Source organism: Ranitomeya variabilis, chromosome 8 (assembly GCF_051348905.1).
Source record: "Ranitomeya variabilis isolate aRanVar5 chromosome 8, aRanVar5.hap1, whole genome shotgun sequence".
NCBI lineage: Eukaryota > Metazoa > Chordata > Amphibia > Anura > Dendrobatidae > Ranitomeya > Ranitomeya variabilis.
This window is the reverse complement of record NC_135239.1, coordinates 160,785,835-160,923,852: the sequence shown is the minus strand read 5'-3', so window position 1 is coordinate 160,923,852 and position 138,018 is coordinate 160,785,835. Positions and strand designations below refer to the sequence as shown.

At 46.3% G+C, this 138,018-nt stretch overlaps 3 protein-coding genes across 5 annotated transcripts; all 3 read left to right on the top strand.

The window, feature by feature from the left end:
* Nucleotides 1-32,412: 32,412 nt before the first annotated feature.
* Nucleotides 32,413-90,389, top strand: LOC143787761 (arf-GAP with dual PH domain-containing protein 1-like). Of its 2 annotated transcripts, XM_077276778.1 has the most exons (11): nucleotides 32,413-32,715; nucleotides 36,760-36,890; nucleotides 69,684-69,775; nucleotides 72,052-72,146; nucleotides 73,885-73,997; nucleotides 75,879-76,025; nucleotides 79,195-79,278; nucleotides 79,625-79,687; nucleotides 86,036-86,107; nucleotides 87,931-88,159; nucleotides 90,163-90,389. In XM_077276778.1, exons 1-11 carry the CDS (start codon nucleotides 32,625-32,627, stop codon nucleotides 90,189-90,191), a joined length of 1,146 nt encoding a protein of 381 aa, XP_077132893.1. In that variant the 5' UTR covers nucleotides 32,413-32,624; the 3' UTR covers nucleotides 90,192-90,389. The 2 variants fall into 2 exon arrangements, with proteins under 2 accessions (XP_077132893.1, XP_077132894.1); XM_077276779.1 differs by lacking the exon at nucleotides 36,760-36,890 and having other exon boundaries at nucleotides 32,440-32,715.
* Nucleotides 90,390-90,725: 336 nt separating this feature from the next.
* On the top strand, nucleotides 90,726-91,982 carry LOC143787763 (urotensin-2 receptor-like). The gene has a single exon (XM_077276781.1). It carries the CDS (start codon nucleotides 90,874-90,876, stop codon nucleotides 91,846-91,848), a length of 975 nt encoding a protein of 324 aa, XP_077132896.1. The 5' UTR covers nucleotides 90,726-90,873; the 3' UTR covers nucleotides 91,849-91,982.
* Nucleotides 91,983-106,748: 14,766 nt separating this feature from the next.
* Nucleotides 106,749-118,273, top strand: RPS19BP1 (ribosomal protein S19 binding protein 1). 2 transcript variants are annotated; one of them, XM_077278185.1, is made up of 4 exons: nucleotides 106,749-107,241; nucleotides 108,789-108,956; nucleotides 115,353-115,450; nucleotides 117,108-118,273. In XM_077278185.1, exons 1-4 carry the CDS (start codon nucleotides 107,187-107,189, stop codon nucleotides 117,240-117,242), a joined length of 456 nt encoding a protein of 151 aa, XP_077134300.1. In that variant the 5' UTR covers nucleotides 106,749-107,186; the 3' UTR covers nucleotides 117,243-118,273. The 2 variants fall into 2 exon arrangements, with proteins under 2 accessions (XP_077134300.1, XP_077134301.1); XM_077278186.1 differs by having other exon boundaries at nucleotides 106,839-107,132; nucleotides 117,108-117,698.
* Nucleotides 118,274-138,018: the final 19,745 nt, after the last annotated feature.

The following is a 138,018-nucleotide window of genomic DNA, read 5'->3' as shown; positions in this document are numbered from 1 at the left end:
GCAGAGAGAATCTCAAGTCCACAACACTTGGTGCAAATAATAAACGCAGCTTAGCAGTCAATAGGAAACCTCAGAGGTAGATGCAAACAAACAGAAAGTCTATGAAGCACAGTTATTCTTGAGGAAACTTTACACGAATAGATCCTTGACTTAGTCCAGACACAGATAGATATGCTATTAGGCAGTTCAAATCATATCTTAGCTCAACCAGGGAGGCCTGGTTAATAGTCTCAGGTTTTGCAGAGCAGCAAACAGCTTACATGTCCAGCAAATGCAGATGGAAGTAACACGAGCAGCAGATGAAGGAGGATTACTGAACACTGGTGTATGCAGCAGGAACTCAGAGCAGAGTGGCAGGATCTCCAACTCAGGTTCACAGGAGCAGGTGCAGGTGCAAGGCCAGGGAGTAATCAGGAGCTGGATGCAAAGCAAAACTCTAGCACAGACTGAAGGCTGGGGTGGAGTTTTATAGCAGGAAGACACAGTGCACATGAGACCAAAGACGCCATCTTGGAAAAGGGCAGTAGTGCACAAAGGTAAAAAATGTTCAGAGTCCTGACACAAAGTCTCCTAAACACACAGGACATATCCGCTGCCACCAGCTCCGATTTTTTAACTCATAATGTGTCAGGAGGCAACCCAAATTAGTAAAGTAATTCACTTCAGAGGACAGGACAGTACGTTGTAGAGCAAGGAGGAACAAAGGTAGTAATTTTATATATTTAACTCCAAAAAGGTAGGCAGTGTTAACAGAATTATAAAAAGATATTATAAAAGTAGACAAGTATCGTATGTACAGTATAATTACATCTAAAATGGGATTAAAGTTGAAAAAAAATTATGTCATATAATCTCATGGCAGACCATGTGCTGTGGGGGATGGGCATACATCAAGATGCATTACAGATGGGTCTCGCAGTTGGACCGTAGACAAAGGACTAGTGAAGACTGATGTCTAACTCACTTATCTCCGCGCCCAAAACCAAGGCACTCCCTCTGTGGTGACCTCACTCAGAGGCTGAATACTCCCCTTTCTTTGAGTTATGACAAGCCATTTCTATACATAACTCGCTGTCTGAACCTCGGAGACGAACGACAATGATCATGATGCTCACCATGTCATAGGGGTTCTTTTAAGTATAAACACGGCCTAGATATTTGACCCGCTTAATGACAAATCAGTGCCTTGCATTTTTTTGGGTGTAGATAATAGCGATTTCAGTGAGTTATAAATTTCTCGGGTGGACATTCGAAATATGTAACCCTTATATCCCTATCCCTGATCTGTGTCCTTGTACAAAAATTTTCAAGAACAAAAGAGTCCCATGTGGTTTGAAAGTAACTGTACCAGTTATAGATAGTATCAGGCGGGAGGCGGGATGAGGGGTTTAGAGAGAGGACTGGCTTTCACAGCACAAAGCCATGAAAATTTCTCAGTGGAGCTTGCATGCTGGTCTTACATTACAGCCATATAGCAGGGGGGAGGGAGGAAGAGAGGCTTTGAATTCCATCCTTGTGCAGGCAGGCAGAGGAAACTGCAGCTGAGAGCTCTGTATAGGTAATTGAAGTAATCAGAACTTCTTCCTATTTCCTGACAGGTGGTGCAGTTAAAAAGGTATAATTCTACCGCTTTCCAAATATCTCAACCCTTCAAAGACCGTTAAAAAGGGTATGTCTGTAAAAAGTAGGTTTTGCAAATTTCCTTATTTATGAAAAATTGCTGCTACATTTTAACACTAATAAAAGTGGCATAATGCCAATGGCGATGGACCACAAAGCCATTGGGATGTAAGGGTGGAGTGACATCAGTGGCCCAAAGTCATTTAGCCCTTAAAAACATCAGTTACTTATTCAAATCTGTGAAAATGGGCTGTTTGCCCACTTTGATGCCAGTTTTGATGCCCAGAACCCATTTGTGCCAGGCTGGAGTGACATGGATTTCATGTGGGGCATCAGTAGGTATGTAAATCAGGTGTTAGATTAGTGGCACAAAGGCATTTAACCCCTTAAAAATAGCTGTTACTTATTCAAATCTGTGAAAATGGGTGATTTGTCCACTTTGATGCCAGTTTTGATGCCCAGAACCCATTTGTACCAGGCTGTATTGACATGCATTTCATGTAGGGCATCATTAGGTATGTTAATCAGGTGTTAGATCAGTGGCACAAAGGCATTTAACCCCTTAAAAATAGCTGTTACTTATTCAAATCTGTGAAAATGGGTGATTTGTCCACTTTGATGCCAGTTTTGATGCCCAGAACTCATTTGTGCCAGGCTGTATTGACATGCATTTCATGTAGGGCATCATTAGGTATGTTAATCAGGTGTTAGATCAGTGGCACAAAGGCATTTAACCCCTTAAAAATAGCTGTTACTTATTCAAATCTGTGAAAATGGGTGATTTGTCCACTTTGATGCCAGTTTTGATGCCCAGAACCCATTTGTGCCAGGCTGTATTGACATGCATTTCATGTAGGGCATCATTAGGTATGTTAATCAGGTGTTAGATCAGTGGCACAAAGGCATTTAACCCCTTAAAAATAGCTGTTACTTATTCAAATCTGTGAAAATGGGTGATTTGCCCACTTTGATGCCAGTTTTGATGCCCAGAACCCATTTGTGCCAGGCTGTATTGACATGCATTTCATGTAGGGCATCATTAGGTATGTTAATCAGGTGTTTAATAAGTGGCACAAAGGCATTTAACCCCTTAAAAATAGCTGTTACTTATTCGCATGTGTGAAAATTGGTTCTCTGCCCACTTTGATGCCAGTTATGATGCCCAGAACCCATTTGTGCCAGGCTGGATTGACAGGAACTTGATGTGTGGCATCACAAGGTATGCAAGTCAGGTGTCAGATCAGTGGCACAAAGCCATTTAACACCTTTAATACCATACCTCAGTGCCCACTTTGATGCCCATTTTTGTGCCAGCCTTCTAAATTTTGTATCTGTTTTTAAGTGTATTCACAAAAGGACACATGACCGCATATTATTATATACTCAGAATGGTTTATTTTTATACAAAAACCTGAAAAAAACAGAAAATAAAAAATAGCCGAATAAGAAACTGCTGAATAAGAAACCAACTTCAGCCCGAATAAGAAACTGAACGAATAAGAAACCAACTTCAGCATCGTCATAGAAGCTGCTGCCGGGACTATGAGCCAGAGACGCCGCGTTACCGCATCTCCTGGAAACCTGTGTGCAGGAGCGGCTGTACTCACATCCTGCAGCCGCCTCCTTCATTAGGACAAATATGGGACATTCGGCACAATTAAAGGGATTTTCCACATTTTTTACTTTTTTATTTAAAGTAATACATTTTTTATCTAAAAAGTGGTTTTTTTTCTATTGGGTTTCATTAAAAAATATTGCTTTGTGTGCCTTCTATAGATAGCCTCAGTGTTGTGCCGCCCGGGGCTGGCTGCAGAGTGAGGCAGGAATGATTGTCCCATCTCAAAACATTTCCCCCTGCGGGCTCGGATAGCAGTTATGTAGGTTTACTCCCCCTCCTTGGGTCTCCACTGCTGCCCCAGCCTTTGGCTGCAGCTCTATGAAGGCTACATCAACACTGCAGCCAAAAGACAATCAGTGGCGCTACCGATATAGACAGCACAAGCTGCTGACTTCAGTGACTGGCTGCAGCGCTATCCACGGGACATCACTGCTGCAACCAAACAGTAGAGACCGGGACAGCAGCAGGAACACAGTGCGGACCCAGGGAGGGTAGGTAAGGAACCGTTTATTTTTTTATACAGGATATCCAGGACTGTGTAATTTTTTTACTATGGGCCCAAGGACTAACCAGCGAGTAGTCGCTAACATCCTGACTTGTACGTGGCACCAATCACTGCCACCACAGTGGGGTCACAGACTGCTCCTGCCATTGATAGTGCGACTTCTGATCACATCGACAGAGCAGCGTCTTCTCCTCTCTGCTTTATTGATGGGACATGACTGGCAAAATCATGCTGACTCACCACTGCCTAACTACGGGAAGTCGGATGTCAATCATCATGACGTCAACAGTCACGTCCTATCGACAAAGCAGCCCAGAAGAAGAAGAGCTGCTCTGTTACAATTTACCTCTTCTTAAAAATCCTCATCTTTTCTAAAGAACAGGGGGGATATTAATTCTAATGTTTACTGCTCGTTGCCTTGGTTACCAGCCATCTATGCAGTCTTGCACTCACGTAGCACAGCTTTTTGCTTTCAAGAGCTGCTCTGTAGCTTCCATACCCGTGTGCTCATCTGATACTTTCGTACCCCTGTGCTTGTCAAATGCTGAATTACTGCTGCACTGGTCTTATACTGCAAGAAGGGCTAAAGTAGCGAACCGGCCTCTGAAAATACAAGATGAGGGTAATCGAATACAGTAACCTAGAATCTAAGTGAGCTCCTTCTGACAGGAGAGTCTGTAATTCCAATATCTTTTTTTTTTTAGCTCCTCTCAACTGATTTATGACCACAGACCACATGAAAGTTGAATGCGCAGGGAAACAAAAAGCCCTTAAAAGCCAAATGGTGCAAAAATGTTAATGAAACACAACTGCAAAAAAAAAACCAACTAAATTTTTATCTCAAATACATGGGTTTTCTGGTATCAGAAGAAAAGGTCTGCAGTCATTTTGTGCGACAGCAGACTGCTGAATTGTGCCAATCATATGCAGTCATGAGTCTTCATGTGACCACATGCATGCGATTTACATACAGATGCTTCTCACAAAATTAGAATATCATCAAAAAGTGAATTTATTTAAGCTCTTCAATACAAAAAGTGAAACTCATATAGAGTCATTACAAGCAGAGTAATCTACTGTATTTCAAGTGTTTATTTCTGGTAATGTTGATGATTATGGCTTACACCCAATGAAAACACAAAAGTCATTACCTCAGTAAATTAGAATAATTAACAAAAAACACGTGCAAAGGCTTCCTAAGTGTTTAAAAAGGTCCTTTTGTCTGTTTCAGTAGCTTCACAATCATGGGGAAGACTGCTGACTTGACAGATGTGCAGAAGGCAGTCATTGACACACTCCACAAGGAGGGTAAGCCACAAAAGGTCATTGATAAAGAAGCTGGCTGTTCACAGAGTGCTGTATCCAAGCATATTAATGGGAAGTTGAGTGGAAGGAAAAAGTGTGGTAGAAAAAGGTGCACAAGCAACCGGGATAACCGCAGCCTTGAAAGGATTGTTAAGAAAAGGCCATTCAAAAATTTGGGGAAGATTCTCAAGGAGTGGACTGCTGCTGGAGTCATTGCTTCAAGAGCCACCACACACAGACCAGGACCTGGGCTACAAGTGTCGCATTCCTTGTGTCAAGCCACTCATGACCAATAGACAACGCCAGAATCATCTTACCTGGGCCTAGGAGCAAAAGAACTGGACTGTTGCTCAGTAGTCCAAGGTGTTGTTTTCAGATGAAAGTAAAATTTGCATTTAATTTGGAAATCAAGGTCCCAGAGTCTGGAGGAAGAGTGGAGAGGCCACAATCCAAGCTGCTTGAGGTCTAGTGTGAAGTTTCCACAATCAGTGATAGTTTGGGGAGCCATGTCATCTGCTGGAGTAGGTCCACTGTGTTTTATCAAGATCAAAGTCAGCGCAGCCATCTACCAGGAAATTTTAGATCAATTCATGCCTCCCTCTGCCGACAAGCTTATTGGAGATGGAAATTTCATTCTCCAGCAGGACTTGGCACCTGTCCACACTGCCACAAGTACCAATACCTGGTTTACAAACAACAGTATCACTGTGCTTGATTGGCCAGCAAACTCGCCTCACCTTAATCCCATAGAGAATCTATGTGGTATTGTCAAGAGGAAGATGAGAGACACCAGACCCCACAATGCAGACGAGCTGAAGGCTGCTATCAAAGCAACCTGGGCTTCCATAACACCTCAGCAATACCACAGGCTGATCACCTCTATGCCACGCTGCAAGTACTGAGTGCATTTAATGAACATACATTTCAGTAGGCCAATATTTAGGATTTTAAAATCATTTTTCAAGTTGGTGTTATAAAGTATTCTAATTTTCTGAGATAATGACTTTTGGGTTTTCATTGGCTGTAAGCCATAAGTATCAACATTAACAGAAATAAACACATAAAATAGATCCCTCTGTTTGTAATGACTCTATATAATATACAAGTGTCACTTTTTTTGTATTGAAGAACTGAATAAATTAACTTTTTTATGATATTTTAATTTTGTGAGAAGCACCTGTAGTAGTATTCAGTTCCCAACTTGTCTCATCCATCTTCTCTCAACAGAAGAAAATTAAGAGAAGTTGGTTGAGACTAGGCGGCACTTTATTCATTTTATTTATGCAAATTGCATACATGTCCGAATGAGGAGTAAGGACATGTCCGAATGAGGAGTAAGGCATCGTGACAGTGTGAGTGTCGCACGCTGTGACTATTCTGCAGTCACATTGACTGCAGAATTTTCATTTCAGACAAGCCAACTACTTTAAGACATGCACCGTTGTTTTTTTGCTCCAGCCTTATGTGGTGGAAGAGAGAACTTTCTAACCCATAATTGCCAGCTCTCCTGGAACATCCAGGATGCAACTAGAAAAAGAGGAGACCTCCTGGAAAAGTTGGTAAATCTTTCACTTGCTACTGTATTGAAGCCTCTCGGAAACCAGTCTTTTCCAAAGATTTTTTATTTGTGATGCCAAAACGCTCATTAGATGCAGCCCCAGCATCCACAGCACGTTCCGGAGTGTAGGGCATAAAAAGTGCCTTGGTTAAAGATAAAAGTTTTCACCAGCCGGCTTTGCATGTCGTGCTACCGCCAATAGTATAAGTTGGCTGTATGGGAGTTATAGAGCAAGTTGTGCCAAATTCATCATTTCATGTGCTCCATTGTGTTATATTTGGATCAATTTAACAACAAGGGATGAAATCTGGCCAGATTTGCTTCACATTGCACGACATTTGGGGCCAGTTTTATAGCGTATATTTTACACCATGTGTGAACTTCACCTAATAGGGAAAGTCCAGTGCTTCTATAATAAAGCTTCAGAAAATGCAAAATCTTTTATTTAGTCCAGATGCATTACATTATGGAGTAGTTACCCATCGTGCCAAGAAGGACTATATCGCTGAAAGACTGGCAAGGGGCCATAGCAGACCATCTTCATCTGCTGTTGCAACTGGGTTTTTCTTTGTCAAGAAAAAACACGCTGGGCTACTGAAATCAATCTTAAACACATGATAATTAGTTTTCCAGGTGATTCTAATGAAAGGAAAACTACTTAAAAATGATGTTCCACTAAGAGAAACAGGCTGGGATTTTTCCATAAATTGTGGCAGCCATGGCTGGATGGGAATAATTAATGGTTATTTGAATGCAATCCTATACTGTACGACATATAAGAATTTGTAATTCTGTTTTCATTCGGTTAATACAGATGGTTTACTGTATGCCCTGGATTTGGTCTCCGGGAGGGAAGGGGTGGGGGTATTTCTTTTGTTAAACAAAAATAAATATTGTCATACGAGTGGTTGTAAACTTCGATATGTTTAATAAAAATCTATCTGATTTAAAAAAAATGATGTTCCAGATTATTAAGCAGGCCACAGGTTTCAAGCAATATGGGAACTAAAAATGATCTCTCTGCTGCTGAAAAGTGTTAAATAGTGCAATGCCTTGGACAAGGTATGAAAACATTAGATCAGTTAATTGCATCACCTGGACAGGCAATCATTCAATCACCTGTGCAATACTAAGGAAATCCTAAAAACATGACCTGTTGGTGGCTCTTGAGGACCGGAGTTGGGGAACACCGCATTAGATATTTCACGAAAACTTAAGAGTGATCATCATACTGTAAAGAGATTTGTGACTGAAACAGCACAGACAGAGTTCATGCAGATAAAGGCATAATGAGGAAGGTTTCTGCCAGACAAAATCATTGGATTAAGAGAGCAGCTGCCAAAATACCATTACAAAGCAGCAATCAGTTATTTGAAGCTGCTGGTGCCTCTGGAGTCCCTCGAAACTTCAAAGGCTTGCTGTGGTGCATAAACCTACTATTCGGCCACCCCTAAACAGTGTTCACAAGCAGAAACGGTTGCAGTGGGCCCAGACATACATGAAGACTGATTTCCAAACAGTCTTGTTTACTGATGAGTGTCGAGCAACCCTGGATGGTCCAGATGGATGGAGTAGTGGATGGTTGGTGGGTGGCCACCATGTTCCACCAAGGCTGCGACGTCAGCAAGGAGGTGGAGGAGTCATCTTTTGGGCTGGAATCATGGGGAAACAGCTGGTAAGGCCCTTTAAGGTTCCTGAAGGTGTGAAAATTACTTCTGCAAAGTATATAGAGTTTCTGACTGACAACTTTCTTCCATGGTGTAAAAAGCAGAAACGTGCCTTCAGGAGCAAAATCATCTTCGTGCATGACAATGCCCCATCTCATGCTGCAAAGAATACCTCATTGGCTGCTATGAGCATAAAAGGAGATAAACTCATGGTGTGGCCACCATCTTCCCCTGACCACAACCCTATAGTGAACCTTTGGAGTATCATCAAGGAAAAGATCTAAGAGGGTGGGAGGCAGTTCACATCAAAACAGCTGCTCTGGGAGGCTATTCTGACTTCATGCAAAACAATGGGGAGACAAAGAGCGCAATAGGGTCTTATCCACGTTACACAGAGGAGAATATACACCAAATTTGCTCACCTGGTTAGGATGAGATTAGACCATGTAGATAGCGGCTGCTGCAGATCCACAGGTCTTCACCGACCAGAGAAAATAATGTCTTCAAAGGGAAATTTGTAGTTAAAATTCCGCGCTGCCGCTGAATTTCAGGAGCGTATAGTTGATTCACAGTGGTTTTATTCAACGCGTTTCAGGGGTCTCATGCCCCCTTCATCAGGAAATACCACTGGTATCATCTTAGCGGCAGCGCGGAATTTTAACTACAAATTTCCCTTTGAAGACTTCATGCAAAGAAATACAAGCAGAAACTCCAAAAACTCACAAGTTCAATGGATGCAAGAATTGTGACGGTGATATCAAAGACGGGTTCCTATGTTAACATGTAACTTGGCCTGTTACGATGTTTTGGAGTTAAATAGCTTTGTTGTTCAGTGAATGTGACCTCCTAATGCTCCAAATTCCACAAATGAGCATTTTCAGTTCTTTAAAACATATCAAATGTTTAGAAATTCTACTGTGCCTAATAATTTGGAACAGTGCATTTTGAGTTTTCATTCATTTTGGAGATTATACTGTTACCATTGGGAGGTCACTTCAATAAAATTCGATGTATAATCTGATGGGTGATGACTTTTATTAGACTGACTGTCATTTGCACCGACCATTTAGGAAAATCCAAGAAAAATATAATTTGCATAATAATTTGGAACATGGTGTAAGGAGCAGGATTAGTGGAAGACAGCCTTCGATACACCTGAGGGTACTATGAAGACCTTGTGATGCTATTTGGGTTGACTAATGCTCCCGCCGTCTTTCAGCACTTTATTTACATTTTTAGTCACTTGGCCGGTAGATTTGTTGTGATATATCTTGATGACATGTTGATTTATTCGCCTGACCTCAAGTCACATCAGATATATGTCAGGCTGGTCTTACAGATACCCAGAGACAAATTATTTGTCAAACCTGATAAATGTATGTTCTGGTTTCAGGAGATCCCTTTTCTTGGTTATTTCTATCATCCACCGACTTTTCCATGGATCTGGCAAATGTCTGGGCTGTACTGGATTGGTATCTTCCTGAGGACTAAAAGGTGTTACAAAGGATTTTGGGTTTCGCCAACTACTACCGTAAGTTCATCAAAAACTTTTTGGTACTGGCCAAACCTCTTACAGATATGACCAGGAAAGAGACAGACTTTTACAAATCGTCTAGTCCGGTCAGGGAGACATTTGATACCTTGAAGAAATGTTCTTGCCAATTCTTATACAGCCTGACGTTGCTCAGCCATTTATTGTAGAAGTTGACGCTTCTGAAGTGGTGGTGGTGTCACACTATGACGGTCTTTGGTAAGGAAGGGGGCCTCAAACTGTCTGTCAGGACTCTGAACATTTTTTATTAACTTTTGTGCATTACTGCCCTTTTCCAAGATGGCGTCTTTAGTCTCATGTGCATTGTCTTCCTGCTATAAAACTCCACCCCAGCCTTCAGTCTGTGCTAGAGTATTCTGCCTTGCATCTAGCTCCTGACTCTGGTGACTGCCTGGCTATATACCTGCTCCTGTGAGCCTGTGTGGTGATCCTGCTACTCTGCTCTGGGTTCCTGCAGCATACACAAGTTTCCAGTAATCCTACTTCATCTGCTGCTCGTGTTTACTTCCATCTGCATTTGCTGGACATGTAAGCTGTTGCTGCTCTGCAAAAACCTGAGACTATTACCCAGGCCTCCCTGGTTGAGCTAAGATATTATTTGAACTGCCTTATAAGCATATTTATCTGTGTTTGGACTAAAACAAGGACTTATTCGTGTCAAGTATCCTCAAGAATAATTGTGCTTCCCTAGACTTTCTGCGTGATTGCATTTTCCTCTGAAGTTTCCTATAGACTGCTAAGTTGCGTTTAATATTTACACCAATTGTTGTGGACTTGAGTTTCTCTCTGCACCTGTTTGAATCACCGTGTTATAATATAGACTTTACCACTTATAAAACTGTGTCCTGTAGTTGTCTTGTTTCACGCAAAGAGTCTCCTGAGTTATCCCCTATAATTATTACACTGTCCTTGGAACTGGGACCCTAACTGTCCCAGGGGTACTCTTGAAGGTAAAGACGCCCGAGTCTCTGACCTTACTCCAGTTAATGTCCTAACCTGTAATTCGTGCATTTGTGCACTTTTATTCGTGCACATTTAATCAAAGAACATTTATCAAAGTACTGGCAGTTACAACGTGGCAGTTAGGGCAGGAGACAGGTAAGACAATTAAATAAATCTATTCCCTGTTCATTTGGAACAGAACAAATATTCACCATATGCATTTGTATAATCTATATCCTGGTTGCTGCATTCACTCACATCCAGCGCACTTGTATTAACTCTTTACATTCCATTCATATTGGCCCCTTTGTCCTTTCCTCTCCTATGTATAGCACTCACGCTCTGTTCACATTAACAGCGCAGATCCATTCAGTCCCACCATCAAACACAAGAGACACTCTCACAAACCACTTAACCATCTTCTCACTCTTTCTATCCTCCTCCTAGTCCCAGGAGTCATCTCTCCCAACCCCGGCCCCCCATGATATAGCATGTCTAACCTCCCAACTGCTACACTCGGAAACCCCTCTAACCTTCTTAATATCCCATGCATGCCTTATGCCTCTCTCAATTGTGCCCTTTGGAATTCTCGCTCTGTGTGTAATAAACTCTCCTTCGTCCATGACTTCTTCCTTTCTAACTCTCTTAATTCTCCTGGACGTTACTGAAACCTGGATCCAGCAGTCAGACACCACCGCTGCTGCTCTCTCATATGGTGGACTACACTTTTCTCATACCCCAAGATCGGACAACAGAGCAGGTGGAGGCATTGGTCTGCTTCTATCAACCAAATGTACCTTCCAAGTTATCCCCCAAGTACCCTCACTTGTCTTCCCCTCTTTTGAAATCCATGCTGTCAGACTCTACATCCCCTTCTCGATGCAAGTGGCGGTGGTGTATCGTCCTTCCGCCCCTCTCATCAGTTCCTGGATCACTTTGCCACCTGTCTTCCACACTTTCTCTCCTGTGACACCCCCACCCTCATCGTGGGTGATTTCAACATCTCCATTGCTTTTCCCCTCTCCCCATCTGCTTCTCACCTTTTATCTTTAACCTCCTCTTTCAGCCTCTCGCAGCATACTAACTCTCCAACGCATGAAGATGGAAACTCCCTCGACTTGGTCTTCTCCCGGCTTTGCTCAATGGACGATTTCACAAACTCACCTCTCCCGCTCTCTGACCACAACCTTCTTTCATTCTCTATCAAGAACTGCCATCCCGCTCAGGTCACCCCCACTTTCCACATTTATAGAAACTTAGAGGCCATTAACACTCAGAAACTTATGAAGAACTTGCAGTCCTCATTGGCCCCTTTTCTCTTCCCTCTTATGTCCTGATTCTGCACTGAAACATTACAATGAAACTCTGCAAAGTGCCCTGGATGAAATTGCACCTCCTATATATAGAACAACTCGGCACAGACGGCGACAACTGTGGCACACGCTGCAAACACGTTTCCTGCAGTGGTGCTTCAAGTGTGCCGAACATCTGTGGAGAAAATGTAATCTACCCGAAGATTTCATCCATTATAAGTTCATGCTTAAAACATACAACTCTGCCCTTCACCTCTCCAAACAAACCTATTTTAACACCCTCACCACCTCACTGTTCAATAACCCTAAACGTCTCTTTGACACTTTCCAGTCCCTACTCAACCCAAGAGTGCAGGCCCCAACCACGGATCTCCGCTCTGACGATCTGGCCAATTACTTCAAAGAAAAAATTGACCACATCCGACAGGAAATTTTATCGTTCAATCCCTTCATACCATGCACTGTCCTCCCTCCCCCACTGCATCTAGTTCACTCTCTGACTTTGAACCAGTTACAGAAAAAGAAGTAATCAGGCTCCATGCATCTTCTCGCCCGACCACTTGCACCAGTGACCCCATTCTGTCACGTCTCCTCCAGTCCTTTTCCCCACCTTTCTCTCTCTTCAGGTATCTTTCCCTCCTCATTTAAGCATGCCATCATACATCCTTTACTTAAAAAAACATCCCTCGCCCAAAAGTGTGCCGCTAATTATAGACCTGTCTCTAATCTTCCCTTCATCTCTAAACTCCTCGAACGCCTGGTCCACTCCCGTCTTACCCGCTATCTCTCAGATAACTCTCTTCTCGACCCTCTTCAATCTGGCTTCCGCTCTTTACACTCTACTGAAACTGCCCTCACTAAAGTCTCTAATGACCTACTAACAGCTAAATCTAATGGTCACTACTCCATGCTAATTCTCTTGGATCTCTCCGCAGCATTCGACACTGTGGATCATCAGCTCCTCCTCACTATGCTACACTCCATCAACCTCAAGGACACCGTTCTCTCTTGGTTCTCCTATCTCTCTGACCGCTCTTTCACTGTATCTTTTGCTGGTTCCTCCTCCTCTCACCTTCCCCTTACGGTTGGGGTTCCTCAAGGATCAGTCCAGGCCCCTTCCTCTTCTCTTTGTATACTTCCCCTATTGGACAAACAATCAGATTTGGGTTCCAGTACCATCTCTATGCTGATGACAACCAATTATACACTTCTGATATCACGCCTGCCTTTTTAGAAAACACCAGTGATTGTCTTACCGCTGTCTCTAACATCATGTCCTCCCTCTATCTGAAACTGAACCTGTCAAAAACTGAACTCCTCGTGTTCTCTTGCTCCACTATTCTACGTTTGCCTGACATTGCCATCTCCGTGTGTGGTTCCACCATTATTTCAAAGCAACATGCCCGCTGCCTTGGGGTCATACTTGATTTCGGGCTTTCATTCACCCCCCGCATCCGATCATTGGCTCTCTCTTCTTATCTGCATCTCAAAAACATTTCTAGAATTCGCCCTTTTCTTACTTTCAACTCTGCAAAAACTCTTACTGTTTCACTTATTCATTCTCGTCTGGACTATTGTAACTCTCTACTAATCGGCCTCCATCTTAAGGTACCTTCACACTGAACAACTTAACAACGATAGCGATCCGTGACATTGCAGCGTCCTGGATAGCGATATCGTTGTGTTTGACAGGCAGCAGCGATCAGGATCCTGCTGTGACATCGTTGGTCGGAGCTAGAAGGCCAGCACCTTATTTCGTCGCTGGATCACCCGCTGACATCGCTGAGTCGGCGTGTGTGACGCTGATTCAGCGATGTCTTCACTGGTAACCAGGGTAAACATCGGGTTACTAAGCACAGGGCCGCGCTTAGTAACCCGATATTTACCCTGGTTACCATTGTTAATGTAAAAAAACCCAAAACACTACATACTTACATTCTGGTGTCTGTCACGTCCCCCGGCGTCCGCTTCCCTGTACTGTGTCAGCGCCGGCCGGCCGTAAAGCAGAGCACAGCGGTGACGTCACCGCTCTGCTTTACGGCCGGTGCTTACACAGTGCAGGGAAGCGGACGCCGGGGGACGCGACAGACACCGGAATGTAAGTATGTAGTGTTTGTTTGTTTTTACATTTACACTGGTAACCAGGGTAAACATCGGGTTACTAAGCGCGGCCCTGCGCTTAGTAACCCGATGTTTACCCTGGTTACCCGGGGACTTCGGCATCGTTGGTCGCTGGAGAGCTGTCTGTGTGACAGCTCTCTAGCGACCACACAACGACGAAACAGCGACGCTGCAGCGATTGGCATCGTTGTCTATATCGCTGCAGCGTCGCTTAATATGACGGTACCTTTACCAAACTCTCCCCGCTCCAATCTGTCCTGAACGCTGCAGCCAGGATCATATTCCTCACCAACTGTTACACCGATGCCTCTACCTTGTGCAAGTCATTACACCGGTTACCCATCCACTCCAGAATCCAGTAAAAAACTATTACCCTCATCCACAAAGCACTCCATGGCTCAGCACCACCCTACATCTCCTCCCTGGTCTCAGTCTACCACCCTACCCATGCTCTCCGTTCTGCTAATGACCTGAGGTTAACATCCTCAGTAATCAGAACCTCCCAATCCCGTCTCCAAGACTTTTCATGTGCTGCGCCAATTCTTTGGAATGCACTACCCAGGTTAATATGATTAATCCCCACAGTTTTAAGCGTGCCCTAAAAACGCATTTGTTCAGACTGGCCTACCGCCTCAACGCATTAACCTAACTATCCCTGTGTGGCCCATTCAAAAAACTTAAACCATAATCAGGTTCCTCACATCATGTTCTCATACACTATATGCAGTTAATAGCACTCTGTGTCTGTACTGTTACATATTTAGGCTGTTAACTGGTTCATGCAGCTTTACATGAACACCCGAGCCTTACACTATGGCTGGTCCGAACAACGAAAGCAATTGTTACCATCCACCTCTCGTGTCTCCCCTTTTCGTCATAGTTTGTAAGCTTGCGAGCAGGGCCCTCACTCCTCTTGGTATCTGTTTTGAACTGTGATTTCTGTTATGCTGTAATGTCTATTGTCTGTACAAATCCCCTCTATAATTGTAAAGCACTGCGGAATATGTTGGCGCCATATAAATAAAATTATTATTATTAACATGTACCTGATGGGAGTTGAGTTCGCTGAAGTAGATTAAAATATCGTCAAGATACATTACTGCAAATCCACCGACGAGGTGATGGAAGATGTCATTAACAAAATGCTGGAGCATTAGTCAAACCGAAAAGGCATGACAAGATATTCATAATTCCCTTCTAGAGTGTTAAGCAATCTTCCACTCACCTCCCTCCTTATTCCTAATCAGATTATACGCTTCCCTGAGATCCAATTTGGAGAATCATTTTGCCCCAATAATTTGAACAAATCAGGAATGAGTGGGAGGAGATATGGGTCCCGGATAGTAATTGGGTTTAACTCACAAAAATCTAAACAGGGACACAGGTCCCCATCTTTCTTTTTAACAAAGAAAAACTCTGCTGCTACATGCGAAGGAAGTGACAGGTTATATATTTTGGTCTTGGGCAACATTTCACCTGGAAGCAGGTTCACAGGACAATCATACATAGGATGGGGAGGCAGTTCTTGACACCCCTTTTCAGATAACACTTCCTAAAATTCAGACAGAGTGGAGGCATTAGAGATAACAATATCTAGGCAATTATTCTTGCAAAAATCAGTCCACTTAATTATCTCTGTTGCCTGCCAGTCTATGATCGGATTATGCATAGTCAACCAGGGAAGACCCAACACAATAGTAGGGAGGCCTTCTACAAGGTAAAAAGAAAGGAGCTCTCTGTGAAGAGCCCCTACCCAAAGGCTCACTTTATGTGCTATTTGCGTAAAGCTACCCTGAACAAGTGGTGAAGAGTCTATCGCAAATACGGGAATGGACTTCGCCAGCTTACTACAGGTGAGACCATGGATCTGAGCGAACCGAGCATCCACCATACTGGTTCCTGCTCCACTATCCAGTAGGACAGATATTGTCTCAGTTTCCATACATATAACCACTTCTGCAAGTAGGATAAACGGAGACACATGTGGAGGAGATAGATACGCCTAGGTTGTAATCCTTCACACAACTGGGGTCAGAAGTTTTCCATCGGTTTCTGAAATTTAGGTATAGATGGACAAATAGCAATAAAATTACCCTTTTTGCCACAGTTCAAGCACACCCCGTCACCCCGATGAGAAGCCTGGGACAGATAGTGTATAAACACGTAAGACAAACCAGGATAACAAAAAGCAACTTACATACAAAATCACTAACCAAGGGTAGCGAGAAATATAGGGAAGGATAGGAATGTACAAACTAAATGGGAATAGGATAATGGAGAAAGCATACCCGCAAAAACACGCAACAATCTCCAGCAGCAACTATGAACTCACTCCAGCAAGCCAGGAAGTAAACTTTTACAGGCAGGGATGAGAAGGTCCGGCCAGGTTTTATAGAGAGAGAAAACGAACAGGTCAGGAGCAGCTGTGAGATGGAGCTACATATCTCTATCCAGCATTCAAAAAGTCATTAACCTCTTTAGCGCCAAATGAAACGAAGTCCATTTAATATGAGGAACAAAACACACAGGCTAAATGGCAAACCCGCAATTCACAATATGTAATGATCACTTAACCCCAAATCTCTCAGGAGGACGTGACACAATTGTGACAGATGGGGGCTGTATTGTCGTAGGGTGCATCTCCTAGTAAATGGCATCCATGTGCATATTTTTCTAAGAAACTCATCCGCTGAGAAAAACTATGACAATGTTAATGGGGAACTCTTGGCAATTAAGTGGGCATTTGAGGAGGCAACATTTTCTGAAGGGGGCAGTTCATCCGGTCATGGTAATCACAGATCATAAAAATCATTTACATTTAGAATCTGCTATGCGTCTGACGCCTAGATACTAGACAGGCAAGGTGGTCATTGTTCTTCACCAGATTCAACTTTTTTGTGATGTATGGGCCAGGGAATAATAAAATTAAGGTGGATGCCTTATCTCGTTTCCTGGGGTGGAGATAATTGTGAACCGCTTCCTATACTGCAGAAAGGGGTTGTTATTGCTTCTATTGGTTATGATGTTGAGAGGGAGGTTGTTGAGGTTCAGGGGGATGCCTCTGCTGCCTGTCCATTAAGTAAACTGTTTGTACCTGTAAATCTCCATCTTACAGGTCTAAGTGAACTTCATGATTCGGTCTTGTTTGGACTTCCTGGTAGTAAAGCCACTACAGATCTCCTTACTCAGTGTTTTTGGTGGTATAGGATACTTCAGGATGTTCAGGAGTATGTAGCCGCCTGTAGTGTTTGTGCGCATTCTAAGACCTCTTTACTTATCTGGGTCTGTCCAACTATTGGTGATACCAGTAGACCTTGTACTCATTTATTGGCAGATTTCATCACGCATCTACTCATATCTGCAGGTAATACTGTTATTTTGGTGGTGGACAGATTCAGCAAGATGTCTCATTTTATTGAGCTATCCACTTTACACAATGCCAAGACCTTTTTCAAATTTTCATCAAAGAAATTGTGAAACTACATGGGATTCCTACTGATATTGTTTCTGACCAGTTTAATTTATTTCCAAATGTTGGAGCGTGTTGTGCTCGTTTGAAGATCCTTCTCTCATTTTCTTCTGCATTTCTTCCACAGTTTAATGGTCAAATGGAATATGTTAACCAGCATCTTGAGACTTATCTTAGGTGATTTGTGTCTGAGAATCAGGAGGATTGGGTTACTTATTTACCTGTAGCTGAATTCACAGTGAATAACCGTTGTCATGAGTCTACTAGTAAGTCCCCGTTCTTTGGGGTTTCATCCTCAGTTCAGCTTGTTTAATAGGAATCGTTCTTCAGGAACACCTGAAGAGGAACGGTTTTCATCTTCTATTACATCTGTGTGGCAAAGGGTACTTAATTTGAAGAAGATGGGGTCCAAATATAAGAGTATGGCTGATCGGAGACATTTGGTGAGTCCGGACCTGTGTGCTGGTGATTTGGTATGGTTGTCTTTAAGGAACATTAAGCTGAAGGCTCCTTCATGGAAACTGGGTCTCAGGTTCATCGGATCTTATAAGACTGTGACCGTCGTCAATCCTGTAGCATTCCACCTTGCTTTTCAACCCAGTTTTAGGATTCGTAATGTGTTTCACCAGTCTCTACTCAAAAAATACGTTTTTTGAGTATTGCCTCTGACAATCAGAAATGCCAGTGTATTATACTGCCTGGTCTGGAGTTGGAGGTGTTTGTTGAGGAGGTGTTTGTTGAGCAGGCGTTGAGAGTGCTGTTCTAAAAACTGTTGCTTGGGGATTTATCTGTGTGCATATCCTCATTTTCTACTATTTGGTTGTTCCTTCCTTTTACTTCCCAGTGTTCCACTCTTTGGTTTGTGAATGCATATTTGTATGATTGGTATATTCATTTATCCCTGTACATCTTCCCTTGTTAGTCTGGTTTGTGCTTTTGTAGCGCCCCCACTGCCGCAGGGCCGAGGGGTACCTGGTACCGGGCCTCTGAGTCTCTGCTCTGGGGTTGTCACGGTGGCTAGACCCGGTCCGTGACCCTGCTGAGGGGCGCCCAATGACAGGTGTGGATGGTGGTGGTAGTGCGGTGCAGTGCTGGTCACAGTAAATAACGAGGACACCAGGTTGCAGTCTCTTTACCTCTTTACTGAAGGTCTCGAGGTGTGCAATCCAAGGCACTGTTAACCGGGCCGTCTGAGACCGGCCGGTCCGAAGGCACATCAGGAGTCCCCTTTAACAGGTGGGAATCAGCGTCTACCTTCTAGCGCCTGTGTGTTGTAGTCCTTCCCTGCTGAGCACCCCCGGATAGTCCTCACAACTTATTCTGTCTGTCTCTGATCTTCGTTCTCTCCGTCCCCCAGATGATATGGTTAGGACGCACCCGTATGACGGGGTAGGCCTGGAGTTCTTCCGGGACTCTAGAGTCGCCCCTCTCCCACAGCTGCCTCCGTTGTCTGCTTAGGTGTTAAGTGAGGCAGCCAACCTATAATTGGCTGCCCTGCCGTGGTTTGAAGTAATACTTAAAGTCTCTTACTTTCTCGGCGTTCCGGCCACCGACTGTTTGCGCCTCAGAAGGATGTTGCCTCGGTCTTACAGCACAACTCCTTCTGGTCCTATTGCCTCTTTGCTGTATTCCTGTTTTTCTCACTCAGCACAATAAACCTCGCTTCTTGTCCTTTCTTAGGCATCTGTCAGGATCCCATCCCTGACAGGTTCTCTCTCTAGCTCTTCCCAGTTACTTCTCTCTGTCTTCCTGTCCAACCCCCAGTTTTACCAGAGTGTGAGGAGTGGCCTACTAGATAGAACCACTCCCCCTGGTGGCCGGAGTGTGAAGTGTAGTGTGAGTGTTACCTGGTCAGGCGAACTCCTTTAGTGCAATCAGACGTATCATCACTCCCCTTAGCGGCAGAGCGACGTTACTGCAACGACCAGGACTCTGGGGCGCTGCACTCCCCCCCGGTTAAATCCAGTACTCCCGGACTGGGAAAATAAGAACAACAATACATGTTAACAGGAAAACACACAACATTTTGAAAGATTATAAACAATTAAACATAACATTGCTTCCCTCTATGGGAGGTGAGGACTCTTGAACGTTGCGAAAGTTAGGTCATGCACAGTTTATGACTCTCAGTTCAGTGGTTGAAACGGCGGGGACCCTGGGTAAACAAAGGGGTCCCCTTTTAGAAGTTTTTGGAGCAATTCACTGTCCATTACTCCGTTGTCCATTTTTAAAACCTGTAACAGAAGATATGCACACAAACATTTTCAACTAAATAGCAGCCCTCATTAATACCTCCAAGTTTTGTAGCGGAGGGGAGTTTGATTCTGAGTGCTGCGTGTGGACCTTCACAGCGCAGTGGTCGCTATTGACCTAACAGGGCCCGCTATGCTTGCTACCGCTGGTGTAGTGCACTGTCTTCTGGCTACACTTCTAGTGAGTCTGGGTAGCACTGGCAGGCTAGAGCTCTCAGGGCTGCTGCTACCAACAGTGGGTACGACAGATTCGCCGATAGCAGAGGGAGGACTTGCCGGTTCAACGGTTGGCATGGCATCTACAGATCGGATCTGCTGAGCTTGCTGAGGCTGCGGGGCCGGATGATCTGGTACCACCCTTGTTTCTGGTGGGTTCGGCTGGGGGAACGTTAGAACAGGTACCACAATGGACTGATTTATCTGAGTCCAGGACTGGGGAAAGTCACCAAGGACAGTGTGGATCATCTTCTCCTTTTCTACAGGTGGGGAGATTCCTGGAGCCGTTTCCCTCTCTCTCAACTTATCAGGGCAGACCTTAAGGTGATCCCTGGATATCGCCGTTGAGGTCTCCCCTCCGTCCTTGCTGATGAGACAGACCTTCGTGTTGTCGAAATCGGATGGCAGGATGGTATACGGTTCTGCTTCCCATTGGTCATCGAGCTTGTGTAGTCTCCTCTTTCGTTTGAGTACTTGCTCACCAGGTGACAGGGGAATCGCAGGAGCGTGCTGGTTGTAGTCCCTTTCTTGTTTCTGCCTAGCCTGGGCGAGACTTCTTTCCACGCACTCCTGTACTTTGCGGTACCTTCGCTGCCTTTCTGCATCCCAATCTGCATCCGGCGAGGTATCTTCGGGGACTAGGACCCCCATGTCCAAATCAACAGGTAACTGGCTAGACCTTCCTCGCATCAGGTACGCTGGAGTGCAGTTGGTAGAATTTACTGGGATGTGATTGTATATATCCACCAAGTCAGGCAACTTTGTCGGCCACAGGTTCCGTTCCTCTACGGGCAAGGTCTTCAATAAGTCGATCACCACTTGGTTCATCTTTTCGCACATCCCATTGGTTTGAGGATGGTACGGTGTGGTTCTGATCTTCTTACACCCGTACAGTTGGCAGAACTCTTGGAACACTTCTGCTTCGAATGCTGGTCCCTGATCGGTCAGTACCTTCTCCGGGTAGCCATGGGGCCTACAAAAGTACTGCTGGAAGGCCTTGGCGGCAGTCCTGGCTGTTAGATCCTTGACAGGTACGACCACCAAAAATCTGGAGTAGTGATCTACGATGGTAAGAGCGTAAATATAGCCTGACCGGCTAGGTGTCAGCTTCACATGATCCAGCGCGACCAGTTCGAGCGGGCGCCTGGTGATGATAGGCTGCAAGGGAGCCCGCTGGCTGCCACGGTCCCTCCTGCGTAGGCTACATGGACCGCACTCTCAACACCACTTCTCAATGGCTCTCTTCATGCCAATCCAATAGAACCTCCCTCGGAGTAGCCTCTCCAGCTTCCTCCACCCGAAGTGTCCGGCTCCATTGTGGTAGGCTCCTAGAACCATGGGCGCATCTCGCCTTGGCACCACTATCTGCCACACCAATTCGTGAGTACGTGGGTCGATGCTTCTCCGGCACAGCTTGCCATCATGGATAAACAGTTTGCTTCTCCCCTTCCACAGCTGTTGGGTCTCCTGTAGATCATCTGGGACGGGATGCAGCCCTGCCTGCGTCAAGAGCTCTTTCACCCGACGGACCGCGGGGACACCATCCTGAGTTTCCGCCCATCCGTGATGGGGCAGGGGATTCAGCGTGGCATCTGGTTGGTTCTTGTGCCTGTTCCTCACATGATGGGAGTTCTGAGTGGCTTTGGGGCGATGGAATGCAGGCAGCTCCACCTCTTCAAGTGCCTCCGGGTCTTCCCCCGTTTCTGGCAAATTTGGCATTCGAGACAAGGCATCGGCATTTGCATTCTTGCGTCCTGCCCGGTACTTGATGGTGAAGTCGTAGTTGGACAGCCGGGCCATCCACCGCTGTTCCAAGGCCCCGAGTTTGGCGGTATCCAGATGCGTTAGCGGATTGTTGTCCGTGAAGACGGTGAATTTCGCTGAGGCCAGGTAGTGTTTGAACCTCTCTGTCACTGCCCAGACGATGGCAAGGAATTCCAGCTTAAAGGAGCTGTAGTTGTCAGGGTTCCTTTCTGTGGGGCGAAGTTTCCTGCTGGCGTAAGCGATTACCCTTTCCTTGCCTTTCTGGACCTGGGACAGCACGGCTCCCAATCCTACATTGCTGGCGTCCGTGTACAGCACAAACGGCTGGTCGTATTCAGGGTAGGCCAGTACCTCTTCTCCCGTCAGTGCCGACTTCAAGCAAGTGAAGGATCCTTCCAGCCCCTCGTTCCAATCAAATGGGGTGTTCTTCCCCTTGGTCTTCTTTGATTGGCCCACCAACAGGTCTTGCAAGGGCGCTGCTTTCTTGGTGAAGTCCTTAATGAACCTCCGGTAATAGCCTACCAGCCCGAGGAACTGCCGGACTTCGTGGAGGTTGCTGGGCTTCGGCCAGTCCTGGATCACCGTGACCTTGTCGGGGTCTGGGGCCACTCCTTCAGCACTCACCACATGGCCCAGGTACTGCACTTTGGGTTTCAGCAGATGACATTTGGATGGTTTCACCTCTAAGCCAAAGTTGGACAGGGCTTCAAACACCTCAGCCAGGTGTTTCAGGGTCTTCGTAGGTCTTAGAGAAGACAATGACATCATCCAAATACAGCAGTACGGTCTCAAAGTTCTTGTGCCCCAGACAGCACTCCATCATTCTCTGGAACGTCCCCGGGGCATTGCACAATCCGAAGGGCATGTAGTTGAACTCGCAGAGACCCATCGGTGTCGTGAAGGCCGTCTTCTCTTTGTCCGCCTCCGCCACGGGAACCTGCCAATACCCACTGGTGAGATCTAAGGTAGAAAAATAGTTAGCAGACTTTAGGGCAGCCAGAGACTCCTCTATCCTGGGCAGTGGGTATGCGTCCTTATGTGTAATGCGATTCAACTGCCTGTAATCAACGCACATCCTCATTGTGCCATCTTTCTTTTTAACAAGGACTAACGGAGCTGCCCAGGGGCTACAACTGTCTCTCACCACCCCAGCCTCCTTCATTTCTTGCAACATGTCCTTAGCGCACTGGTAATGAGCTGGGGGTACAGGGCGGTATCTCTCTTTTATGGGCCGGTGATCTCCCGTGGGGATATGGTGTTGGATCCCTTTCACCTGTCCAAAATCTAAGGGGTGTTTGCTAAATACCCGCTCGTACTCGTGAACCACCCGGTAGGCCCCCTGTTTCTGATGGGATGGGGTGGAGTCAGTGCCCACATGCAATTCCCGACACCAATCTTTCGAGGGCCCTGCAGAACCGTTGTCCCCCGCCAGATTAGATGGGGCCAAGGGTCCAGGTGTCTGTATCACACTATTAGTGACGGTGAACAGTTTGGCGAGCGTGGCATACTTGGGGAGATGGACCTCTTCCTCCCCGCAATTAAGGACACGTACTGGCACCCTCCCCTGGCGGACGTCGACCACCCCCCTGGCTGTTAGGAGCGTAGGTCTATTGTCTGAATAGACGGGTTCTACCAGGGCCTGGTAGTCCTTTCCCCTGAGGCCTATGGCTGCCCGACACCATATTAACATCTCACTCCTGGGGGGTATCGCGATGGGGTTTGAATCACTCACAGTGACACGACCAATCTCACCACCAGTCAGCTCTACCTGCTGTCTTTGCATCAGAGCTCTGATTTCTTTTTGCAGGGCGCGTTGTTCACTGTGGCCAGCGGTTTCTGCTACCTGTTGCAACAGAACAATAACTTGTGCAAGACAATTTTCTATAACATTAGTACCGATAGTCATCATGGGATTACATTCTCGGCGGTCAATATCAACAATTACAATCCCCTGGGCTTTCAATTCCACCCGCCCCACTTTGATGGTGGCCTCTTTATACCCCACTTGTGGCAATGGCTGACCATTACTGGCTATTATGGTGAAATCGTCATCGGGGCCACGAGTAATATCGGTGTCCTCCCAATACCGTTTATAAAGCACGTAAGGCATAGTCATCACCTGAGAACCGGTGTCCAGCAAAGCGTTCATGGGGATACCGTCAACCACTACAGGAAGGACTGGTCGCCCTCCAACGTATTTGGCTCTCCAATGTTGCGGGCCTGATCGTCCTACTCCTGGGGGTTGGCCCTTTGCCCCAGGGGTTGCTCGTTTAAAGGACAGTACCTTGCAAGGTGGCCAACCTGATGACAGCGGCGGCAGATGGGTCGTCCGTCCTGATGGAAGCGATCGTTGTCCCGGCCTCTGGTCGGCGGACTCCTCCTCCGTCGTATCCAAGGGACATCCTCTGGTCTGGAGGCCAGCTGGATCTTCTACTTGGGGGCCTCCTGTAGGGACTGCACCGTCCGGGCCAGGGCAGCAACGCTCTTGGTCAGCTCCTGCATCTGGAGGCGGAGTCCTGCAGGGGAGTCGTCCTCTAGGCTCTGGGCATCGGCCTCGGCGGCGACTGGGGCATCTGATGCCACCTCCTGGTGGTATGTGAGAGCGGGACGCCTGGGTGGTATTGCGCGGCTGGGTTGTCGCTCCTGCAGCGCCTGGATAGCTTTATCCTTGAATTGCGCAAAAGTCAAGTCTGGATTCTGCATGGCCAGGAAGTGTAATTGGCCCCTTTGGTGACTGCACAGGAGCCCCTCAATGAACCGCTCTTTCAGGAGTTTATCCTCATCTTGCATGCTGCCGGGGTCACTCTGCTTAATGGCCCGCAGCGCCTCCTGGAGATTTAGGGCATAGTCCCGTAAGCTATCCTGCGGCCTCTGTTTGCATCCATAGAAAGTCAATTTAATTTCTGTAGCAGTACGGGTATCGAAGGTGGCTTTAAGCTTTGCAAAAACCTGCTGTGCAGTTCCCTTATCCGCGGCGGGCCAGGACTTCACTTCTCTCAAAGCCGCCCCAAAGAGTTGGCTGATTATCATATGAACCTTCTGAGGCTCTGTCAGGGGATAGAACTCGAGCAGGCTGCAGAGCCCTTCCTTAAAGTCAGTGAATGTATGCGACTCCCTGGAGTATCGTGGGAGCCAGGCCGCTCCGGGCAGGTACGGCATAGAGAAGGGCATTATGGCCTTTGTGGTAGCGGCAGTGTCCGACTGGCTGATGGGGGCAGCAGGTTCTGCGGCACTTGGTGGTGGTATTAGGGCCGCGGCTACGTCTGCTGCGGGGACCGGAGCTGCCCCCGTGTCCACGGCTGCGACCGCCGCCTCCGCTCCTCCCGTCTCGGACATGGCTGTCCCTTCCTCCCACTAACCTGCTGGAGGTCGAGGTTCCTCTTCCGGGGTTGGCGCTTTGCCGCGTTTTCTCGTTCCACGCTTCTTTTGACCAGTTCCGCCCACGAAACCAAGGCTCCTCCCTCCGCGCGCGGCGATGGCGAACTGTGGCGGGAACTCTTGGCGGCAATAGTAATGCACAGTCTTTGCAATAAGTCACAGTCCAAGCACAACAAATCACAGTTCCAAGGCACACATGACCTGATTCTTCAGGCTTAAGTAGATCCTGTTCGTGACGCCAAGTTGTAGCGCCCCCACTGCCGCAGGGCCGAGGGGTACCCGGTAGCGGGCCTCTGAGTCTCTGCTCTGGGGTTGTCACGGTGGCTAGACCCGGTCCGTGACCCTGCTGAGGGGCGCCCAATGACAGGTGTGGATGGTGGTGGTAGTGCGGTGCAGTGCTGGTCACAGTAAATAACGAGGACACCAGGTTGCAGTCTGTTTACCTCTTTACTGAAGGTCTCGAGGTGTCCAATCCAGGGCACTGTTGACCGGGCCGTCTGAGACCGGCCGGTCCGAAGGCACATCAGGAGTCCCCTTTAACAGGTGGGAATCAGCGTCTACCTTCTAGCGCCTGTGTGTTGTAGTCCTTCCCTGCTGAGCTCCCAGGATAGTCCTCACAACTTATTCTGTCTGTCTCTGATGTTCGTTCTCTCCGTCCCCCAGATGATATGGCTAGGACGCACCCGTATGACGGGGTAGGCCTGGAGTTCTTCCGGGACTCTAGAGTCGCCCCTCTCCCACAGCTGCCTCCGTTGTCTGCTTAGGTGTTTAAGTGAGACAGCCAACCTATAATTGGCTGCCCTGCCGTGGTTTGAAGTAATACTTAGGCCACGTTCACACTTTGCGGGTTCCTCTGCGGGTTAATCCCGCAGCGGAATTGATAAATCTGCAGGGCAAACCCGCTGCGGTTATCCCTGCAGATTTATCGCGGTTTGTTCTGCGGTTTCCGCTGCGGGATTACTCCTGTACTATTGATGCTGCATATGCAGCAATATGCAGCATCAATAGTAATGTAAAAAATAATTGGCCTTATACTCACCCTCTGACGTCGCAATCTCCTCGGCGCTGCACCCGGCTGTGCCGACAAGGACCTTAGTGACGTCACGGTCATGTGACCGCGGCGTCATCACGGTCATGTGACCGCGACGTCACCACAGGTCCTGCTCGGCACAGCAAACCGAAGACCGGACGCCGCGGGCAGCGCTGAGAGGTGAGTATAGCTTCATTTTTTATTTTAAAGGGAACCTGTCACCTGAATTTGGCGGGACCTGTTTTGGGTCATATGGGCGGGGTTTTCGGGTGTTTGATTCACCCTTTCCTTACCCGCTGGCTGCATGCTGGCCGCAATATTGGATTGAAGTTCATGCTGTGTCCTCCATAGTACACACCTGCGCAAGGCAATCTTGCCTTGCGCTGGCGTGTACTTCGGAGGACAGAGAATGAACTTCAATCCAATATTGCGGCCAGCATGCAGCCAGCGGGTAAGGAAAGGGTGAATCAAACACCCGAAAACCCCGCCCATATGACCCAAAACAGGTCCCGCCAAATTCAGGTGACAGGTTCCCTTTAATTCTTTTTTTTACACCAAAATATGTTTCCCAGGGCCTGGAGGAGAGTCTCCTCTCCTCCACCCCGGGTACCATCGGCACATTATCCGCTTAACTTCCCGCAACGTGGGCACAGCCCCGTGCGGGAAGTGAGCGGATCAATGCATTTCTATGGGTGCAGAATCGCTGCGATTCTGCACCAAGAAATGGCATGCTCCTTCTTTTTTTCCGCAGAAAAGACGCGCGGCTTTGTCCGCGGAAATCCGCAGCGTGGGCACAGCGGGTTTTGTTTTCCATAGGGTAGCATTGTACTTTACCCTGCATGGAAAACTGCTGCGGATCCGCAGTGTCAAATCCGCTGCGGATCCGCGGCAAAACCCGCAAAGTGTGAACATAGCCTTAAAGTCTCTTACTTTCTCGGCGTTCCGGCCACCGACTGTTTGCGCCTCAGAAGGATGTTGCCTCGGTCTTACAGCACAACTCCTTCTGGTCCTATTGCCTCTTTGCTGTATTCCTGCTTTTCTCACTCAGCACAATAAACCTCGCTTCTTGTCCTTTCTTAGGCATCTGTCAGGATCCCATCCCTGACAGGTCCTCTCACTAGCTCTTCTCAGTTACTTCTCTCTGTCTTCCTGTCCAACCCCTAGTTTTACCAGAGTGTGAGGAGTGGCCTACTAGATAGAACCACTCCCCCTGGTGGCCGGAGTGTGAAGTGTAGTGTGAGTGTTACCTGGTCAGGCGAACTCCTTTAGTGCAATCAGACGTAACATCACTCCCCTTAGCGGCAGAGCGACGTTACTGCAACGACCAGGACTCTGGGGCGCTGCACTTTCTTATATACAACTACTCCCCACTTTCCTTAGTGGGAGATAGGACAGATAAGGGTTGATCCACGAGTTCAGCAAGGTACATGTTATATTCATTTATCCCTGTACGTCTTCCCTTGTTAGTCTGTGTTATGCTGTAAGAATCAGGCTGCACTCAGATGTCACCCGAGTGCAGTCCTATTTAAGTGTGACAATTCAAAGAGGGAAAACGGAGAGTGGACCCTCTAGACCACGACGATGAACCCCTCACGGACGAGCTGACCAGATAAACCGCCCCCTATACAGGGAGAGTTAGGGGCAGGCCCGTGAGGGACTATAGCCATGGAAGCTGGAGGACCAGGACGGGAGAAGACCAAGAAGAGGCGGAGATAGTAGGACCACAGGATAGGTGAGTATTGCAGAAAAACAGGACTGATGGGTAAAACAGGACTGATGGGTAAAACAGAACTGATGGGTAAACTGCAGCAGTACAGGGACTGGCGGAGGAACTGAGGAAACGCAGAGGCTAGCAGGATACAGGAAAGACAGGATAAACCCAAAGTCAGAGGGAAAAAGAACTTCACAGAGAACAAGAGCGGCCAGGAACACCTGAAGGAACAAATGATAACCAGGCACAGAGGGACGGCAGGAAGCAGTTTAAATACCTAAAGGCAGGGTAGCACTTCCGGGTAACAGACCTCCAGAACCGTAGAGAGGACAATAAGGAGGACCGACTTCCTGGTACTAGTCCTCCAGGACCATAGAGGAGATGAAGAGGAGCGCCAACAGAAGATCAGAAGTGCACACGCGCAGCACTGAACCTGGTATGCACGCGCGCACGAGAAGCAGAGGCCGGGAGCGAGCGAGGAGGCGGCAGCAGCGGTATGATAGTCTGCTTTGTGCTTTCTTATATAGAACTACTCCCCACTTTACTGAGTGGGAGAGGGGACAGATAAAGGTTGATTCAGGAGCTCAGCAAGGTACGTGGCCCCGGTATTTTCACCATTAGATGTAATCTAGGGAGCAGGGTGCCTCTAGCTTTGGGGATAGAGATGGAGCCCCTAACCCTGGAATATCAGACAACAGTCATGTGACAGCTCTGTGAGATTGGATGGAGAGCATCTGTGAAAGGCAATTTTACAAAGATTCACAATGGGATTTAGGTCTGGACTTTGACTCGGTCATTCAAACACGTGAATATGTTTTGATCTAAACCATTGCATCGCCTTGTGACGTGCCCATGTGGTTTCATTAGATTAGAAGAATGGAGTGTAGTGACCCATTCTGTCCTGCAAGTGAATTTAGACATCACATAACAAAACCAAGGTGTTAAACAGGATTTACACAAACCATGAGAAGGCATTTACATAACTGAGTTACGAGTCAAACATCCAGCTACAGGTGTGCTATTGACCTCACGCCATGGCTCTCAAACACTATCATGGGGCAGAGCAAGACAGCAATGGAGGCTGGATTAGAGGTCTTCAGTCCTCGTCGGAGTTGAGTCATGCTTTTGTCTTGGACATAATGATAACCCAAGTTTTATGGGGAGACCATGTCGGAAACAGAGGCCTTCATCAGGGAACTTGCAAATGTCCCAGGAGCCTTTTTTAAACACATCAGTCAACATTTTGTTTGTGCTACTGTGCACAGCCTGTGTGGCCTAAATGTGCTATCGTGACCTGCACAGTCTCTGGACTTGTCTCCCATCGGTCACATCTGGGATGTCAGTGGTATGCAATTGCAAAGGGAGCTGCCAGCAGCAGATTTTGATGATTTTCTGCCCAAATGCAGTTTGGATTTGTCCACATTGAGTTTTAGAAAACATGATGAAAAGGAGGATATGGCTTATAGACACTCTTGGATTCTGGATAGTAGAGAGTGAACATCTGGGACAGAGAGGTAGATTTGAGTGTCATTAGCATACAGGTAGTACTGTCAGCCATGGGACTTTATGAGTTTTCCCAGGCTAAAAGTATAGATGAAGAAGAGTGGGGGTCCAAGGACAGAGCATGAGATACACAAACAGATAGAGGGTGGGATAAAGAGGTATGGGAGACCTTTCATACTATGTTTTATTTCAATTATCACTTAAAAGGAGCTGAAGAGCTGATTAAATCCAAATGTACCCTTTATTTAAAGGGGCATTAACAGATTCTTCTATGGGGTTGTTTACTTTTCCCCCTGTATGACGCTGGCAAATCGTAAGAAGGCTGCATCGGAGGGAGGCGGGGGGAAGAGCAAATGTCCACAGAGAAGGTAAAAACAGACATTTTCAGCATGATCTTTTGATAACTGATGTGTCTCACTTGACCACACTGTCATTACAGTGCTGGCGTGGGGCGAGCTACAGCGGGGAGCAGTGAAGATGGTCATAGGATTAGCATTTGTCACATACAGCTCTGAACCTACTACAGGTAGTGGGGAATAAGATTAACAGTATGTCCCAGTACCTGCTATATAGTAGGTCCATCTATCATTATTTCTGCTATATACAGCAACACTACAGAATAAAGATCTTAAAAAACCCCTGAAACATCAGGATTGCATTGTGATGATCGGTTGTCACAACTCTCCCCCCCCCTCCACCTCCCAAACAAAGTGATGAAAACAAAATAAAAATAGATACCGCAGTTTTGGTATAAATTGTATTAGTTTTTTTTATATTTTTGTTCTCCATAAATTTTATATACTCAGATTCTCGCCAAATTTTGGCCAATTTTACTCAATTTCACATTCCTCAAAAATTAAAGAAAAGTTGCAAATCATACATCACAAACTGTAAGGAATATTGTTGCATTTAGCAAATGTTAACATGCTTCATTGTCATTTTTCCAGCGCTCTTGTATTGGAAAACTTGTAAATGTATCAACACACAGTTCCCAGATAAAATAACTAGTGGTCAACTCTCATTTTAATTGCTCCTCCATGTTTGTTATCAGATGGAATGCAAAAGTGGTTTACAAGTCCACTGGGCGTACCACACAAAGCCTAGGTACAAGGGTCAGCAAGCACGGCGGGAGTGTAATTACTGGATGCACTAGACATACTGTGTCACCCCATGCATTACAACTAGGTTTTATATTTTCTGTGTATTTTTACAATGCGTAGAACAAGCTTCCTTAACTATTTCTGCTGCGGTGTCATTAGTAAAACCAAGAAAAGGTGTGGTCCTCATCTTAGCCAAGATGATGTCAGGGCTCACCCTCTGCAATGGAAATCCTCTCCTACACAATCCTCAATGTTTCTTTTATTGTCTCCTGAATCCAATAGACCATTATGATTTGCACAAATTGAGTACCGTAATATTTCAATATTTCTACGTGGGCGTATATTGACATGTTTTAAAAAACACGTTTTAATCTCTTACTACCCCAACAATACATTTATTCCTTTATCATGATCTCAAATGTCCTTTTCCTATATAAAAGGGGGTGATTGTAGCTTACCATTAGTGATGATCGAATAGTGAAATATTCACATTCGGGAAAATCAGTCTGAATAATTTCTAATATTCGAGTATTCCTATCAGATAACGAATCCAATGCAAGTCAATGGGAAAGCCGAATATTTCCAACAAACAGGTCTTGGGGCCTGAGAAATTATTATTATATATTTTCTATAAGACCATATATAAACTATGTCGGTTGCTGTTCTCCTTTACACATTGTGATATATCCTGTGTGTGCATCCCTGGTTTTTAATTTTGGTTTTAATAGTTTTGTGCTGACACCTCTGTTGCTGCTACTTTTTTCTATACATTGCATCGGGACTTTTTTGATCGGTTTTTCTCTCTCTTCCTTATCACTTATGCCTTCCGATTGTCCCTTTCTGGTATTATAAGTTGGATCTGTTGGGTCACTATACTGGTACTATACTTTTAATAATCTATATAGACCCCTCTATAGATCCTATATATTGCCCTTGCTAAACCACTTCATAATTACATGTATATAACACAAAATAACAAAAAAATAATAATAAAAAAAATACCTTCCCTTTACCATATGTTTGCGAGGGCTCTCACTCCGACATTTGGGAGGTCCCTCCCTCATGCCAAATAGTTAGCTAGTGGGATACATATTCCCCAGCACTTTACAATGCCAGCTAAATGATGCCCATTTGAATTTTGGGCTTTGCCCTCCACCACCACCTCCATCGCCATCTCATTATGCGCCCTCGCTTACAAGTAGCAGAGTGCCAGCAGGTACCGTGAAACCTGAGATTGGCTAGGGTCCTCAGGTGGCCCTGTATCACACATTTGGGAGGGCTCTCACTCCTACATTTGGGAGGTCCCTCCCTCATTCAAAATTGTTGGCTAGATAGTGGAATACAGAATTGCCTGTTTGTTTGGAAATCCCTGCATGTGTTGTGGTTGTCTAACAGCCGCGGGGACTCGAATATACTTTTCGAACATGCCGAAGATAGCATTGATAGCCCACGAGCATGCTCGCTCATCACAGACAATCTGTGTTTTGTTTTTATTTCTCCATTGTGGGAGTTAACCCCTACAGATTGTGCTCAGGTTGATCTGAGCTACCGTGCAATGTACAAGCCATGTATATTATAGGCGTGTGTTCACATACTGGTTATTAGTAATAATAAATGGACACATAATTACATTAATGTATCACTTTATAGGTGTGCGAGCCGTGTGTGTGTGTGTGTGTGTGTGTGTACAAGTCCTGGCGGATACTGTATGGCCTCCTTCAAGTGTCTTGTAAGACTGAAATGTTGAAAAACTGGTTTACTAATTAAAAACTCCCTCCCCCTTTCCAGAAGTCCACAGAAGAGGTTGGATCTTGCAGACAGTACTAGTCACCTCGCCCTGTGAGGACACGGATTGGCTTGTTGGCACCCGGGCGTAGAGAAACTTTGGTTACAAGCCTGTACTTGGGCATCTACACGGTGCATGGCTGTCACGTCTAGCCCCGGAACATCTCCATGTCACAGAGCGTCACTTTAGTCTGAACTTCTGTAGCTTATTCGTAATGTCGGGAGAACAGGACTGGAACAAGAAATCAGTCAAGATTTTGTCACGGAAGGATGGAAATACAAAATGCGCCGACTGTGGAGAACCAGGTGAGAGCAAATGACAGGAAAGGTGGTCTGGATGCGATAATAAGTGAGGACATAATATGCAGGGGACAAAAGATTCCAGGTGGTCTCGGGGGGCATTTTTACATTGTCCTCACCATGAACCTTGTCCTGCGGCTTTGTAAAGTTAATACCAGATTTAGCTCAAATTCTGAGGACGGCTGGAGAAAAGTGTCTGTTATGGACTGTAGACAATGAAGACTCTTAATAATGTTATTTTTTTCTTTTTGACCTATTGTAATTTGTTGAACAATTATGAAATAATCTAACAATAATGCCTAGACCCAATTAAAGAGGTACGACCGGTACATTTTTACTAATCTACCAAACTTTTTGCAAGGTTCCAAGTCTTTTTCCTATTATACCTGATTAGACTTAGTAGTAAGCTGCTGGAATATTGCTCAACTTCCTGCTCGATCACCCCGGTCCTGTAAATACTCACATTTCCGTAACACCGCCTTGTCTGAGAGCGCCGGGACAGCTGGTGCCAAAGGACAGGATTGTATGCAGCCATGTTATTCAGATATCAATAAAGGGCTAAAAGCCTCATTTACCAAACTTGTGTAAGAAGTAAAAGAAAGACTGTCCTTGCTGCCCATAGAAAAATATTTAGAATTGAGAGTCCTCAGTGGTTGATACCTTTTAATGGCTAACCCCATGGATAGAGATGAACACCTTGGTCGCCTCTGAAAGACCTTTTAGAACGTGCACTTGCTGCCCATAGCAACCAATCAGAGAGCAGCTTTCATTTTCAAAACAGCATTGATAAAATGAAAGTTGCTCTGTGATTCGTTAACAATTTTGATAACTCTGCCTCTAAATATACAACATGAAGACATTTTACATAGACGTGAACAAACCATTGAACCAAGGCTGAAAATATCTGACTAAGTGACGGCCTCATTAACACTTGTGTTTACAGTCTCTGTTTCCTTTCTTATGAATCATCAGCAAATCCCAATTCCACATGTCTGTGACCTATTCAGGGCCGTAACGATGGCGGTAGCAGAGGTTGCGACCACGCCGGGCTGGAAAGGGGCCTGCCAGCGCTTAATTACCTGGATGTGCATCCTCGGGTGCAAATGTAGTTACAATGTATTGTGGCAAACATTATTGGGGTCATTATACCAGGATGAGAGTCATTAAACAACGAAGGGGTCCAGGATGTGGATCATTATACAAGGAAAGGGCCCAGGATGGAGGTCATTATACAAGGAAGGACCTCAAGATGGGGGTCATTATACAAAAAAGGAGCCCAGGATGGGGACATTATACCAGGATGAGGGTCATTATACCAGGATGAGGGTCATTATACCAGGATGAGGGTCATTATACCAGGATGAGGGTCATTAAACAAAAAAGGGGCCCAGGATGGGGATCATTATACAAGGAAAGGGCCCAGGATGGGGGTCATTACACAAAAAAGGAGCCCAGGATGGGGACATTATACCAGGATGAGGGTCATTATACCAGGATGAGGGTCATTAAACAACGAAGGGGCCCAGGATGGGGATCATTATACAAGGAAAGGGCCCAGGATGGGGGTCATTATACAAAAAAGGAGCCCAGGATTGGGACATTATACCAGGATGAGGGTCATTATACAAGGAAGGACCTCAAGATGGGGGTCATTATACCAGGATGAGGGTCATTATACAAGGAATGGGTCCAGGGTAGGGGTCATTATACCAGAATGTGGTTCATGATTGGGTCATTATACCAGGATGAGGGTCATTAAACAAGGAAGGACCCAGGATGGGGACAATTATACAAGGAAAGGGCCCAGGATGGAGGTCATTATACAAAAAAAGAGCCCAGGATGGGGACATTATACCAGGATGAGGGACATTATATAAGGAAGGGGACCAGGATGGGGATCATTATACAAGGAAGGGGCCCAGGATGGAGGTCATTATACCAGGATGAGGGTCATTATACAAGGAAGGGGCCCAAGATGGGGATCATTATACAAGGAAAGGGTCCAGTATGGGGGTCATTATGCAAGAAAGGGGCCCAGGAAGGGGTCATTATATCAGGAAGGAGCTCAGGATGGGGGTTATTATACTAAGAAGGGGACCGGGATGGAGGTCATTATACAAGGAAGGGGCCAAGGATGGCAGACATTATTATAGGATGGGGGACATTACACCAGGATGGGGCCCATGATTGGGGACATTATACCAGGATGGGGGCATTGTTACAGGAAGGTTGTTACAGGAAGGGGCCAGGATGGGGGACTTTATAATAGGAAGGTGCCCATGAGGGGGGCATAATACCAGGAAGGAGGACATTACAGCAAGAAGGGATTCAGGATGCGGGAAATTATAACAAGGAGAGGCATAGGACAGAGTTTATTATAACAGAAAGGGGTCTAAGATGGTGGCCAGGATGGGGGAAATTATTACAGAAAGAGGCTGGGACTGAGGGCATTTTTGTAGAAAGAGGCCCAGAATTGGGACATTATTACTGGGAGGCCACAGGACAGGGGACATTATTACAGAAATGGGCTATGGTGGGTCTTATTATTACAGGAAGGTGCTATGATGGGGACACTGCAGAGGGAAAGACTGGAAAACAATAGCGCAGTATAGGGTCTCATCAGGTGTCAGATGGAAAATGGGAGAACATGGATGTGCTCACCAGCTGGGGTTGTGTTTCCAAAACACTGTACCAACTCAGATATGAACGGCTGCTGCAGATCCATGGAGGGATGTCCTAGAGGCAGATAAGTGGAGATTGGAGCTCTGCTGCTCTAGGAGACACCGATGGATTCCTCTGGGTGTGTGATGAAAGTATTCAGGGGGCAAAAATATTAAACTGCGGTTTTTAATGGTCAACTCGTTTCAAAGTGCACAGACTTCTTCATCAAGACAACCCACATTTGGAACACGTTGATCATTAAACACCGCAGTTGCATATTTTTGACTCCTGGATACTTTCACCACACTCACAGAGGAATCCATTGGTGTCTTCGTCAGCACAGCAAAGATCCATATCTCCACTTATCTAAGATGGGGACACTATTACACATCTGTCTTTATAGGATTTAGAACTCTACAGAGGCCCTTACATCTGACCAACATAGAGATGGGGGCCCAGGTCCAAATTTTGCACCGGGGCACATAGGACTCTAGTTACGCCACTGAGTCTATTTGTATTTTAAAGGGGTTTTTAAAGGGGTTGTCCGGTCTAAAACTACAAGACAGTTCCTCTATGTAACTGCAAACTTGTGAATCCTGACATTGCGCACACCGCTAGCTGTGAGGATTCTCCAGTGCTGGGAGAGGAGGGTGTGTGACCGCAAGTATGCGATTTGCATACATGTGATCACGTGCCGACTATACTGGATCCGGCCTTGCTCAATATGAGTGTATTGAGCGAGGTCAATTATTGTCTAGTCAGAATGTGGCCGGAAGTATTTGCATTCAGCTTACTGCTCGCTGCCGAAAAATCCTCACAGTGTGCAATGCACGTGATGTGAGGATTCACAAGTCTGCAGTCAGCTATAGTGTAGTTTTCATACAGGACAACCCCTTTAATTCTGAATGTTTTAAAATATGCCATATGCATGCTTTAGAAAGACGCTTTATAAAATACTTTCCCCAGAAGTTGGAGGAGCAACAGACCTACATTGTAAATGCAGATATTACGTGCACAGTGTCGGACTGGGATGCCAAGGGCCCACCAGTAACCAACTCCAGGACCCCACTTTTCAGCTACATGCAAATGTGACATTATCGTCAATCACAGATTTATATAACAATGAACTGGGCAGATTTTTAAATGAATAAGACGCCGCCATTGTCTGTACATAGTGATTCCAGTATATTGTGCCAAGTACTGCTCGTATAAGAGGGTGGTGGAACACTCCTGCACAGGGGCCCACCGGAGGATTCTGCTGTGGGCCAGTCCAAGCCTGTAACGTGTATATGCTTCTGTAATTGTTATTATTTGTAAATGTGACCAGGCCCAATATGGCCACTTCTGAGTGCAGCTTTACTTACTATCCTGCATTTTTTTTTATTTAAGACCCTCAGTGGGCCTCCTATACCCTGGGCGTCTTTGTGTGTGTGACCTGTTGTGGTATTCACCGAAACCTCTCTGAGATCAGTAAGGTGAAATCTTTGACTATGGCCAAATGGGAAGAAGACCAGATTCAGGTAACGGATGCCTTTCTTACTTTATACCATGTCTGAATTTCTGCCTTCCCTCATTTTTATAGTCCAGGCTATGGAACGTTGATCCTTAGAGGAATACTTCTTTCATGATGTTTTCGTATTGTTTTGTTTTGTGTTATTATTAATTTTGGACAACACCTTTAGGGTATGTGCACACGTTGTGGATTTTGACGCATTTCCGCAGCGTTTTCGGACGCACAAAATGTCATCAAAACCGCAGTGTAGTGCACAAGCAATGTTAGTCAATGAGAAAATGACAATTGGTGTGCACATGCTGCGGAAAAAAAAAGCACGGATTCGCAGAGTTTTATTTTCCGCAGCATGTCAATTCTTTGTGTGGATATGCAGCGTTTCTGCACCCATTGACTTCCATTGATTCAGTCAAATCCCCAGCAAAACCGCAGGTTTAAAAAGCTCTGCGGTTTTGCTGCAGAGTTGTGTGTGAGAAACGCTGCAGATCAGGAGGAAAAGTGTGTGGGCGGAGACTGTGCGGAGAAGATGTGCGTGTCTGTGTGTGGGTGTTTGTGTGTGTGTGTGGGTCTGCGGGGCTGTGTGTGTCTGTGTGTGTCTGTGTGTGGGCGGAGACTGTGTGTGTGTGGAGAAGATGAGCGTGTCTGTGTGCGGGTGTTTGTGTGTGTGTGTCTGTGTCTGCGGGGCTCTGTGTTTCTGTGCGTGGGCGGAGACTGTGTGTGTGCGGAGAAAATGTGCGTGTCTGTGTGCGGGTGTTTGTGTGTATCTGTGTGTCTGCAAGGGGCTGTGTGTGTCTGTGTGTGTGCGGGGCTATGTGTGTGCGTGTGCGGGGCTGTGTGTGTGTGTGGGTCTGTATGTATTATAAACATAAGGATGAATGACCTCGGGGAGATCAAAACATCCAACACTGCGGAGACACCATCACGTGTTTCTCAACACAGTGATCCAGAACACTGCCCCCATCCCTTATGGGAAATATGCGAATGCATGTAGAATAGCTGCGGAGACACCATCACGTGTTTCTCAACGCAAGCAATAAATAGCCAGGTCTTTCACCGGGAAGGAACAACCACGGGAAGGGCAGCATCCAATAAAGGAAAACAACCTATACCAAAACATGGTATCCATCCACAGACAGTTGTTTCGGGGTATTTGCCCCTCATCAGTGTGGAGTAGGAAACTGGCTATTAGGAGCAGTGCCTAGTGAAAGGACTATAAACATAAGGATGAATGACCTCGGGGAGATCAAAACAACCAACACTGCGGAGACACCATCACGTGTTTCTCAACGTAGTGATCCAGAACACTGCTCCCCTCCCTTAAGGGAAATATGCAAATGCATGTAGAAAAGCTGCGGAGACACCATCACGTGTTTCTCAACGCAAGCAATAAATAGCCAGGTCTTTCACCGGGAAGTAACAACCACGGGAAGGGCAGCATCCAATAAAGGAAAACCACCTATGCCAAAACATGGTATCCATCCACACAGACAGCTGTTTCGGGGTATTTGCCCCTCATCAGTGTGGAGTAGGAAACTGGCTATTAGGAGCAGTGCCTAGTGAAAAGACTATAAACATAAGGATGAATGACCTCGGGGAGATCAAAACATCCAACACTGCGGAGACACCATCACGTGTTTCTCAACGCAGGGATCCAGAACACTGCCCCCATCCCTAAAGGGAAATATGCAAATGCATGTAGAAAAGCTGCGGAGACACCATCACGTGTTTCTCAACGCAAGCAATGAATAGCCAGGTCTTTCACCGGGAAGGAACAACCACGGGAAGGGCAGCATCCAAGAAAGGAAAACCACCTATGCGTTGAGAAACACGTGATGGTGTCTCCGCGGTGTTGGATGTTTTGATCTCCCCGAGGTCATTCATCCTTATGTTTATAGTCTTTTCACTAGGCACTGCTCCTAATAGCCAGTTTCCTACTCCACACTGATGAGGGGCAAATACAGCTGTCTGTGGATGGATACCATGTTTTGGCATAGGTGGTTTTCCTTTTTTGGATGCTGCCCTTCCCGTGGTTGTTCCCTCCCGGTGAAAGACCTGGCTATTCATTGCTTGCGTTGAGAAACACGTGATGGTGTCTCCGCGGCTTTTTTACATGCATTTACATTGTTTTGTCCAGGCTTGGACTGGCCCACAGGAGAACAGGAGAATCCTCTGGTGGGCCTCTTGGCACTATATACTTGAATCACCATATACAGACAAAGGCGGAATCTTATTCATTAACAATCTACTCATCTCATTCATTAACAATCTACCCATCTCATTGTTATATAAATCTGTGATTGAGGATAATGTCAAATTTGCATTTAGCTGAAAAGTGGGTCCCAGAAGCTGGTTACTGGTGGACCCCTGGCACCCCAGTCCGATACTGGTTATGTCACACAAGTTCTGCTCCCAGTCAGTGCTTGCTTCTCTTTCCCCACCTTTGGACAAATCAGACATCAAGAGGAAGTCAAATCTGTGGCTGGCTGCTCACTTCCTTTTTATGTCTGATACATAGGATGGCGGGGAGCGGTGCCAGTGCTGATCAGGTACAGGACTTTTGTGAAATAACAATCTCATGAGAAGCCCAGGAGAGCGAGTGCCGACACCGCTAGAATGGCTCCGGCAACAGAGGTGAGTGTAGGTGTTATTATTTTACTGGGGGCAAACATGCTGATTGAGAAGGGGTTGTCCGAGTAGTGGGCGACCCCGTTAGTATAATAAAGGGAACCTTTAATTTCCAGAAATGCTATTTACCTGCAGATATAGAGGTAATCCAGAGGTAAATAGCATTTAAATCCTACACAGCTGCCTTACTGGAACAGAGGCTACAGGGAGAAAATGAAATTTTATTCTCACTGCAGCCACTCACTATCGTTCATCATGGTGGTGTGCTGAGCTGTCAATTAAAGTTCCAGGGCGTGATTACAGCTGCACTCACAGTGTAATTAATGGTGAACATTCCATGCACCATCCCTATGACTGGAAGCAAGCGTCTGTAGGTAAGATATATGTTCATTTTCTCCCTGTAGCCGCTGCTCCAGTAAGGCAGTGGTCATGACTCTTATGGTGGAGTCATGAACACTGACCTTAACTGAGGAAAGTGAGGCCTGCAGTTCTTTGGATGATATTGTGGGGTCTTTTGTGATGTCTTGGATGAGTCATCACTGCGCTCTTGGGGTAATTTTGGTTGGCCGCCTGGCCACTCCTGGGAAGGTTCACCACTATTTCACGTTTTCGCCATTTGTGGATAATGGCTCTCCCTGTGGTTTGCTGGAGTCCTAAAGCAGTAGAAATGGCTTTATAACCTTTACTAGACTGATAGATCTCAATTACTTTGTTTCTCATTTGTTCCAGAATTTCTTTGGATTGCGGCTAGTGTTGAGCGATACTTTCCGATATCGGAAAGTATCGGTATCGGAAAGTATCGGCCGATACCGTCAAAATATCGGATCCAATCCGATACCGATACCCGATCCCAATGCAAGTCAATGGGACGAAAATATCGGAATTAAAATAAACCCTTTATAAACTTGTAGGTTCATTCTACATGAAGGAAAACAACTAAGAATAATGTAGGATGTATTGGGGGACGTGGCGGAGATATTAAAGGGACAGAGGTTTAGCCCAATGTAATAGAATAGCAGGATTTTTAATTTTTTTTTATGAAGTTCGGCGTTAGAAAGAATTTGACTATGTTTTTTTTTTTTTTTTTTATGTCAGATATTGATGTTTCACTACTTCCACGCCCTTCACCTTCTTTTTTACTTCTCCCACGCTTTCTTCTTAATTATCCTCATCATCAGCTTCTTTGACATCAACTTCTTCACCTTATTCATCTTCTTCTTCATCTTCTACCTATTATTTTTTGGGTTACATTGTTCATATTCTTTTTATTTTACTATTATCTTCATCATATTCAACTTCTTCATCATATTCTTATTTGTGACAGGCATTCCCGTAGTTGTTATCTATAAAAGTTTGAAGATTACACCTTCCGTTCTGCCTGTCACAAACCAGTTACATTTGTCCGCGTTCAGTTTGGCCTGCAGCATCAGGCTTTATCCAGGGGCACCACGAGGAGGAACGGACTCACCCCCATACACTGCTTAGTCTTCTTCTGCTTATAATTTACATAATATTTTTTTGCTCTGATATTTTGTGTTATGCTTAATGTCCTTCTGCTCTTTGTTCTGCAGCCTCTTGTTCTTCTGCTTCTCGGTCTTCCAGGTCGTCGTCGTCTCCAGGGTCGTCGTCTCCGGGGTCGTCGTCATCGGGGTGGTCTCCGGGGTCGTCGTCATCGGGGTGGTCTTCAGGGTCATCGTCTCCAGGGTCGTCGTCATCACGGTGGTTGTCGTCTCTGGTGTCGTCGTCATCTTAGGGGTGTTCTTCCGGGTCATCGTGTTTAGTCTCTTGAACTTGGAAATGTAGCAGAAGGTACAAGAAGGCTGAGAAAATGCCGAGAACCAGCTGATGGAACTGGAACTCGGATGGCTACCCGAAGGTCCAAGAGCCAATGGAACTACCGAGGACCAGCTGACGTTACTGGAACCCGGTTACTAAGCAGGAGGTACCCGTGCCTGAAAGCACTACCAAGGACCACCTGACGTTGGTGGAACTCGGATACCCAGAGGGAGGCACCTAAGCCAAAGGCTCTGCCCGGAACCAGCTGACGGTACTGGAACCAGGATGGGGAGCAGAAGGTAAAAGAGCAAAAGACACTGCCGAGAACCAGCTGACGGTGCTGGAACCCGGATGGGTAGCCGAAGGTCCAAGAGCCAATGGAACTACCGAGGACCAGCTGACGTTACTGGAACCCGGTTACTAAGCAGGAGGTACCCGTGCCTGAAAGCACTACCAAGGACCACCTGACGTTGGTGGAACTCGGATACCCAGAGGGAGGCACCTAAGCCAAAGGCTCTGCCCGGAACCAGCTGACGGTACTGGAACCAGGATGGGGAGCAGAAGGTACAAGAGCAAGTGTCTGCGTGGCTTTTGCAGGACACGTTGCCGGCTGCACAGCAGGGGAACAGCTGGCGGTGCTGGACCCCACTGACACATTGGCGAGGTGTTTGGCTCTGTGCAGCCAGCACTTCCGGACAGCAACGAGCGGTGTTGTAGCCCGGGCTCTGCAGGGGGAGCAGAGTGTAGGCCGAAGCCTACTTGAACCAATTTCAAAGGTAACCTTTAACCCCCCCTCAGGGGTTAGAAAGTAGAAGAGCCACAGCTTATGCAGCAGTAGTGCTGCACAAGTCAAAGGTTGCTCTTTTAATTTCGCTCCTTGCACACGCTGAATGAAACACGTATAACATTTAGCCCTTTATACAGTCAAACTGTGTAATGGAGGCGAGAGTTCCCTTTGTAATGAGACGCAGCACAGGTGTCAAGAATCCCACCTTGGTGCTGGGTGCAGCCTCCCGAGCGTTGTTATTTGCTGTACAGGAGTCTGCGCTGTCGTGTTATCCCCTGGCCTAGCGCCGTTAGCGCTGCCCATGTTCTGGCATCATGTAATGTCGGCCGGTGCGGTTCGCGATGACCATGAATCCCAGCCCCGCAGTGTCTTAACATTGTTAAAACACTGCGGGGCTGGGATTCAGGGCCTGGCGCAGCACATATGTTCGCCTCTCACACTCGGGTCCTTACACCCGCTTCAGACTGTGCGGCGTCATCTGATCCCTTATCGCATGCCACGGCCATGAAGCCGCACAGTCCGAAGAAGGCGGAAGGAGAGGAGGGACAGGCGAACTGATGCACTGATCCTGCCCATCAATCACACCCTCGCAGTCCCAATAATTAAGACACCGAGGGGCGTTGTGTGGGTCAGGGCGGCCGCAGAGGCGCAGCCAGCCAAACAATGATGCCAGAAGACGGGCAGCGCTACCAAGGGGGTTGCAGCGTGTCATTACAAAGGAAAGTCACACCACCGGGACGGTTAAATGGTCACACAGAGGACACATTTTAGACGTGTTTTCAGTTCCACATGTGCGAGGAGAATACGTTTCTGAGCCACCTTGCACACATGCAGCATTACCGCTGTACAAGGTGGCTGGATAACGTAAAAACGCCTGGGGGAGGGGGGACAGGTTCCCTTCAATTTCAGTTCTTGTGTCTGCGTGGCTTTTGCAGGACACGTTGCCGGCTGCACAGCAGGGGAACAGCTGGCGGTGCTGGACCCCACTGACACATTGGCTGGTGTTTTTCTCTGTGCAGCTAGCACATCTGGGCCCCAACTGGCGGTGTGTTAGAGCCCAGGGACAGCAGGAGGAGGAGCAGGAGGAGGAGGAGCAGGGGGAGGGGAGTGTAGGCCGAAGCCTGCACAGGCGGCAGCTTTGGGTGTGTTGTGTCTGCGTGGCTTTTGCAGGACACGTTGCCGGCTACACAGCAGGGGAACAGCTGGCGGTGCTGGACCCCACTGACACATTGGCGAGGTGTTTGGCTCTGTGCAGCCAGCACTTCCGGACAGCAACTAGCGTTGTTGGAGCCCGGGCTCTGCAGGTGGAGCAGAGTGTAGGCCGAAGCCTAATTGAACCGATTTCAAAAGTCACCTTTAACCCCCCCTCAGGGGTTACAAAGTAGAAGAGCCACAGCTTATGCAGCAGCAGTGCTGCGCAAGTCAAAGGTTGCTCTTGTAATTTTTCTCCTTGCACACGCTGAATGGAACACGTATAACATTTAGCCCTTTATACAGTCAAACTGTGTAATGGAGGCGAGAGTTCCCTTTGTAATGAGACGCAGCACAGGTGTCAAGAATCCCACCTTGGTGCTGGGTGCAGCCTCCCGAGCGTTGTTATTTGCTGTACAGGAGTCTGCGCTGTCGTGTTATCCCCTGGCCTAGCGCCGTTAGCGCTGCCCATCTTCTGGCATCATGTAATGTCGGCCGGTGCGGTTCGCGATGACCATGAATCCCAGCCCCGCAGTGTCTTAACATTGTTAAAACACTGCGGGGCTGGGATTCAGGGCCTGGCGCAGCACATATGTTCGCCTCTCACACTCGGGTCCTTACACCCGCTTCAGACTGTGCGGCGTCATCTGATCCCTTATCGCATGCCACGGCCATGAAGCCGCACAGTCCGAAGAAGGCGGAAGGAGAGGAGGGACAGGCGAACTGATGCACTGATCCTGCCCATCAATCACACCCTCGCAGTCCCAATAATTAAGACACCGAGGGGCGTTGTGTGGGTCAGGGCGGCCGCAGAGGCGCAGCCAGCCAAACAATGATGCCAGAAGACGGGCAGCGCTACCAAGGGGGTTGCAGCGTGTCATTACAAAGGAAAGTCACACCACCGGGACGGTTAAATGGTCACACAGAGGACACATTTTAGACGTGTTTTCAGTTCCACATGTGCGAGGAGAATACGTTTCTGAGCCACCTTGCACACATGCAGCATTACCGCTGTACAAGGTGGCTGGATAACGTAAAAACGCCTGGGGGAGGGGGGACAGGTTCCCTTCAATTTCAGTTCTTGTGTCTGCGTGGCTTTTGCAGGACACGTTGCCGGCTGCACAGCAGGGGAACAGCTGGCGGTGCTGGACCCCACTGACACATTGGCTGGTGTTTTTCTCTGTGCAGCTAGCACATCTGGGCCCCAACTGGCGGTGTGTTAGAGCCCAGGGACAGCAGGAGGAGGAGCAGGAGGAGGAGGAGCAGGGGGAGGGGAGTGTAGGCCGAAGCCTGCACTGGCGGCAGCTTTGGGTGTGTTGTGTCTGCGTGGCTTTTGCAGGACACGTTGCCGGCTGCACAGCAGGGGAACAGCTGGCGGTGCTGGACCCCACTGACACATTGGCGAGGTGTTTGGCTCTGTGCAGCCAGCACTTCCGGACAGCAACGAGCGGTGTTGTAGCCCGGGCTCTGCAGGGGGAGCAGAGTGTAGGCCGAAGCCTACTTGAACCAATTTCAAAGGTAACCTTTAACCCCCCCTCAGGGGTTAGAAAGTAGAAGAGCCACAGCTTATGCAGCAGTAGTGCTGCACAAGTCAAAGGTTGCTCTTTTAATTTCGCTCCTTGCACACGCTGAATGAAACACGTATAACATTTAGCCCTTTATACAGTCAAACTGTGTAATGGAGGCGAGAGTTCCCTTTGTAATGAGACGCAGCACAGGTGTCAAGAATCCCACCTTGGTGCTGGGTGCAGCCTCCCGAGCGTTGTTATTTGCTGTACAGGAGTCTGCGCTGTCGTGTTATCCCCTGGCCTAGCGCCGTTAGCGCTGCCCATGTTCTGGCATCATGTAATGTCGGCCGGTGCGGTTCGCGATGACCATGAATCCCAGCCCCGCAGTGTCTTAACATTGTTAAAACACTGCGGGGCTGGGATTCAGGGCCTGGCGCAGCACATATGTTCGCCTCTCACACTCGGGTCCTTACACCCGCTTCAGACTGTGCGGCGTCATCTGATCCCTTATCGCATGCCACGGCCATGAAGCCGCACAGTCCGAAGAAGGCGGAAGGAGAGGAGGGACAGGCGAACTGATGCACTGATCCTGCCCATCAATCACACCCTCGCAGTCCCAATAATTAAGACACCGAGGGGCGTTGTGTGGGTCAGGGCGGCCGCAGAGGCGCAGCCAGCCAAACAATGATGCCAGAAGACGGGCAGCGCTACCAAGGGGGTTGCAGCGTGTCATTACAAAGGAAAGTCACACCACCGGGACGGTTAAATGGTCACACAGAGGACACATTGCAGACGTGTTTTCAGTTCCACATGTGCGAGGAGAATACGTTTCTGAGCCACCTTGCACACATGCAGCATTACCGCTGTACAAGGTGGCTGGATAACGTAAAAACGCCTGGGGGAGGGGGGACAGGTTCCCTTCAATTTCAGTTCTTGTGTCTGCGTGGCTTTTGCAGGACACGTTGCCGGCTGCACAGCAGGGGAACAGCTGGCGGTGCTGGACCCCACTGACACATTGGCTGGTGTTTTTCTCTGTGCAGCTAGCACATCTGGGCAAAAACTGGCGGTGTGTTAGAGCCCAGGGACAGCAGGAGGAGGAGCAGGAGGAGGAGGAGCAGGGGGAGGGGAGTGTAGGCCGAAGCCTGCACAGGCGGCAGCTTTGGGTGTGTTGTGTCTGCGTGGCTTTTGCAGGACACGTTGCCGGCTACACAGCAGGGGAACAGCTGGCGGTGCTGGACCCCACTGACACATTGGCGAGGTGTTTGGCTCTGTGCAGCCAGCACTTCCGGACAGCAACTAGCGTTGTTGGAGCCCGGGCTCTGCAGGTGGAGCAGAGTGTAGGCCGAAGCCTAATTGAACCGATTTCAAAAGTCACCTTTAACCCCCCCTCAGGGGTTACAAAGTAGAAGAGCCACAGCTTATGCAGCAGCAGTGCTGCGCAAGTCAAAGGTTGCTCTTGTAATTTTTCTCCTTGCACACGCTGAATGGAACACGTATAACATTTAGCCCTTTATACAGTCAAACTGTGTAATGGAGGCGAGAGTTCCCTTTGTAATGAGACGCAGCACAGGTGTCAAGAATCCCACCTTGGTGCTGGGTGCAGCCTCCCGAGCGTTGTTATTTGCTGTACAGGAGTCTGCGCTGTCGTGTTATCCCCTGGCCTAGCGCCGTTAGCGCTGCCCATGTTCTGGCATCATGTAATGTCGGCCGGTGCGGTTCGCGATGACCATGAATCCCAGCCCCGCAGTGTCTTAACATTGTTAAAACACTGCGGGGCTGGGATTCAGGGCCTGGCGCAGCACATATGTTCGCCTCTCACACTCGGGTCCTTACACCCGCTTCAGACTGTGCGGCGTCATCTGATCCCTTATCGCATGCCACGGCCATGAAGCCGCACAGTCCGAAGAAGGCGGAAGGAGAGGAGGGACAGGCGAACTGATGCACTGATCCTGCCCATCAATCACACCCTCGCAGTCCCAATAATTAAGACACCGAGGGGCGTTGTGTGGGTCAGGGCGGCCGCAGAGGCGCAGCCAGCCAAACAATGATGCCAGAAGACGGGCAGCGCTACCAAGGGGGTTGCAGCGTGTCATTACAAAGGAAAGTCACACCACCGGGACGGTTAAATGGTCACACAGAGGACACATTTTAGACGTGTTTTCAGTTCCACATGTGCGAGGAGAATACGTTTCTGAGCCACCTTGCACACATGCAGCATTACCGCTGTACAAGGTGGCTGGATAACGTAAAAACGCCTGGGGGAGGGGGGACAGGTTCCCTTCAATTTCAGTTCTTGTGTCTGCGTGGCTTTTGCAGGACACGTTGCCGGCTGCACAGCAGGGGAACAGCTGGCGGTGCTGGACCCCACTGACACATTGGCTGGTGTTTTTCTCTGTGCAGCTAGCACATCTGGGCCCCAACTGGCGGTGTGTTAGAGCCCAGGGACAGCAGGAGGAGGAGCAGGAGGAGGAGGAGCAGGGGGAGGGGAGTGTAGGCCGAAGCCTGCACTGGCGGCAGCTTTGGGTGTGTTGTGTCTGCGTGGCTTTTGCAGGACACGTTGCCGGCTACACAGCAGGGGAACAGCTGGCGGTGCTGGACCCCCCTGACACATTGGCGAGGTGTTTGGCTCTGTGCAGCCAGCACTTCCGGACAGCAACTAGCGTTGTTGGAGCCCGGGCTCTGCAGGTGGAGCAGAGTGTAGGCCGAAGCCTAATTGAACCGATTTCAAAAGTCACCTTTAACCCCCCCTCAGGGGTTAGAAAGTAGAAGAGCCACAGCTTATGCAGCAGTAGTGCTGCACAAGTCAAAGGTTGCTCTTTTAATTTCGCTCCTTGCACACGCTGAATGAAACACGTATAACATTTAGCCCTTTATACAGTCAAACTGTGTAATGGAGGCGAGAGTTCCCTTTGTAATGAGACGCAGCACAGGTGTCAAGAATCCCACCTTGGTGCTGGGTGCAGCCTCCCGAGCGTTGTTATTTGCTGTACAGGAGTCTGCGCTGTCGTGTTATCCCCTGGCCTAGCGCCGTTAGCGCTGCCCATCTTCTGGCATCATGTAATGTCGGCCGGTGCGGTTCGCGATGACCATGAATCCCAGCCCCGCAGTGTCTTAACATTGTTAAAACACTGCGGGGCTGGGATTCAGGGCCTGGCGCAGCACATATGTTCGCCTCTCACACTCGGGTCCTTACACCCGCTTCAGACTGTGCGGCGTCATCTGATCCCTTATCGCATGCCACGGCCATGAAGCCGCACAGTCCGAAGAAGGCGGAAGGAGAGGAGGGACAGGCGAACTGATGCACTGATCCTGCCCATCAATCACACCCTCGCAGTCCCAATAATTAAGACACCGAGGGGCGTTGTGTGGGTCAGGGCGGCCGCAGAGGCGCAGCCAGCCAAACAATGATGCCAGAAGACGGGCAGCGCTACCAAGGGGGTTGCAGCGTGTCATTACAAAGGAAAGTCACACCACCGGGACGGTTAAATGGTCACACAGAGGACACATTTTAGACGTGTTTTCAGTTCCACATGTGCGAGGAGAATACGTTTCTGAGCCACCTTGCACACATGCAGCATTACCGCTGTACAAGGTGGCTGGATAACGTAAAAACGCCTGGGGGAGGGGGGACAGGTTCCCTTCAATTTCAGTTCTTGTGTCTGCGTGGCTTTTGCAGGACACGTTGCCGGCTGCACAGCAGGGGAACAGCTGGCGGTGCTGGACCCCACTGACACATTGGCTGGTGTTTTTCTCTGTGCAGCTAGCACATCTGGGCCCCAACTGGCGGTGTGTTAGAGCCCAGGGACAGCAGGAGGAGGAGCAGGAGGAGGAGGAGCAGGGGGAGGGGAGTGTAGGCCGAAGCCTGCACTGGCGGCAGCTTTGGGTGTGTTGTGTCTGCGTGGCTTTTGCAGGACACGTTGCCGGCTACACAGCAGGGGAACAGCTGGCGGTGCTGGACCCCCCTGACACATTGGCGAGGTGTTTGGCTCTGTGCAGCCAGCACTTCCGGACAGCAACTAGCGTTGTTGGAGCCCGGGCTCTGCAGGTGGAGCAGAGTGTAGGCCGAAGCCTAATTGAACCGATTTCAAAAGTCACCTTTAACCCCCCCTCAGGGGTTAGAAAGTAGAAGAGCCACAGCTTATGCAGCAGCAGTGCTGCACAAGTCAAAGGTTGCTCTTTTAATTTCGCTCCTTGCACACGCTGAATGAAACACGTATAACATTTAGCCCTTTATACAGTCAAACTGTGTAATGGAGGCGAGAGTTCCCTTTGTAATGAGACGCAGCACAGGTGTCAAGAATCCCACCTTGGTGCTGGGTGCAGCCTCCCGAGCGTTGTTATTTGCTGTACAGGAGTCTGCGCTGTCGTGTTATCCCCTGGCCTAGCGCCGTTAGCGCTGCCCATCTTCTGGCATCATGTAATGTCGGCCGGTGCGGTTCGCGATGACCATGAATCCCAGCCCCGCAGTGTCTTAACATTGTTAAAACACTGCGGGGCTGGGATTCAGGGCCTGGCGCAGCACATATGTTCGCCTCTCACACTCGGGTCCTTACACCCGCTTCAGACTGTGCGGCGTCATCTGATCCCTTATCGCATGCCACGGCCATGAAGCCGCACAGTCCGAAGAAGGCGGAAGGAGAGGAGGGACAGGCGAACTGATGCACTGATCCTGCCCATCAATCACACCCTCGCAGTCCCAATAAATAAGACACCGAGGGGCGTTGTGTGGGTCAGGGCGGCCGCAGAAGCGCAGCCAGCCAAACAATGATGCCAGAAGACGGGCAGCGTTACCAAGGAGCTTGTTGCGTGTGTCAATACAAAGTCAAATCACACCTGAGGGACGTTTTAATGGTCACAGAGGACACATTTTAGACGTGTTCACTTCAACATGGGCAAGGAGAATAAGTTTCTGAGCCACCTTGCACACATGCAGCATTACTGCTGTTCAAGGTAGCTGTAAAACATAGAAACACCTGGGGGAGGGGGGACAGGTTCCCTTCAATTTCAGTTCTTGTGTCTGCGTGGCGGTCGCAGGACACGTTGCCGGCTACACAGCAGGGGAACAGCTGGCGGTGCTGGACCCCACTGACACATTGGCTGGTGTTTTTCTCTGTGCAGCTAGCACATCTGGGCAAAAACTGGCGGTGTTAGAGCCCAGGGTCAGCAGGAGGAGCAGGGGGAGCGGAGTGTAGGCCGAAGCCTGCACTCGAGCAAGTTGAAAGGAAACCTTTAACCCCCCCCCCCCCCCCAGGCGTTTGTAGCTGAAAGAGCCATTGTGTACAGCACTAATGCTGGAAAAGGTAAACTTAGCTCTTTTAATTATGGTCCTTGTACATGCGGAACCTAACATTTATGAAATGTGTCCCCACACAGCGTTAAACCGTCCGGTAGGTGGAACTTTCCTTTGTCGTGTGACGCAGCACAGCCATCATTTTTACCCCCTTGTCGCCGTTCGCCCCCTCCTCAGCGTTGTTTGAATCTGTCCCGGAGCCTGCGCTGTTAGGTTAGCCCATGGCTATGCACACATGTTGCGCTGCCCGTCTTCTGACCTCATTTGGTGTCAGGCTGGCTGCGCCTGTGCGGGTGCGTTGGCCGAGATCCCGCCTCGCAGTGTCGTCTCATGTAATCCCACCGCGGGCCTGTGATCCGTGCCCGTGCGCAGTGCATATCCTCTCCTCTCACTCCCCTCCCTACGGCTTTTTCAGACTGTGCGGTGTCACGGCCGTGGCATGCTATTAGGGACCAGCTGACATCGCACAGTCTGAAGAAGCCGTAGGGAGGGGAGTGAGAGGAGAGGATATGCACTGCGCACGGGCACGGATCACAGGCCCGCGGTGGGATTACATTAGACGACACTGCGAGGCGGGATCTCGGCCAGCGCACCCGCACAGGCGCAGCCAGCCTGACACCAAATGAGGTCAGAAGACGGGCAGCGCAACATGTGTGCATGGCCAAGGGCTAACCTAACAGCGCAGGCTCCGGGACAGATTCAAACAACGCTGAGGAGGGGGCGCACGGCGCCAAGGGGGTAAAAATGATGGCTGTGCTGCGTCACACGACAAAGGAAAGTTCCACCTACCGGACGCTGTAACGCTGTGTGGGGACACATTTCATAAGTGTTTGGTTCAGCATGTGCAAGGAGCATCACGAAAAGAGGCACTTTTTCCCTTTGCATCATCATTACTGCTGCACAAGGTGGCTCCTTCAGTAACAAACGCCTGGGGGGGGGGGGGGGTCAGGTTCCCTTACATTTAACTTGTTGTGTCTGCGTGGCGGTCGCAGTACACGTTGCCGTATACACAGCAGGGGAACAGCTGGCGGTGCTGAACCCCACTAACACATTGGCGAGGTGTTTGGCTCTGTGCGTACAGCACTTCTGGACGGCAACTAGCGGTGTTGGAGCCCAGGGACACGTGGAGGAGGAGGAGGTTGGAGGAGGTAGGAGGAGGTAGGAGGGATTGCCACACACACAGCAGGGGAACAGCTGACGTTACTGAACCCCAATAACAGAGGAGGGACTGTTGACTGTGCGTACAGCACTTCTGGACGGCAACTGGCGGTGTTGGAGCCCAGGGACAGGTGGAGGAGGAGGAGGTTGGAGGAGGTAGGAGGGATTGCCACACACACAGCAGGGGAACAGCTGACGTTACTGAACCCCAATAACAGAGGAGCGACTGTTGACTGTGCGTACAGCACTTCTGGACGGCAACTGGCGGTGTTGGAGCCCAGGGACAGGTGGAGGAGGAGGAGGTTGGAGGAGGTAGGAGGGATTGCCACACACACAGCAGGGGAACAGCTGACGTTACTGAACCCCAATAACAGAGGAGCGACTGTTGACTGTGCGTACAGCACTTCTGGACGGCAACTGGCGGTGTTGGAGCCCAGGGACAGGTGGAGGAGGAGGAGGTTGGAGGAGGTAGGAGGAGGTAGGAGGGATTGCCACACACACAGCAGGGGAACAGCTGACGTTACTGAACCCCAATAACAGAGGAGGGACTGTTGACTGTGCGTACAGCACTTCTGGACGGCAACTGGCGGTGTTGGAGCCCAGGGACAGGTGGAGGAGGAGGAGGTTGGAGGAGGTAGGAGGGATTGCCACACACACAGCAGGGGAACAGCTGACGTTACTGAACCCCAATAACAGAGGAGCGACTGTTGACTGTGCGTACAGCACTTCTGGACGGCAACTGGCGGTGTTGGAGCCCAGGGACAGGTGGAGGAGGAGGAGGTTGGAGGAGGTAGGAGGAGGTAGGAGGGATTGCCACACACACAGCAGGGGAACAGCTGACGTTACTGAACCCCAATAACAGAGGAGGGACTGTTGACTGTGCGTACAGCACTTCTGGACGGCAACTGGCGGTGTTGGAGCCCAGGGACAGGTGGAGGAGGAGGAGGTAGGAGGAGGTAGGAGGGATTGCCACACACACAGCAGGGGAACAGCTGACGTTACTGAACCCCAATAACAGAGGAGGGACTGTTGACTGTGCGTACAGCACTTCTGGACGGCAACTGGCGGTGTTGGAGCCCAGGGACAGGTGGAGGAGGAGGAGGTTGGAGGAGGTAGGAGGGATTGCCACACACACAGCAGGGGAACAGCTGACGTTACTGAACCCCAATAACAGAGGAGGGACTGTTGACTGTGCGTACAGCACTTCTGGACGGCAACTGGCGGTGTTGGAGCCCAGGGACAGGTGGAGGAGGAGGAGGTTGGAGGAGGTAGGAGGGATTGCCACACACACAGCAGGGGAACAGCTGACGTTACTGAACCCCAATAACAGAGGAGGGACTGTTGACTGTGCGTACAGCACTTCTGGACGGCAACTGGCGGTGTTGGAGCCCAGGGACAGGTGGAGGAGGAGGAGGTTGGAGGAGGTAGGAGGAGGTAGGAGGGATTGCCACACACACAGCAGGGGAACAGCTGACGTTACTGAACCCCAATAACAGAGGAGGGACTGTTGACTGTGCGTACAGCACTTCTGGACGGCAACTGGCGGTGTTGGAGCCCAGGGACAGGTGGAGGAGGAGGAGGTTGGAGGAGGTAGGAGGAGGTAGGAGGGATTGCCACACACACAGCAGGGGAACAGCTGACGTTACTGAACCCCAATAACAGAGGAGGGACTGTTGACTGTGCGTACAGCACTTCTGGACGGCAACTGGCGGTGTTGGAGCCCAGGGACAGGTGGAGGAGGAGGAGGTTGGAGGAGGTAGGAGGAGGTAGGAGGGATTGCCACACACACAGCAGGGGAACAGCTGACGTTACTGAACCCCAATAACAGAGGAGGGACTGTTGACTGTGCGTACAGCACTTCTGGACGGCAACTGGCGGTGTTGGAGCCCAGGGACAGGTGGAGGAGGAGGAGGTTGGAGGAGGTAGGAGGAGGTAGGAGGGATTGCCACACACACAGCAGGGGAACAGCTGACGTTACTGAACCCCAATAACAGAGGAGCGACTGTTGGGACTGTGCGTACAGCACTACCAGGCAACAACTAGCGGTGTTGGAGCCCAGGGACAGGTGGAAAAGCAGAGGAACACAATGTAGGCCGAAGCCTGAGAAAGTCGAAAGGGAACCTTTAACCCCCCCCCAAGGCGTTTGTAGCTGAAAGAGCCAGCTTGTGCAGCACAAAAGATGCAAAAGGAAAAGGTGGCTCTTTTCATCATGCTCCTTGCAAACACAGAACTAAACACTTATAAAATGTGTCCCCTGCAACCGTAAAACCGTCCCGGAGGTGGGACTTTCCTTCGTAATGTGACGCAGCCCAGCCGTCATTCCTACCCCCCCGGCGCCGCGCACCGGCTCCTCAGCGTTGTTTTATTCCGTCCAGGAGCCTGCGCTGTTATGTTATCCCGTGGCCAGGCACACTTAGCGCTGCCCGTCTTCTGGCATCATTTGGTGTCTGGATGGCTGCGCCTGTGCGGCCGCGCTGGCAGAGAGCCCGCCTCGCAGTGTCTTCTGATTTAATCCCACTGGGGGCCTGGGATCCATGGACATGCGCAGTGCATATCTGAACCTCCACCTCTCACTCATCTCCCTATGGCTTCTTCAGACTGTGCGGTGTCACGGCCGTGGCATGCTGTTAGGGACCAGCTGACACCGAACAGTCTGAAGAAGCCATAGGGAAATGAGTGAGAGGTGGAGGTTCAGATATGCACTGCGCATGTCCATGGATCCCAGGCCCCCAGTGGGATTAAATCAGAAGACACTGCGAGGCGGGCTCTCTGCCAGCGCGGCCGCACAGGCACAGCCATCCAGACACCAAATGATGCCAGAAGACGGGCAGCGCTAAGTGTGCCTGGCCACGGGATAACATAACAGCGCAGGCTCCTGGACGGAATAAAACAACGCTGAGGAGCCGGTGCGCGGCGCCGGGGGGGTAGGAATGACGGCTGGGCTGCGTCACATTACGAAGGAAAGTCCCACCTCCGGGACGGTTTTACGGTATCAGTGGACACATTTTATAAGTGTTAAGTTCTGCGTGTGCAAGGAGCTAAACAAAAATAGCTACCTTTTCCTTGGGCAGCATTACTGCTGCACAAGGTGGCTCTTTCAGTAACAAACGCCTTGGGGGGGGGGGGACAGATTCCCTTACATTTCAGTTGTTGTGTCAGCGTGGCGGTCGCATGACACATTGCCGGCTACACAGCTGGGGATCAGCTGACGTTACTGAAACCCAATAACACTGGGTCGTATGTTTTGACTGTGCAGACGGCACGTCTGAGCCTCAACTGGCGGTGTTGGAGCCCAGGAATTTAAGTTCAGGTGGTAGAAAGATGAACACAACAGGAGACCTGGATAACGTATACAGTGACCTAATTATTCAATCAGGAGGAGGAGTGGCAAATTCCGGCGAGATCCAGGCCTTGTTCATTTTCAGGAAAGTAAGCCGGTCAACGTTATCGGAGGATAGTCGCATGCGACGGTCAGTTAGTACACCACCTGCAGCACTAAAGACACGTTCCGATAATACACTGGCCGCAGGGCAAGACAGCACCTCCAATGCATACTGGCTTAGCTCTGGCCATGTATCCAGCTTTGAGACCCAAAACTTGAAAGGGGAAGAGCCGTCTGGGAGTACAGCAAGAGGGCAAGACATGTAGTCTGTCACCATCTGACGGAACCGTTGCCTCCTGCTGACTGGAGCCGTCTGTGATGGTGTAGACTTTTGTGGCGGGCACAGAAAACTGTGCCACAGTTCGGCCATACTGGTCTTGCCTTGGGCAGAGGCACTGCTTCTGCTCCCTCTTTGTGCAGAGCCTCCACCACGGCCTGGACGCACTGAGCTGCTTTGGAATGCACTAGCAGCACTTCTCTCAGTTGGAATGGAGAAGATGATGGAATTGACCAGTGTGTCTTGGTACTCCCGCATTTTTCGCTCCCGGTTCAACGGTGTGATGAGGCTTTCTACGTTGTCCCGGTAGCGAGGATCGAGGAGGGTGAACACCCAATAATCAGACATGTTGAGAATGTGGGCGATGCGGCGGTCGTTTCTCAGGCACTGCAGCATGTAATCCACCATGTGCTGCAGACTGCCAACTGCCCAAGAAACGCTGTCCCCTGCTGGAGGCGTGATCTCTGCCCGCTCGTCATCACCCCACCCTCGCTGTACACACTGACTACTGGACAATTGTGTAACTCCCTCCTCTGGACGGATGTCTTCCTCCTCCATTGACTCCTCCTCATCCTCCTCACAAACGGTCCCCTGCCTACGCGTTTGTGAGGAACCACGTGGCGCTGACTGTCCAGAAGATGATGGAAATGGTGAATCCTCATCCTCCACCTCTTCCACAACATCATCCCTTAGCGCTTGCAGTGATTTTTCAAGCAGGCAGATAAGGGGGACAGTCATGCTGACTAGTGCATCATCTGCACTCGCCATCCGCGTGGAATAATCAAAGGGACGCAAAACCTGGCAGACGTCATTCATAGTGGCCCACTCTGTGGTTGTGAAGTCTGTACGGCGCTGACTGCGACTTTTTTGCGCCTGAAGCAGCTGGTACTCCATTACAGCTTGCTGCTGCTCACACAACCGCTCCAACATATGTAACGTGGAATTCCACCTGGTAGGTAGGTCACATATGATGCGATGTTCCGGCAGGCGGTGTCGGCGCTGCAGAGCCGCAATGCGCGCTTTTGCCGTGCTGGAACGCCGCAAGTGAGCACACTCTAGGCGGACCTTGTGCAGCAGTGCATCAAGATCCGGATAGTCCCTCAAAAAGCTCTGCACGACCAAATTGAGCACATGTGCCAGACATGGGATGTGAGTGAGGTTGCCGAGGCCCAGAGCTGCCACCAGATTTCGGCCATTATCACACACTACCATGCCTGGCTGGAGATTCGCTGGCACAAACCACACATCGCTCTCCTGCTTGATGGCATTCCAGAGCTCCTGCGCTGTGTGGCTACGATTCCCCAAGAAAATTAATTTCAAGACGGCCTGTTGACGTTTGGCCACGGCTGTGCTCATGTCGGTCGTAACAGGTACACGTTCATCACGGGTCCATGTGGAGGTGGACTGTGACGGCTCCTGCAGCGATGATTCTGAGGAACTGGTGTAAGAGGAGGAGTCAATGCGTACAGAATGGATTCCTGCAATCCTTGGAGTGGGCAGGACACGTCCTGCGCCACTCGCACGGTCTGTACCCGGCTCAACGACATTAACCCAATGGGCAGTGAGGGAAAGGTATCGCCCCTGTCCATGTTGACTGGTCCACGCATCGGTGGTGAGGTGGACCTTGCTACTGACGGCGTTCAGTAGCGCGTGTTTTATGTGTCCCTCCACATGCTTCTGCAGGGCAGGGACGGCTTGCCTGCTGAAGTAAAAGCGGCTGGGCACATTGTACTGTGGGACTGCCAATGACATCAAGTCACGGAAGCTGTCAGTCTCCACCAGCCTGAATGACAGCATTTCCAGTGACAGAAGTTTGGCAATGCCTGCAGTCAGAGCCTGTGCTCGTGGGTGGTTTGACGAGAAAGGCCGCCTTTTCTCCCATGCCTGTACTACCGATGGCTGTAGACTGGGCTGGGAGTGTGTGGATGACTGGGAAAGTGGCGCTGCGGGTGGAATGACAGCGGGTCTCTGGACAACAGGGGCAGAGGTTCTTCCACGGCGATCCTGGGAGGACGCCGAACCAGCTGCGTGTGAGGTAGAGGAAGAGGCAACACGAGCTGAAGAGGTGGTAGCTGCCGCTGTTGGTTGGCCTACCTCTTCAGTGTGTTTTTCTAACTCCGCCGGGTGCCTGTTGCGCACATGTTTCCACATGTTGGAGGTATTGAGGTTGCTGACATTTTTCCCTCTTTTGACTTTTTGATGACACACGTTGCATCTGACATAGCAAATGTCATCTGCAACTGTGTCAAAAAAGGACCAGGCACTGCAAGTCTTGGGAGCGCCCTTTTTGGCTTTTGGAAGAGACATGCTCCTAACGGGTGCCAAAGCGGAGGCTGCAGGATCCGCAGTCTTCCCCCTCCCTCTCCCTCTTTGGGCCGTACGGGGAATCTCTTCCTCAGAGCTGCTCCCACCACCTTCCTGTCCCTCACGCCAAGATGGGTCGAGGACCTCATCATCTACACTACCCTCTGCCCCCAACTGCTCCTCCTGGGTAGTCTCAGCAGCAGAGCACGCACCAGTAAGTGGCACCTGAGTGTCATCATCAGCTGATGCGGCCTGCGATGTGGTGACCGGAGCCACTGGCCCACCCGCCTCTTCAGAGGAAGACAGAAAAAGCTGTTGGGCATCACTGCACCCTGCCTCTTCTTCCATTTCTCCAATGCTGCTTGGCTGGCCCCCTGTTTCCAAGCCAAGAGATTCAGAGAACAGAAGTAGAGACGGCTCCTGTCCTGGGCTCTCTGTCTGCCTGGGCAATTTGGCAGGTGGTGAAGAGACAGATGGCTGCTCTCCAGTGCTCTGTGTCTGAGAGGATGTGGCACTAATGGAAGTTGATGCATTAGCTGCCATCCATCCGACAACAGCTTCAATTTGTTCTTCACGCAGCAGCGGTGTACGGCGCTCGGACACAAAGCTTCGCATGAACGACTGTTGCCTGGTGAAAGTGGGTGCTGATGACTCACCGGTGCCCGCAGCAGGCACAGAATCCCCACGTCCCCTCCCTGCTCCGCGCCCACGCCCACGCCCACGTGCCTTACTCACTGCCTTCTTCATCTTGGTTGACTGATAAAGATAAGCAGAAAAGTACTAACGGATTTGTGTGCTTATTCCTGAGCAACTCCTCCTAACAGGTATAAGAAGCACTAATTATCTAAAGTGTGGACTAGACTTTAATATGAGCTAATGTGGCCTACAGAAATGTAAAGTGGTGTAACTGGTGTGTTTGGTGAACTTTATTATTTATTTATTTTTTGGGGGCTGAACTGACAACAGATAGAGCTGCAATCACACGGAGACCGTGCAGACAGACGTAAACGGCGCTACAAGGCCCAAAAACCCTCCTCTACTTTATCCTATGTAGTGTTTTTCCACAAATTAGCTGGAGACGGGTGGAAAGACACTAATAGGATTTTTTTGAATAAATTAGCAGCAGACTACACTATTTGGAAAAAAAAGAAAATTGATTTGGCGGTATGACGCAGTGAAAAACCCTGAGCTGGAGACAACCAGGATATAGCTGCTCACAGATTACAGGGCGAGCTGCAGTCACACGGAGACCGTGCAGACAGCCGTAAACGGCGCTGCAAGGCCCAAAAACCCTCCTCTACTTTATCCTATGTAGTGTTTTTCCACAAATTAGCTGGAGACGGGTGGAAAGACACTAATAGGATTTTTTTAAATTAATTAGCAGCAGACTACACTACTTTGAAAAAAAAGAAAATTGATTTGGCAGTATGACGCAGTGAAAAACCCTGAGCTGGAGACAACCAGGCTATAGCTGCTCACAGATTACAGGGCGAGCTGCAGTCACACGGAGACCGTGCAGACAGCCGTAAACGGCGCTGCAAGGCCCAAAAACCCTCCTCTACTTTATCCTATGTAGTGTTTTTCCACAAATTAGCTGGAGACGGGTGGAAAGACACTAATAGGATTTTTTTAAATTAATTAGCAGCAGACTACACTACTTTGAAAAAAAAGAAAATTGATTTGGCGGTATGACGCAGTGAAAAACCCTGAGCTGGAGACAACCAGGCTACAGCTGCTCACAGATTACAGGGCGAGCTGCAGTCACACGGAGACCGTGCAGACAGCCGTAAACGGCGCTGCAAGGCCCAAAAACCCTCCTCTACTTTATCCTATGTAGTGTTTTTCCACAAATTAGCTGTAGACGGGTGGAAAGACACTAATAGGATTTTTTAAAATTAATTAGCAGCAGACTACACTACTTTGAAAAAAAAGAAAATTGATTTGGCGGTATGACGCAGTGAAAAACCCTGAGCTGGAGACAACCAGGCTACGGCTGCTCACAGACTACAGGGCGAGCTGCAGTCACACGGAGACCGTGCAGACAGCCGTAAACGGCGCTGCAAGGCCCAAAAACCCTCCTCTACTTTATCCTATGTAGTGTTTTTCCACAAATTAGCTGGAGACGGGTGGAAAGACACTAATAGGATTTTTTTGAATAAATTAGCAGCAGACTACACTACTTGGGAAAAAAAAAAAAAAAGGAACAGTATGAGGCAATGAACCACCCTCCCTGAACTGAATACAACCAACTATGGATGGCCTATGTGGCTGCACTCAGACTGGAGACTGGGCTGCACTCACACACACACACACACAGACCCTGCAGATCGCTGTGAAAACAGCGCTACAAGGCAAAAGCAAGGTGAATAGTCAGGGCCGCCATCAGGGCATGACAGCCATTACTGCTGTATGGGGCCCGGTCAGCAGCAGTACACAGAGGGGCCCGCAGATCCGGGGCCCCACTGTTGTGGTTCTACTGATCGGGCCCCATCGTGCACTAAAATACTGTGCACTGCGGCGCACATGTCGGTGCTGGGGCCCAGGAGCCGTATTGGAGCTGTGCATGGCCGTCTACCTAGTCGGCTGCACAGCTCCTGCTCGGCTGTAGCTAGAATGTATGGGCTCCCTGCAGGTCCTGACTACAGCCCATCCATTCTAGCCATGAGCGTAGGGGGGGGGGCCATTGCCCCGGGCCCTGTCACATGAAGGGGCCCACGGGGAGCCAGGGCAGAACACCGCATAGGAGCAGAGCAGTATAATGTCTGCTCCCGTCTGACAAGCTGCACGCTGGCTACTAGCACAGTGGCCGGCTGCAGTCTCCCCCCTGCAGTGAATGGTTTTGCCCCCTCTGACCTGATCATGAAGCTTTTCCTGGCTGCAGTTATCTTCACTCTGTGCACGCTGGGATTGGCTCAGGCACGCTGGGTCCTAGTGCCCACACCCTGCATTTCACTGACACTTCCTGGTCCTGCAGTGCAAACTTTATCAGTAAGTGCTGGGGATGGGACATTTTAGGTTTATTAAATTCAGGTATGTCACTGTGAGACCGTTGGGGTATTGTGGGGGCTGAAGGTGGGTGAGGGGGGACAGGGCACTGGGGGGTGAATGTGAGACCATGGGGGTGTTGTGGGGGCTGAAGGTGGGTGAGGGGGGACAGGGCCCTGAGGGGTGGATGTGAGACGATGGGGGTATTGTGGGGGAGGGGGACAGGTCACTGGGGGCTGAATATTATAATGTTATGATAGTATATGTACGGGGAGGCTGGAGATGGGGGGTAGGGGGCCTTTGATACGTACCACCTGGATATTTTATGAGTGTTAGTATAAGGAGCCCCCATACAGTAACCAAGAGCTGCATCACATTTACAGCACCACTTCCAGGTGCTGACAATCCCCGTCCCCTGCCCCCTGTCTGATACTCACCTTCTGGCGTCTTCATCTGTTTTAGGCTACGTTCACACTAGCGTTGTGCGCCGCTGCGTCGGCGACACAACGCACGCAAAAACGCGTCAAAACGCACGCAAAAACGCTGCGTTTTGCGACGCATGCGTCGGTTTTTGCCGAAAATCGGACGCAAGAAAAATGCAACTTGTTGCGTTTTCTTGGTCCGACGCTTGCGGCAAAAAAGACGCATGTGTCGCACAACGCAACAAAAAAAAACGCATGCGTCCCCCATGTTAAGTATAGGGGCGCATGACGCATGCGTCGCCGCTGCGTCGCCGACGCAAACCCGACGCACATTAGCTTAACGCTATTGTGAACGTAGCCTTAGTCTCTGCTTGGCTCCATCTCCTGCAGTTTGTGGCCTGTCCGAGGCTCCAGTGTTTCATGGAGCAGCGCAGAGGTCACTAATCAGTGTGAGTCTGTGGGAGCCTCGTTCTGGACTCTTTCTCACTCTCAGGCTATGTGCACATGGTGCGGATTGGCCGCTGCGGATCTGCAGCAGTTTTCCATCTGGTTTACAGTGCCATGTAAACTTATGGAAAACCAAATCCACAGTGCACATGGTGCGGAAACACTGCATTGTATTTTCCGTAGCATGTCAGTTCTATTTGCAGATTCCGCAGCATTTTACACCTGCTCCTGTATAGGATTCCGCAGGTGGTAAAACGCAGGTGAAATCTGCACAAAAAACACAGTAAATCCGCAGTAAATCCGCAACAAGTGCACATAGCCTCATAGTCTTACATTGAGCGCTTGTGACATAGCTTCTAACTTCTGGCCTGTCAGAAGCTGCGCTCACAAGTTTGAGCAGCGGCACTGCAGCAGTGCCACAAAATACTGAATACGCCGGAGGATGAGTAAATGTCCATCATACTGTGTATACGGGAGCTGCAGGTCCATCATACTGTGTATAAGGGAGCTGTGAGTCCATCATTTAGTGTATAAGGGAGCTGCGGGCCCATCATACTGTGTATACGGGAGCTGCGGGTCCATCATACTGTGTATACGGGAGCTGCGGGCCCATCACACTGTGTATAAGGGAGCTGCGGGCCAATCATACTGTGTATACAGGAGCTGCGGGCCCATCATACTATGTATACGGGAGCTGCGGGCCCATCATACTGTGTATACGGGAGCTGCGGGCCCATCATACTGTGTATAAGGAAGCTGTGGGCCCATCATACTGTGTATAAGGGAGCTGCGGGCCCATCATACTGTATATATGGGAGCTGCGGGCCCATCATACTACATATAAGGGAGCTGTGGGCCCATCATACTGTGTATACGGGAGCTGCGGGCCCATCATACTGTGTATAAGGAAGCTGTGGGCCCATCATACTGTGTATAAGGGAGCTGCGGGCCCATCATACTGTATATATGGGAGCTGCGGGCCCATCATACTACATATAAGGGAGCTGTGGGCCCATCATACTGTGTATAAGGAAGCTGTGGGCCCATCATACTGTGTACAGGAGAACTGTGAGGGACATCATACTGTTTGACAGGAGCTGCCGGCCCATCATACTGTGTATAGGAAACTGTGAAGGCATATTGTGCATATGGGAGCTGTTGGCCCATTACACTGTATATAGGGGAGCTCTGGGGGGCATTCTACTTTCTATAGTGGAGTTCTGTCAGCATTATACTGTGTATAGGGGAGCATTGGGCTCATTATCTATAGGGGAGCAGTGGGAACATCATACTGTGTAAATAGGGGAGAAGTGGGAACATCATACAGTGTATGGGGGAGTTATAGAATCATTATACTGTGTATAGGGGAGCTGTGGGGGCCTTATACTGTGTATAGGGAAGCTTTAAGCACACCATACTGTGTATAATGGAGCAGTACAAGGGGGAACTTAGGGGACATTATTAAATGTTAAGTGGGCACTTAAGCATCATTGTTATAGGGGCACTCGGAGTATTGTGACCATCAAAGTTGCATATTATCACAATATGGCGGTAAAATCAATGTTCGTTTTTGTATAGAGATTTATTTTCAATAACAGTAGGGTCATATTCTGAGGTTCCCCTATATTCACAATAAGTGCTCAACCGTAGCTGTAATCAGGGTTAGCTGGTTAGGGGCCCACTCAGATGTTTCGCCCCCCCCCTAAGTTGAAACCCTAGCTACGCCTCTGATTCTAGCAGTCTCAGTAGTGAATGTGCTAGAATGTATGGGCTCCTGTCAGGTCCTCTCAGCAGCCCATATATTCTAGCTGCTGCTTCACTGCTGGAAACACTAGACGCCCTGGGAACGACTGAGGTAAGTATAAAAAACATTTTTATTTTTGTTTTTTTAAATGGGTGAGGTGGGGGGAGAGTGAGACTGCAGATGATGGAGTGTGTTTAAGGGGGCACTGCGCATGATGAAATGATAGGGGGCTGCAGATGATGAAGTGTGGTTGAGGGGGCACTGTGCATGATGAAATGATAGGGGGCTGCAGATGAAGTGTGGTTGAGGGGGCACTGCGCATGATGAAATGATAGGGGGCTGCAGATGATGAAGTGTGGTTGAGGGGGCACTGCGCATGATGAAATGATAGGGGGCTGCAGATGATGAAGTGTGGTTGAGGGGGCACTGCGCATGATGAAATGATAGGGGGCTGCAGATGATGAAGTGTGGTTGAGGGGGCACTGCGAATGATGAAATGATAGGGGGCTGCAGATGATGAAGTGTGCTTGAGGGGGCACTGCGCATGATGAAATTATAGTGGGCTGCAGATGATGAAGTGTGTTTAAGGGGGCACTGCGCATGATGAAATGATAGGGGGCTGCAAATGATGAAGTGTGGTTGACGGGGCACTGCACATGATGAAATGATAGGGGGCTGCAGATGATGAAGTGTGTTTGAGGGGGTACTGCACATAATGAAATGATAGAGGGCTGCAAATGATGAAGTGGGGGTGATGGGGACTGCAGATGATGAAGTGGGGGTGATGGGGACTGCAAATGATGAATTGTGTTTGAGGGGGTACTGCACATGATGAAATGATAGGGGGCTGCAAATGATAAAGTAAGGGTGATGGGGACTGCATGCACATCAAGTGAGTGTGAGGGACGGTGGACAGCAATTGATTTGTAGGTGGGGGTGGGGAGAGCCAATGGTGTATTGAAGGTAGGGAGAGCAAATAATGAATTTTGAGGGTGGGGAAGAGCAGTTGATAATGAATAGAGGGTGGGAGAGAGAGAAGACATGACAATGAATTGAGGCAGAAGGGGCATGTAACTATAATGAATTGGAGTTAGGGTTAGAGCGGGAGGTGCATAGTGGGATCGTTGAGGATAAAGTGACTGGAAATAAATTGGGAGAAAGAGTACAGGTGCTAATTAATTTATATATTAAATGGGGAAAGTGGCTATGTATAGCTAGAAGGGGCTCAGTGGCGTATTATAATTTATATTTGGAATGGTGGGTTGCATAATAACCAATTACAGTATATATTAATGGTGGGTGAATGTCTGTATTCAGATGGGTAGTGTAGAAGAAAGGAAAAAAGTGGGGAATGTGCTCTGAAAGCGGTGCTCTAGATAACTGTGTTATTTTATGCAGAGACGAGTCCTGGCTGAAAGAAGTGATGGCGGTCTGCGCTGGATTAAAAAGAAACGCAAAGATGAAGGACTTCAGCTAGAGACATCACTGGTGAGTCAGTATGTTACCTGTACACTGACACCATACGCTATATACACTCACTGGCCACTTTATTAGGTACACCATGCTAGTAACGGGTTGGACCCCCTTTTGCCTTCAGAACTGCCTCAATTCTTCGTGGCATAGATTCAACAAGGTGCTGGAAGCATTCCTCAGAGATTTTGGTCCATATTGACATGATGGCATCACACAGTTGCCGCAGATTTGTCGGCTGCACATCCCTGATGCGAATCTCCCGTTCCACCACATCCCAAAAATTTAATGTTGTTTACGCCAAATTCTGACCCTACCATCCGAATGTCGCAGCAGAAATCGAGACTCATCAGACCAAGCAACGTTTTTCCAATCTTCTACTGTCCAATTTCGATGAGCTTGTGCAAATTGTAGCCTCAGTTTCCTGTTCTTAGCTGAAAGGAGTGGTACCCGGTGTGGTCTTCTGCTGCTGTAGCCCATCTGCCTCAAAGTTCGACGCACTGTGCGTTCAGAGATGCTCTTAGGCCTACCTTGGTTGTAACGGGTGGCGATTTGAGTCACTGTTGCCTTTCTATCAGCTCGAACCAGTCTGCCCATTCTCCTCTGACCTCTGGCATCAACAAGGCATTTCCGCCCACAGAACTGCCGCTCACTGGATTTTTTTTCTTTTTCGGACCATTCTCTGTAAACCCTAGAGATGGTTGGGCGTGAAAATCCCAGTAGATCAGCAGTTTCTGAAATATTCAGACCAGCCCTTCTGGCACCAACAACCATGCCACGTTCAAAGGCACTCAAATCACCTTTCTTCCCCATACTGATGCTCGGTTTGAACTGCAGGAGATTGTCTTGACCATATCTACATGCCTAAATGCACTGAGTTGCCGCCATGTGATTGGCTGATTAGAAATTAAGTGTTAACAAGAAGTTGGACAGGTGTACCTAATAAAGTGGCCAGTGAGTGTACTGTATACAGAGCTCCTGTGTATCATGTCACTAGTGATCCTTGTATTACCTATACACTGACACCATACACTGTATACTGTATACAGAGCTCCTGTGTATAATGTCACTGGTGATCACTATATTATCTGTACACTAAACACTATATACAGAGCTCCTGTGTATAATGTCACTAGTGATCACTGTATTACATGTACACTGACACTATATATAGAGCTCCTGTGTATAATGTCACTGGTGATCCCTGTATTACCTGTACACTGACACTATATATAGAGCTCCTGTGTATAATGGCATCGGTGACCACTGTATTACCTGTACACAGACACTGCATACTAAGTACAGATCTCCTATGTATAATAGCACTTATGGTGATAGTATTTTTTTTATTAATGATCAGTATTGTACTATTCAGTCACAATGTGGTGGTAATATGTTGTCCGGCCATGGTGTGGCGGTATTTGTTCCTTGTATGTGCTATTATTTGGTCACTATTTGGTGGTAATATGTGGTCTGGTCATGGTGTGGTGAAAATTTATTCCTTGTACGTGCTATTATTCGGTCACCGTGTGGTGGTAATATGTGGTCTGGTCATGTTGTGTTGGTATTTGTTCCTTGTATGTAGTTGGTCACCATGTGGTGGTAATATGTGGTCTGTACATGCTGCTTTGGTATTTGTCCCTTGTATGCGATATTGTTCAGTCACTGTGGTGGTAATATGTGGTCTGCACATGGTGTGGCAGTATTTATTCCTTGTAGATAGTATTATAGGTCACTATGTGGTGATAATGTGGTGTCTGGTCATGGTGTTGTGTTATTTGTCCCTTGTATGTGGAATTATTGGTCATTTGAAAAATTGAAAAATAAATAAAAATATACCTAAATTGTATTGCATATTTTAACAAATGTTTAATAAGTTAGAGTAGAGTAGGGCCCGGCCAAAAGAGTCTACCTTGTCATCGTGGCAGATTAAAAAACCTTTTGGCCAAAACAAAATCTGCTGGCTATGTGTGTGATCTGGTGATGGGAACTGTTAATGTGTGATTGGTGAGAAGTGGAGTTTTTCCAAGAGTCAGCGGTGGTGCTGTAGACAGTTCGAGGGTTGGAGGCGGGGCTGAGGTGGAGCCTGGGCGGAGTCTTAAGGGGGCCCTGAAAATGTTGCCAGTACGGGGCCCCGAAATTTCTAGTGGCAGCCCTGTGAATAGTAGGTGAACACAGCGGTTGCTAAATTAGCCTTTGGAAAGCACAAAGAAGCAAATCGCTATCTCTAAACTGTCCCTCAGTCAGCAAACAGCGTCCTGTCACTAACTGAATTCACAGCAGAGTGATCGCAAAATGGCGCCAGCGACTTTTAAACTGCATCATGACATCATTACACCAGCCAATCACAGCCTTGCCAGTAGTTTCATGCCCTCCATGCTAAACAGGATGTGCCCACACTTGGAATCAATCTCATTGGCTGAATTTCTGCTTTTTGAATCTTAGAACTTCCGATTCCGGTATCCGATACGCGGCAAGTATCGGAATCCCGGTATCGGAATTCCGATACCGCAAGTATCGGCCGATACCCGATACTTGCGGTATCGGAATGCTCAACACTAATTGCGGCATGATGTTCAGCTTTTGAGGATTTTTTGGTCTACTTCTCTTTGTCAGGCAGGTCCTATTTAAGTGATTTTTTTTTTATTGAGAACTGGTATGGCAGTAATCAGGCCTGGGTGTGGCTGGGGAATTTGAACTCAGCTTCACAAATACTGCATGTGATAAACCACAGTTAATTTGTGTTCTAAGGAGGGGGGCAATTACTTTTTCATACAGAGTCCTGTAGGTTTGGATTTATTTTTTCCTTAAATAATAAAGACCTTCATTTAAAAACTGCATTTTGTGTTTACTTGTCTTATCTTTGTCTAATATTTAAATTTGTTTGTTGAGCTGAAACATTTAAGTGTGACAAACAATCAAAATAATAGGAAATCAGGAAGGGGCAAACACAAACACAGAAAAAACACAGCTGTAGTAGCATTGCCATACCATCTTCCTATGTGGATGCTCTTGTAAATGTATGTGAATATTTGGCTGAATGTTGATCTAGTTTAACCATAACATAAAATTAGGAAGTATTTACAATTGTGCTCAAAAGTTTACATACCCCGGCAGAATTTTAGCTTCTTCGCCTTTTTTCAGAGAATATGAACGATAACACCATAACTTTTTCTCCACTCATGGTTAGTGGTTGGGTGAAGCCATTTATTGTCAAACTACTGTGTTTTCTCTTTTTAAATCATAATGACAACCCAAAACATCCAAATGACCCTGATCAAAAGTTTACATACCCCATTTCTTAATACCGTGTATTGCCCCCTCTAACATCAATGACAGCTTGAAGTCTTTTGTGGTAGTTGTGGATGAGGTTCTTTATTTTCTCAGATGGTAAAGCTGCCCACTCTTGGCAAAAAGCCTCCAGTTCCTGTAAATTCCTGCGCTGTCTAGCATGAACTGCGTGCTTGAGATCTCCCCATAGTGGCTCAATGATATTGAGGTCAGGAGACTGAGCTATCATTGATATCAGAATGTATGGGCCCTTGTCAGGTATCTATTAGTGAGGACATCAGAATGTATGGGCTCCTGGTGGTATATATTAGTAAGGACATCAGAATGTATGGGCTTCTGTAAGGTATATACTAGTAAGGACATCAGAATGTATGGGTTCCTGGTGGTATATATTAGTGAGGACATCAGAATGTATGGGCTCCTGGTGGTATATATTAGTGAGGACATCAGAATGTATGGGCTCCTGGTGGTATATATTAGTAAGGACAGACATCAGAATGTATGGGCTCCTGTAAGGTATATACTAGTAAGGACATCAGAATGTATGGGTTCCTGGCGGTATATATTAGTGAGGACATCAGAATGTATGGGCTCCTGGTGGTATATATTAGTGAGGACATCAGAATGTATGGGCTCCTGGTGGTATATATTAATAAGGACATCAGAATGTATGGGTTCCTGGTGGTATATATTAGTGAGGACATCAGAATGTATGGGCTCCTGGCGGTATATATTAGTGAGGACATCAGCTTAAGCAGGGGGGACTGCAGGTCTGGCACTGCAGGATTTGAGTCCCTTGCGGTGTAGGGTGTTACTGATGGTAGCCTTTCTTTTGGTGGTCCCATCTCTGCAAGTCATTCACTAGGTCCCCCATGTGGTTCTGGGATTTTTGCTCACCGTTCTTGTGATCATTTTGACCCAACGGGGTGAGATCTTGCGTGGAACCCCAGATCGAGGAAGACTATCAGTGGTCTTGTATGTCTTCCATTTTCTTATTATTGCTCCCACAGATGATTTCATCACACCAAGCTGCTTGCCTATTGCAGATTCAGTCTTCCCAGCCTGGTGCAGGGCTACAATTTTGTTTCTGGTGTCCTTCGACAGCTCTTTGGTCTTCACCATAGTGGAGTTTGGAGTGTGACTGTTTGAGGTTGTGGACAGGTGTCTTTTATAATAATAACAAGTTCAAACAGGTGTCATTGCTACGGGTAATGAGTGGAGGACAGAGGAGCCTCTTAAAGAAGAAATTACAGGTCTGTGAGAGCCAGAAATCTCGCATGTTTTTAGGAGACCAAATACGTATTTTCCACCAAAATTTGCTAAATAAATCTTGCCATATCAGACAAGGTGATTTTCTGGATTTGTTTTCTCATTTTGACTCTTATAGTTGTGGACTATGGAGAATTACAGGTCTCTCTCATCTTTATAAGTGGGAGAACTTGCACAATTGGTGGCTGACTAAATACTTTTTTCCCACTGTATATGGGGACAGATTGATCTACTAGTGATCATTCTTCGTCAACCTGTGTTAAGAGGCTGGAAAACTAGAGCTGAGAGTCTTTAGTATTGTCGATTGCATTTGTTTAACGGTATGAACTCAGCGCATGTAAATGCAACCTAAATGTTTGCGTGTGATGGTGCAATATGATAGCATTTAGGATCCATAAACTTTTGTCCAGGATCCCACTGTCTAAAATCAGCCCTGACTACTACTGAACTATTTATTGCCATGAAACATGACAAACCCTATTTAGGATTTTAAATGAAACTTTTTTGTTGTGGGTCAAATTGCTGAACGAGCGAACAATCTCTATTTGCATTAAACTATTTTCAAAAGTGGAACGAGACTTTTTTTGCTTACCTAAACGATTTCATGTAGAATGAACGAGAATTTCTAGACACATCGTTCAGGAGCTCAACCCATTCACATTACCCAATTATCGTGAACGATGGGTCGTGATTGTTAGAATCTGCAGGATTACCGGCCTGCGGAAATGCAGCTTCAGACTTGTTGCACCACTCACCTGCACTATCAGCTCCACTATACCTGTAGATAACATTTTCTCTTACATAACAATATGCTTAGTTCCTCATTCATATTTCCTTGTTTAATTTTAACTGTTTTTATTCTTTTTTGAACTCTTAGTTTCTTGACCGGCATGGCAATGATGCAGCTAAAGCTAAATATGAGGCTCATGTTCCCATCTATTACTACAGACCCACACATACCGACTGCCAGTAAGTACACTTATCAGGATTGCTCTGCAACTTCTTATTTTTTCCCAGTTTATTTATCTGGTTGCAACAAAAATAGTTGCTATGATCAATGTGGGTGTTTGTGTGTTTTTTAACTATTTTTTTAAGTCACGTTATATGAGCTCTTAATTAGATTTGCAGATTTGGTGATCAGATAATTAAATGATACTTCCACACTAATTAAATAATAGTTCATCAGTGAGAAGTTCATTTGCTCTTTACTTTTAAATTTTTAGATACGTTGTGTGACAGGGTCACTGGCGCAGTATTGAGGGGAGTTATGTGTCCCAAAGGTTGTTATCCTGCGTGATGTGAAACTCATGCGTTTCCCTCCAGCATGATATGTGCTGAGTGTAAATTGGTCGTTTCCAGGGTCTGGGTTTCAGTGATTAGATAAGAGATGTGTGGGACACCTACTCAACATATCTCCACCTCAAGGGGTGCGGTTGGACAGAGTTAAATGTCCAGCCACTGTTTTTTTTGGCTGTCTGTGCTGTTTGGAGGAAGGAAGCCTCCAGGCTGAAGCTCCAGAAAGAGCTGTTGTGTATTTGTCCCACAAGGCGGGAGTTATACTAGCAAGGACTTTGTATGGACTTTTTATTTTCATTTGTGCCATAAAGGCTATTTTTTTTTACTATTTTGGGCTTTATGGTTTATGAAGAATAAACCACCCAGAGACTTTAACCTGAAGTGTTCCTGTGTCACCTTTCGGTAAGCAGCTAAGTGAGCCGATCTTCCACAGTTGCTATGATGAGAACAGTCAAATATTAGGCCTACATAGCATATTTGGCTTTTCTGACAGTAAAGAAAACCTTTCAGAGTGATTTTGTAATGTAAAGTAACAACGTGTTTGTGATGGGCCTGCTAGTATAGATTAAATGGATATCTTTAGTGAAGAAATCCCCTTTGTGGTCCTTTTTTAATCAGCATTTTAACTTTTCTTCTATATAGCTTTCGGTGCACAGGGGCAGGACTGTACCCTGGATCTTCTCCTCCCGGTCCGTGATTCCCCGGCCCTTCTGCCTGCCTCCATTCAGTGATTCCCTGGCCCCTCCGCCTGCCTCCGGTCTGTGTTTCCCAGGCCCCTCCGTCTGCCTCCATTCAGTGATTCCCTGGCCCCTCCGCCTGCCTCCGGTCTGTGTTTCCCCGGCCCCTCCGCCTGCCTCCATTCAGTGATTCCCTGGCCCCTCCGCCTGCCTCTAGTCTGTGTTTCCCCGGCCCCTCCGCCTGCCTCCATTCAGTGATTCCCTGGCCCCTCCGCCTGCCTCCGGTCTGTGTTTCCCCGGCCCCTCCGCCTGCCTCCATTCAGTGATTCCCTGGCCCCTCCGCCTGCCTCCGGTCTGTGTTTCCCAGGCCCCTCCGTCTGCCTCCATTCACTGATTCCCTGGCCCCTCCGCCTGCCTCCGGTCTGTGTTTCCCCGGCCCCTCTGCCTGCCTCCATTCAGTGATTCCCTGGCCCCTCCGCCTGCCTCCGGTCTGTGTTTCCCCGGCCCCTCTGCTAGCCAGGCGGAGGGACTGGGGAATCACAGACTGGTGGCAGGCAGAGGCACCAGGGAATCGCATACCGGGAGGAGGCAGAGGGACCGGGAATCACATACCGGTGGCAGGCAGAGGGATTGTGGAATCACAGACTAGAGCATGCAGAGGGCTCGGGGAATAACAGACAGGGAGGAGAAGACCCAGTGTACAGTCCGATCCCTGTGCACAGACGGCTAATTAGCAGGATTCCGATTTGAATACAAGGCAGATGTGTAGTACCCTGCGGCAGCCACTTCAAGTAGACTGCCAGCTCCGCAAGTGAGTACTTCCTGCCAGTGTCCGCCAGCACTGATAACAGCTGATTGGCAGGGGTGCCGAGTGCCGGACCCCGGCTGATCAGACATTGATGCTCTATCCCGAGGATAGGGCATCAATATAAAAGTAGTGGACAACCTCTTTAATGTCACTGGTGTTATTTTTTTTCGGAGCTAATATTTCCCACCTGAGATACAAGAAAGCGGAATGTCCTGCTCAGACGCCTCCATGTTTGTTGATCCAACTGTGTTCATTTTTTGTATAACATTCCGAAATCTGAATGTGCGTGTTGTGATTGAACATTCCTTGTTTGCTTTGTGTGATTCCTATCAGTTCTGCTGGTTGTAGACACTCACCAAACAGTGAATAACATGCACTTACTTCCCTGTGCTTCTCACACTATGGCGCATTCTTCCCCTGCCTAGTTAACTCTATAAGTTCTTTTTATTCCCCATTGCTTGCAGTGTCTTACGAGAACAGTGGATCCGCGCTAAATATGAGCGCAAACAGTTTATGAAAAATGAAGGTGCTGATGGTTCCTCTGACAGCAAGGAGACAGGTGAGCATTTATTTTGGACTACGGCATATTAGGACCAATATTTATTTACATTTCAAGATATAGATGAAATACATTTTCCCACAGTTAAAGTCCACCTATCATTCCAGGTTATTTTTTTCAAGTGGCCATATGTATGTACAGTATGTGAAGAATACCACCAGTGATAGTCATTTTACGCCGTGTGCCTGGAATCTTTTTCTGTCCCTTTTTCCTGGCCTTGGCTCCAGTTTCGGTGTAGACTAGAAACTATGATATCGCCCATGCAGAGCACACACAGAGGAAATCCTGCTGCTCTGTCTCTTTGTAGCGCACCATCAACATCATGGTCTTCGCAGTCTTGTATATTACATAAAACGTCCAGGTTGTCTAACCATTAAAGGCATTAGTTTGAAAAAACAAACAAACAGATTTTTAGCAATACTTATAATATATTTGTGTAGGTTGACCAATACACGATCCAGCATGTGTAATAACAAATACATCTGTATAAAATATGCACCATCTGTTCATGTGTGATTACTGATTACACATGAAGTCATTGCACTGCAGGCCTTCATATCAGGGAGAACGGTACCTGCATGATCTGTACATAGAGGGGCTGAGAGTAAAGATATACTGCAAGATTGGCTTTGTGTATAGGAGATCAATAGAAGAGATATTGTCACGACTCTGTTGTTGGGTGTCCTGGCACCAGGGGCTCCTTCCCTGTTCCTAACGGTAGGGGCGCCCTAGCTCGCCCAGTTCCCCGGATTACTTCTGATGGTGAAGATACCGGGGCCACGTACCTTGCCTTAGCTCCTGAATCTGCCGTCAGTCTGTACCCTTCCCCCACCCAGGGAAGAGGGGAGTAGTAGTGTACCGTAATACACCAACCAGACTAGCAAGGTAATACAAACCGGGATAAAAGAAAATAGCAATCATACAAATATACTCACACAAACAACAGAGGTAAACACCGGGGAGTGAAAGATGGAGTAAAACCAAAGTAGGAGAAGGAGGGGAATTATCACACACCCAAAACCTGGCAACAGTCTTGGATAAATCCACCAAATGCCTTCTCAAACAACAACCACCATCTCCTAACCATGCAGTATAATCTAGCTCTGGCAATGAGTGCTAGCCAGGGCCCAGATTATATAGGAGATGGGAGTGGCTAACAACGAACAGCTGAAAGCCTTAATGCAGGAAAACTTCCATGAGTGCTCAACTGAGCAGATTAAACCCTGCACTGCTAAAAGAAACCATTTAATATGAATCTGAAGTGCTTCTAAACAGTGCAATAGTATAAGAAATCAGACGCTGAGGTCTTCTGGCTCCTCTCTGTCGTGGTAAACCTGTGACACGTATACTGCAAGATGGAGCTTGGTATAAAAGGAGCTCAGAAGAGAAATATAAATATAATCTTTAGCATGGCCAAAGATTGCTATGTTTCGCTGCTACATCACAGCACAAATCAAGTGTACAGGGTCACTTTGCCGCCTTGATGGTACTAACACCATGATAAGCAAGTCTTGAGACGTCCAACCTCGTCTGAATTTTAGTGACATGCTCATCACAGAATCCTTGGGGTCACAATGTGATTGCATTCACTTATATTGCACTGCGATGTAGCAGCGACACCTCACGAACTCTGGCTGCCTGACAGGTGTTGAGCCCAAAGTCGCCAAGAATCCCCAGCCTAATACCTGTGGAAAGTAGTCTGAACAATAGATGTCAGAAGAAATGGTTTTCATTATAGGAGTGAAGGAAGGAATCCTATTCAAGCGAGGAAGAGATAATGGGCAGTATTTTGCAAGAAAGTTTGTCCTGACGGAGTTGGATGGCACCTTGAAATATTTTATAAAGTCAGATGTAAGTATGAATAAGAATGGATTGATCAGAATTAGAAATTAGATGAATTTCCTATTACAAACCCATACTTCATGGAAGAGGCGTAGCTAGGGGATCAGCTCAGGGAAGGGCAAAACATCTGAGTGGGTCCCTAACCAAGTAGGCCTGATTACATATATAGTGGCGCACCCTAATAATAGACATATCGGGAACCTCACCGCTGACTCGGCTGCTACTGAAAGTAAATCACTATACAAAGATCAACACTGATATTACCGCCATATTGTTAGCTTATAGTGGTAGATACCAGGTACCAGTGCTGCAGATCATATAGGAGATCGCAGCACAGTTATAGATGGTGACTTACAGCTGATGTTCTGTCTGATGGAGTCGCTCACTTTTCCCGACTGTTCCATATGGCCCAGACCGACAAGACAGCTTTTCACAATTGACTTCTCACATTTCCAGCACCGTCGCCATCTATCCCCAACCTACACAAACTCCTCATTCTGCTGATACCCCAGTACTGAGCCACTGCTGCCATATGTGTCCATATTACTGCACCTGCTGTGTGGTAGAAAAATCGTTCTCCTCTTACTGCCCCACATAATAATGCCACCACTGTGCCACTTACAAAGTAAAATGCCTTCTTTGTGCCCTCTAGATGGTAAAACAACCTCTAGAATATATTAATGTTGTGTGCAAGTGCCCTAGAAAACAGTGCCCACATTTTATCCCCTAAAAAGTAATAATGTCCCGTGTGCCACTTGACAGTCATAATACCCTATTTACCCCTATAATAGTAAGTGTCCACTTAACATTAATGATGTTCACTGAGACCTCCCTGGTGTAGCTCCCCTCAACAAAATATACCACCACAACTCTTGTATACACAGTATGCCCCCACAAGTTTCCATCTATACAGTATGATGTCCCTACAGCTCCACTGTAGACAGTATAATGCTCCGAAAACTATATGATGCCTCCACAGTAGTCCTCCCATTATATGATGGCCCCAAAGTAGCCTCCACACTGTATAATGGCCCCTTAGTAGCCCCCACACTGTATAATGGCCCCTTAGTAGCCCCCACACTGTATAATGGCCCCTTAGTAGCTCTCACATTGTATAATGGCTCCCACACTGTATGATGTCCCCACTGTAGCCCCCACACTGTATGACAGCCCCCACAGTAGTCCCTAAACTGTGTGATGGCCTCCACAGTAGTCCATACAGTATAATGGCCCAGTTATTAGCTATCACTCTGTAGGATACTTCCCTTCATATCCCTCACTATGATAGCCCCACTAGAAGACCTCACTCTGTAGGAGGGCCCCTTATTATCCCCAACACCGTATCATAACCTCTTTAGTAGCTCTCACACTGTATCATGGCCCCCTAAGTAGTCACCACACCATAAGAGGCCCCCTTAGTAGCCTTCATTCTGTAGGAGGGTCCACTTAATAATCCACACGTTGTATGATGGCTTCCTTAGTAACCAGCACTATGTATGTGGGCCTGTTTAGTAGCCCCATGCTGTTATAATGGCCTTCTTAGTAGTGTTCTCTTGGCATCTGCCTGAACTATCTATGTAAGCTGGGCAGCTAGGCCATTATTTTCTCCCTCCTCAGCTATCTCCAATGCTCTCCCCATGCACAATGCTTATTTCATGGTCACAGCCCACCACCCATGCTAGTAGCTTCATTGCTGTATCTCTTGGGTTAAAGGCATCAGTTGTAGACTGTCAGGAGTCAATACCACACAGGGGTTGTGGGCCCCTAGAGCTTTTGGATCCTGTTTGCAACTGTGACAAACAAGATGCCTATAGGTACGGTGCTGCATCTGTAGAGATTAACTATGTGTGCAACCATCACTGTTTAACCCAACTATACTTTGTATTTTAGGCAAAGGAACCAAAAGCTGTAATTAAAATTGACAGTATTAATGCCACCTTTCAACCAGAAAAGATGAAGCAAAACCATGGTTTACAGATTACATATGTCAAAGACAACAGAGCAAGGAATTTATTTGTGTACCACAATGATGGGCAGGTAAAGGAGAACTGTTTCTAGTGCGGGTTACAGTACAAGCAGCCCCAGAAGGCCAAAAAGTGGGGAGGATCTGGGATACAGACTTTGTTTTTCATAATATTTTAGGAACTTAGGAGAAAATTTACCAAAGCTGACATTTTATATGGGACTGTCTATTATATCTACGGTATATGTAGGCCTTGCAGTTCTTCACCGATGGACACAGAGAAGTGTTGGATAGTTCCAATTCAAACACCTAAGGCCTCTTTCACACTTCCGTCTACTGTGGGTCGTCGTAATGCGTTGTTGTGACGTATCGGCAGACGTTGTGAAAATAGTGAAAAACGTGCGCAACGCATCCAGTGTTTTGATGGATGTGTTGTTTGTGTTGTTGCCTGAATTTCAATGGAGAAATTTCCGGGGAGACGAGAGAGAGAGACTTTTTCCCGGACTTGAAAATCCTTCCGGGCATGCTCAGAGTGGAAAAACGTGATACGTCGCTGGATTCCTGTTTTTCACAGTCAACAACGCATCCTGCGCCCATTGGCTTCCATTATAGCCAGCGATGGGCAGCGCAGGATGCGTTGCTGACCGATTTTCCGACGTGCAGAAAAAACGTTCCTCTGAACGTTTTCTCCGCCCGACAGACCGTTTTTGGACGACGGATCCAGTGCACGATGGATGAAACGGATGGCCATCGGTCACAATCCGTCGCTAATACAAGTCTATGAGAAAAAACATGATCCTGCAGAAAAATTTGCAGGATCCTGTTTTCTCAAAACTCGACGGATTGTGACGGGAGATGAAAGACGGAAGTGTGAAAGAGGCCTTATGCTTTAGTTATCCTGCTAGGTAAGCCGGTGTCTAGCAGCGGCTTTCTCCCTTCTCCCCAGGTGGGAGTAGAAGTTTAGGAAATGCTTCCCTTTGCTGAAAGCACTTTAGCCTAATTTGCATATTAACTCAAACTGTGATTTCTTGATATTAGAGGAAGTGACTGACAATGTAAAGGTATTGCTGGACTTATCTTTAAACAGGTATGTGACCTATGGGAGGTGAATTCTGCTGACAGATTCCTTTTAATGACATGAGTGCTGCTCATCAGCCTCTTCCAGTTGAAAGATACTGCACATGGGAAAATAATTTTTCGCTTGGAGGAGGTTGATGGACAGATCTGGTCACATGTGTCTCCATCACGCTAGCAAGCATGCAGCAGCTTTATAAATGAGGCAAACATGTAATACCTAATTATTAGTCAAAGCACCAAAATAATATGCTGAACACATTTAACCCATTACTTGCCAAATTAAAGGGCGTCCCAATATTCAATTAAAAATGACAATGAGATGATTTCCTATTTTGAAAACATTCATTTTACAAACACAACACAAAAAATTGGACCTAATTATAAAAAATAAAAAATCTTAGTTGCTAGAAGCTAAAGAGTAGGCGTCCCAAAAAAAGAACATTGGTAGATAACAGGTTAATAAAAATAAAGCGACGACCCCTTAGAGCCTGATATTAGGCTGACTAGTCCTCTGTAGAATCAGTTTTCAGTAATCATCTCATTATCATGATAGGCAGGATTACAATAAAAGGTATCTATCATCTATACAATTCAATAGGTGATAGTCACAGCTCACCTCCACTCCCTCCCTGCATGATGAACTTTGCCCAGATCAGAGCATACCTAGAAAACTCTCCTGTAGAAGTCAGTGAGTCAGGTCCAGACTCCCGCTGTCTATGTCCCATGTTGAGTTGCGTACCAAGACCACACCGCTGCTATGGAGCCTCGACTGTTATCGCACATTCAAATGTATCGACAATCTGGATGCCAATACAATTAAAACCAATGATTAAAGAGGGGAACATCCGCTCCCGCCTTCATCATTCTCCCTCAGCGTCTGAGATCTGATGTCTCAGCACAGCGGGCCCGTTGACGTCACTACATGGCACCTGCTGCGCTGAGATGTGCTGCGCCTCACACCAAACGCTGAAGAGATCAGAGCAGCGGTGGAACGAAGAGTATTTATTTTGTAATCAATGAGAACATTGTGGGGTGCATTATACTACATGGAAGACAATGTGGGACCCATTATACTGTATGGAAGGAAATGGGGGCCCATTATACTACATGACAGACTATGTGGGGCTATTATACTACATGGAAGACTAGGTGGGGCCCATTATACTGCATAGAGGACTATGTGGGGCCCATTATACTGTATAAAGGACTATGTTGGGCCCATTATACTGTGTGGATGAATATGTGGGGCCCATTATACTGTATGGAGGACTATGTGGAGTCCATTATACTACATGGAGGACTACGTTGGACTCATTATACTGTATGGAGGACTATGTGGGGACCATTATACTGCGTAAAGGACTATGTTGGGCTGATTATACTGTATGGAGGACTATGTGGGGACTATTATGCTGTATGGAGGACAATGTGGGCCCCATTATACTGTATGTAGGACAATGGACTGTGTGTGGGCTATTAAACTGTATGGAGGGCTGAGTTGGGGGTCACCATACCTTGTCGGGGGTACAGTTGGGTCATCACTCTGTGTGTCGAGGGTACTGTGGAGGAATTCACTATGGGGGTATCATACTGTGTTTGGGGGGCACTTTCATTGGCATCATACTTCACGGGGTCAATGAAAGGGGAATCTAGGGGCTTCAATAGCAGGACAATTATTTTGTAAGGACTGTAAAGTTGTGAGATACCCTCTTCTGTGACCTCGATGAATATTCTTTTTTTTTTTAGGGAGGGGGCTTGGCCAATTAGAACTTCTGCTATGGGTGGGGCCACATGGTTTCTGTGTATGCCCCTGCCCATGTTACTGCTGTAAGGCAGGTCTAACAGCAGCTCAGGCAAGATGTCTCTCCATAATCATTCGGAGAAAATAAAATAAATCAACAGTCAGAAAAAACTGATTTTAAAAAAAGAATATGTATCATCTGCATGTATGTATTAAAATGAACAAATAACTAATAAAGCGTCATTTAACTGCACCTTTTTGGGGAAACATAATGGCACTGCGTGGAAGCTGTGTGCTGCTTCTGTGACTCTTCTGCACATTAACCCTCGGTTACAATACATGGTGCAGATTGCAGTTCATGCTTAATGCTGGGGAGATGCAGTAACTTTGGATTTATTAATCTTTCACTTTTTTTTTTCTCATAGGAAATCGTCCGCTGGTTTAATGCCATCCGAGCTGCTCAATTTCACTACATGAAAGTTGCATTTCCCACAGCAAATGATAAAGAGGTAAGCAGGTGTAAGATAAGGGATGAGATCTGGGTTGGGGGATACATGTGTCTATATTCTCTAACAGCTTTATAAAAGTGGCCACAAGACACATTGTGCACATGGTCTTATAGTGTCGAAGAACGCAGTGTTTCTGCTCCCGGTCCTTGAGTGCAGAGATTTAGGATTCCTATTATCACAGCATACCCTCACACCCCACCCTAAGAGTTGTATAGACCGGTTGCTCCTCCAGCCTTGCTCAATAGTCATGGATTACCTAGAGATAATCTGATGTAATTCTTTGTTTAGAGGTGATCTAATGTAATTGTTAGCATGTGAAACTTCCTGTGTATTTCTTAATACCTAGATTATAAGTCGTTTGCCTCGGAATTTTTTAAAGGAAGGATATATGGAAAAAACTGGACCAAAGGTAGGTGAAACTAATGTTGTAACATTACATTTATATATATTGTGAGGGGTTGACTCACTCCGCTGCTTCACAAGGTAGTTACAGGCACAGTTCTGGCATAGCTCCCAACCGTCCCGGATCCCGCGGGACTGTCCTGATTTTGACAGTCAGCCCCAGGATCCCGGGCGGGACATTAGTTGTCCCGCACTACGTGCCTAGGGCGGGGACAATGCAGGGGGCGGCACCTGAGTAACTTAGGTTTGTGGCTGTTTTTTTTTTTTTTTATAAAAGCTGGGTCACCTCCCCACCGACCCCGCCCCCTGTGCGGCGCTGCCACGCTGAGGGAGAGAGCCAGCAGCGATCAAGATGAAAGGTCAGCGACTCACTACCTCCTGTGTGTGCACGGAGCTCCGGCTTCTCCTGCTCTTATCTGGTATCCCGGCAGAGAAGGAGAGACGGGGGAGGTGCCGGGACAGTGCAGAGCTGTGAGCAGGAGAAACTGAAGAGCTGCACATGGACATCAGCCGCCCCTGCACCACAGAGGAGATTGTGTGTGTGTGTGTGATGTGTGTGATGCTGCATGTGTGTGTGTGTGTGTGTGTGATGCTGCATGTGTGTGTGTGTGTGAGATGCTGCATGTGTGTGTGTGTGTGTGTGATGCTGCATGTGTGTGTGTGTGAGATGCTGCATGTGTGTGTGTGTCTGATGCTGCATGTGTGTGTGTGTCTGATGCTGCATGTGTGTGTGTGTGATGCTGCGTGTGTGTGTGTGTGTGTGTGTGATGCTGCATGTGTGTGTGTGTCTGATGCTGCATGTGTGTGTGATGCTGCATGTGTGTGTGTGTGTGTGTGTGATGCTGCATGTGTGTGTGTGTGAGATGCTGCATGTGTGTGTGTGTCATGTCTGTATGAGGTATCTGGTGTGTATGTGATGGCTGCGTGTGTGATGGCTGCGTGTGTGTGATGGCTGCGTGTGTGTGATGGCTGCGTGTGTGTGATGGCTAGGTGTGTGTGTGTGATGGCTGGGTGTGTGTGATGGCTGGGTGTGTGTGATGGCTGGGTGTGTGTGATGGCTGCGTGTGTGTGTGTGATGGCTGCGTGTGTGTTTGATGGTTGCGTGTGTGTGATGGCTGGGTGTGTGTGTGATGGCTGCGTGTGTGTGATGGCTGCGTGTGTGTGTGTGATGGCTGCGTGTGTGTGATGGCTGCGTGTGTGTGTGTAATGGCTGCGTGTGTGTGTGTGATGGCTGGGTGTGTGAACAAAGAGAAAAAGAACCCATGCAATAAAACATGCACACCTGCTACAATTTTATGAAAAAATATAAAGAACAATTTTTATTACAAGCAGAAAACACAATGCAACCATAAAATCAATTAAAAACAGTATAAATACAAAACACCCCCAAACATCAGTCAAATGTAATTGGCAAAAAAATGTGCAAATACACACTATATGTCCTATACCAATGACCTAAGTATACATAAATCAGTAACACATGATATAAGGCATTATTGATTCTTTATATTATAAGTGGTGCACCCGCCATTATTATTTTTTCGGCTGCGTGTGTGTGTGATGGCTGCGTGTGTGATGCATTTGTGTTAAAGCTGCATGTGTTTGTGAGCTGCGTTTGTGATGCTGCGTGTGTATGTTTGATACTGCGTGTGTGTGTGTGATGCTGCATGTGTGTGTGATGCTGCATGTGTGTGAGCTGCGTGCGTGTGAGCCGTGTGTGTGAGCTGTGTGCGTGTGTGTGAGCGTGTATGTGAGCTGCGTGCCTGTATGTCATTATACAGTATGGAGAACTGTGGCCATTATACAGTATGGAGCATCATGTGCAGTCATTATACATTATGGAGCATCATGTCATTATACAGTATGGAGCATCATGTGCAGTCATTATACAGTATGGAGCATCATGTGCAGCCAGTATACAGTATGGAGCATCATGTGCAGCCAGTATACAGTATGGAGCATCATGTGCGGTCATTATACAGCATGAAGCATCATGTGCGGTCATTATACAGTATGGAGCATCATATGCGGTCATTATACAGTATGGAGCATCATGTGCAGTCATTATACAGTATGGAGCATCATGTGCAGTCATTATACAGTATGGAGCATCATGTGCGGTCATTAGACAGTATGGAGCATCATGTGCAGCCAGTATACAGTATGGAGCATCATGTGCGGTCATTATACAGTATGCAGCATCATGTGCGGTCATTATACAGTATGGAGCATCATGTGCGGTCATTATACAGTATGGAGCATCATGTGCGGTCATTATACAGTATGGAGCATCATGTGCGGTCATTAAACAGTATGGAGCATCATGTGCGGTCATTATACAGTATGGAGAATCATGTGGGGCCATTATACAGTATGGAGCATCATGTGCGGTCATTATACAGTATTGAGCATCATGTGCGGTCATTAGACAGTATGGAGCATCATGTGTGGTCATTATACAGTATGGAGAATCATGTGTGGTCATTATACAGTATGGAGAATCATGTGGGGCCATTATACAGTATGGAGCATCATGTGCGGTCATTATACAGTATGGAGCATCATGTGCGGTCATTATACAGTATGCAGCCTCATGTGCGGTCATTATACAGTATGGAGCATCATGTGCGGTCATTATACAGTATGGAGCATCATGTGCGGTCATTAGAAAGTATGGAGCATCATGTGTGGTCATTATACAGTATGGAGAATCATGTGGGGCCATTATACAGTATGGAGCATCATGTGCGGTCATTATACAGTATTGAGCATCATGTGCGGTCATTAGACAGTATGGAGCATCATGTGTGGTCATTATACAGTATGGAGAATCATGTGTGGTCATTATACAGTATGGAGAATCATGTGGGGCCATTATACAGTATGGAGCATCATGTGCGGTCATTATACAGTATGGAGCATCATGTGCGGTCATTATACAGTATGGAGCATCATGTGTGGCCATTATACAGTATGGAGCATCATGTGCGGTCATTATACAGTATGCAGCCTCATGTGCGGTCATTATACAGTATGGAGCATCATGTGCGGTCATTATACAGTATGGAGCATTATGTGCGGCCATTATACAGTATGCATGCGGTCATTATACAGTATGGAGCGTCATGTGTGTTTATTATACAGTATGGAGCGTCATGTGTGGCCATTATACAGTATGGGACATCATGTGTGGTCATTATACAGTATGGAGCACTGTGTGGCCATATTATTTTGTTTATAATTATTGTATATGAAATAGTGTGATCGGCAGTGCTAAATGGGTGTGGTTGGGACGTGCATATGGGTGTGACTAATTATGAATGGGTGTGGTCAGAGGCGTGGCCTAAAATTTGCCGCACTGGTCACTACTGAGTATGTACATAAAGTGCAGCACAGATTCATCTCCACTCCGTCTCCACAGCACTGGTCACTACTGAGCATGTACATAAAGTGCAGCACAGATTCATCTCACCTGCAACTCCACAGCACTGGTCACTACTGAGCATGTACATAACGTGCAACACAGATTCATCTCAACCAAAAGCCGAGATCCTTAGATCAGGAACAGAACAGAAATTTATAGGACATTTCATAACTTTCCCAAATTATTATGTTATCCAAGAAGTATTGTTTCTCCTTGCGGAGATCAACATGCAAAGCATGCCGAGATGAGGAGACTTAAAGCGGCAATGCTCCTCTTGGTAATATGCTAATTATCTCTTCAGAGAGGAAGAGAGCTAGAACTCTAGTGCCACCTATTGGAAGGTAGCAATCCTACAAGTCATTGTTGACCCTTTAATAAATTGACTTGTAGGATTGCTACCTTCCAATAGGTGGCACTAGAGTTCTAGCTCTCTTCCTCTCTGAAGAGATAATTACCAAATTATTATGGAAACATTTACATCACATCCTGCATTGTACTACTGTACCCAATTTATTATATATTTTATGAGTCGGAGTCAGTCCATTTTATACCGACTCCAACTCCGACTCCACCAAAATGGACACTGACTCCATTACTCCAACTCAACATCCCTGCGAGAAAAACAATGCACTTCTCACATTTTTCCTGGATCCTAATATCCTAAAACCTAAAACCTATAATAGGAGATTTGACTCTATGGTGAAGCAAAATATATATATTCAAAACAGACACAGAAACATAAAACCTAGAAACTGCATTGCATAAATGTATAATATCTCCCCAAAATATAAAGCTATATATTGAGCAGTAACAAAGTTTTTATAAGCAAAACACCAATTGACAAAACAGTACCATTTGAAAAAGACAGGATAAAACAGGAAAAGGGCCAAGAGGCGTTCAGTGCATCCATGAACAGTAGAGAGATGTCACCACTGCACTAGATACCAGAAGACAATTATAGACTGAAACATTGAAAAAGGGTCACGCAAATAGAAGGAAGACCATAGTAGGTAAGTATATAACAATCCTCTGTGTCCACTCATAATTGACTTAACATGACTCCCATGTGCATGATGAAGGTATAAGAGTAAACATAAAAGTAAACATGAGTTAGTATGCAAACAACTGGAGACAAAGTGCATGAGGAAAGTATTTAGGGGTCAACCACATCATCCATTGAAGAGCTAATTACAATAATCACCATGATGTAAGAGGAGACAACTATGCACATGAGCACACATATACAAAGAAAGATACTAACCCGAGTACATGTTCAGGAATAATGCCACTGCCCCACACTCCAACGCGCGTTTCACAAGTGTTTCCTCAGGGAGTGATCAAATGGGGTCCATGGAGTGAGTGGGGTCCTGTGGTTACCCTTTCAGTCTCAAGCATTGTTTATTCTGTAGCAGAAGGCTGAACACTGATAGTTCTCCTGTTCTCTCCCTGCCCTGATCATGAGTGCAGGGAAGGGGTATAGAGGACTGTGCAGGTGCAATTATACAGTGGCTCAGTTCTCTCTGTTATGGGGCCGAGCCTCTCTCATTAAGATGGAGTTTGGGGAGTCAACATCTCACTTCAAGTCTAGTGCTGAGTGTATTTTTAGCAAAATGTCCGCCCAGATTGGTTACACTTGCAGTTTATTTGGTAGTTTTGCATGTTATAACACTCAAAGGTCTAACAATCGTTTTCTATATATTAACCATTTCATTTTAGACCAGACAACCCCTTTAAGGAATACAACACAAAATACTCAAAAAAGTGGAGCTCAGTCATCATCCTTCCACTTCACCATTCTGTGTGTAGCTGTGAGACAACTAGCTGCAGCAGAAGCCTCCCTGCGGTGTCAATTCCTTAACAACCATGATAGTTTATTGTAGGCTGTAGCCTTGACAGTGACATGGACAGATTTTACCATAATGGAAAATTACCACTACCCCATAACATAGTCGGGGGTGACGGACTAAACCCAACTTTAGACATTGTTGTGATTGAACATGTGGACCAAAGCTGATAACGTTATTCACCATTGTGAGCCCATTCACTCAATACCGCCATGCATGGAGACTCAGCACTCTACTAGTTAAATATTGTTTCGACTTTTGTGTTGTCCTGGAGAATGTAGCTCTACTTTTTCCATTTTTGCCTGACAATCACTTTTATGTATAAATGGTGATCTGATAACTTGCAGTGTAGGACAATTTATTTATCTAAAGGTAGCCATACATATGAGATAGACTGAACAAGTAATGCTTTCGTGTTCGCTCCTGAACACGCATGTTTATTTCTCTAGTGGAGAGTGGAATAATGCTAGTGGGGTCTGCCCCCAGGAACAAAACCAAACTTATACCAATCATTTAGCCATTCAAAGGAAATTGCTGTGCTTGGCTGCCATGCCTAATGTCTACGGCACACTGGGGATGGTCACCAATTTTGACTATGGAAATGTATTTAATCCTAGCAGGATATCTACTGATATGGGTCATAAACCCAGCCAAAGCCACCTGGCACGTGTCCTATTCAAATTGCTAAGTAATCCGATGTATCGTGCTTCATGAATATTCATTTGTTTCCCAGAGGAATATAAGTCTCCCTACTCCGGTTTTCACTCTCCACATGGAGAGACGTTTTCCTTTAGACACCCTGTCAGAGGCCTGTCATCCAGACAAACCAGTTCTCGTTTTGCACTGATGAGGGGCGAAAACCCGGCAACACGTGTCTGCAAATGGAGTGTCTGCTTTAGCTTTATACCCTGAGCCATTTTCCAAGGCTCGTTAAAGGGTCGATATTGACTTTCAGAATACCTACCCCAATAGTTGGCACTACTGCTCTCTTCCTCTCTGAAGACATAAATAGCAAAAAATACATTCTGAATATGAAATTATTGAACATTTTATACATTTAAAACCCCATGTATTTCTTTCTTTACAGCCTACAGATGCTTTTAAAAAAAGATGGTTCACCCTAGATCACCGGAGATTAATGTACTTCAAAGACCCACTGGTAAATCCTCAAGTACAGAGATTTGGAAGTAATATTATGTGTAGATTGTGTGTAGTATTGTCACTGGCAGATGCCCAATGGTGGGGAAGAAAGTCCGAGAGTCAGATCCTATTGTTTAGTGGTGGAGACTGGAGACGAAACGTTCACACCAATGAAACACAGGGGATGTCATTTTGATGGGAATATCAATAGGTACTTCTGAGATCTGACATCTAAGGCTGCTTGGACGTGTTTTACCATGCCCTACAATTAGCTTAAACATCTTCCCAGAAGAAAGACGACAACTGCTCGTGATTGCAAGATTAACAGAAAACATCCAAAGAGGTTGATGAAAGTGGAGGCTACTTTCTTCTGTGCAGAAAAACTAATAAAATACCTTCCACCTTAATCAAAGTCGTTGGCTGTCGCCTCTAGACCTGGTAGCGTTAGTAGGACTTGTTGTCTTTCTTCTTGGAATACATTTATGCTAATAAAAGGGAATGGAAAGACTTGTTCTAGTAATCTTAGGCTACTTTCACACTAGCATCGTGCACTGCACGTCGCTATGCGTCGTTTGGTTGAAAAAACGCATCCTGCAAAACTGCTTGCAGGATGCGTTTTTTCACCATTGATTCGCATTAGCGTCGCATTGCGACGCTTTGCCACACGTCGCAACCGTCGTGCGACGGTTGCGCCGTGTTGTGGCGGACCGTCGGCTGCAAAAAACGTTACATGTAACGTTTTTTGCTGCCGACGGACCGCCATTTCCGACCGCGTATGCGCGGCCGGAACTCCGCCCCCACCTCCCCGCACCTCACAATGGGGCGGCGGATGCGCTGGAAAAATGCATCCGCTGCCCCCGTTGTGCGGCGCATTCACTGCTAGCGTCGGTATGTCGGCCAGACGCACTGCAACGGGCCGAGTACGACGCTAGTGTGAAAGTAGCCTTAGCCGAGATCAGGCATCTGGATCTCAGGAGACCTAAATCTGCCTAATCCCTACTGAAATGTAGACCATCGTATCACCAGGGTATCATTGCCAACATCAAACCATACCTCACCAACATTAGTAGGTTCCTAAAGGGGTTCTTCAGCCATTAGACGTTGTTCTTAAATGGGTTTAGATGGGTTAGAGAAACAAAAGAAATGGTTCTGATACCCTCAGCGATCCACCACAGGTCCAATCTGACTTACATGATCCCGTTGGTCTATGTCTCCCTTTCGTTAATCTGTCTGATCTCCTTTGAGAATAGATTTCATAAGCTAAAAATCCCATCAAGGCAGTTTGGAGACCACTATTGTGAATGTGACTGGGTCTGTGTACAGCTCCTCGCGCTCGTACGAGTATTCTAGAAATTAAATGTTGTGTAAAGCTTTCTTCACACGTCACTGTTTATCATTTTTTATGTTGTTAGGTTTTTTCCTGACTGATTATATCCTATGGGGTTATTGTTTGCAGATGTTTGTATGGTAAATCACTGATGTGTGAATAGGGACTAATAAAAGGTTTCGGCTATGTTCACACAAATGCTGTATTTTTTTTATCTGCACCAAACTACTCAATAACAATCTTCTCTGATTATTGCATCTTCACTGCTTTATTGAATGCATTATTTATCACACTTATTTGATGTGTTTTTTGGTGCAGAATTGAAACTGCTTTTTAATGCCTGTTTATAGTAGAGAAAACTAAAATTCTTCGCTTAAAAACGCAACTGTTTTTTTTAAAGCTCCCAATAGAAAAAAATGCAATAAAATGCACATTTCAAAAGCGTAAAAAAAGTGTTTTTAAATAATCTAGATCTGCATTAACAAGGTTTTCTACATTTTTCTTTTATATTTCAGGATGCGTTTGCTAAAGGTGAGGTGTTTTTAGGCAGCAGCGAGCACGGCTATCAAGTGAAGGCTGAGATAGTCCCAAACTCATACAGCAATATATGGAATTATGGCATATCTATTAGCACTCCTGATCGCACCTACCTGTTTACCTGCGAGAGTGAACAAGAACGGGAAAATTGGCTCAGCGTCTTCAAGAAGGTGATCAGTATACCCATGACTGTGCGAGAATTTGCAGGTAAAGCAACTATACATCTATCATCTATCTAATAACTATCATCTACTGTACCTATCTACAGTATCTATCTACAGTGGGGAAAATAAGTATTTTATACTCTGTCGATTTTGCAAGTTACAAGATGAGCCTTAATTATATGAAAAACTCCTGTGAGTCCCCATGTGAGAGGCCTCTCGCCCAGCCAAATCTGATTTCCTGCTTTGCACTGATGAGGGGCAAACACCTCGACACACATCTGCAAATGGGGTGTTTGGTTTTGCTTCTTATCCTAAGTCATGTTGCCTGGCTCATTAATGGGTCTATATTGACTTTTAGAATTTCTACATTCAATAGGTAGAAATAGAGTCCAAGTCCAATTTCTCTCTGAAGAGGCCATGTGTATAGGAAAAACTGACAGCCACAGAAAAAAAAAACAGGTCATTCCTTGTGGTGTGGATTGCAGGACACTATCCACCTCCCCCATACTGAGCTCTTAAGGGGATCCTCTTTAGATCTCTACGCTGAACCTATACACTATTCAGTGACGTTTTGATACAGACCCTGATATGGTCAAAACGTTACCTTATCTTTACAAAAAAAATGTTTGATCCTGCTGTGGTATTACCTACAATTGTAAATAAAGACTAATTTTGCAATCATTACATTGCTTGAGTGCGGCGTTTCCTTTTTTCTAATCAAGCAAGTGGTGGCAGCTCTCAGCCAAGTCAGTAGGTGGTAATTAGAGGGGTTGCCTCATTTTATTACAAGGGTAACATTGGAAAGTGTTTATAAATCAATCAACATTGCAATTTATTTTGTTTTTATCTTTGCATTTTTGCTCCCCGTTTCAACATCTGTAACTTTTTTGTTTTTTAGATAACCTAGGTTTTGCATGAAAAATGTTTGCGCTTTAATCTTAAATGACACCATACATTTTTACCAAATGTGGAACTTGAACCAGCAATCATCTGATTACTTATACTATGAAAATGGAGATGTTCTGTGAAGCTCCGCTTGGGACTGAGCTTTACAGGATTACCAAGATGGCAGCAATGGGCCCCCAACTGCCATGTCAACCCACTGGTGCCTCACAGTCACGGTGCGAAAGGGTGATAGGAGACGGATTTCTTACATTTACATGTTACATATCGGCAGATCTCCTAGGCAAGGATTGCACGCTTGCCCTCTGCTATACAAGCTCTGCTCTGGAGCTGGATGGATTTTGGCAGCTTCAGTGTCCCTGCGCAGCTCTCGTGCTGCCGAGGCAAAGCTGCTGCTGCAGAATGGTAGTGAGCACAGCTAAGGCCAATACCAAGCTGTCAATCACTAGAAACGTAAGACAATCCTTTTAAATGATTAATCAACAGAAAACTAACATAAAACCAAAAAAGTAAGAAATGGATTGTCACCATTTCTGATATGAGCTCTGCACCTACCAACAAGTAAAAGCAGCGCACAGAAACTTATATGATGTGTCCAGGACATTTATATTGTTGGCCTATGTCATCAATACCAAATCAGTGAATGTCCTGCTCTGGCCACCGACATTGATCATCTGGATAGAGATGAAACTGGCAAAGCACTGAACATTTAGCAGTGGCCGCGAATGCTACTGCAGGCTCTCTCCCATACCCGTGAATAGTAGAGAGATTGCAGTATATTCATGGCCCCTATACATTGCATGTTGTTATCGCACTATTGTTGCAGCACGGCATTTTCAATCAGTGGATCGGTGGAGTGCAGAAGGTGGATCCCATCCTTTTTCATACTGATGACCTATCCTAAGAACAGATTATCAATCTTAGGGTCTCAGAAATCCCCGGTAATGATAACAGCTATTACACACAGTGTAAAGCAGAGTACAAATGTAATTCCAAATGGTCCCTGCGCACACGCAGAGGTCCCTCATCCATGTATTCCATTGTTACATGTGACTTTCAATGTTAGAACTGTGTTACCTTAGATTTCGGTTTATTTGCACTTCATTGAATTGATCCTAACGTTTGTTCTCTTTTTTCTCTTAGTTGAAGCTCAATTTAAACACCGCTCCTAACACACGACTGCCAGAACCACAAGCAATCTCAAGGACAACATTGCAGCCATTCAGACACTGGACTGCTTCCCTATCACTGCGCCATATTTCAGCATGTTGTTGAACCTACTGTATGTCTGTTTTATGGCCTGGTAATTCATTGTTTAGCGCTGTGCCAGGCGGCTGTTTTCTCTGCCTAATAAACTGTTATAAGGGTAACACATGCAGTCTCTCTATTAAAGTTTACCACCGGTTACTCTGAAATTCATGCAAAATCGATTAAGTGTAGAAATAAATGTGAAAATAAATCGATAGCATTGGTCTGCTTAGTTAGAGCCCACGGACAGATGAAATCATGAAGGATGGACAAGCAATGAAGGGGTGGAGAACAGGGAGGCAACGAGGGGCCGCGCAATTCACACCACTCACTCACTCTATACACCTCTGCGTGAAGGAAGCTTTTGGTTTTATGCCCAAGCTGTCTGATGCATATATGAGGAATGAAATGAACAGTTATGGGAACAAGGACTGAGATCGATTTACTAGTACAAATCATCGTGTTGGGTTTTAACTCCACAAGGAAAGCTAGAAGTGATCCACATTGAAAGCCTGGCCCATGGACCTTCTAATTAATTGTAATTATTCATGAAGAATTCAATATTCACTTGAGACAAGATCCCATCCAGTCTATTCTGCTTCATGTATGAGTAGAACAATGGATGCACAAGATGAAGCCAACATGTCTATGGAATCTCCTGGCTCCGCTGAAGAGGTCCTGGTCACCTCCACGCTGAGCGTGCTACTCACAGTCATGTTTCTCCTGGGGATGGCTGGAAACATATATGTACTGGTGATTACTGTGTTATCTCACAGACCGGTAGGTTCTATGTGTGTCCACGTGGTGAACCTTGCTTTGGCAGATCTTTTGTATCTATCAACCATTCCTTTTGTAGTGAGCACGTACCTGGCCAGGGACTGGTACTTTGGAGATATTGGCTGCAGACTTCTCCTGAGTATGGACTTGTTCACCATGCACGCCAGCATCTATACTCTCACTGCAATGAGCCTGGAGAGATATCAGGTGATCGTGCAACCTTTAAAGGCCCGCGTTTCCCAGAGCTGTCGAAAGTTGACCAGCCTGACAATCTGGCTTATATCTTTTTTCTTAACATTGCCTATGATGTGCATGATGCAGCTCCAGGACAGCCAGTATGGGTCAGGCAAGAAAATCTGCTTTCCTACATGGACGCCGGAGTCATTCCGACATTACCTAACAGTCCTTTTCTTTACAAGCATCCTGGGCCCCGGTCTGATCATATTATGTCTCTATAGCTGCCTTGTGAGGGCATACCGGATGTCAGGACAAGAACTTCGACGGTCAAGCCGGAAACTCGACCAGTGTGTTATGTTCCGCATATTTGCAATCATCGGTGTTTACTGGGCCTGCTTCGTCCCTTTTTGGGCTTGGCAGCTGGCAAAATCTTATCAATATGAGATTTTAGGACTGGAAATATCTTCTCAAATTTACCTAAATTTTGGAGTTACCTGCCTAACCTACGCCAACAGTTGTGTGAATCCACTCCTCTACACATTGTTGACTCGCAACTACAGAGAGTATGTAACCAAACGGGTGCGTGAAACCAATACTGAGGGGCAGAAGAGGACCCTGGAGAGATAAATCATACAGATGCAATCTAGAAGAAGGGTCTTTAGTTTGACAATAACATGGAGCTTGTATTGGATGAGGCCCATGTCGCGGCTCGTCTTGTCACTTGTGATGTGGAATGCAGACAGCAGGACTCTTGTTTTCTGCGTCCTCTGATGTAACATGAAAAGTCTGAGCGTTTAGTCTGAATGTCGCAGATCGTTGTGAAATACTTGCAGATATCTTGTTATTGGCCAGAGTAGAAAACTGTAAAACTGTGCACTTCACAACGGATTGTAACCTGTAAAGCGATGGCAGTGGATCATGTCAATGCAGTGTGTGCGCGGTTAACCGTTTGTCTGCCGCTCTCAGAAGAAAAGGATGGGAAAGTTGTCAAGATTTTCCGAAATTCGGCTGCAAGAGCAGAGACTGTACGGACGAGATTAGACCGCCGGACATGCCTCATATACTGGACACACGGTATATAATGGTGGCTACCTTGTCTTCTCTTAATCCTTCACTTGTTACTTCTGCACATTATACAATGAGTAATATCCCTAATAACAGAATGCACATTGTGTCTCTATAAATATTTGCTTTCCCTCATGACCCGATTATTCTCAGCAAAGAGACAGATATTATCTACTCTTAGTGTGTCGCCGTCCTATACTATACCGTGCATCACTCCCAAATCTTTAACGCATTAATTTCTTGTTCACATATTTAACATCTTCATCACAATGTAAGTACATGACACAATAAAATGTTACTCAGCAAAAATAATGTATTATAGCAGATCAGTCACAAGATTCTACAATACAAAGTGAATACATTATTATATGAATCTTTCAGACCTGATGAGGCTGGTGTAGTTACATTGAAAATGCATGGATGTTTAATTTTAATGTCAAGATAAGCATTTTTTGAATCCAGTTATTGGATGAAATAGCTAATGAGTCCAAGTGTATTCAATCTCTGCCCACCCAGCCTGACTGACAGCTGCAGTTGGTGCACTGACGGTCAGCTCCTCAGTGTCTCTCCTGCTGAGATCTCACAAGTACTCAGCAGGATGAGATCTCAGCAGCAGGAGAGACACTGAGAAGATGACCATCAGCCATTCTGACATGGATCTTCATAGTAAGTCCACCTGCCTCATTGGGCCTAAGAGCTCTATTTAATCAGGTATGCACGTCTGTCTTGTATAATATGTAACGCTGCTCCCAGTGCTGGTGGAGGAGGCACAGGATAGAGATTAAGGCTATGATTACTTAACGTTTTTCCTTTGCATTAAAAACCTGCTGGGGTTTCAGAGGAATGGTACATGTGCCCTATTCTATAAAACATCCTTTTTGCCTCTGCAAGTCCGGTATGTGCGAGAATACTTTTTTTGGTAACTAAGAAAGCAAAGAACCTTTTCTATACTGGTCACTTCAAAAAGGTTTACGGTACCACAGCATCTTGCAGCGGCATGCTATTCCATCCGGTTTGCGTTTAGTTGGACCATCATTTATTTTTCAACAGGACAATGACCCCAAACACACCTCCAGGCTGTGTAAGGGCTATTTGACCAAGAAGGAGAGTGATGGGGTGCTTCGCCAGATGACCTGAACCCAATTGAGATATTTTAGGGTAAGCTGGACCGCAGAGTGAAGGCAAAAGGGTCAACAAGTGCTAAGCATCTCTGGGAACTCCTTCAAGATTTTTGGAAGACCATTCCCGATGACTACCTCTTGAAGTTCATCAAGAGAATGCCAAGAGTGTGAAAAGCAGTCATCAAAGCGAAAGGTGGCTACTTTGAAGAACCTAGAATATAAGACATATTTTCAGTTGTTTTACACTTTTTTGTTAAGTATATACAGTGGGGCAAAAAAGTATTTAGTCAGTCCGTAATAGTGCAAGTTCCACCACTTAAAAAGATGAGAGGCGTCTGTAATTTACATCATAGGTAGACCTCAACTATGGGAGACAAACTGAGACAAAAAAATCCAGAAAATCACATTGTCTGTTTTTTATCATTTTATTTGCATATTATGGTGGAAAATAAGTATTTGGTCAGAAACAAAATTTCATCTCAATACTTTGTAAGATATCCTTTGTTGGCAATGACAGAGGTCAAACGTTTTCTGTAAGTCTTCACAAGGTTGCCACACACTGTTGTTGGTATGTTGGCCCATTCCTCCATGCAGATCTCCTCTAGAGCAGTGATGTTTTTGGCTTTTCGCTTGGCAACACGGACTTTCAACTCCCTCCAAAGGTTTTCTATAGGGTTGAGATCTGGAGACTGGCTAGGCCACTCCAGGACCTTGAAATGCTTCTTACGAAGCCACTCCTTCGTTGCCCTGGCGGTGTGCTTTGGATCATTGTCATGTTGAAAGACCCAGCCACGTTTCATCTTCAATGCCCTTGCTGATGGAAGGAGGTTTGCACTCAAAATCTCACGATACATGGCCCCATTCATTCTTTCATGTACCCGGATCAGTCGTCCTGGCCCCTTTGCAGAGAAACAGCCCCAAAGCATGATGTTTCCACCACCATGCTTTACAGTAGGTATGGTGTTTGATGGATGCAACTCAGTATTCTTTTTCCTCCAAACACGACAAGTTGTGTTTCTACCAAACAGTTCCAGTTTGGTTTCATCAGACCATAGGACATTCTCCCAAAACTCCTCTGGATCATCCAAATGCTCTCTAGCAAACTTCAGACGGGCCCGGACATGTACTGGCTTAAGCAGTGGGACACGTCTGGCACTGCAGGATCTGAGTCCATGGTGGCGTAGTGTGTTACTTATGGTAGGCCTTGTTACATTGGTCCCAGCTCTCTGCAGTTCATTCACTAGGTCCCCCCGCGTGGTTCTGGGATTTTTGCTCACCGTTCTTGTGATCATTCTAACCCCACGGGGTGGGATTTTGCGTGGAGCCCCAGATCGAGGGAGATTATCAGTGGTCTTGAATGTCTTCCATTTTCTAATTATTGCTCCCACTGTTGATTTCTTCACTCCAAGCTGGTTGGCTATTGCAGATTCAGTCTTCCCAGCCTGGTGCAGGGCTACAATTTTGTTTCTGGTGTCCTTTGACAGCTCTTTGGTCTTCACCATAGTGGAGTTTGGAGTCAGACTGTTTGAGGGTGTGCACAGGTGTCTTTTTATACTGATAAAAAGTTTAACCCCTTCCCGACCTTTGACGCCACGTAGGCGTCATGAAAACCCGTGCCAATCCGACCCATGACGCCTATGTGGCGTCATGGAATGATCGCGTCGCTGCAGAGCGGGTGAAAGGGTTAACTCCGATTTCACCCATTCTGCAGGGACAGGGGGAGTGGTACTTCAGCCCAGGGGGGGTGGCTTCACCCCCCCCCCATGGCTACGATCGCTCTGATTGGCTGTTGAAAGTGAAACTGCCAATCAGAGCGATTTGTAATATTTCACCTAAAAAACTGGTGAAATATTACAATCCAGCCATGGCCGATGCTGCAATATCATCGGCCATGGCTGGAAATACTGAAGTGACCCCCCCCCCCCACCGATCACCCCCCCAAGCCACCGATCTGTCCCGTAGTCCCCTCCGTCCTGTGCTCCGCTCCCCCGTCCTCCTGTCCGCTCCCCCCGTGCTCCTATGTCACCCCCCCGTGCTCCGACGCCCCCCCCCGTGCCCCGATCTCCCCCACCTTATACTTACCGAGGCTCCCGGTGCCCGTCCGCCTCCTCCATGGGTGCCGCCATCTTCCAAAATCCATCTTCCGGCCGGCAGATTCATTACAAAGTACATTTTGATCGCTGTGGTAGGTTCTATCACAGCAATCAAAATAAAAAAAATAATAAATAAACCCCCCCCTTTATCACCCCCATAGGTAGGGACAATAATAAAATAAAGAAAATATTTTTTTTTCTTTTTCCACTAGGGTTAGGGTTAGAACTAGGGTTAGGGTTAGGGGTAGGGTTAGGGTTATGGCATGTGCACACAGTGCGGATTTGGCTGCGGATCCGCAGCGGATTGGCCGCGGATCCGCAGCGGATTGGCCGCTGCGAATTCGTACCAGTTTTCCATCAGGTTTACAGTACCATGTACACCTATGGAAAACCAAATCCGCTGTGCCCATGGTGCGGAAAATTCCGTGCAGAAACGCTGCGTTGTATTTTCCGCAGCATGTCAATTCTTTGTGCGGATTCCGCAGCGTTTTACACCTGTTCCTCAATAGGAATCCGCAGGTGAAATCCGCACAAAAAAACACTGGAAATCTGCTGTAAATCCGCAGGTAAAACGCAGTGCCTTTTACCTGCAGATTTTTCAAAAATCGTGCGGAAAAATCTCACACAAATCCGCAACGTGGGCACATAGCCTTAGGGTTAGGGTTGGAATTAGAGTTAGGGTTGGAATTAGGGCTAGGGTTGGAAATAGGGTTAAGATTAGGCTTGTGGTTAGGGTTACGGATAGGGTTAGGGGTGCGTTGGGGTTACAGTTGTGGTTAGGGTTGGGATTAGGGTTAGGTTTGGGATTAGGGTTAGGATTAGGGTTGGAATTAGGGTTACGGGTGTGTTGCGGTTAGGGTTGTGGTTAGGGGTGTGTTGGGGTTAGGGTTGTGATTAGGGTTATGGCTACAGTTGGGATTAGGATTAGGGGTGTGTTGGGGTTAGTGTTGAAGTTAGAATTGAGGGGTTTCCACTGTTTAGGCACATCAGGGGTCTCCAAACGCAGCATGGCGCCACCATTGATTCCAGCCAATCTTGCGTTCAAAAAGTCAAATGGTGCTCCCTCCCTTCCAAACCCCGACGTGCGCCCAAACAGTGGTTTACCCCCACATTTGGGGTACCAGCGTACTCAGGACAAACTGGGCAACAACTGTTGGGGTCCAATTTCTCCTGTTACCCTTGCAAAAATAAAAAATTACTTGCTAAAACATAATTTTTGAGGAAAGAACAATTATTTTTTATTTTCACGGCTCTGCGTTATAAACTTCTGTGAAGCACTTGGGGGTTGAAAGTGCTCACCACACATCTAGATAAGTTCCTTCGGGGGTCTAGTTTCCAAAATGGGGTCACTTGTGGGGTGTTTCTACTGTTTAGGTACATCAGGGGCTCTGCAAATGCAACGTGATGCCCGCAGACCATTCCATCAAAGTCTGCATTTCAAATGTCACTACTTCCCTTCCGAGCCCTGACGTGTGCCCAAACAGTGGTTTACCCCCACATATGGGGTACCAGCACATTCACAACAAACTGGGCAACAAATATTGGGGCCCAATTTCTCCTGTTACACTTGTGAAAAAAAAAATTGCTTGCTAAAACATCTTTTTTGAGGAAAAAATGATTTTTTATTTTCACGGCTCTGCGTTGTAAACTTCTGTGAAGCACTTGGGGGTTGAACGTGCTCACCACACATCTAGATAAGTTCCTTGGGGGGTCTAGTTTCCAAAATGGGGTCACTTGTGGGGGGTTTCTACTGTTTAGGCATATCAGGGGCTCTGCAAACGTAACATGATGCCCGCAGACCATTCCATCAAAGTCTGCATTCCAAAACGTCACTACTTCCCTTCCGAGCCCCGGCATGTGCCCAAACAGTGGTTTACCCCCATATATGGGGTATCAGCGTACTCAGGAGAAACTGGACAACAACTTTTGGGTCCAATTTCTCCTGTTACTCTTGCAAAAATAAAAAATTCTGGGCTAAAAAAATATTTTTGAGGAAAGGAAACACATTTATTATTTTCACGGCTCTGCGTTATAAACTTCTGTGAAGCACTTGGGGGTTCAAAGTGCTCACCACACATCTAGATAAGTTCCCTTAGGGGTCTAGTTTCCAAAATGGAGTCACTTGTGGGGAGTTCCTACTGTTTAGGCACATCAGGGGCTCTGCAAAAGCAACCTGACGCCCGCAGAGCATTCCATCAAAGTCTGCATTTCAAAACGTCACTACTTCCCTTCCGAACCCCGACGTGTGCCAAAACAGTGGTTTACCCCCACATATGGGGTATCAGCGTACTCAGGACAAACTGGACAACAACTTTTGGGGTCCAATTTCTCCTGTTACCCTTGGGAAAATAAAAAATTGTGGGCTAAAAAATCATTTTTGAGAAAATAAAAATTATTTTTTATTTTCATGGCTCTGCGTTATAAACTTCTGTGAAGCACTTGGGGGTTCAAAGTGCTCACCACACATCTAGGTTAGTTCCTTGGGAGGTCTAGTTTCCAAAATGGGGTCACTTGTGTGGGAGCTCCAATGTTTAGGCACACAGGGGCTCTCCAAACGCGACATGGTGTCCGCTAATGATTGGAGCTAAATTTTCCATTCAAAAAGCCAAATGGCGTGCCTTCCCTTCCGAGCCCTGCCGTGCGCCCAAACAGTGGTTTACCCCCACATATGGGGTATCATCGTACTCAGGACAAACTGGACAACAACATTTGGGGTCCAATTTCTCCTATTACCCTTGGGAAAATAAAAAATTCTGGGCTAAAAATTATTTTTGAGGAAAGCTCTGCGTTATAAACTTCTGTGAAGCACCTGGGGGTTATAAGTGCTCACTATGCATCTAGATATGTTCCTTGGGGGGTCTAGTTTCCAAAATGGGGTCACTTGTAGGGGATCTCCAATGTTTAGGCACACAGGGGCTCTCCAAACGCGACATGGTGTCCGCTAACGATTGGAGCTAATTTTCCATTCAAAAAGTCAAATGGCACGCCTCCCCTTCCGAGCCTTGCCGTGCACCCAAACAGTGGTTTAGCCCCACATATGAGGTATCGGCGTACTCAGGAGAAATTGCCCAACAAATTTTAGGATCCATTTTATCCTGTTGCCCATGTGAAAATGAAAGAATTGAGGCTAAAAGAAATTTTGTGTGAAAAAAAAGTACTTTTTCATTTTTGCGGATCAATTTGTGAAGCACCTGGGGGTTTAAAGTGCTCACTATGCCTCTAGATAAGTTCCTTGGGGGGTCTAGTTTCCAAAATGGGGTCACTTGTGGAGGAGCTCCAATGTTTAGGCACACAGGGGCATTCCAAAAGCGACATGGTGTCCGCTAACGATGGAGATAATTTTTCATTCAAAAAGTCAAATGGCGCTCCTTCCCTTCCGAGCCTTACCATGTGCCCAAACAGTGGTTTACCCACACATATGAGGTATCAGCGTACTCAGGACAAATTGGACAACAACGTCCGTGGTCCAGTTTCTCCTTTTACCCTTGGGAAAATAAAAAAATTGTTGCTAAAAGATCATTTTTGTGACTAAAAAGTTAAATGTTCATTTTTTACTTCCATGTTGCTTCTGCTGCTGTGAAACACCTGAAGGGTTAATAAACTTCTTGAATGTGGTTTTGAGCACCTTGAGGGGTGCAGTTTTTAGAATGGTGTCACTTCTGGGTATTTTCAGCCATATAGAACCCTCAAAATGACTTCAAATGTGAGGTGGTCCCTAAAAAAAATGGTTTTGTAAATTTTGTTGTAAAAATGAGAAATCACTGGTCAAATTTTAACCCTTACAACTTCCTAGCAAAAAAAAAATTTGTTTCCAAAATTGTGCTGATGTAAAGTAGACATGTGGGAAACGTTATTTATTAACTATTTTGTGTCACATAACTCTCTGGTTTAACAGAATAAAAATTCAAAATGTGAAAATTGCGAAATTTTCAAAATGTTCGCCAAATTTCCGTTTTTTTCACAAATAAACTCAGAAATTATCGACCTAAATTTACCACTAACATGAAGCCCAATATGTCACGAAAAAACAATCTCAGAATCGCTAGGATCCGTTGAAGCGTTCCTGAGTTATTACCTCATAAAGGGACACTGGTCAGAATTGCAAAAAACGGCAAGGTCATTAAGGCCAAAATAGGCTGGGTCATGAAGGGGTTAAACAGGTGCCATTACTACAGGTAATGAGTGGAGGAAAGAGGAGACTCTTAACCCCTTCACCCCGAAGCCTGTTTTCACCTAACTGACACGGCCAATTTTTACAATTCTGACCACTGTCACTTTATGAGGTCATAACTCTGAAACGCTTCAACGGATCTTGGTGATTCTGAGATTGTTTTCTCGTGACATATTGTACTTTATGATAGTGGTAAAACTTCTTCGATATGACTTGCATTTATTTGTGAAAAAAAACGAAATTTGTCGAAAATTATGAAAATTTCGCAATTTTCAAATTTTCGTTTTTATGCCCTTAAATTAGAGAGTTATATCACATAATATAGTTAATAAACAACATTTCCCACATGTCTGCTTTACATCAGCACAATTTTGGAAACATAATTTTTTTTTGTTAGGGAGTTATAAGGGTTAAAAGTTGAAAAGCGATTTCTCATTTTTGCAACAAAATTTGCAAAACCATTTTTTTTACGGACCACCTCACACTTGAAGTGACTTTGAGGGGTCTATATGACAGAAAATGCCCAAAAGTGACACCATTCTAAAAACTGCACCCCTCAAGGTACTCACAACCACATTAAAAAAGTTTATTAACCCTTCAGGTGCTTCACAGGAATTTTTGGAATGTTTAAAAAAAATTGAACATTTAACTTTTTTTTTCACAAACTTTTTACTTCAGATCCAATTTGTTTTATTTTACCAAGGGTAACAGGAGAAATTGGACCAAAAAAGTCGTTGTACAATTTGTCCTGAGTACGCCGATACCCCACATGTTGGGGTAAACCATTGATTGGGCACATGGCAGAGCTCGGAAGGGAAGGAGCGCCATTTGACTTTTCAATGCAAAATTGGCTGGAATTGAGATCGGAACCCATGTCGTGTTTGGAGAGCCCCTGACGTGCCTAAACAGTGGAAACCCCCACAAGTGACACCATTTTGGAAAGTAGACCCTCTAAGGAACTAATCTAGATGTGTGGTGAGCACTTTGAACCTCCAAGTGCTTCACAGAAGTTTATAATGAAGAGCCGTAAAAAAAAATTAATATTAATTTTCACAAAAAATGATCTTTTTGCCCCAAATTTTTTATTTTCCCAAGGGTAGCAGGATAAATTGGACCCCAAAAGTTGTTGTGCAATTTGTCCTGAGTACGCTGATACTTCATATTTGGGGATAAACCACTGTTTGGGCGCATGGCAGAGCTCGGAAGGGAAGGAGCGCCATTTGACTTTTCAATGCAAAATTGGCTGGAATTGAGATCGGAACCCATGTCGTGTTTGGAGAGCCCCTGACGTGCCTAAACAGTGGAAACCCCCACAAGTGACACCATTTTGGAAAGAAGACCCCCTAAGGAACTTATCTAGATGTGTGGTGAGCACTTTTAACCCCCAATTGTTTCACTAAAGTTTAGAATGTAGCGCTATGAAAATTAAAAAATATTTTTTTCTTTCCACTAAATGATGTTTTAGCCCGCAATTTTTTTTACCCAAGGGTAACAGGAGAAATTGGACCACAAAAGTTATTGTCCAATTTGTCCTGAGTACGCTGATACCCCATACATTGGGGGGAACCACTGTTTGGGCGCACGGCAGAGCTCAGAAGGGAAGGAGCGCCATTTGGAATACAGACTTAGATGGATTGGTCTGCAGGTGTCATGTTGCATTTGCAGAGCCCCTGATGTACCTAAGCAGTAGAAACCCCCCACAAGTGACCCCATATTGGAAACTAGACCCCCCACGGAACTTATCTAGATGTGTTGTGAGAACTTTGAACCAACAAGTGTTTCACTACAGTTTATCACGCAGAGCCGTGAAAATAAAAAATTTTTTTTTTTCCACGAAAATTATATTTTAGCCCCCACGTTTTTATTTTCCCAAGGGTAACAGGAGAAATTGGACAACAAAAGTTGTTGTCCAATTTGTCCTGAGTACGCTGATACCCCATATGTGGGGGGGAACCACTGTTTGTGCGCACGGCAGAGCTCGGAAGGGAAGGAGCGCCGTTTGAAATGCAGACTTAGATGGATTGGTCTGCAGGTGTCTTGTTGCATTTGCAGAGCCCCTGATGTACCTAAACAGTAGAAACCCCCCACAAGTGACCCCATATTGGAAACTAGACCCCCCACGGAACTTATCTAGATGTGTTGTGAGAACTTTGAACCCCCAAGTGTTTCACTACAGTTTATAACGCAAAGCCGCGAAAATAAAAAATATTTTTTTTTCCACGAAAATTATATCTTAGCCCCCACGTTTTTATTTTCCCAAGGGTAAGGCTGGTTTCACACTTGCGTTTTTATCTAAATGCGTTTTTAAAAAAACGCATGTGTGAAAAAACGCATGTAAACGCGGTTAAACGCATGCGTTTTTTAGACGCATGCTTTTTTATAGAAAAACACAAGAAAACGAGAAAAAAACAAAAAACCCTAACCCTACCCCGAAATACGTGGCACTGAAATACGTGGCACTGAAATACGTTTATATACGTATATAAGTATACAAGTGCCACGTATACAAGTGCCACGTATACAAGTGCCACGTATACAAGTGCCACGTATTTCACGTAAATGCCACGATATTTCAGTGCCACGTATTTCACTGAAATATCGTGGCACTTAAATACGTGGCACTGAAATATCGTGGAACTTAAATACGTGGCACTGAAATATCATGGCACTGAAAGACGTGGCACTGAAATATCGTGGCACTGAAATACGTGGCACTGAAAGACGTGGCACTGAAATACGTGGCACTGAAAGACGTGGCACTGAAATACGTGGCACTGAAATACGTGGCACTGAAATATCGTGGCACTGAAATACGTGGCACTGAAATACGTGGCACTGAAATATCGTGGCACTGAAAGACGTGGCACTGAAATATCGTGGCACTGAAATACGTGGCACTGAAATACGTGGCACTGAAATACGTGGCACTATGACTGTCAGAAAATGTTCATTAAACAGTTAGGGGTGAGTTTAGGGGTAGGGTTAGGGTTTGGATCCCTTTATCACCTTGATGGTGGTGGGTGACTTTTCAGTGTGTGTTCTGGTTTTTTTCTATAAAAACGCATGCGTTTTTAACGCAAACAAATGTGTTGAGATCGGACGCCATGTCGCGTTTGGAGAGCCCCTGATGTGCCTAAACAGTGAAAACTCCCCAATTCTAACTGAAACCCCAACCCTAACCCCAGCCCTAACCCTAGCCCTAACCCCAACCCTAGCCCTAACCCTAGCGCTACTTTCACACTAGCGTTTTTTTGCATACGTCGCAATGCGTCGTTTTGGCGAAAAAATGCATCCTGCAAAGTCATCTGCAGGATGCGTTTTTTCCCCATAGACTAACATTAGCGACATATTGACACACGTCGCAAGCGTCGTGCGACGGTTGCGTCGTGTTGTGGCGGACCGCCGGCAGCAACAAACGTTACATGTAACTTTTTTTGTGCCGACGGTCCACCATTTCCGACCGCGCATGCGCGGCTGGAACTCCACCCCCACCTCCCCGCACCTCACAATGGGGCAGCGGATGCGTGGAAAAACAGCATCCGCTGCCCCCGTTGTGCGGCGCTTGCACAGTATGCATCGGTATGTCGGGCCGACGCAGCGCGACGGCCCCGTACTGACGCTAGTGTGAAAGTAGCCTAACGGGAAAATGGAAATAAATATATTTTTTTAAATTGTATTATTTTTCCCTAACTAAGGGGGTGATGAAGGGGGATTTGATTTACTTTTATAGCGGGTTTATTAGCGGATTTTTATGATTGGCAGCCGTCACACACTAAAAGACGCTTTTTATTGCAAAAAATAGTTTTTGCATCACCACATTTTGAGAGCTATAATTTTTCCATATTTTGGTCCACAGAGTCATGTGAGATCTTGTTTTTTGCGGGACGAGTTGACGTTTTTATTGGTAACATTTTCGGGTACATGACATTTTTTGATCGCTTTTTATTCCGATTTTTGGGAGGCGGAATGAACAAAAATCAGCAATTCCTGAAATTCTTTTAGGGGGGGGCGTTTATACCGTTCCGCGTTTGGTAAAAAGGATAAAGCAGTTTTATTCTTCGGGTCAGTACGATTACAGCGATACCTCATTTATGTAATTTTTTTATGTTTTGGCGCTTTTACACAATAAAAACTATTTTATATAAAAAAATAATTTTTTGCATCGCTTTATTCTGAGAGCTATAACTTTTTTATTTTTCTGCTGATGAAGCTGTATGGCAGCTTTTTTTTTGCGGGACAAGATGACGTTTTCAGCGGTACCATGCTTATTTATATCCGTCTTTTTGATCGCGTGTTATTCCACTTTTTGTTTGGCGGTATGAGAATAAAGCATTGTTTTTTGCCTCGTTTTTTTTTTTTTTTTTTTTACGGTGTTCACTGAAGGGGTTAACTAGTGATATAGTTTTATAGGTGGGGTCGTTACGGACGCGGCGATACCAAATATGTGTACTTTTATTGTGTGATTTTTTTTTATTTAGATAAAGAAATGTATTTATGGGATTTTTTTTTTTTTTTCTTTATTTAGGAATTTTTTTTTATTTTTTTTTTTTACACATGTGGAAAATTTTTTTTTTTACTTTTTTACTTTGTCCCAGGAGGGGACATCACAGATCGGTGATCAGACAGTGTGCACAGCACTCTTTCTGATCACTGATGTGACAGGCATGTTCCACAGGCTTGCCGGCGCCTGCTATGAGGATTCTCAGCAGACGCCGGCAAGCTGGGTCATCTCATGACCCGGAAGGAGTCCCGCGGCCATCTTGGATCTGGGGACTCCTTCCAGGTCACCGGAGCAGCGCAATCTCATCGCGCTGCTCCGGTGGGAGAGCGCAGGGAGCCCCCGTCCCTGCACGATCCCCCTCTATGCCGCTGTCACTATTGACAGCGGCATCAGAGGGGTTAAATGCCCGCGATCGGCGATAGCGCCGATCGTGGGCATTGCTGCGGGGTGTCAGCTGTCATATACAGCTGACACCCGCACCCGATCACCGCGGCGCTCAGCGCGAGACCGCGGTGATCGAGCCGCCGTACTAGTACTGCGGCTGTCAGTAATGCAGTGCCGGCAGCGCAGTACTAGTACGGCGCATGTCGGGAAGGGGTTAAAGAAGAAGTTACAGGTCTGTGAGAGCCAGAAATCTTGATTGTTTGTTTCTGACCAAATACTTATTTTCCACCAGAATATGCAAATAAAATGATAAAAAAACAATGTGATTTTCTGGATTTTTTTTTCTCAGTTTGTCTCCCATAGTTGAGGTCTACCTATGATGTAAATTACAGACGCCTCTCATCTTTTTAAGTGGTGGAACTTGCACTATTGCTGAATGACTAAATACTTTTTTGCCCCACTGTAATTCCACATGTGTTAATTCATAGTTTTGATGCCTTCATTGTAAATGTACAATTTTCATAGTCATGAAAATACAGAAAAATCTTTGAGAAGGTGTGTCCAAACTTTTGGTCTGTACTGTATATATTATATAGTACTGAGCAAAAGGTTTAGGCAGATGTGGAAAACGTCTATCAAAAAATCAAAATTGTTAATAGTTTATCAATTAACAAACTGCAAGGTAAATGAACAAAAGTGAAATCTAAGTCACATGAATAATATTTGGTGTGACCGCCCCTTCTATTCTTCTAGGCACTTGCACAGTTTTGGAGGAACTCTGCAGGGAGGCTGTTCCAAACATCTCGGAGGACAGACCACAGATCTTCTTGCAGAAATCCTCCTGTCTCCTTATGTAATCATAGACAGACGTAATGATGTGAGATCAGGGGCCGTATCATCACTTCCAGGGCTCCTAGTTAATGAATTGGCTGTATGTTTTGGACTGTTGTCCGGCTGCAGAATAAATGAGATAAGTATGTGCATGATGGAGAAGTATTTTCACGGATTTCTCAGCATTGAGGAAACCATCCGACCTGATGAATTTCAGTGGCAGATACTTTTGTTCGGTGGGTACATTGGCCACCAGCAGGGTAGCCCGGCAGCGACTCTCACAAGGAGCCGAGCACTCCTATGTATGGGGGAATCGGAGCTGATGGCTGCCAGCTGGATGATATTGGCCAACACCAATCTAATGTGTTTGAGGGGAAGGCCGGTCATGGAGGTAAGGTAGCCGCAGTTATGGGGCATGGTCTGTGCTTATTAGGATTTGTATTAAAAAAAAAATCAGTAATCCAGTAAAGTTCTGTTCATCTCCACTCCACAAGGAGAGACACGGCGCCCCATGGACTGTTCAGCAGTTTTCTTACAGCAGTAATGGTCCTGATGGACACACGATCTCCATAGTACAGTGATTGACAGTCCGCCTGTTTTTGGCTCCGCTGGTGAGAGAAAAACGGATCCATATTAACTATGTGATCACCACAGGTAAATGCAATCAATATTAGTGGTAGAACCACTGCATTGCGAGGTGCCGGACGCCATTTCTCAGACGGGGTGCACGACGTTTCAGTGTCTGGAAGCTGAACCCCAACATTTGTGCCCCGGTAAGCGCCACTCAGATACTGTAAGTGGGGGGCACATCGCTCACAGGAGGCAGGCGGTGGGGGGCGACCAGTCACTACCATATTGGCGCAACATTGTAACGGGGAATGTGGCCGTGCCCCCACTGCTGGATGTCACAGTCATGGCACATGGACCCTCCAAAGTGAGGAGCCCCAGCCCTACAGCAGGTGCACGGGGGAGCGCTGCATGGGGGAGCGGTGCATGGGGGAGGGGGAGCGGTGCATGGGGGAGCGGTGCATGGGGGAGGGGGAGCGCTGCATGGGGGAGTGGGAGCGGTGCATGGGGGAGCGGTGCATGGGGGAGGGGGAGCGCTGCATGGGGGAGCGGTGCATGGGGGAGGGGGAGCGGTGCATGGGGGAGCGGTGCATGGGGGAGGGGGAGCGGTGCATGGGGGAGCGGTGCATGGGGGAGGGGGAGCGGTGCATGGGGGAGCGGTGCATGGGGGAGCGGCACCTGGCTCTTCTCCCCTCTGCCTGCTCCCTCACTCCCCAGCTGCAGCAGACATTTGTATCTGATAGCGCCCTCTAGTGGTGAGTATAGCCATTGCGCACAAGCCGCCTCTCCCGGTCAGGTGTGCTGGCAGTGACCTTAGTACTGAGGACACAATGGACGGCATCGCCCTTACGACAGCTTATCATCATTCAGCCCTAAAAGGCAGCGCAATCACTGCTGGACTCTTCTAGAGGGGTGACGTCATCAGCTGGCGCCGGGAGGTAATGGCGCTGTGCTCCTGTGTGCGGCCGGCGGGTCACCACTGGGTACCGGTGCAGCTCGGAGCCACACCATATCCTGCTCTGTTACAGGACTCTAGTTTCCTCCTCTGTCATCGCCATCTAGTGGCCGTCTCTGTGTAGGACCGCGCCACTGCATACTACTTGTGGGTCACTCTGGTACAAGCGCTGAGACTCTATGGTAACTTGTGTACGGAAGTGCGTCACGTGATACCGGAAGTGGTAAGTGATTGCTTCAGGAGGAGGTCACACGTGTAGCTGCTCAGGAGAGAGAACATGTCCGCGGCGATGATCAGGAAGGGACTGGAGCTTCTGGGCTCCGATTCCACCGGTGAGAATTGTCCGTCTGTGGGGAGCACTGACCCGGAAGATAGGCTGCGCTATGGCGGCACCACGGCTGCTGGGCTTGGAGGGAAATGTTTGAAAAGTTCCCCAACTGCAGTGAATGGGGAAAGTACCAGCAGCCAGAGCTCATCTTGGGGAAGATGTGCTCTTTTTTATTTCTTTTTTTTCCTAGAAAGATAATCTTTATACACACTGCTCAAAACATAAAGGGAACACTAAAATCCCACATCCTAGATATCACTGAATGAAATATTCCAGTTGTAAATCTTTATTCATTACATAGTGGAATGTGTTGGGAACAATAAAACCTAAAAATGATCAATGTAAATCACAACTAATATCCCACGGAGGTCTGGAGTTGGAATGATGCTCAAAATCAAAGTGGAAAATGAAGTTACAGGCTGATCCGACTTCAGTGGAAATGCCTCAAGACAAGGAAATGATGCTCAGTAGTGTGTGTGGCCTCCACGTGCCTGTATGACCTCCCTACAACGCCTGGGCATGCTCCTGATGAGGCGGCGGATGGTCTCCTGAGGGATCTCCTCCAAGACCTGAACTGAAGCATCCGCCAACTCCTGGACAGTCTGTGGTGCAATGTGACGTTGGTGGATGGTGCGAGACATGATATCCCAGATGTGTTCAATCGGATTCAGGTCTGGGGAACGGGTGGGCCAGTCCACAGCTTCAATGCCTTCATCTTGCAGGAACTGCTGGCACACTCCAGCCACATGAGGTCTGGCATTGTCCTGCATTAGGAGGAACCCAGGGCCAACCGCACCAGCCTATGGTCTCACAAGGGGTCTGAGGATCTCATCTCGGTACCTAATGACAGTCAGGCTAGATCTGGTGAGCACATGGAGGGCTGTGCAACCCTTCAAAGAAATGCCACCCCACACCATTACTGACCCACTGCCAAACCGGTCATGCTGAAGGATGTTGCAGGCAGCAGATCACTCTCCACTCTTCAGACTCTGTCACATGTGCTTAGTGTGAAGCTGCTTTCATCTGTGAAGATCACAGGGCGCCAGTGGTGAATTTGCCAATCCTAGTGTTCTGTGGCAAATGCTAAGCGTCCTGCACGGTGTTGAGCTGTGAGCACAACCCCATCTGTGGATGTTGGGCCATCAGACCATCCTCATGGAGTCGGTTTTTAACCGTTTGTGCAAAACACATGCACATTTGTGGCCTGCTGGAGGTCATTTTGCAGGGCTCTGGCAGTGCTCCTGTTCCTCCTTGCACGAAGGCGGAGGTAGCGGTCCAGCTGCTGGGATGTTGCCCTCTTACGGCCCCTCCACGATTTTCTTGGAGTTAGATTCTGTTGTTTAAGTGTTCCCTTTATTATTTTTAGCAGTGTATTATTATATGCGCTACTTCATTGTATTTATATACCGTAACATGATGGGAATACCTGTAATGACACTTGTGAGATCGCTTGCTGTCCCAGTGACGTATAGAGAGTCGGTGCTGTCATTTTGTTCATATGTTGCAGGTTGTTCTTATCTCCAGTACATTAATATTTTCTACATTGCACAGATAATAACATGTCGAGCTTCAAGAGAAAAAGAGGGGGCAAAAATCAACCAACAACATTAAGTAGTCACAAGATAGGAATGAAGAAGCAGCGCAAGAGACTGAAACAGCAAGGAGTGCCGCAAAACCAGAGGGCGTCCGCCAAGGATAGAGTGATCAAATCAGCCGTGGGTGAGAGTCCTGAGCGTCGCCACCAAACGCCATATCATTGTGAACCTTCATTATGTATTTCTAGACCTTAGTTTTTCTTCTTAAAATTTCAAAGGAGGAGATGGAGATTTGCCCTACTGAGTGAGTTTGTAGAAAATACAAAAAATTCTCTAAAATATATAAAATAATGCAAAATGTGATGGCCAGATGACTGCCAGAGCATCGCCATAAGGCCGGAGTCACACTACTGTAGAATACGGATGAGTGCTATGCGAGAAAATATCACATAGCTCTCTGACCAGTGTTAATCTATGGGGCAGATCACATCACTGTTTATTTTCTCCTGCATATTCAACGTGCATGTAAAATCGCAGCATGCTGCGATTGTCACAGACACTCGGCTGAAACCCATCAATGCAAGCCTATGGGTGCGAGAAAAAAAAAACGTACAGCGCTCGGACCATGCGAGTGCTATCTGATTTTTACGCACCGTTGTCCTTTGAAAAGCCGGCAACTGACAGGTTAGAATAGATATACAGATGTCTGTGACAAATACAATTAGTACAGTGTGTGTGCAAATTACTGGACGTGTTTAATTAATAAAAGATTATTTTTCAGAAAAAATTGGCGTGGGCTCCCGCACAATTTTCGAAACCAGTAGAGGGAAAAGCCAATGGCTGGGGGCCAGTGTTTATAGCCTGGGAAGGGAGTAATACCCATGGAGCTTCCCAGGCTATTAATATCAGCTCACAACTATATAATTAGCCTTTACTGGCTATTAAAATGGGGGACCTTAAAAAAATGATGTATGGTCCCCTTATAATTAGTTATAATAAGTAAATAAGTTTTACTTGTGTTTTTCATGGATAAAACCCATACCGATTGTAGTCCATAGGGCTGAGAACATGTCAATGTTACTTATGTTTTGCTGTCTACTGACCTGGAGTTCTCAGAGCATCTATCTGAAGAAGTGCATAGAAAATTCATCTTGGTGGAGAGCTGAATGTTCTTGTGCTTATTCTGACCAAGCCCTGATGAAAATGGATCAATTTTTCTTGTATGAGAGAAACTGTTGACATCTGAATGAGGCTTTAACCCCTTCCCGACATGCGCCGTATTAGTACTGCTCTGCGGGAACTGTTCCCGCAAACCGCAGTACTAGTATGGCGGCACGATCACGCGGTCTCACAGTGAGCACCGCGGCGATCGCGTGCGGGTGACAGCTGACACCCCGCAGCAATGCCCACGATCGGCGCTAGCGCCGATCATGGGCATTTAACCCCTCTGATGCCGCTGTCAGTAGTGACAGCGACATAGAGGGGCATCGCGCAGGGACGGGGGCTCCCTGCGCTCTCCCACCGGAACAACGCGATGCGATCGCGTTGTTCCGGTGTTCTGGAAGGAGTCCCCGGATCCAAAATGGCCACGGGGCTCCTTTCGGGTCCTTCGCTTAGGTGGCTTGCCGGCGCCTGCTGAGAGCAGGCGCTAGAAAGCCTCCTGCACTGCCTGTCAGATCGCTGATCTGACACAGTGCTGCGCAAAGTGTCAGATCAGCGATCTGATGAAATATAGTGATGTCCCACCCTTTGACAATGTTATAAAGTTGAAAAAAAATAAATAAAAATCCCCAAATAAAGAAATAAATAAATAAATTTCCAATAAATCAATTTATTTATGTAAATAAAAAAAACAATAAAAGTACACATATTTGGTATCGCCGCGTCCGTAACGACCCGCTCTATAAAACTATCCCACTAGTTAACCCTTTCAGTGAACACCGCAAAAAAAATAATAAAAAAACGAGGCAAAAAACAAAGTTTTATCATCATACTGCCGAACAAAAAGTGCAATAAAATGTGATAAAAAAAGATATAAATAAACATGGTACCGCTGAAAACATCATCTTGTCCCGCAAAAAAAAAGCTGCCATACAGCGTCCTCAGCAGAAAATTAAAAAAGTTATAGCTCTCAGAATAAAGCGATGCAAAAACAATTATTTTTTATATATAATATAGTTTTTATTGTGTAAAAGCGCCAAAACATTAAAAAATGATATAAATGAGGTATCGCTATAATCGTACTAACCCGAAGAATAAAGCTGCTTTATCAATTTTACCAAACGTGGAACGGTATAAACGCACCCCCTAAAAGAAATTCAGGAATTGCTGTTTTTTGTTCATTCTGCCTCCCAAAAATCGGAATAAAAAGCGATCAAAAAATGTCATGTGCCCGAAAATGGTACTAATAAAAACGTCAACTCGTCCCGCAAAAAACAAGACCTCACATGACTCTGTGGGCCAAAATATGGATAAATTATAGCTATCAAAATGTGGTGATGCAAAAAAACTATTTTTTTGCAATAAAAAGCGTCTCTTAGCGTGTGACAGCTGCCAAACAAAAACCCGTTATAAATAGTAAATCAAACCCCCCTTTATCACCCCCTTAGTTAGGGAAAAATAATAAAATTAAAAAAATATATATTTATTGCTATTTTCCCGTTAGGGTTGGGGCTAAGGTTAGGGTTGGGGCTAAAGTTAGGGTTATTGCTGGGGCTAAAATTAGGGTTGGGGCTAAAGTTAGGGTACTGTCACACAGTACCATTTTGATCGCTACGACGGTACGATTCGTGACGTTCTAGCGATATCGTTACGATATCGCAGTGTCTGACACGCAGCAGCGATCAGGGATCCTGCTGAGAATCGTACGTCGTAGCAGATCGTATGGAACTTTCTTTCGTCGCTTGATCACCCGCTGACATCGCTGGATCGTTGTGTGTGACAGCGATCCAGCGATATGTTCGCTTGTAACCAGGGTAAACATCGGGTAACTAAGCGCAGGGCCGCGCTTAGTAACCCGATGTTTACCCTGGTTACCAGCGTAAACGTAAAAAAAACAAACAGTACATACTCACATTCCGGTGTCTGTCCTCCGGCGTCTCAGCTTCTCTCCACTGTGTGAGCGTCTGCCAGCCGGAAAGCGAGCACAGCGGTGACGTCTGACGTCACCGCTCTGCTTTCCGGCTATGGCGCTTACACAGTGGAGAGAAGCAGAACGCCGGGGACAGACACCGGAATGTAAGTATGCACTGTTTGTTTTTTTTACGTTTACGCTGGTAACCAGGGTAAACATCGGGTTACTAAGCGAGGCCCTGCGCTTAGTTACCCGATGTTTACCCTGGTTACCGGGGACTTCGGCATCGCTCCAGCGCCGTGATTGCACCGTGTGACCGCAGTCTACGACGCTGGAGCGATAATAATACGATCGCTGCGACGTCACGGATCGTGCCGTCGTAGCGATTAAAATGGTACTGTGTGACAGTACCCTTAGGGTTTGGATTATGTTTACAGTTGGGATTAGGGTTAGGGGTGTGTCAGGGTTAGGGGTGTGGTTAGGGTTGAGATTAGGGCTGGTATTAGGGTGTGGTTAGGGTTGGGATTGGGGTTAGGGGTGTGGTTATGGTTGGGATTAGGGTTAGGGCGCGTTGGGGTTAGGGTTGGAGTTAGAATTGGGGGTTTCCACTGTTTAGGCACATCAGGGGCTCTCCAAACGCAACATGGCGTCCGATCTCAATTCCAGCCAGTTCTGCGTTGAAAAAGTAAAATGGCGCTCCTTCCAAGCTCTGCCATGCGCCCAAACCAGCGTACTCAGGACAAATTGGACAACAACTTTTGGGGTCCAATTTCTCCTGTTACCCTTGTGAAAATAAAAATTTGAAAGCTAAAATATCATTTTTGTGGAAAAAAAAAAATATTTTTTATTTTCACAGCTCTGCATTATAAACTTTAGGGGGTTGGGGGGTTCAAAGTTCTCACAACACATCTAGATAAGTTCCTTGGGGGGTCTAGTTTCCAAAATGGGTTCACTTGTGGGGGGTTTCCACTGTTTAGGCACATCAGGGGCTCTGCAAACGCAACATGGTGTCCCATCTCAATTCCAGTCAATTTTGCATTGAAAAGTCAAATGGCGCTCATTCCCTTCCGAGCTCTGCCATGAGCCCAAACAGTGGTTTACCCCCACATTTGGGGTATTGGCGTACTCAGGATAAATTGTACAATGACTTTTGTGGTCCAATTTCTCCTGTTACCCTTGGTAAAATAAAACAAATTGGATCTGAAGTAAACATTTTGTGAAAAAAAGTAAAATGTTCAATTTTTTTTAAAACATTTCAAAAATTCATGTGAAGCACCTGAAGAGTTAATAAACTTCTTGAATGTGGTTTTGAGAACCTTGAGGGCTGCAGTTTTTAGAATGGTGTCACTTTTGGGCATTTTCTGTCATATAGAACCCTCAAAGTCACTTCAAATGTGAGGTGGCCCCTAAAAAAAAAAAATGGTTTTGCAAATTTTGTTGTAAAAACGAGAAATCACTGGTCAACTTTTAACCCTTATAACTCCCTAACAAAAAATTTGTTTCCAAAATTGTGCTGATGTAAAGCAGACATGTGGGTAATGTTATTTATTAACTATTTTGTATGATATGACTCTAATTTAAGGGCATAAAAACTAAAAGTTTAAAAAGTGCAAAATTTGTACATTTTCGTCAAATTTCTGTTTTTTTCCACAAATAAACGCAAGTCATATCGAAGAAATGTTACCACTATCATAAAGTACAATATGTCACGAGAAAACAGTCTCAGAATCACCGGGATCCGTTGAAGCGTTTCAGAGTTATAACCTCATAAAGTACCGTATTTTCCGGCGTACAAGACGACTTTTTAACCCCTGAAAATCTTCTTAAAAGTCGGGGGTCGTCTTGTACGCCGGGAATCGCCTTGTACGCCGGGTGTATAGGGTGGGGGGGTGGGGGGGAGTGGTCCTGATGACGACTGGAAAGTGAGTATCCCCCATTACCTTATCGTAGCGCTGCAGCGTGGGGTCTCTGTGCTGGGAGCGGCGGCTGCTGTGCTGTGGTGCGGCGGCTCCTCTTCTGCAGTGTGGGGCCTGTGGGGCGGTGGCGGCGGCGTATCTTCATGCAGTCGGGGCTCCTCCGGCATCTCAAAGCCTGGAAGCCCCGCCGGCAACTCCATCGGTGTAATGCGATGGCCTCCGGGAAAATGGCCACTGCTTAGATTCAGATCTCGTGTCCCGAGATTTCGGGACGAGATCTGAATCTGAGCATGCGCAGCCCCCAGCGGCCATTTTCCCGGAGGCCACCGCATCGCACCTATTGAGCTGCCTCCGGGAAAATGGCCGCTGCTCAGATTCAGATCTCGTCTCCCGAGATCTCGGGACGAGATCTGAATCTGAGCAGCGGCCATTTTCCCGGAGGCCACCGCATTGTACCGATGGAGTTGCCGGCGGGGCCTCCAGGCTTTAAGGAGATGCCGGAGGAGCCCCGACTGCATAAAGATACGCCACCGCCGCCACCCCACAGCACAGAGGCCCCACACTGCAGAAGAGGAGCCGCCGCACCACAGCACAGCAGCCGCCGCTCCCAGCACAGAGACCCCACGCTGCAGCGCTATGATAGGGTAATGGGGGATACTCACTTTCCTGTGAGACGCCCCCTCGTCGTCATCAGGATCACTCCCCCCCCCCCCCCCCCCCCCCCCAAAAGGCACATATTCACCGGCCCTATAAGACGACATACGGTGTATAAGAAGACCCCCGACTTTTAAGAACATTTTATTTTTTAACTGGTAAAGTTGGGGGGTCGTCTTATACGCCCAGTCGTCTTATACGCCGGAAAATACGGTAACAGTGGTCAGAATTGAAAAAAATGGCCTGGTCAGGAAGGTGAAAACAGACTTCAGGGTGAAGGGGTAATTGGCAGAGGCAGATCTCAGATCTTTTTTGAGAGAACCAATCTGATCCATGAAGGCAGCGCCTCACAACTGACCAGAGATAAAGTATCATGTGTCCGTGTCTGGTGCACACACGTAGGTCACCTGCAGAGGTTTGTGCAGGAGGAGGACCTGCTTCACATTTCGCTGCTGGTTCTAAGTCAGATCAGTGTATGTTGATGGCAGTAGTAAGAGAAAGTCATGGTATCAAGGGCTTGTGCATGACATGACGTTTATCACTTATCTACACTAGATTGAGGGAACAAGAGCCCCATGTTGCTCCTCACTACATGACCGCAGCGAGGAGTCTGGAGTCTGGCTGGATCAGTGGTCAAACGTGTTCTACCGCTCCATGTACGGTCTACAGGGCTGGAGAAAACAGATGAGCGCTGTACTCGACCTTTTAGTCTGCCCCAAGAGATGAATTGCCTTAACCATCCCTTTAATAGTTCATGTTTCGGAAGCTCCAGTTCATCAGTTCTCCCGGGGGGCGAATCTGTCAGTCATACACTCTCCCTGCTGCCTTCAGAACCACCAGCGCAGGGGCTGCTCTATCACTAAGGCTTTTGTTTGCACTTCTAGAACAAATGTGTAAGTCGTATTGGAGCAATGTGTGACCGATTCTCTTCTTACAGAGGAGTACAAGAAGCGCACAGCTCAGGATTATCTGGCACACAACCTCGAGTACATGCTTGGATCACAAGCTGTTGCCAGGAAAGTCTCGTGCAGCAAGGTGAGGGCATTGTTGAAGCGCATTTGTAGGATATATAGACATTGTGTGTTTTTATTAGGAAACTGCCTTATAGAGAATGTCAGCAGGTTTTGGTTGCCTGATCTGAGAGCAGCGTAATGTAGCCAAAGAGAGAGTCTGATTCCAACGATGTATCAGTGGTTTGTACATAATCGGAGCTTTTAGATTTAGAAAGCTGACCCCCATCCACAACAGAGCTGACCCTGCCCATACCTGGCTCTGTACATAGTCTATAGATAATGAGCTGCTTATAACAGGAGGGGGGCAGAGTCAGACTTGCAAGCATGTGCCAGCTAGTCCCAGCAATGATGATATCCTAGTGATAAAATCTTCATTGTAAGTAAACAGCGCAGAGCTTGATAAGTTATACATCTATATTTTGACACCCCCCCCCCCCCCTCCTGCTGTCTCCTGATTAGAAAGCAAAAACCTGCTGACAGATTCCTTTTAAATATTTAACTGGATTGTCATGTGTTGAAAAATATGTGTGTATATGAATACATTTGATCAAATTTTATTGTGTTAATGCTTTGTTAAACCCTTTAATTGTCATAATTCCCAGTGTTTGGCACTAGTGTGTACTTCTGCCTAGAATAGTAATAGTAGTGAAACAAACATGATTTCATACAGGAAGGAGCAGCTCAGAAGGGTTGGGTGGAGGATATGGTTTGAATTCGCAATGCAATCCCATGGTGCTGGTGGCGTCATTGTGGGTCACGTGTGGTCAGGATCTCGCCTGTCTTGTTTTTGGACAGTGGTGCTGCTCACCGGAGCTTGTGAGAAGCCTGGGCCTCGGGAGAAAGGGCAGTAAAAAGGGCATATTCCCTTTAAAGATGTTTTCTGGGAAGTAACAAGCCATGGTGATCAATATGTATTCAGCAGCAGATGAACAACCAGAAGCCCCACTAATCAACAAAAAGCAAGGTCCCATCACAGGAATTCCCTCCACGGTGCCACTTTTCTTCATGTTGTTGTTTGTGCTATTGCAACTAAGTCTCTTTGTTTCTTAAAGGGGCGCTGTCAGCACAGAATGATTGAAGAAACCAAGTACAGGCACGCTTTGCTTCTTTTTTGTACTAGTCTGAATTTTTTCACATGCTGCATGTTGAGCCCATGGTCTATATGGTTTGATGGTGCCCTCCTTTTTCAGTTTCTTGTTCTTCAAGTACAGGAGCTCGGTGCACCCTTGGTGTGGCCAAACATTTATGTACACCTTCCCTCCTGCTTTATTTTTTTCCTCTTTCTCTGCCCCATCCTTCTATTTTGATTGACATGTCTCAGTTTTTAGACCTTGAGAAGGGCAGAGATGAATGGAAACAAGTAGATGGGAAAGTGCACTGAACTGTTTGCACAGAGTGCCTGTGCTTGATCGTTCCGTGCTGACAATCCCTTTTAATGGGGCAGAGTTTCACTACCTGATATGGTTCCATCCATATTTGTACAGCTATGCTCCATTGAACGTGAACGTGCCGTAGAATAGACCTCTCCACACTACTGTATTGTATAGCCCATCACTGCCATTTCTTGGAAGAAAAAAATAATAATTTACAACCTCTTAATGTCAAAATGTGATATTGCTTCTGTATGGGTACATGTGCCATTCTGCCATTACTCAACACATCTTATGTTTATAATACAGATACTGACTCAGCACTCAGGACGGAAAGCAAGAGACCGACATGGAGAAGAGGAGAAGAGGGTGCAAGAAAAATCCATGTTTACAGATCAGGACTTCAAAAAGTTTCAGAAAGAATATTTTGGAACAAAGTCATAGACGGGCTTTCCCCATATCCATGGACTGATACTTCTCTTTGTCTCAAGTCTTCTGCCTGGTTTTAAGCTGCTAAATGGACTCGACTCAGAAGTGCAGCAAAGTGAACTGTGATGTGGTGCAAAGCTGGGAGAAATCTAGAAATTATGATTGAATATTTATATATACATATAATATCTGTGAGGATGAAAAATATATAAGTAAAGAGACATGGGAGAGGGTGAATGCTTTGGTCGGGAATTACAAAGTGCGCTGCCAGCAGTGGATCCTGATGAATTGCTCCAGTGCATTCAGCGCAGCAGAATAGCTCAGACATCCATTAATGACCACATTGGTAGCAGCCAAAGGCTGTAACAAGTATTGAAAATTGTGTATCTATTTTTTTTTTTATCCTTTACATATCATTATCATGTCTATCCATCCTGTGATTTCCATAAATCTACAACTTTTTCTTATTAATGTTGAAATTTCAATATTGAGGAGCGTACGTATTATAATACAGGCAGGAGAAGAAAGAAGGGTTCCACTGCCGATCCAGGTATGATTCCTTTACTAGCAAGAAGTTAAAATGTGACAAAAAAAAATGCACACCAACAATCTAAGGTGTGTGTGTGGGGGGGAGGTACTTGGGGGTCTCCTCACCAGATGAGCTTCATATGCACCCTGCAATCTTAAGCTTGGTTTGAATGAATGTTGGGGACAGCGAGGAACCTTAAAATGAATAGCCTTGACCCTGCACACCTGCATCACATCACATGCAAAGCTGCAAGAAAAGAGCTGTCACATATTTTAACTTTTTGCTACTAAAGGAATCTGTTTTACACATTCCTGGATTGGAAGCTGGACCCTTCTTTCTTCTGCATTTACTTGGCGCTGGGCAGTGGCGTCGATCGCTGGCTTCCATGACGATTGTTCCTTGAAATGGTGAGCTGGTGTTTTTCCTTTTACATTTTAATAGTCCCTTCTTGAAAGACACCTAAAACGTGTACACGATTTTAAATATATTTTCTCAGTAGCGCACAGATGGCCATGTACACAGGCTTCATTCGTTATATTCTATTCCTCATTCACGGCCATATCTGGGTCATGTGGACCCTCGTAGCATTCCTCAGGGCTCGCACAGCACCTCCATGTCCCTTGGATTCCAGCGTGCGTCCATTGCTGCGTACATGAGGCTTTTTTTTTTTTTTTAAACGATCATTAGTGAATTGAAGAACTTCATATAATTGCTCCTCTCTGATGGCAGGAGGCCCACTCCAGAAAGACCCAAGTCACTGACGGCTGTCACAGCTACAGTGTGGTCAGGATGATCAAAAATAATGGACTCTGTTTTATCTGTAACCAGTCGCTCGACTTCATGTGCTGCTTCTGTGAGAGTATATTAATCTGTCAGATTTCTATTTTGTGTATACCATTGACTTTATTAACTTACCATGAACATCAGGGTATAATAGGGCCAGGAGGATCAGCTGTCTATCTACAAGCGGGGGTGCCATTTGCGCAAGACTATAGGGTGCCAACTCTTCTGCAAGGTAGGGCTATAGCAGGATGAGATTTTAGCCCCCCCATATCTGTATTTTTTTAAACTGGTTTAACAAATGCGCTATCTGGGAGATCGCCCCACTCCTTACACATCTCTCTGGGAGACATTGTCTTTATATCGGAGGATGGCAGCTTTCTATTAGTGTTTGATTTGCACTTGGCACTTTAATTGGTTTGAAACACTGCTGGTATATACAGTACAGGCCAAAAGTTTGGATGCACTTTCTCATTTAAAGATCAAGAGAATGCCAAGAGTGTGCAAAGCAGTCATCAAAGCAAAAGGTGGCTACTTTGAAGAACCTAGAATATAAGACATAATTTCAGTAGTTTCACACTTTTTTGTGAAGTATATAATTCCACATGTGTTAATTCATAGTTTTGATGCCTTCAGTGTAAATGTACAATTTTCATAGTCATGAAAATACAGAAAAATCTTTAAATGAGAAGGTGTGTCCAAACTTTTGTTCTGTACTGTAGGTGGTTTATTATTTATTGCTGTTTTTCCCTCCATATAAATAGGATGTATTAGGGCCAGGAGGGAAAGCCATCGGTGAGCGGGGGCGCCATTTCCTCACTGGGGACTCGGCACCCTCCCTTGTTTGGGGTGGAGGGGGCTTGGATTTTCTTCTCGTAGTGATTTTGTACTAACTGAATAGCTGGGTGTCAGCGGCCTCCCCTTCACTCGCCAATGAAGGCTATGATAGAATTTACAATTAGTACCAAAACTGTTTTTTTGGGGGGGCTAAATTCTTGCTTGGAAAAAAAGGTGATGCATTTCTAAGTTTCTGCCAGATGATGGCAGTAGCGCAACTAATTTTAAATTCTGTTCCTAAAGACTCGGTGCAGTGTGTAATCCTACACATCACATCAGTGTGCACTATGAGCCGTATTTTCCAGAATTTATAGGATTATTCTTCTATTAGGATACATGCATACATGTATTTTGTTTGTCTTTCTCAGGTGAAATCCACTTGAAAATTTGCTAAAAAAACACGGCAAAGAGTGAACCATGTCAGATTCTCCTCTACACTGCTGTCCACAGATCGGAGTGCATGTACAACATGTCAGGTTCCCTTTCAGTTAGTCTCTTATTGCTCATTACCAGAGTATTAATGATGGAGAGTCTGTGTATATAATGTGGGTGGGTGTAGGGGGAAGGCTGGCCCTGGTTCCTGTTACAGACCTCTCACCGCTGTCATCACGGCGTGTTCTTCCCAGTAAATGTCTTATGACCCATCCTGTATCATACACGCAGAGAGAACATGGGTGTACGAGGGACATACTTTGCATCTGTTATTTTCTTAGATATTTCCTTTGCAGTAGTTTTCCAATATTGCCTAAGCACACGCATACTTCCTGCCATCTACTCATCATGGTGAAATCTGTCATATTCAGATACACAAGCGTCTCCACAGATTTTCAATTAAAGGGAACCTGTCAGCAGATTTTGCCGATATAAGATGTGGCCACTGCCTTTCAGGGCTTATCTACAGCATTCTATAAGGCTGCCGTCACACATTCAGTATTTGGTCAGTATTTTACCTCAGTATGTGTAAGCCAAAACCAGCAGTGGGTGATAAATACAGAAGTGGTGATGTGTTTCTATTATACTTTTCCTCTAATTGTTCCACTCCTGGTTTTGGCTACAAATACTGAGGTAAAATACTGATAGTGTGACGGCAGCCTTATGCTGTAGATAAGCCCCCGGTCCGACCTGCAAGTGAAGAAAAATAAGTTATATTATGCTCACCCGGGGGGGGGGGCGGTTCGGTCCGATGGGTGTCGCAGGTCCGGTGCCTCCCATCTTCTTGCGACGCCGCCCTCCTGATTCTTCATCGCTCCCCGGCATCGGCGCTCCTGCGCAGGTGTACTTATCTGCCCTCTTGAGGGCAGAGTAAATTCCTGCAGTGCGCAGGCGCTGGGCCTCTCTGACCTCTCCCAGTGCCTGCGCACTGCACTACTTTACTCAACAGGGCAGAGAAGTACACCTGCGCAGGAGCGCCGATGCCAGGAAGCAATGAAGAAGTAGGGCGGCGTTGCAAGAAGATGGGAGGCGCCGGACCAAGACCTGCGACGCCCATCGGACCGGACCACACAGGACCGCCCCCCCTCCCCGGGTGAGTATAATATAACTTATTTTTCTTCACTTGCAGGTCAGATTGGGGGCTTATCTACAGCATTATAGAATTCTGTAGATAAGCCCTGAAAGGCAGTCACCATATCTTATAGCGGCAAATCTGCTGACAGGTTCCCTTTAAATTCAGGTCTGGCCTCTGGTTAGACCATTCCAAAACTATGGTTTTCTTCTGTCGACTCCATTCTGTTATTAATTTGGAGGTATTCTTGGGGACGCTGTCGTGCAGCAAGATTACTTTTCTCTTCACCTTCAGCTTTTTACATAAGCTGGGATGTTTTCTTGCAAAATTAACAGATGTTTGGAACTGTTCAAAATTCCCTCCACCTTCCATAAAAGCCCCAGTTCCAAAACTTAAAAATGGCCCAAAGTATAATGCAGCCTCCGCCATGATTCACTGTGGGTGTGGTGTTCTTCTGCTGATGCACAGTGTGACAAACATACCTTTTGGATTTATGGCGGAAAAAATTAGGCTAGGTCTCATCAGACCATTACACATTTTCTCACATGCTTTTGGCAGACTTGTTATAGGTTGTGGCAAAACATAGCTGGGCTTGGATGATTTTCTTTGTAAGAAAAGGCTCCTTCCTGTCTTGCCATTCTGCCCCACAGGTCAGACATACAGTGGGGCAAAAAAGTATTTAGTCAGTCAGCAATAGTGCAAGTTCCACCACTTAAAAAGATGAGAGGCGTCTGTAATTTACATCATAGGTAGACCTCAACTATGGGAGACAAACTGAGAAAAAAAAATCCAGAAAATCACATTGTCTGATTTTTTTATCATTTTATTTGCATATTCTGGTGGAAAATAAGTATTTGGTCAGAAACAAAATTTCATCTCAATACTTTGTAATATATCCTTTGTTGGCAATGACAGAGGTCAAACGTTTTCTGTAAGTCTTCACAAGGTTGCCACACACTGTTGTTGGTATGTTGGCCCATTCCTCCATGCAGATCTCCTCTAGAGCAGTGATGTTTTTGGCTTTTCGCTTGGCAACACGGACTTTCAACTCCCTCCAAAGGTTTTCTATAGGGTTGAGATCTGGAGACTGGCTAGGCCACTCCAGGACCTTGAAATGCTTCTTACGAAGCCACTCCTTCGTTGCCCTGGCAGTGTGCTTTGGATCATTGTCATGTTGAAAGACCCAGCCACGTTTCATCTTCAATGCCCTTGCTGATGGAAGGAGGTTTGCACTCAAAATCTCACGATACATGGCCCCATTCATTCTTTCATGTACCCGGATCAGTCGTCCTGGCCCCTTTGCAGAGAAACAGCCCCAAAGCATGATGTTTCCACCACCATGCTTTACAGTAGGTATGGTGTTTGATGGATGCAACTCAGTATTCTTTTTCCTCCAAACACGACAAGTTGTGTTTCTACCAAACAGTTCCAGTTTGGTTTCATCAGACCATAGGACATTCTCCCAAAACTCCTCTGGATCATCCAAATGCTCTCTAGCAAACTTCAGATGGGCCCGGACATGTACTGGCTTAAGCAGTGGGACACGTCTGGCACTGCAGGATCTGAGTCCATGGTGGCGTAGTGTGCTACTTATGGTAGGCCTTGTTACATTGGTCCCAGCTCTCTGCAGTTCATTCACTAGGTCCCCCCGCGTGGTTCTGGGATTTTTGCTCACCGTTCTTGTGATCATTCTGACCCCACGGGGTGGAATTTTGCGTGGAGCCCCAGATCGAGGGAGATATATCAGTGGTCTTGAATGTCTTCCATTTTCTAATTATTGCTCCCACTGTTGATTTCTTCACTCCAAGCTGGTTGGCTATTGCAGATTCAGTCTTCCCAGCCTGGTGCAGGGCTACAATTTTGTTTCTGGTGTCCTTTGACAGCTCTTTGGTCTTCACCATAGTGGAGTTTGGAGTCAGACTGTTTGAGGGTGTGCACAGGTGTCTTTTTATACTGATAACAAGTTTAAACAGGTGCCATTACTACAGGTAATGAGTGGAGGAAAGAGGAGACTCTTAAAGAAGAAGTTACAGGTCTGTGAGAGCCAGAAATCTTGATTGTTTGTTTCTGACCAAATACTTATTTTCCACCATAATATGCAAATAAAATGATAAAAAAACAGACAATGTGATTTTCTGGATTTTTTTTTCTCAGTTTGTCTCCCATAGTTGAGGTCTACCTATGATGTAAATTACAGACGCCTCTCATCTTTTTAAGTGGTGGAACTTGCACTATTGCTGACTGACTAAATACTTTTTTGCCCCACTGTATGTAGAATGCGGTAGATTTTTGTTACATGCAACACACAACCAGTACTTTCCAGAAATTCTTGCACCTCCTTCAGTGTTGCTGTAGGCCTCTTGACAGCCTCCTGGACCACTTTTCTTCTTGTCATCAATTTTCGAGAGACATCCAGTTATAGATAATGTCACTGTTGTGCCAAATTGAAGTCACTTTGTTTTCACCCTTTCAAATGAATGTACAACAAAAAAAGTAAAAATGCATCAAAAGCATGGTACTGTACACTTCATATTTCCTGCAACACGCTACCCCCAATATGTGGCCCTAGAGTTCCAGTCCTCTCCCTTTGTGAAAAAGCTATTTGCAGATTTAAATTCCTAGTGGAGTAATGGCCTATAAGTCTCCTTATACCAGCATGGCACTTTTCACAAGGAGAAACGTTCCCCTGTCAGAGCCCTCTCATGCAGCCAAATCAAATCTCTTGCATTGCACTGATGAGGGGCCAACAACCCAAAACACATGTGCAAATGGAGTGTCTTAAGTTATTTAGGAAGTCTGGAAAAAGGTCAGTATTGACTCTTGGGCTATGTGCCCACGTTGCAGAAAGTATGCAGAATTTTCCTGATCAAATCCGGACTCCCTTCGCAGGAAATCCTCTTTGCATTTTTATCGCGTATTTGTGGCGTTTTTCTTCTCTGATTTTTAGCGTTTTTTTTTCAATGGTCCAAACACAATTCAATTGCTGCAAAATCGCAGATTTTCCGCAAAATTAATGAACATGCTGCGTTTTTAAACGCAATGCTTTTCCGCTGCAGAAAAAAAACCCAGCATGGGCACAAAAATTGCGGAATGCATTAAAATAATGGGATGCTTAATTTAAGCGTTTCCGCAGCGGAAAACTGCAAAAATGCTTAAAAAACGCTAAAAATCCGGAACGTGGGCACATAGCCTTAGGATTGCGACGTCTAATAGGTGGTGCTAGAATTCTAGTTATTTTTCTCAAGAGAGGATACTTGCATATTTCCTGCCAAAACACAATAGCCCCCAAAAATCTGCAACAAATACTCTGTGCTCATACCATAATAATACAAAGGCTGTGAGAATGTTCTACATTTATGAGAGCTTGATGTACAGTATACTCCAGGCAGGGCTGGGAGAAACACAAACTTGTTTGAATGCGTTTTGTCGGGATGTGCAAATTCACCGGGGGGGGGGGGGGGGGGGGGTTGGAGCGAGTGCGGGAAATGTTTCACAAGCATGCTTTTCATTGCTCATCCTTTTCACAATATGTTAGAGTTTAGAAGGTCACTTAATTGGTGCATTTCAATATATATATTTACATTGTAGGTGGTTAACAGATAAGCATTGCAAACAGCCGCACAGCTAGACTGTCACATATAGCAAATTTTGCTTTTCTTCTGAACCATATAGCAAATGTAGACCGCTCATACCTAAAACCTACCATGCACAGTGATGGTCATATTGATAGGGCACGTTACAGTAATAAGTGCAGCAACTGAGGCTGAACTAAAGTAGATGCCCTAGTAGACGAGTCCTGAATAATTTGAGTGGCGCTATATAACTTTGTTGTTTTTTTTTACTCGAGTATACATTTCTATAGGGCAGGTTCTCTTCAAGAGTCCGAAGATCTAATGTGCACGCTCTACTGCAACCATGCGCCCAACCCTGATCTTTTTAGACCCCAAACTCTGGTGTCTCTGGTATTCATAAAATCCCTGAATACTTTACCAAACTTAAACTGAAAAAAATCTGATATTTCTGTTTCACGAGGTCATAGTCCCATCCTTATTGCTTGTTCCAGGCATGGAAGACTCCCATGTGGATAGACCAAGTAATCAGGATTCTTCTACACTCCACAACATAATCTGTTGCCTGCAAAGCTTTGACACGTAGCTTGTAAAAGCCTTTCCTGAAGATTAATGGAGTACCAGATTCATTCTATCCTGATCTGCCTACGCAAACCTTGCTGGCATAGCACTACACTGTTTGAAGCACACAGCAAGGTCCAGAAATATTTGGACAGTGACCAAATCTTTGTGATTTGGGGTCTACATGCCACTATGTTGTATTTAACATGAAACAAATGATATGAAATTGAACTGTATCAGATTAATTAAATGGGATGATCATCAATAAACACTAGTGACCCAGTGCCATTGGAAGCCATGCATGCCCATGCCATCACACTGCCTCCACCATGTTTTACAGATGACGTGGTATGCTTTGAATCATGAGCCGTTCCAAGCTTTCTCCATACTTTCTTCTTGCCGTCATTCTGGCACAGGTTGGTCTTAATTTAATCTGTCCAAAGAATGCTTTTCCAGAACTGGTCGGCTTCCTTAGATGTTTTTGGCAAAGTCTAATCCGTCCTTTCTATTGTTTAGGCTGATCAATGGTTTGCATCTTGAGGTGAACACTCAGTATCTGCTCTCATGAAGTCTTCTCTTTATGGCAGACTTAGACACTAAAACACCTACTTCCAAGACAGTGTTCTTCACTTGGTTGGATGTTGTGAACGGGTTTTCTTCACCACTGAAAGTATTCTGCGACCATCCATCACTGCTGTCTTTCAGACATTTTTGTGTTCCCAAGCTCATCAGTGCACTCTTTTTTTGCACATTGTACCAAACTTGGATTTGGCCACTCCTAACATTTTTGCTCTCTTTCTGATGGATTTATTCTTTTTTTCAGCCTACTGATGGTCTGTTTCTCTTCCATTGAGAGTTCCTTTGACCGCATGTTGTGGGTTCACAGCAATAGCTTTCAAATGCAAATGCCACAACTAGAATAAGCACCAGACCTTGTACCTGCTTAACTGATGATCTCTTAATGAGGGAAAAGCCCATGTAGCCAATTAAAGAGATATATATGTCCAATTACATTTGATTCATTTTAACAATAGGCAGCGACATATTAAAAAGGTACAATTCCTTAACCATTAATCCAATTAGGATGTGAATACCCTCAAATTAAAGTTGAGAATCTGCACTTTAAGGCCATATTGATTGTATAAGTACAAGTGCTTCTTACTAAATTAGAATATCAGCAAAAAGTTAATTTATTTCAGTTCGTCAATACAAAAAGTGACTCTCACTTAGATCACTCTGTTTGTTATGACTCTATATACTATTTTAAGTGTTTCTGTATATAAGGCAGGCAGCTGCCATGCTACCAGTCTGAAACTGCAATATACCCAAGTGTGTATGAGCTGCAAGGGAAAGTGGAGGGTGGCTTCTAAATAAACAACTATGGTAAGGCACGTTGCACTTACTTCGTGATTGATGAGAGTGCTATGCGTCCTGTTCTTCCGGTTGCTGGGGCAATCCTGGTGACGCAAGCAGCACTGAGGAGCGTCCTCCCATTTTTTCCATTCCCGTTGTTTGTTTTCTGCAGCATTCTTAAGTGTATATTTCTGTTAATAATGATGATTATGGCTTACAGTCAATTAAAACCTAAAAGTCCCTATCTCAGTAAATTAGAATACTTTATAACACCAGCTTGAAAAATGATTTTAACATCCGAAATGTTGGCCTACTGAAATGTATGTTCAGTAAATGCAATCAATACTTGGTCGGGGCTCCTTTTGCTTCAATTACTGCATCAGTGCGGTGTGACATGGAGGCGATCAGCCTGTGGCACTGCTGAGGTGTTATGGAAGCACAGGCTGCTTTGGTAACAACCTGTCAGGACTCTGAACATTTTTTATTACCTTTTTGTGCATTACTGCCCTTTTCCAAGATGGCGTCTTTGGTCTCATGTGCACTGTGTCTTCCTGCTATAAAACTCCACCCCAGCCTTCAGTCTGTGCTAGAGTATTCTGCCTTGCATCCAGCTCCTGACCTCTGGTGACTCCCTGGCTATACACCTGCTCCTGTGAACCTGTGTGGTGATCCTGCGACTCTGCTCTGAGTTCCTGCTGCATACACCAGTTCCAGTAATCCTCCTTCATCTGCTGCTCGTGTTTACTTCCATCTGCATTTGCTGGACATGTAAGCTGTTTGTGCTCTGCAAGAACCTGAGACTATTACCCAGACCTCCTTGGTTGAGCTAAGATATTATTTGAACTGCCTTATAAGCATAGCTATCTGTGTTGTGGACTAAGCGAGGACTTATTCGTGTCAAGTATCCTCAAGATTAATTGTGCTTCATAGACTTTCTGTGTGATTGCATTTTCCTCTGAAGTTTCCTATAGACTGCTGAGCTGCATTTGATATTTGCACCAAGTGTTGTGGACTTGAGTTTCTCTCTGCACCTGTTTGAATCACCGTGTGATAATATAGACTTTACCACTTATAAAACTGTGTCCTGTAGTTGTCTTGTTCCACGCAAAGAGTCTCCTGAGTTATCCCCTATAATTATTACACAACCTTCAGCTTGTCTCCTTGGCCCAGGTAAGACGCTTCTGGCATTGTCACAAGGAATACGACACTTGTAGCCCATATCCTGGATACGTCTGGTGGCTCTTGAAGCAATGACTCCAGCAGCAGTCCACTCCTTGTGAATCTCCCCCAATTTTTTGAATGGCCTTTTCTTAACAATCCTTTCAAGGCTGCGATTATCCCGGTTGCTTGTGCACCTTTTTCTACCACACTTTTTCCTTCCACTCAACTTTCCATTAATATGTTGGATACAGCACTCTGTGAACAGCCAGCTTCTCTGGCAATGACCTTTTGTGGCTTACCCTCCTTGTGGAGTGTGTCAGTGACTGCCTTCAGGACATCTGTCAAGTCAGCAGTCTCCCCCATGATTGTGCAGCTACTTAAACAGACTAAGGGACCTTTTTAAATGCTTAGGAAGTCTTTGTAGGTGTTTTTTGTTAATTATTCTAATTTACTGAAATAATTACTTTTGGGTTTTCATTGGCTGTAAGCCATAACCATCAACATTAACCCCTTAATCCCATATAACGTACTATCCCGTCAAGGTGACCTGGGACTTAATTCCCAGTGACGGGATAGTACGTCATACGCGATCGGCCGCGCTCACGGGGGGAGCGCGGCCGATCGCGGCCGGGTGTCAGCTGACTATCGCAGCTGACATCCAGCACTATGTGCCAGGAGCGGTCACGGACCGCCCCTGGCACATTAACCCCCGGCACACCGCGATCAAACATGATCGCAGTGTGCCGGCGGTACATGGAAGCATCGCGCAGGGAGGGGGCTCCCTGCGGGCTTCCCTCAGAAGATCGGTACAAGGGAATGTACTCACCTTGTACCGAGCGTCTTCTCCCTGCAGTCCCCGGATCCAAAATGGCCGCGGGGCTGCATCCGGGTCCTGCAGGGAGTACTTCCGGGTTTCAGGAGCAGGCTGCAGTTGCAGCTCTGTAAGCCTGCAGCGATGAGTGAGATCGCCGATCTCACAGAGTGCTATGCAAACTGTAAGATCGGCGATCTGTGATGTCCCCCCCGGGACAAAGTAAAAAAAGTTAAAAAAAAAATTTCCACATGTGTAAAAAAAAATAAAAAATAAAAAAATCCTAAATAAAGAAAAAATAAAATATTATTCCCATAAATACATTTCTTTATCTAAAAAAAAAACCAAAAACAATAAAAGTACACATATTTAGTATCGCCACGTCCGTAACGACCCAACCTATAAAACTGTTTCACTAGTTAACCCCTTCAGTGAACACCGTAAGAAAAAAAAAAAAAAACGAGCCAAAAAACAACGCTTTATTATCATACCGCCGAACAAAAAGTGGAATAACACACGATCAAAAAGACGGATATAAATAACCATGGTACCGCTGAAAACGTCATCTTGTCCCGCAAAAAACGAGCTGCCACACAGCATCATAAGCAAAAAAATAAAAAAGTTATAGTCCTCAGAATAAAGCGATACCAAAATAATTATTTTTTCTATAAAATAGCTTTTATCGTATAAAAGCGCCAAAACATAAAAAAATGATATAAATGATATATCGCTGTAATCGTACTGACCCGACGAATAAAACTGCTTTATCAATTTTACCAAACGCGGAACGGTATAAACTCCTCCCCCAAAAGAAATTCATGAATAGCTGGTTTTTGGTCATTCTGCCTCACAAAATTCGGAAAAAAAAGTGATCAAAAACTGTCACGTCTCCGAAAATGTTACCAATAAAAACGTCAACTCGTCCCGCAAAAAACAAGACCTCACATGACTCTGTGGACCAAAATATGGAAAAATTATAGGTCTCAAAATGTGGAGACGCAAAAACTTTTTTGCTATAAAAAAGCGTCTTTTAGTGTGTGACAGCTGCCAATCATAAAAATCCGATATAAAAAACGCTATAAAAGTAAATCAAACCCCTCTTCATCACCCCCTTAGTTAGGGAAAAATAATAAAATTAAAAAAATGTATTTCCATTTTCCCATTAGGGTTAGGGCTAGGGTTAGGGTTGGGGTTAGGGTTGGGGTTAGGGTTGGGGCTAGGGTTAGGGCTAGGGTTAGGGTTGGGGCTAGGGTTGGAGCTAAAGTTAGGGTTAGGGTTGGGGCTAAAGTTAGGGTTGGGGCTAAAGTTAGGGTTAGGGTTGGGGCTAAAGTTAGGGTTAGGGTTGGGGCTAAAGTTAGGGTTTGGATTACATTTACGGTTGGGATTAGGGTTGGGATTAGAATTAGGGGTGTGTCAGGGTTAGGAGTGTGGGTAGGGTTACCGTTGGGATTAGGGTTAGGGGTGTTGTTGGATTAGGGTTTCAGGTAGAATTGGGGAGTTTCCACTGTTCAGGCACATCAGGGGCTCTCCAAACGCGACATGGCGTCCGATCTCAATTCCAGCCAATTCTGCGTTGAAAAAGTAAAACAGTGCTCCTTCCCTTCTGAGCTCTCCCGTGCGCCCAAACAGGGGTTTACCCCAACATATGGGGTATCAGCGTACTCGGGACAAATTGGACAACAACTTTTTATCCTTGGGAAAATAAAAATTTGGGGGGCTAAAAATCATTTTTGTGGGAAAAAATAAGATTTTTTTATTTTCACGGCTCTGCGTTGTAAACTGTAGTGAAACACTTGGAGGTTCAAAGTTCTCAAAACACATCTAGATAAGTTCCTTGGGAGGTCTAGTTTCCAATATGGGGTCACTTGTTGGGCTTTCTACTGTTTGGGTACATCAGGGGCTCTGCAAATGCAATGTGACGCCTGCAGACCAATCCATCTAAGTCTACTTTCCAAATGTCGCTCCTTCCCTTCAGAGCTCTGCCATGCGCCCAAACAGTGGTTCCCCCCACATATGGGGTATCAGCGTACTCAGGACAAATTGGACAATAACTTTTGGGATCCAATTTATCCTGTTACCCTTGTGAAATTACAAAACTGGGGGCTAAAAAATAATTTTTGTGAAAAAAAAAATAATTTTTATTTTCACGGCTCTGCGTTATAAACTGTAGTGAAACACTTGGGGGTTCAAAGTTCTCACAACACATCTAGATAAGTTCCTTGGGAGGTCTAGTTTCCAATATGGGGTAACTTGTGGGGGGTTTCTACTGTTTGGGTACATCAGGGGCTCTGCAAATGCAACGTGACGCCTGCAGACCAATCCATCTAAGTCTGTATTCCAAATGGCGCTCCTTCCCTTCTGAGCTCTGCCATGCGCCCAAACAGTGGTTCCCCACCACATATGGGGCATCAGCGTACTCAGGACAAATTGGACAACAACTTTTGGGGTCCAATTTATCCTGTTACCCTTGTGAAATTACAAAATTGGGGGCTAAAAAATCATTTTTGTGAAAAAAAAAAGAATTTTTATTTTCACGGTTCTGCGTTATAAACTGTAGTGAAACACTTGGGGGTTCAAAGCTCTCAAAACACATCTAGATAAGTTCCTTAGGGGGTCTACTTTCCAAAATGGTGTCACTTGTGGGGGGTTTTAATGTTTAGGCACATCAGGGGCTCTCCAAACGCAACATGGCGTCCCATCTCAATTCCAGTCACTTTTGCATTGAAAAGTCAAATGGCGCTCGTTCCATTCCGAGCTCTGCCATGCGCCCAAACAATGGTTTACACCCACATATGGGGTATCAGCGTACTCAGACCATAAAAATTGTTGTGCAATTTGTCCTAATTTCTTCTCTTACCCTTGGGAAAATAAAAAATTGGGGGCGAAAAGATCATTTTTGTGAAAAATATGATTTTTTATTTTTACGGCTCTGCACTATAAACTTCTGTGAAGCACTTGGTGGGTCAAAGTGCTCACCACACATCTAGATAAGTTCATTAGGGGGTCTACTTTCCAAAATGGTGTCACTTTTGGGGGGTTTCAATGTTTAGGCACATCAGGGGCTCTCCAAACGCAACATGGCGTCCCATCTCAATTCCAGTCAATTTTGCATTGAAAAGTCAAATGGCGCTCCTTTCCTTCCGAGCTCTGCCATGCGCCCAAACAGTGGTTTACCCCCACATATGGGGTATCAGCGTACTCAGGACAAATTGTACAACAACTTTGGGGGTCCATTTTCTCCTGTTACACTTGGTAAAATAAAAAAATTGGAGCTGAAATAAATTTTGTGTGAAAAAAGCTAAATGTTCATTTTTATTTAAACATTCCAAAAATTCCTGTGAAACACCTGAAGGGTTAACAAACTTCTTGAATGTGGTTTTGAGCACCTTGAGGGGTGCAGTTTTTAGAATGGTGTCACACTTGGGTATTTTCTATCATATAGACCCCTCAAAATGACTTCAAATGAGATGTGGTCCCTAAAAAAAAATGGTGTTGTAAAAATGAGAAATTGCTGGTCAACTTTTAACCCTTATAACTCCCTAACAAAAAAAAATTTTGGTTCCAAAATTGTGCTGATGTAAAGTAGGCACGTGGGAAATGTTACTTATTAAGTATTTTGCGTGACATATTTCTGTGATTTAAGGGCATAAAAATTCAAAGTTGGAAAATTGCAAAATTTTCAAACTTTTCACCAAATTTCTGTTTTTTTCTCAAATTAACGCCAGTTATATCGAATAAATTTTACCACTATCATGAAGTACAATATGTCATGAGAAAACATTGTCAGAATCGCCAAGATCCGTTGAAGCGTTCCAGAGTTATAACCTCATAAAGGGACAGTGGTCAGAATTGTAAAAATTGGCCCGGTCATTAACGTGCAAACCACCCTCGGGGCTTAAGGGGTTAACAGAAATAACATTTGAAATAGATCACTCTGTTTGTATTGATTCTGTATAATATATGAGTTTCACTTTTTGTATTGAAAAACTGAAATAAATTAACTTTTTGATGATATTCTAATTTAGTGAGAAGCACTTGTATATCTTGAATATGTTTTGGTAAACAGCTAAAATGCCAAAACTTGTGTCACTGGTATATTTCTGGACCTTACTGTATATGCCTGTTGTATGCTGTCTATGCATTTGTCTTCATTAATATGCTCCTAGCTTATGTGCCTTGTAATGTAGTCTACGGAGTTCTTTTGGCTTTTTTTTTTAGGTTTATGTAATATAACTGTCTTAAACAAATAAATTAATTTCAGAATATTAAAATATTATTGTTCGACCCCTGCTGATCACTAGAAAGGGGGGACCCAGTCCTCTTTGCTTTTTTATATGGGTACAACCGCAGGTTGGAGAAACTTGTACGGGGCAGCAATTACGCTGCCACTCAGCTGTATGGCAGCTGTGGAAACAGCCAGGAAAGAGCACTAGATTAATATATTATTTATTTTGTTCCATGCAGCATTTCCCTGTGTAATGGAGCTGTGGTAATTTATAAAAAGCTTTAGCCGTCATTTCTATCCATCCCAAAAGTACCGTATATTGTATTCACCTACTGTATTCTCACCCATCCCTTGTAGATTGTGAGCCTTCGCGGGCAGGGTCCTCTCTCCTACTGTACCAGTTATGACTTGTATTGTTCAAGATTATTGTACTTGTTATTATGTATACCCCTCCTCACTTGTAAAGCGCCATGGAATAAATGGCGCTATAACAATAAATAATAATGATAATGATAATAATAATGATAATGGTATTCATAAAGTGGTGAAAATTGATCCCCCCCATTTGAAAAGCATGAACCCAGTCTAAAGAACACAGTGTGAAAATAATTACTGCAAAATGATGATAATCCTGTAACTTAATAGCCAGACACACAGTGAATAATCGGTCAGGTCGGTATGACCTAGATACGCACACAACAATACAGCTTAAGTGGACTTTTATTAAGCAAATGAAAGAAGCAAATCTCCCAGCTATTACAGTCTCTATAGGGTGTCATGTTCTGCAATACAGGTAGAATTGTGCAAATGTTTGTAGCATTAAAGGGATCCTGACAGCAGAGTCACGCTGCCCAAACACGGAGACCAGGAATCACACACTGGCGGAGTTATGGCACAGGCGTAACCTGTATGGTTATCGGGAACGAAAAGTGATCATTTTCCGATTGTCAATTACCAAAATAAGCAAACTAATTTGTAGGGTAAAATTAGTTTTTGAAGTTTATTTAAAAATTATTGTTCTTGGCAGCACACAGTCCTGTGTAAACAGGACACGTGCTGCAGAGGAAAACAGCGTTATTTATGTACAGAATGATCCTTTACTGATTGTTATTATTATTATACATTTTTATAGCGCCATTTATTCCATGGCACTTTACATGTGAACGGGCAAATATAGACAAGTACAATAAACAGGAGTAAAACAAGGCACACACAAGTACAGGAGGAGAGAGGACCCTGCACGCGAGGGCTCACAGTCTACAGGGGATGGGTGAGGATACACTAGGAGAGGGTAGAGCTGGTCATGCAGCGGTTCAGTAGACTGGGGATCACTGCAGGCTGTAGGCTTGTCGGAAGAGGTGGGTCTTCAGGTTCCTTTTGAAGGTTTCCGCAGTAGGCGAGAGTCTGATGTGTTGGGGTAGAGAGTTCCAGAGTAGGGGGGAAGCACGGGAGAAGTCTTGGATGCGGTTGTGGGAGAAAGAGATGAGAGAGGAGTAGAGCAGGAGATCATGAGATGATCGAAGGTTGCGTGTAGGTAGGTAACGGGAGACCGTATCACGGATGTATGGAGGAGTCAGGTTGTGAATGGCTTTGTATGTCATTGTAAGGCTACTTTCACACTAGCGTTTTTTGCAATACGTCGCAATGTGTCGTTTTGGCGAAAAAACGCATCCTGCAAAAGTGCTTGCAGGATGCATTTTTTCCCCATTGACTAACATTACCGACGCATTTGCGACGCATTGCCACACGTCGCAACCGTGCTGTGGCGGACCGTCGGCTGCAAAAAACGTTACATGTAACATTTTTTGCTGCCGACGGACCGCCATTTCCGACCGCGCATGCGCGGCCGGAACTCCGCCCCCCACCTCCCCGCACCTCACAATGGGGCGGCGGATGCGTGGAAAAACAGCATCCGCTGCACCCATTGTGCGGCGCAAAGAACGCTAGCGTCGGTATGTCGGCCCGACGCTCTGCGACGGGCCGAGTACGACGCTAGTGTGAAAGTAGCCTTAGTGTTTTGAACTGTAGCCTCTGGGCAAGCCTCTGGGCAATAGGAAGCCAGTGAAGGGCCTGGCAGAGAGGAGAGGCTGGGGAGTAATGGGGAGACAGGTGGATTAGTCGGGCAGCAGAGTGTAGGATGCATTGGAGTGGTGCCAGAGTGCTAGAGGGGAGGCCAGAGAGTAGGAGGTTGCAGTAGTCGAGGCGAGAGATAAGGGCATGTACTAGTGTTTTTGTGGTTTCATGGTCAAGGAATGCACGGATCCGGGAAAAGTTTTTGAGTTGGAATCTGCAAGAGGAGGCAAGGGCTTGGATATGTGGCTTGAAAGAGAGGGTAGAGTCAAGGATCACCCCGAGGCAAAGAGCGTGCGGGACCGGGGAAAGTGAGCATCTATTGACATTGATGGATAGGTCGGGTGGAGGGGTAGAGTGAGGTGGGGGAAAGATGATGAATTCTGTTTTGTCCATATTCAGTTTTAGAAAACGAGCAGAAAAGAAGGATGAAATAGCAGACAGACATTATGGGATTTTGGCCAGTAAGGAAGTGAGGTTGGGTCCAGATAGGTAGTTCTGTGTGTCATCAGCGTAGAGATGATATTGTAAACCGTGGGATTCTATGAGCTGTCCCAGGCCGAAGGTGTAGATGGAGAAGAGTAGGGGTCCTAGAACTGAGCATTGGGGAACACCGACAGACAGGGGGCGAGATGAGGAGGTGGTGTGGGAGAGGGAGACACTGAATGTCCGGTCTGTTGGATATGATGAGATCCAGGATAGGGCCAAGTCTGTGATGCCAAGAGATGAGAGAATCTTTAGCAGGAGGGAGTGGTCCACGGTGTCGAAGGCAGAAGACAGATCCAGGAGGAGGAGGACAGAGTAGTGTCGCTTGCTCTTGGCGGTTAGTAGGTCATTGGTCACTTTAGTCAGGGCAGTTTCAGTTGAGTGATGTGGTCGGAAGCCAGATTGGAACCGGTCAAAGAGGGAGCAGGAGGAGAGGTAGGAGGACAGTTCAAGATGGACATGCTGTTCCAGTAGTTTTGAGGCATAAGGGAGAAGGGATATCGGGCGATAGCTGGACACAGAGGATGGGTCGAGGGAGGGTTTTTTGATGATAGGTGTGATTGATGCGTGTTTGAAGGATGAGGGGAAGACACCATTAGTGAGAGGTTGAAGAGGTGTGTTAGGGTTGGGATGAAGACTTTTACGAGGTTAAGTATGAGGTGGGATGGGAGCGGGTCAAGCGTGCAAGTGGTGAGATGTGATCTTGACAGAAAGATGGAGAGCTGATCATCTGTCATAGTGGAGAAGGTGGCTTTGGAACAGGGCTGAGAAGTCAAGAGGAGGGGCATTGGGGGTTGCGGGCCAAAGTTTTGTCTGATGTTATCGATCTTCTGCTTAAAGAAGGAGGCAAATTCTTCAGCCGAAATGAGAGGGGAGGGAGGAGATGCTGGGGGACAGAGTAGAGAATTGAAAGTGTTGAAGAGCTGTTTAGGTTTGTGAGTCAGGGAGGATATGAGAGATGAGAAGTAAGTTTGTTTTGCGGCAGTGAGTGTTGACTTGAAGCTGGCGAGGGACTGCTTGTATGCAGTGAAGTGCTCAGCAGAATGAGATCTCTTCCATCGCCGTTCAGCGATCCTGGAAGCCCGTCTCAGTTCTTTGGTCAGGCTGGTTAGCCAGGGCTGCCTGTTGATTCTATGAGTTTTGCTGTGCATGAGCGGGGCAGCCAAATCGAGTGTTGCTGTTATTGTGGTGTTATAAAAAGTAGCAGCAGCATCTGTGGCATGGAAGGAAGCTATGTCTGTAAGGGCTGTCCCACACGTCCAGATAATTCCGGTACCGGAATAAATCGGTACCGGAGTTATCCGTGTCCGTGTGCCTGTGAACTCACGTAGGCCATACGTGCGGCACACGTGTGCCGCCCGTATGGCGAGTGGGTACCACATGGAGCGTGTGGTACCCATGCGTGTGGTACCCTGCATCGTGCTGAAGCCGCGATTCATATGTTCCCTGCAGCAGCGTTTGCTGCAGAGAAAATATGAATAATAGTGTTTAAAATAAAGATCTATGTGTCCCTCGCCCTCCCACCCCCTGTGCGCCCCCCCGCTGTTCAGAAAATACTCACCCGCTCCCACGTTGGCTGTCGCGGCTTCCTGGTCTGGCCCCATCTCCTGTATGCGGTCACGTGGGGCCGATCATTTACAGTCATGAATAAGCGGCTCCACCTCCCATAGGGGCGGAGCCGACTATTCATGATTGTAAATGAGCGGCCCCACGTGACCGCATACAGTAGAAGGCGCGGGGCAGAGAGGAAGGAGTGACAGCCAACGTGGGAGCAGGTGAGTATTTTCTGAACAGCGGGGGGGCGCACAGGGGGTGGGGGGGGGCACACAGGGGGTGGGGGGGCGCACAGGGGGTGGGAGGGCGGGGGACAGGTAGATCTTTATTTTAAACACTATTATTCATATTTTCTCTGCAGCAAATGCTGCTGCAGGGAACATATGAATCGCGGATTCAGCACCAGTGGGGGGGACAGCGCTTACTGTAGCGCTGTCTCCGGCACGCCACACGGAGACCGTCCGTGTAAGGTGCGTGTTTTACCTGGACCCATTGACTTTAATGGGTCCGTGTAATACGTGCGCTCCCACGAACACTGACATGTCTCCGTGTTTGGCACACGGAGACACGGTCCGCAAAAAATCAATGACATCTGAACAGATGCATTGATTTTAATGGCTCTACGTGTGTCAGTGTCTCCGGTACGTGAGGAAACTGTCACCTCACATACCGGAGCCACTGACGTGTGAAACCGGCCTAAGAGGGAGAAGGGACTCAGAGAGTGAGTGTAGATTGAGGTGTTTGAGATTTCTGCAAGGGTGAATGAGTTTGTGGAGGTTGCGCACTAGGAGGGGAGAAGGAAGAAAATGTCAGTAGGTTGTGGTCAGACAGGGGGAGGGGTGAGTTGGTGAGATTAGTAAGGGAACAGAGACGGGTGAAGATGAGGTCTAATGTGTGACCATCTTTATGGGTGGCTGCGGATGACCATAGAGTGAGACCGAAGGAGGCAGTGAGCGATAGAAGTTTAGAGGCGGCTGAGGTGGAAGTGTCAATGGGGATATTGAAGTCACCCATGATGATAGTGGGGATGTCATTGTTCTGATTGTTCTGTGTGTATCCTAAGTAAGCACAGTCTGCTTGTCTAGACAGGCTATTAAACAGCCCTCCGGCAAACGTCGCCAACCGGCGGTCGTTTAATGTCAATTGTCGTACAATATAAACACGTTCCTATTACTGAAACATTGTGCGTCAGCTCCAGAAAAACATAGTTTGAAAACCTGATGATTAGTTCGAGGCAGGTTCATCCATCACATCTCCCATAAAATGTCAAGCCTCTCTCTATGTACACCAATTGGACTCTTCACCAGACACAGATGATACCCTGTGAAGAAACAGGATTGTATCTTAAATA

Coding starts and splice junctions, on each gene's coding strand:
- LOC143787763 (XM_077276781.1), top strand. CDS start 90,874: ATGAGTAGAACAATGGATGCACAAGATGAAGCCAACATGTCTATGGAA.
- RPS19BP1 (XM_077278185.1), top strand. CDS start 107,187: ATGTCCGCGGCGATGATCAGGAAGGGACTGGAGCTTCTGGGCTCCGAT. Junction 107,242..108,788: donor TCTGGGCTCCGATTCCACCG/GTGAGAATTGTC, acceptor TACATTGCACAG/ATAATAACATGTCGAGCTTC. Junction 115,451..117,107: donor GGAAAGTCTCGTGCAGCAAG/GTGAGGGCATTG, acceptor TTTATAATACAG/ATACTGACTCAGCACTCAGG.
- LOC143787761 (XM_077276778.1), top strand. CDS start 32,625: ATGTCGGGAGAACAGGACTGGAACAAGAAATCAGTCAAGATTTTGTCA. Junction 79,688..86,035: donor TGGAAAAAACTGGACCAAAG/GTAGGTGAAACT, acceptor CTTTCTTTACAG/CCTACAGATGCTTTTAAAAA. Junction 86,108..87,930: donor TGTACTTCAAAGACCCACTG/GTAAATCCTCAA, acceptor TTTATATTTCAG/GATGCGTTTGCTAAAGGTGA.